The sequence below is a fragment of the Rhodamnia argentea genome, chromosome 7 (assembly GCF_020921035.1).
Source record: "Rhodamnia argentea isolate NSW1041297 chromosome 7, ASM2092103v1, whole genome shotgun sequence".
Lineage (NCBI taxonomy): Eukaryota > Viridiplantae > Streptophyta > Magnoliopsida > Myrtales > Myrtaceae > Rhodamnia > Rhodamnia argentea.
In genome coordinates, this window is record NC_063156.1 from 1696335 (window position 1) to 1815868 (window position 119534).

General features: G+C 41.4%; 16 protein-coding genes and 1 non-coding gene across 26 annotated transcripts; 10 read left to right on the forward strand and 7 right to left on the reverse strand.

Annotated features, from left to right (window-relative positions):
- The first annotated feature begins 4118 nt into the window (after positions 1-4118).
- On the forward strand, positions 4119-7908 carry LOC115744662 (S-type anion channel SLAH2-like). Of its 5 annotated transcripts, none has more exons than XM_048282837.1 (6): positions 4119-4377; positions 5154-5311; positions 5639-6109; positions 6241-7011; positions 7147-7178; positions 7271-7908. In XM_048282837.1, exons 2-6 carry the CDS (start codon positions 5171-5173, stop codon positions 7659-7661), a joined length of 1806 nt encoding a protein of 601 aa, XP_048138794.1. In that variant the 5' UTR covers positions 4119-4377; positions 5154-5170; the 3' UTR covers positions 7662-7908. The 5 variants fall into 5 exon arrangements, with proteins under 5 accessions (XP_048138794.1, XP_048138795.1, XP_030535815.1 ...); XM_048282838.1 differs by having other exon boundaries at positions 4119-4317; XM_030679955.2 differs by having other exon boundaries at positions 4121-4377; positions 5642-6109.
- Positions 7909-8308: 400 nt separating this feature from the next.
- Positions 8309-9679, forward strand: LOC115741063 (aspartic proteinase CDR1-like). The gene has a single exon (XM_030674774.1). It carries the CDS (start codon positions 8309-8311, stop codon positions 9677-9679), a length of 1371 nt encoding a protein of 456 aa, XP_030530634.1.
- Positions 9680-13978: 4299 nt separating this feature from the next.
- LOC115746123 (probable membrane-associated kinase regulator 6) lies at positions 13979-15361 on the reverse strand. Its single transcript, XM_030681835.2, has 2 exons — positions 14569-15361; positions 13979-14456 (listed from the first exon to the last, which is right to left on the reverse strand). The coding sequence occupies exons 1-2, from the start codon at positions 15236-15238 to the stop codon at positions 14443-14445; spliced, it is 684 nt and encodes a 227-aa protein (XP_030537695.1). The 5' UTR covers positions 15239-15361; the 3' UTR covers positions 13979-14442.
- A 9365-nt stretch (positions 15362-24726) lies between these two features.
- Positions 24727-30584, forward strand: LOC115744458 (WD repeat-containing protein 91 homolog). 4 transcript variants are annotated; one of them, XM_030679652.2, is made up of 15 exons: positions 24727-25452; positions 25543-25665; positions 26139-26280; positions 26385-26677; positions 26962-27020; positions 27133-27227; positions 27497-27599; positions 27695-27789; positions 27860-27919; positions 28676-28751; positions 28848-28956; positions 29289-29401; positions 29549-29607; positions 29912-30005; positions 30178-30584. In XM_030679652.2, exons 1-15 carry the CDS (start codon positions 25059-25061, stop codon positions 30310-30312), a joined length of 1950 nt encoding a protein of 649 aa, XP_030535512.1. In that variant the 5' UTR covers positions 24727-25058; the 3' UTR covers positions 30313-30584. The 4 variants fall into 4 exon arrangements, with proteins under 4 accessions (XP_030535512.1, XP_030535524.1, XP_048138152.1 ...); XM_030679664.2 differs by having other exon boundaries at positions 29915-30005; XM_048282195.1 differs by having other exon boundaries at positions 29921-30005.
- Positions 30585-32490: 1906 nt separating this feature from the next.
- Positions 32491-42723, forward strand: LOC115744504 (hevamine-A-like). Of its 2 annotated transcripts, XR_007199184.1 has the most exons (2): positions 32491-33526; positions 42352-42723. XR_007199184.1 is itself a non-coding variant. In XM_048282198.1 (1 exon), the coding sequence occupies exon 1, from the start codon at positions 32554-32556 to the stop codon at positions 33457-33459; it is 906 nt and encodes a 301-aa protein (XP_048138155.1). In that variant the 5' UTR covers positions 32491-32553; the 3' UTR covers positions 33460-33614. The 2 variants fall into 2 exon arrangements, 1 of the variants encoding a protein (XP_048138155.1); XM_048282198.1 differs by lacking the exon at positions 42352-42723 and having other exon boundaries at positions 32491-33614.
- Positions 42724-44096: 1373 nt separating this feature from the next.
- LOC115744495 (hevamine-A-like) lies at positions 44097-45790 on the forward strand. The gene is made up of 2 exons (XM_030679714.2): positions 44097-45182; positions 45659-45790. Exon 1 carries the CDS (start codon positions 44210-44212, stop codon positions 45113-45115), a length of 906 nt encoding a protein of 301 aa, XP_030535574.1. The 5' UTR covers positions 44097-44209; the 3' UTR covers positions 45116-45182; positions 45659-45790.
- LOC115744530 (protein CURVATURE THYLAKOID 1A, chloroplastic-like) lies at positions 44880-48882 on the reverse strand. The gene is made up of 6 exons (XM_030679758.2): positions 48730-48882; positions 47564-47658; positions 47007-47114; positions 46742-46813; positions 46295-46398; positions 44880-45014 (listed from the first exon to the last, which is right to left on the reverse strand). The coding sequence occupies exons 1-5, from the start codon at positions 48878-48880 to the stop codon at positions 46333-46335; spliced, it is 492 nt and encodes a 163-aa protein (XP_030535618.1). The 5' UTR covers positions 48881-48882; the 3' UTR covers positions 44880-45014; positions 46295-46332.
- A 736-nt stretch (positions 48883-49618) lies between these two features.
- Positions 49619-53498, reverse strand: LOC115744539. Its single transcript, XM_030679770.2, has 3 exons — positions 51221-53498; positions 50913-51104; positions 49619-50434 (listed from the first exon to the last, which is right to left on the reverse strand). The coding sequence occupies exons 1-3, from the start codon at positions 53437-53439 to the stop codon at positions 49870-49872; spliced, it is 2976 nt and encodes a 991-aa protein (XP_030535630.1). The 5' UTR covers positions 53440-53498; the 3' UTR covers positions 49619-49869.
- Positions 53499-54698: 1200 nt separating this feature from the next.
- On the forward strand, positions 54699-57165 carry LOC115744522. The gene is made up of 2 exons (XM_030679747.2): positions 54699-55246; positions 56876-57165. Exons 1-2 carry the CDS (start codon positions 54840-54842, stop codon positions 56979-56981), a joined length of 513 nt encoding a protein of 170 aa, XP_030535607.1. The 5' UTR covers positions 54699-54839; the 3' UTR covers positions 56982-57165.
- Positions 57166-58277: 1112 nt separating this feature from the next.
- LOC115744485 (hydroxyproline O-galactosyltransferase HPGT1) lies at positions 58278-63592 on the forward strand. The gene is made up of 12 exons (XM_030679705.2): positions 58278-58779; positions 58939-59002; positions 59408-59457; positions 59609-59790; positions 60548-60611; positions 60695-60767; positions 61373-61496; positions 61711-61798; positions 61878-61928; positions 62700-62771; positions 62848-62960; positions 63063-63592. The coding sequence occupies exons 1-12, from the start codon at positions 58667-58669 to the stop codon at positions 63083-63085; spliced, it is 1017 nt and encodes a 338-aa protein (XP_030535565.1). The 5' UTR covers positions 58278-58666; the 3' UTR covers positions 63086-63592.
- A 516-nt stretch (positions 63593-64108) lies between these two features.
- LOC115744514 lies at positions 64109-66892 on the reverse strand. Its single transcript, XM_030679735.2, has 5 exons — positions 66597-66892; positions 66317-66372; positions 65067-65228; positions 64549-64650; positions 64109-64397 (listed from the first exon to the last, which is right to left on the reverse strand). The coding sequence occupies exons 1-5, from the start codon at positions 66772-66774 to the stop codon at positions 64263-64265; spliced, it is 633 nt and encodes a 210-aa protein (XP_030535595.1). The 5' UTR covers positions 66775-66892; the 3' UTR covers positions 64109-64262.
- A 98-nt stretch (positions 66893-66990) lies between these two features.
- On the reverse strand, positions 66991-67062 carry TRNAM-CAU. Its single transcript has one exon. It is a non-coding gene; the product is annotated as a tRNA-Met (tRNA).
- A 3985-nt stretch (positions 67063-71047) lies between these two features.
- Positions 71048-74655, forward strand: LOC115744466 (probable inactive receptor kinase At4g23740). 2 transcript variants are annotated; one of them, XM_030679684.2, is made up of 4 exons: positions 71048-71260; positions 71337-71424; positions 72216-73514; positions 73710-74655. In XM_030679684.2, exons 3-4 carry the CDS (start codon positions 72278-72280, stop codon positions 74387-74389), a joined length of 1917 nt encoding a protein of 638 aa, XP_030535544.1. In that variant the 5' UTR covers positions 71048-71260; positions 71337-71424; positions 72216-72277; the 3' UTR covers positions 74390-74655. The 2 variants fall into 2 exon arrangements, with proteins under 2 accessions (XP_030535544.1, XP_048137721.1); XM_048281764.1 differs by lacking the exons at positions 71048-71260; positions 71337-71424 and adding an exon at positions 71654-72121 and having other exon boundaries at positions 72214-73514.
- A 782-nt stretch (positions 74656-75437) lies between these two features.
- LOC115743361 (ubiquitin-conjugating enzyme E2 10) lies at positions 75438-78404 on the forward strand. The gene is made up of 5 exons (XM_030678108.2): positions 75438-75567; positions 75733-75812; positions 76733-76860; positions 77811-77915; positions 78092-78404. The coding sequence occupies exons 2-5, from the start codon at positions 75743-75745 to the stop codon at positions 78233-78235; spliced, it is 447 nt and encodes a 148-aa protein (XP_030533968.1). The 5' UTR covers positions 75438-75567; positions 75733-75742; the 3' UTR covers positions 78236-78404.
- Positions 78405-96112: 17708 nt separating this feature from the next.
- On the forward strand, positions 96113-97946 carry LOC115743222 (ethylene-responsive transcription factor CRF4-like). The gene has a single exon (XM_030677948.2). The coding sequence runs from the start codon at positions 96700-96702 to the stop codon at positions 97768-97770; it is 1071 nt and encodes a 356-aa protein (XP_030533808.1). The 5' UTR covers positions 96113-96699; the 3' UTR covers positions 97771-97946.
- A 9938-nt stretch (positions 97947-107884) lies between these two features.
- Positions 107885-110958, reverse strand: LOC115742862 (plastid division protein PDV1). Its single transcript, XM_030677382.2, has 2 exons — positions 110445-110958; positions 107885-108817 (listed from the first exon to the last, which is right to left on the reverse strand). Exons 1-2 carry the CDS (start codon positions 110760-110762, stop codon positions 108320-108322), a joined length of 816 nt encoding a protein of 271 aa, XP_030533242.1. The 5' UTR covers positions 110763-110958; the 3' UTR covers positions 107885-108319.
- An 820-nt stretch (positions 110959-111778) lies between these two features.
- LOC115741072 (low affinity inorganic phosphate transporter 4-like) lies at positions 111779-113860 on the reverse strand. Its single transcript, XM_030674786.2, has 2 exons — positions 113755-113860; positions 111779-113458 (listed from the first exon to the last, which is right to left on the reverse strand). Exons 1-2 carry the CDS (start codon positions 113837-113839, stop codon positions 111951-111953), a joined length of 1593 nt encoding a protein of 530 aa, XP_030530646.1. The 5' UTR covers positions 113840-113860; the 3' UTR covers positions 111779-111950.
- Between the last annotated feature and the right edge of the window lie 5674 nt (positions 113861-119534).

The following is a 119534-nucleotide window of genomic DNA, read 5'->3' on the forward strand; positions in this document are numbered from 1 at the left end:
GCAACCTTAGCAATTGACATGTCAACACATAGAAATCCAACCATGTAGTAGAAGAAAGTTAAAATGAAGCAATAATGCCGAAAGAACTAACCGACACACTATGCTCTTCTTGCTTAAAAGATCGGTGATAATCATGAAACCGATGATTCCCCTGCGAAGAAGCCTGCTTCATTTGGTTTGGGATCGGACCGCCCCGCATCACCAAGATCGGCATGGGTGGCTGGGCCAGTTGGACCAACTGCGCGTCGTGGTACGAGATGGAGCTCTGCGTGGAGCACGAGAAGTTTAGGACGGACGTCATGACTTTGCTCTTCGCTATAGCTTTCCTTGCTCAAGGCCGGAGCCACCGGCTGCGGCCATGGCCGGCAACCCGCCGAGAAAGAAGAAGGAATACAAAAAAAAAAAAAAAAGACAAAAAAAATAATAATAAAGAAAGTAATTAAAAAAAATATTTTATCCAAAAAATAAAAAATGAATTTTTTTGAATTTTGAAAAAATAAATAAAAAACGAAAAGAAAGCAAAAAAATAATTAAAAAGAAAAAATAGTTGAAAGAGAGGAGGAATGAAAAGTGTGGAAAATGTTTTCCTCTTCTCGAAATGAGGAAATCATTTTCCTTAGTTTTAGAAGGTTTTTTTTGTTGACCGGAAAATATTTTCCGTTGACCACTCATTTTCCGCCCCCCAAACATCGGAAATTGGGGAAAATGTTTTCCGGAAAAATATTTTCCGTGAAACAAACCGAGCCTAATATTATTTTTGTTTGGTCACGGGATCGGTTCGATATAACTTAGTTTATCAATGGATATATCGTACAAATAATTTATGAACTTTTGCCCAATATCCAATGTGATTATCAAACTTTAAATTTGTTTAATGTGATTTATGAAATTTTTGCATATTTAGTTAAAGATTAGAAATCATATTGAATAAATTAAAAGTGTAGAGACATTGTTGCATGTTCAATCAAAATTGGGTAACCATTCATGTTATTGTCCAATAAAACCGACAAACATCAATCTTCAATAAAGTCTCCATGGGCCTAACAACATGAACATGTACGACAAGAGACTTTTAGACATCTGATCTTTGGCGGCTGACGTTGTTTGCGAGACCCGCCATCTTTTGATCTCTTTTTCTCAATTGGGCGTGTATGATGCGGTGTCTCGTGGACGGACGTCTTTATTGAACAACGTTTCTCCTAAATTTGCACTATACACATGTAAATTCTAAAGACAATTCGCAAAAGTACTCGTCATGTCTAGAAAGATCGGCTATTCGCGCTTACCTAAGCCAAATGGGGACCAGAAAACGGCACCCTCGATCGAAAAAGTCAAGAGCACGAGAAAAGTTATCAAAAAATTTATAAATTTATTATAATCATGTCAATTTGATTTTAATTTTTTTTACGGAAATTTCTCGAAAGGTATGGACCGCCGCTTCTGGTCTCTGACCCAAAAACGAAAGCGAAAAAACCATTTATCGCGTCGAATTCATTAGCCACGAGGAGTGCCACGCGGCCCACACCTGCCTCTGAGCTGTTGTAATGTGGGGACTGTCCTGTGTTTGAATATTTAAGAGAGAGAGAGAGAGAGAGATTAGAGAATACTTCCTCCGCGTTTGACTTCAACATATACTATGACCCCGGGAATTCCGATTTCGTGTTCCGTGTTCCGAGTAGTCCACAATTGACGGTCCGAAATCTTGCCGACGTATCGCGAGAACAGCTCCATCTAAAATTATCATTACCTCCTTGAAAACGAGGTGAGAGAGAAATCGATGTGCATCATTATAATTTACATTATTCATCGCAATCTCCGAGTATTTAATTTTCTTTTTTGATTAAGCGGGTTTCCGTCCCAATCAGTATTATGATGTGTAAGGATCAACGTAACGGGATTTCATTTTTGGGCTTTGTTAGCATAACAATCTTTACGTGACTATAGAAATAACGGTATATTGTGAGCCATAAATTCTTGAAAGAGCAAATCGCATAATAATTTTTAATTAATTAGTATTTATTTTTTTGCTGTCCAAAACGAACTACTAATCTTATAATCATCCCAAAAATCATTACATAATTAATTCTTTTTATTTATTTTTGAAATTAGAAAGGCGTAGCTTTCAATGCGGTCGACATAAGATTTTTCTGAGTGCCGAGGTTTGAAGCAGATCGGTGACATCTGTCTAAGGATTCGTTCCTCCATGTGCAAGACAGGTTGGTGTTGTTGTTGTTGTTGTTATTTATTGCTAATATTTTAATTATGATTATAGTCGTAATTGTTCCCGAATTCGAGGGGGTAATATTGGCATATTCTCAATGGAACAATTCTGGTCAAACGAGAACAACTGTCCAGTCGTGTGCCCTTTCTAGCTGTAGCTGAAGATTGTATGATAGAACTCCACTAGAAGTGAATGATGACAAAAAGTAATTAAAAGATATGTAGTTTTTCGATTTGAAAAATGAATTGAAATGAGAAGATATTTTAAAATATCGGAAATTGTGTCACTGTAAAAAAAAGAAAAAAAAAACTTGTCAATAGTTCGAGATCAACGATTTGACTTTGTTATGAAAAGTTAACGGATTTGGGTGAACGGATTGAAAGTTTATGAATTTGATTGTACATTTCGCAATAGTTCGGGGACTAGACTGCGCATTTTGCTATAATTTTGAAGACTACATTGAACATTTAGAAATAATTCAAGGATCACATCGAATCGAATCGAAGCGAAAGTACATTAAATCAAAGTTTAAAAATTGTTAGTATTATTTTTCCTTCAAAATAGCAATAGTGATATGCTAGAGCGACCTCGAAAACTAAAAATTACTGCGTAAATCCCTGTCAACGTCTCGTGAGCTAAAGGAAAGATCCATCTGCCTAAACCGATAACATTTCGACAAACAATAACAAGACACTAAATCCAAAAACAAAACATTCAAAGACCTCACATGTTTTTCATTTTGTTGTCGACTTCCTTTGTTCTGTTAGTCAAATAACGGATTTCGTTACGTGTTTTTCCCTCTCTTTTGGCTGCAAGAATTTCGCACCGAGGGGTTGCAAGATTTCGCAGAGCCATCTCTCTGAGGGAGGGAGAAAAAGACCTCTCTCTCCCTCCCTCCCCCTTCACGTTTCCCTCTGCTAAAGCTTTTCTTTCGCGTGCGTAAATAAATTTTTGTAGCACACCTTGGTGGACGTGGAGATCGATTCGGTCATTCGTCCAATCAATCGACAACCATCGAGGAGGATGTTCGTGTCGTGGCTTCACAACCTTTCCAAGGTTAAGCCACTCTCCTTTCTCAATTTACATTTAGGTCGGGATTTGGGAGTCTTAGTCTCCCGAACTAGATCTAGATATAAATCTAGGAGTTCCTATAGGTATATATGTGTTCTTTCAATATATTGATGCTGATGTCTCTGCACGATGATAGTGATGAGCACGTTGAATTTCGACTCGCACGAACGAAAGATCTCGGCGTGTCCTTATCACTAAATCCGGTGATCGGCCGTCGAAGTTTTACTTGATAGATTTGTTTTTTAGGGATGAGAGTGTGTTTCTGGCCGCAAGATTGTGCTTTGTTATTTAGTTTCTGGCTTTTGCTTTGTTCTGCTTGAAAGATAGTAACTCTCGAGTAGTAATTTGATATATGAATGATACGTTTCATTCGGGCGGGGGGCAAAAAAAGCAATCGTAAGATTTCTTGCACTGTCTTATGTCTGCACACAAGTTGCTATCTTCAATCATGGGATGGCAGTACAATTTTTCCACTCCACGTTGTTATTTTACAGGGGAGCATGTTCTATAAAATCGTCTTCGAGCCCAGGAGATGAAGAGCCAACCTGTAATAAAACATATTTTAGTCAAAAAGAATTTGCAACGTCCAGATCACGATGAGCTAATAAAGGGTAGACCAGAACAAAGACGAGCCAATTTCAAACCTGTAAATTGGTCTGGTCACCAACCATCAGCACCGATTCATTTCTCCCCCAAAAAAATATGAAAAAAAGAAGAAGTTCTCACCAACTTTGTCTTTTTGCATGGATGTGTCATTGTCGCTATGAAGTGCTGTTGACGTAACGATTTTCATGTACACCACCCAAATAGACTCTTGCGTGTATATATATGTGCGTGTTCTGCTTCCAGTGGCTGGCAAACACGTGTGAGTTGCGGCTCATTTGGTCTGCGAATTGAAATTTCTCACCCCGAGTTGTTTTCTTGGATTCTTCATCTGGGTCACCAACAAGAACTTTAAAGAAGGGGGGGCCGATTTCTTCTTGGGTTGAGCGTCGGGTTTGCTGCGATCTGAAGTTGATTTCTGGGTACTCATCAAATTGCTTCTGAAAGTTTGAAAATTTTTAAAAGAACAGGCTTGATTGCAGGTTTGTGCATGGTGGGCTTTTTCTCTAGTTCGTTTATTTTGCTTTCTTGCTTCATGATGAGATTTGACATAATGGTTTAGTAGCTTTCAATCGTGTTCAAAAGCTTGTTACTTGATGGGGAAACAAAGAAAAAAGGGCCAAATTCCTTTCGATTCTGTCTCGTCAACCAAAGGTGCTTCTCCTTCTTGTGTGCTTCGATCGAAGAAGGGAGGAGGAATTTGGGCAGAGTGTTGCAGAGTGAAGAGCACCGAGACCTCCAAAATGATTGTCAGTAGTACCACTTCACCCTTGAGACGCGCATTAGTGAATACGATGCTTGGTTTGAAATATCTTCCTTCCACCTTTAATTTGAGCCCATCATGATCTCCAGGCTCGGCTTTAGACAAGCCAATCAGAGATCTTGCACTTGCTCTGTTTCTCGCTTGGTGGGTCAGGTGAGAGCTCAGTACGAAGTTGTCGCTGAGCTTTGAACGCCCTGTTCTTTTAGCTGTCTTTCTTGTGATGGTCAGGACAATGTCCTGTGATGCGATGCCACCTCTGCTCATTATCTGGTCATGATGATTCGTGACCGTGTTTTTGCTTTGCTTTTCTTTTCTTCCTCGACCTCTTAATAGTTAGTCCAGCGTAGTGAATAACAGTAATGGCTATGTATATGTACCTGTTAGTGAGAACTAAGAAGAAGAATGGCTCCCTGGAGTTCTGAGAAATATCCCTGCTTGCGATTTTGATTTTGATACGCTGTTGTATCTAAAAAGGGTCGAAACTTTGAATTTCAGGAGGCCTTCGTTCCGCCATGGGAAGCGCCGAGTATGAGCTGAAGCAAGATTCTGAGGAGACCCTCCCTTCGCTGATCCAAGTCATATCGTCTAGTGGAATTCAAGGCTTTGATAATGTCGAACCAAACAATAACAAGCTTGTCGGCCCGCCCGCTCAAGTAAGCCTCCTCCTCTAATCCTTCCGAAACGTAGTGGCGGCGATCTGCTCAAATATATGCTGATGATGCCGCAGACTTGATGATTTGAAAGGTTCTTTAATCAAATGATTGCAATTCAGTCTTCGTAGTTACATAGACTCGTTCCAGTTTTGAGCCTCAGTGATTAGAAATGTACAACCTGATAGAAAGCAGAGGAACACCTCTGCTTTCCCTTGAGAAATTGAGCATCCGCATCTTGCATAATCCCTTCTTTTTTTTTTTTTTGTTCAACTTGCTTTTGTTGACTAAATTTGGAAGTTCGTAACAGACTTGACTGTTGTGCACCAGCAGGACACTGAAGCAGCTGCCTCTGATGATGGATCTGTTGTAATGATTTCCGATAGGATGCAGTCCATTTCAATCAGCATGCCGCCATCTCCGATGGAAGCCCACCTGCTCAATGCGAAGAGGGTTGTCTTCAGCGATCACGGGGACACGATAATCACAAATGGAAACCCAGATAGCACTGCTCCTTCGGACATGGACTCCAAGCGGATAAAGTTCCATTCGCAGCCGATGCCGACAGCATCGGCAGTCAAAGGCGGGAATTTCCCTAAACATTCTGGGATCATGAAGGACAAAAGGTATGATTCGTTCAAAACGTGGTCGGGGAAGCTCGAGAGGCAACTGTCCACCTTACGCGGGAAGCCTCGTGGAGCTCCGAGCGAGGATGGAACAGGACGGAATGCGGAAATTGAAACTCTGCCTGTGGACAGATACTTTGATGCCTTGGAAGGGCCAGAACTGGATACTCTCAGGGTATGTAATTAGAATTTTATGAGCTCGGGTGGTCTTATGCTCAGCAGAACCATCTTATTGTTTTACTCAATGATCTTACACAGTTTCTCAAAGTCACTTCGCATGGAATTTGTTTTCCACTTGACGTGCAGGCTTCAGAGGAAATAGTACTTCCAGACGACAAGCGATGGCCGTTCCTTCTCCGCTTCCCGATCTCTTCATTCGGTATCTGTCTTGGGGTCAGCAGCCAAGCAATCATGTGGAAAACTCTGGCCACCTCTCCCTCCTTGAAGTTCCTCCACATAAACCTCACAATCAATCTTATCCTGTGGTGCATATCCGTGGCTCTTGTTGTGGTCGTCTCTTCCACATACCTGCTCAAGTTGATCTTCTACTTTGAAGCCGTCCGCCGTGAGTATTACCACCCAATTCGTGTCAATTTCTTCTTCGCCCCGTGGATAGCGCTCTTGTTCTTGGCTCTAGGCGTTCCGCCTTCAGTAGCTACCAATCTGCACGCCGCTCTTTGGTACGTCCTGATGACGCCGATATTCTGTCTCGAGCTCAAGATTTATGGACAGTGGATGTCGGGAGGCCAAAGAAGACTCTCAAAAGTAGCTAACCCTTCGAACCATCTCTCGATCGTCGGGAACTTTGTCGGGGCATTGCTGGGCGCGTCGATGGGGCTAAAAGAGGGTCCTCTGTTTTTCTTCGCTGTCGGGTTGGCTCATTACACAGTCCTATTTGTGACACTATACCAAAGACTACCAACAAATGAGACACTCCCAAAGGAGCTCCACCCAGTGTTCTTTCTCTTCGTAGCGGCTCCAAGCGTGGCTTCGATGGCGTGGGCGAAAATACAAGGATCGTTTGACTACAGTTCGAGGATTGCTTACTTCATAGCTTTATTCCTCTACTTCTCTCTGGTTAGTATCTGTTGCAAAATATGCCTAAATTCTGTTCCTAGTTGCACATATGGCTCATCATATGCACTGGTAGATCATCTGCTTTGTTTATGGCGATCCTATTTATTAACAGTTAATTTCTTTCGTGTTCTTCAGGCAGTTCGAGTCAACTTTTTCCGAGGTTTCAGGTATTATTTAGTGCCGAACGCATCTCTGAGCCCTCTCAAGTTATCATCCATCACTTGTGATTCGTTCTAGAGCTGATTCAAATTGGATACAGGTTCTCACTGGCATGGTGGGCATACACTTTCCCAATGACTGGTGCTGCCATCACGACCGCTAGGTATGCAAACGAAGTGACAAACGTCGTGACACAAGCGCTCTCGGTCATACTCTCTGCCATCGCCATGCTCACCGTGACGGCTTTGCTCGTCACCACGATCCTGCATGCCTTTGTGCTTCACGACCTTTTCCCCAATGACATCGCCATTGCCATCAGTGAGAGGAGGCCAAAACCGCACAGGAAGTGGTTTCATTTGAGGCACGGTAGCTCAGACACCAGAGACATTGAGAACTACTTAAAATTTGCTAGCTCCGACAGCAAGGACATCGAAGCATCTTTAGGACATCCGAGCTCTGATACTGACAGAGACTGTGAGCTACCGCCGTGAGCGGGGACAACAAGCCGCTGCCCAAAACCATGAAGATGCTTCAGTAGCCAAATCTTCTATACCGACGCATGTGAGGAATGTGAGTTAGGATTCCGATGAACATGAGTATCACGGGTAATTCGGAGGTTTGATTTGCTGAGAACGTGAGCCTATATGAGTTGTAACATGGCCGTTTATTAAGTCGTGTGTCGGTGAAGAAAATGATCTGTTGTCCCATGAAAAAGGTAAAAATAACTAGATGGTCTTTACAGATGCTGGACTTTCACATATTACTGTCCTTATAGTTCGGAAAGATATTGAGTGTGGTTTTTTTATATTCTGTTAGTGTTAGGTACTTGCACAGTCGAAGAAACTTATTATACAATCACCGCTAGACGAATGTCGTGATGGATTCGGAATTAGGCTTTTCACACAAGCTGCCCGCCTAACGATTATTGAGCAAATTCAGTGGAACTTTGGTTTGATGAAGGCTGGTTGTTCATGCGTTTTTCTTGTTATGCGAAGCGCGGTCCCTCTCTTTTTCATGTCTCACCTACTTTAACCCTCCTTATTCATCTACTTAAGCCTCATCAATTGGGAGAAATCTGCCAACAGTTGCAGATACCATTCAAGTCCGACATAAAGCATATATATCCAACGGCTACATTATGGCTTCCTTTCGCCAAATTCTGCTGTTGCTAACCTATGAAGTCCTCTTTATGTCGACCGTTCTTGTGACTTGCATCGATGCCGCCAAAAGCATCAGTACAGGTATTGTGCCGAAGAGGCTAGTAAGGAAATTGATCCATCGTAATTCTGTCAAGTCGCCATTGTATAACTCAGATCATACCAACTTTGACAGTGCCAAATTCGCTTTCAAGGATTCCATCTCCCGTGTCGCTATGATAGAGGAAAAGATGAAGCGCTGCGAGGTGAACATGTCGTGTTCTGACAACATTCAAGCTAACCTACACGCGAAGAACTGGGTGGGTGTGTTCTTTGTGGAGTTTCATATAAAAGACATGTCTCACCCGATGCTTACGGTCATGGACACCGGAAGCAACCTCTTGTGGGTTCATTGCATTCCTTGCCCAAATTGTGCTCAAGCCTCCGTCCGAATATACAACCCAAGCACATCCTCGACATACACTAATGTATCATGCCGGTCAGAATATTGTGAGGCTTTGCGCCAACGGTCCTGTGATCAGAACGATAATTGCAATTATGAGTTGCATTATGAAGGTGCATATCCGACAGCAGGAATGCTTGCTACGGAGTCGTTCATATTTGACACTACCGACGATGGACTACTCACTGTACCCAACGTAGTCTTTGGGTGCAGTCACGAGAGCAACGACAAACCGGATGCGGTCATGGGAGTGCTAGGACTGAACTACAATAAAGTATCTCTAGCTGCACAACTAGGTAACAAATTCTCCTATTGTGTTGGAAGGATTAAGGATCCTTCTTATGATTACAACCAATTGATTTTGGGGGAAGGGGCAATTCTTGAAGGCGACTCGACACCCCTAGACACATATAATGGGTACTTTTATGTCACTTTGGAAGGCATAAGTCTAGGAGAAGCTATGCTGGATATTCCCAGAGATTCGTTCCGGCGAACCGATTCAGGACAGGGTGGAGTCATGATTGACTCAGGAGGCGAGCATAGTTTCTTAGACCAACGAGCATATGAGGAGCTTGCTGATGCAGTCATGAACACGATGAATTTGAACTGTTGGTTCGAGTCTGAGCTCCATTACAGCAGGTTGTGCTTTGAAGGCAACGTCACTAAAGATATCAAGGGATTTCCCGGGGTTACTTTTCATTTCAGCGGGGGTGCGGAGCTGGGACTAGAGGCAGAGAGCTTGTTCTCTCAATCAAATCCTACTACTTTCTGCATGAATATTTTGCGAGCGGATTATGGACAGCCCGGCGTGATTGGTGTAGGTGCTCAACAGTACCATAATGTTGGATACGACATTTCAGGGAAGAAACTGTTCTTGAGGAGGATGGACTGTGAACTCCTCGACGAATGACAGACTTTAGATTCATTGTCTTAAACATCGGGTCACACAAGTTTACTTCAGGGCATATATTTTTTTTTTCTTATTTCACATGAGTCGTCACCTTTCTGTATTTAAATATGTGGCCACATTTAGCTTCTTGGATGCCATATTGCTATCTTAACTTGTTCTAAGTTTTGTCTTGCTGTTCTAAAGCTGGAGAGTTTGAAGTCCACCCTGAAGAGCCAAAAGGGTCTAAAAAAATTGAAAGAAAGTTTTCTTTCTTCAATGGAGTATGCAGTTCATAAAGCAGTTTGCATAAAAGAACTGTCGCGGGCCATTTTATGATTTTGTCTACATTTCATCCTTATGTTTGAGGCAAACCCTGGCCTTGCTCACTCGATGATCCGGTCTGGTGCACTGCTCGCCGAGCCACTGCATTTCAACTACTTTTTCTATATGCGTGTTGCACAAAGTATAAGAACAGACTTATCTGACAACAGACGTCACGTAGGCCAAAAAAAAAAAAAAGGTCAATACCAGAGTAAATTACAGAAATACTTTCAGGAGTTTTGGCCAAATATCCGGTCAGCTGTTTGATCTAGGGAATATGGCGCATAATGCCAGGCATAGACACGCCAGAGATGCTGAGACTTCACCCTAGAATTTGCTTGCTAAATGTTGTGGCCATTGTAGGTATTCAAACAAGAGAGGCCCATGCAAGAGTCATAGGCTTATTTATGCATCCAATGTGATTTTAGCAAAACTTTCAGTACATCTAGCATTGATACTATGCATAAAGCTATCAATCATCTGTATCTTCAAAAAATCTTGCAGTCGGCCAGCTGTGCAATGCCGATCAGCGCGAGAAGACGAATGACAGTGTTCAAGGCCTTAGAAAGATGTGACTGTTACTCTCCGATAACATCAGATTCAGAAAAATTACCTGTACCTGGATCAATTAATTATCTTACCATATTATATGGTCAGCAGAGATACAGCTCTTGACAGCACTTAGCTGCAGCTGGTGAGACATGAAAGTTGCTTGTGGAGGCAAGCAGGGCAACACATGGTTAAAGTGAAATCATTCAAATGTGGCAACATAGAAGCCACGATAATAGCAACAATTTGTTTGTATTCATAGTGTCAAACATTGCATAAATGATAATTCGAAAGAATAATGTCACAAAGAAGTTCTGCTCAAAATTGTACTTCTCTGAAGCTTCTGATTGTTCTTCACTGTTGGACAGACAATTGATCTGTTCTGTTCTGTTCTTTTCTTTAGCATGTGCGTGCAATTTCTTCTCTTTGCCATTCTGACATGGCATTTGTAATGTCTTAAGATTCGAATTCGTAGTCTCTCCTATGACTTTTTGGCCTTCATCATGATCCGATAGAGGTTCATGCTTCTGTGTGATAGCAACAAGACCGCAAATTGATGAACCCAAAAGTACAACAATAATGCAGGCAGAGCAAAGAATTGTCTTTGGCTCCAATCGAGAAACTTTCCATTGTCTGTCCACAAAAGGTTCATCTTCCAAATGGTGGTTCGATTCCGTCCGTTCCGGAACAGCTTACCGCATCTTCAATGTGAATGAATGTCCTTTTATCCCATATGTCTTTTCAGATCTATGTCCTCCAACATCTTTCCAGCCTAATAACAACTCATTTATATGGACCATCTTCCTTATGCAACGAATCGCCGTACAGTGTCTATTCCTCTGGGAAAAGGGAGGTGAGTTTCCTTAGGCACTGTTTGGCGTCCTAAATCATCTTAAGACAGCATCTGGCTGGACTCAGCCGACACACGGCACCTCATGTCGTGACAGTTCCTCTATTGTTTGCTTCTTTTATTTTTGCCCGTATGTTTTGAACAACTCAATAATAAAATTTGTGAAACATATGTAACTATCTTGGCAATTGGCTGTGTCCTAACAGGTTTAGATACAGATAACTTGGCATCACTTGATAGTTCCTTTTCTTTTTCCTGCACACATTGTCAACAGGCTGATCACTGAAGATCTACTTTGCGTAAATATTCCTTTCAATGCCTACATCGATTTGAAATCGCTGAATAAGATAAGATTATGCCCAGGTGTGTGTAAAAATTCGGTATGAAACAGAAGCGCAATTACTTTTGCACCTGATCTTCACAGGTGTCATAGATTCTAGAGCCATTTGATCAGCTGAGACCTAGTTTGATATGGTTTAAGCAATCTCTAGGGACCAAGTGCCATTGACTGCCCTAAAGATACACAAACAATAGTAAGTTAGTGACTACCAAGTTGTTGTTGGATCGACAATAGCTGGATAAGGCTGATGGTACATTATCGCTTACTAAGCAAAGACCACATCTTCCATCAATGGCTCTTTTGTGAACACCCAGCTACAGGGAACAAGCGATGTGCGCAACGCAGAAACCATCAGACAATGTCAATGTCAAAAACGACCTCGTCCGCGGGACCATTTATGGTTGCTTCAACGAGACCGTAACATTCACAAGGAGCCCCAGCCCACAAAGATTCACAGTGTCGCTGTGATTGAAAAAAATTTATGATCGAGCATTTACCTCGCAATCTCTGCTAAATTTAGCCTTCTCTCTCCAGGCCCCTAAGCCTTTGTCTGTAGATTCCCGCATTAAATCCGTTTGTCCTGGAATGCTGTGAGGACATTATCTTGTCCCAAAGCTCTTACGCAACAGCTTCTGTGAATGGAGGGACAAACAAAAGCAAGAAGGAAAGGAAGAAAGAAACAACTCCAGCAGTGGTTAGAGTGAGAAAGCAAATGTCTGTGCCCGACTTTGCAACGCTATGGTCATAATCCAACAGTGAACCACAGAATTGATGGCAAGCGACAAGCAGCATGTAAGAAAAAGCTTCCGGTCCCCACAGGGAGGGGATTACAACTCCAAAGGGATTGATAGAACCAACAAGAAGAGAACAAAAGGTCTGAACTTGGTTCTGCTTCTTTTGCGGAGAAGCACAGGAAAGATCCAACAGGCAAGACAAGAGGCAGAGACAGGGGAGCCACCCATAGTTTGGCACTTTGTCCCAGCACATCTTGTGTCCATGTCCCCTCTCTGTTGACATGTGACCTCAAACACTCGGTCCATTCTCTCACCACTTTTCTTTACCCCCTTTCATTGGCATGAGGTTTTGGTCTGAGGGTGAGCTAAGCTAGGGCCATGTACTGAGGGGGGAAATTTTGGTTGAGACTTTTGACTTGAGAAAGCACATCATCTGCAGCCACAAACCAATGGACAGAGCTAATTAGTATCCGGTTTGGATAGGGTAGGTACGTCTTATTCGGATCGCAACTCTCTTGGCTTGGAGGAACCATGTGGGTCATGTCCCGCCTCTACCATAACAGATGGAGCCTTACCCGATTCTCGTGAACAGAGCGATTTGCATCTACGTATGCGAGTCCGTTGCGCCGACGGTTCTGATGCATCATCCATATAAAAAGTACATGTTCTTTACAGAACTCATCCAATACATTTGACTAACAGAACTGGTCATTATCTTGTCAGTCTATTTTTAATGAAACAGTTTATTATCACATTTTAGAGGGCAAAAATATTATCACCCGTATGACAATTACATCGGAAGTGCCATAACATAAGATCAATCTCAATTAGTTTCGAGAGATTAAGATTTTTAAAGATGACACGTGATTTGATTAAGAAGAGTTGACTCAGTCTCCGAGTCAGTAGCCATGTCTCAAAGTCTCGATTAGTTCAACCGAGGTTGACAAACCATTCCAGCACTTTGAGACGTTACATTCTTCTTCTTCTTCCTCTTCAATTCATGCCCAACTCATACGCCATCTACTGTAATTACCTCATCATTCTCTTTGCACATTACCCTTTATTTAAGCAGGACGATGCTTAATTACAGCAATTTGTACATGCTCACAAAGTACGCTTTTTTCGAGAAAATTACCTCACGCACGTAAAAATAGAAGCGGTCTGTTTGTGCTGTTTGGCCTGTAGCGGTATCTTATCAAGGATATAGATCTTTGGTGACATGCTGCAACAATACGGTGCGATGCACTTTCGAATATTTTGCCTTAACAATGTCGTGGTCCGATCGCGATATTCCGAGACTTTGGATAGAACCACATCCGAAGCTCTTCTATTGCTACCAGCATCTACATTCATTTCCTCAGACAGGATTTGGGACATCTGAAGTTAATCCAATGATTAAAAAAAAACCAACTTTTGCTAGGATCAAGTTCATAGCTGAAACTTCTTCTGTATCTGTCTTTTTCACCCTGCAAATCAAGCCACATGTGTGTAGGTCATGTTTGTACTCCAAAAGCATGCACAGGCCCTTGAGATTCGTCTGTTCAGTGACTAGAATCAAAATCAGAATGAACAAATGTGACTGCTTTTGGTTCTGTCAAGAGGGTCTAATTGACAAGATCAGAAGAAAAGGGGAGATTTTTACCAGTTGAAAAAAAAAAACTCTCCCCCAATCTCAGAATGACAGAGAAAGCAGAAAGATATACACAGATTCCATTTCTTTCCTCACTGAGTGGGAGAGATATATCCATGGCCGATTAGACAGTTTCTGTACATGATCATATGTAAAAGCAGAGACAAAAGTGACAAGAAGAAAAGGCTGCTCCCCGATGTGATCTCCTTTCACCTCTCTTTCTTACGTTTGTCTTTGTGTTTTTTGTATCTGGACTCGCTCTTGTTCTCGTGACTCGTCTTCTCTTCTTGCGCACTTCTTTTGTCCTTCGGAATCAGTGTCTCGTCTTCATATGCACCGAACACTTTGCTGTAGACCAATTCAATCGAATTTTCCTGAAACCGGCATGTCGAAAAATGTATCAGTGCCAAAAAGATCATTTAGGACATGAGTACTATGTGGGTAAATTCGCGGAAACATAAGGAAGTAGGAAAGACATTTACCCACCGAAAGATCTTTTGCAATGGAGAACTGCCTCGTAAATCGAGCTCTCTGAATCGAATGACTTGCGCCCATCATTGGCCGAGTACGCTTCGCTTATTCTAGGAGAAGAAGCCTCTTCAGGATAAACCCAGTTCCTCATCCCAGGACCTCTTGCATCTCCAAATTCTGCCCGGAAACTCAACCTTCCGGCTCGAAAAATCCGGTACAATGGCCTCAGAAAGTCCATGTACTTCCGAAACATCCTCTTTGATAATTTCCCACACCTAGTCTTTGAGGGAGACGAACATGATTTACTACTCATGACCAGTTTCAGCGAGCCAGGCCGAGGAGGAGTCAAATTGGACATCTCGTATGCCTTCATCCTCGAAGGATCGAGAAATAGGGGCAACACGTAGCCATCAGAGAAGAGCTCATCAGCATGAACGAGAGCAGGAGAAGATGGAGACACTCTCGGGAAGTCGAATCTGAAATCCTGAGAAGCAGAATTGCCTATATTCCGGGAGAATCTCCTGGAGGGTGGCATCCTAGGATCCATCTCAATGAAGGAGGCTTCGTCGGACGCGTCGAGCGAAGTCCTGGCTGACGACCCATCGAAGCTCTCACGGGCTTTCTTTGAATTCACTAGCCAACGGTACGAGAAGCTCTCCACGGAGAGAGGTTCGGAGGATTCCATTACCTGACAATGTCCACTGTTCAGGAAGATTTGCAGGAATTTGATGGAAGAGAGAATAAGTCGTGTACTGCAATGAGAAAGGGAAAATTAAGAGAAAGGCTCAAGATCTCCAATACTTATAGGACATATATATATACCTTGACAGACATATATCTTCTCTTTCTTTTCTTCTCTATAATAAGGGAGTGTGTGGTTGTCTCCTTGTCTGGCAAGAGACAAAGAATTTGAATAATTGATAAGGGGAGAGATAGAAGAAACAGAAAATGTGAGCCCCATGGTCACCCATGATGTCCTAGCATCACCAGCATTTTTGTCAACTTTTTTTTTTTTTCCATAATCATTGATCTTTAAAGCTTCACAATGAAGATGCCCTTTTTTTTCTTTGGCTTATTACTGCTCATTTAATTAAGATCCTTGGGCCTGGTGAAGCTTATTAGATGCTGATTTGTTCTTCTGTACGAGGAAAGGCCCCCCAAAGAACATGTGTGATCCTAGGAAGCATGAGCAAGCAAAGTTCATGCACGGTCCAATGACATTCCAATCTGCCTTCCCTTAATCAAAGTCTGGAATGATGGAAGAAAGTGTTTTTTTTTTAAGCCTTGCTTGCTTTTAATATGATACCGTCTCAGGAATTAATCTGTGTTTCTCCTGGTGGGTAAGATAAATTCACCCTTCTGATGCTTACAATCTAGCTGCTGCAGCAGGAAGGATCGACCGAATCTCGGATTTTTTACTGCCGGTGGTGCGATTAACCGCTACCAAACTATCACTTCTGCTACCAAACCGGAATTATGCTCTAATTAACTCTCCAGTTTGGACATCAGACTGGTTTTAGAAGGGAAACCAATGACTGACAAGTTCGTGAGCATGTCAAGAAGGGAGGCTGTGGGGTTCTTCTTTTTTCTTTACAGATTTAACTTAAGAAAAGTGCAAGCGAAATGTCTCGAAAATGATATGACGAGATGCTACAGCTTCATCACGGATTTAGAAGTGCAGATACCAGATGAATGGCACTGGACGTTTCTGTTCTATGGACATGCAAACCTTTTGGACTTTTAAGGCCGTGGTGTTGATAAAATGTATAATCACGGTGCCGGTCACATCTTTGGCGCAATAGATAAGGCTCGGCTAAAGGATTAACGATGTAACATAGCCGAACTCAGCAACATCATCCTAGAATTCAAACTTGAAATTAACAATTTCTCTGCTTAGAAGAACAGATTACATCCTCCAGTTGTACTTGAACAAATGACAAGAGTGTAAGTATCTCCTGCGTGGCGTGACAAATAGGTCAGCATAAATCGTTGATTAGGGAGCTGAGCACTCTTTATTTCATTAGCTTCATTTTCTGAATGTCGAATGTAGGCAGAGCAAAAGGTATACATCATCAAAGCAGCTTGGTTTTATCCTTGAAGCAGCAGTCCCGGGACATATCTCAGATATGACCAAAAAAACGGAGAGTGAAAAGAAATATCAGGCTTCTCATGGCAAGGAAATGCCGAGCCTCGGCGTCCACGAACGACCTGACTGGTGGTGAGTTTGCGTCTGGGGTGGGCTTTAAATGCTAGATGGTTATGTCATTTTCGCGGCAATTTAACTTATATACCTCGGAAGCAAATCTGCAGAAACAGGCAAAAATTCACACATGTACTGTTCTAGACATGTCCAATATGGGTACAGAGAGAGAGGGCAGACAAGGGGTAGCCCACAGTTGTTAGCAAAATGAGTTGACATAAACTAAGGTTTTCCGGGACAAGCCGGGCGTCGAAAGGGATGTGAAGTCAAATGGTCCCTGGCGCTTGTCCCCTTAAGAGGACAAATAGGTCACTGCCAGAAAAACTTGCTCTCTCAAGTGGAATGATTCTCCGGCATGCTTGATAACTGACATCGTCTCGGTTCGGTGGCGGTGAATCGACGAAGCTACCGCACAAAACACGGATAAAGGAATCGCCATCAGCGTCAAATTGACATTATATGGGCTGTCGCCAACATGGTGAAGCTTGAATTTTAGGGGACGGCGTGCGACAAAACCATAGCAGTATAGCACACTGGCAGATGAAATTATCCTTTATACTGCACAAACGCAGAAAAAGGAACCGCTCGAGCCAACGAAAATGCCGGCTTTTCTACACGACTGGATGATTTTCTTCTTGGGCTCAGGCCTGCCCATAGAGGCCCACTTAGGCCTGCCCAGGCCCATTTCAATTTTGCGAAAAGTAGAATTTGGAATTATTGATACCTTGTGCGGGCCTTGGTTATAACTTTTCAGGGGCGGAACCCGACTCGGCCCACCAAGGTCCATCAATCAAGTGTACCATGTATTACTCCAAGCGTGTGCCTGTGTGTCTAAATTGTAATATTGGATATTAAGCGCTGAAGTCTTTAAATATTGAAAAATAATATAATTTTTTTTTATGACATGAGAAAATCAAATTGATAAATTTTATTGTGCTCTTACCAAAAATGAAATAGTTGAGCATTATTGGAAAGTTTTGATGATGTAAATAATGTTAAGATTTATTTTATGGTGTATTTTGTCATTTAACCTATCAAGTAAGTCATTCTTGCTAAGTGATTTTTTCATTAAACTACTCAATTAAATTGTGCGTAATTAATATTTAATCAAATGCACTTAATGTGGTTATCAAAGATACCCAACGGAAGGTTGTTAGCTTTGTTCAATTTAGAAACGATAATGTTTGTCCATCAGTTAATAATACATCTAACAAGCATTCTTATTATAGGTTGGCCAAAAGCTTAAATGTTTTCTTAGACAAAAGAAAGTCCCAATCATAGTAATTAACCCAAATACTTAATGTTAATCAAAATATTAAATGTATGAGTTGTGAATAATCTTAATATTCGGTAGTGTACTTGTAAAGTTAGTGTTTGTGTCATAGGCAATTGTGTATCGGGTATAAAATCTTTAGAAACCTGAAATTTTGAGGAAGATATTTTACCAATGAAAATGGAGCTTAGAGTACCAATTATGATTTTTATGCATAAGAAGATATTGTTTCCCATTGTTTCATTAATATGGGATTACAAGTAGCTACATTTAAATATCTGAAATTTAAAATCAATGATAATATAAAAGAAAAGTTACATCATTTGATGAGTAACATACGAGTTGAAATCACGAATCGGTTGATCGATAAATTTATTTATGATTTGGGAGACTATGTATTCATTTAATAGATACGGACTAAGAATCGAGTCTAGTTATGAGATACATATTGAGAATCGACCGATTCAAATAATCAACAACTCCGTAACCTATTTGTCTCCATAACCATTAATAAGTCTATTCAGATACGAGTCGTGTCTTCAGAGGAAATGTATTAGTGACGAGTGGAAGAAACTTCCCCATATAATTTTTTGGGTAACATGGAATTCGGATACAAGGGGGATATAACAATGATAAAAGTGTCCTTGGGGGAGGTGAGGTAAAAGAGAGTAGAATCTCTCATATAATATCCATGATATAAAAAAATTCTCGAATGATAGGATTATTAAATTAAATTAATTTAAAATAATAATTAAATATAAATAACATTTGGATTATTGTATAAAAAATAAAATCCACAATAACAAAAAAGTAACGACAATTTTCTTTTTTATTCTTATTTATTTGTAATTATACATTTTAGATTATTTGTATTCTCCAATGTATATTCTACATATATATTTATTACTTATTTTATGTATGTGATTATATTTAATTTGTCTATTTTTAGGTTTTTTTTTTTGTCGAAATATTTATAGGATCATTTACACTGATATGTCATTTATACCAAATAACGATATGCTACCATATGAAAATATTCGACTTTATTATTGTAATATTTATGAATTTTATGTTGTAAAAGTAAACGGCGATCTTTGGAATCAACTCAGAAACATAACACCAACTTGAAATATGAGAGAAGAGATAAGAGAGAAGTGGAGAGCAAATGTTAACTCTTTTCATTTCCTCAACAAGTTTACAAAAGCCTCTATTTATAGGCTAGAGAGTACATTACATTGGGAGAGAAAAACCGCTCATGGAATGTGAAAGGTGCAACATCAATCCATATCAATGTATTTGTAACATACATTGGAAGATGAAATGGTGAAAGGTGAAGCATCCACCTATAATTAATATATTTATAACACTCCCCCTTGGATGTTCACCATTTTTATTATACACTGTTTAAACTGCATCATTAAAAACCTTGCCAAGAAAAACCCAGTGGGACAAAAAAAACTCGGCGAAGGGAAAAAGAGTACAGTGTGTATAATACTCCCCCTCATTGTAATAGTCATTGCACGTAGGCTGCCTCATTAAAAACCTTTGGCAAGTAAAAACCCTATGGGAAAAAAACTTACAAAGGGAAAAAGAGTACGACCATAAACCTTCCGGGTTCCATCCTTCGAGGATGGTTAATTCGTTCCCCCTGATTGAAGTAGTCGCCTAAATCGACGCATCCCTATTCTATATACAAGTTTTTCAAATGTGGAAGTAGGTAGGGATTTAGTGAACAAATCTGCAAGATTGTCACTAGAGCGAATTTGATGAATATCTATTTCACCTTTTTCTTGAAGCTCATGTGGATAAAATAACTTAGGTGAAATATGTTTAGTTCTATCACTTTTGACAAATCCATCATGCACTTGTGCAATACAAGCCGCATTATCCTCAAAAAGTATAGTGGGGGCATCATGAATTAAGGATAAGCCACATGAATCTTGAATGTGGTGTATCAAAGTTCTTAACCAAACACATTTTTTGGCAGTTTCAAATAATGCAATAATCTCGTAATGATTTGAGGAAGTAGCAACTACACTTTGTTTTACCGACTTCCATGAAACCGCCGTACCACCACAGAGAAACACATAACCGGCCCGTGACTTGGCATTATGAGGATCAGACATATATCCAAAGATCCGAATATCCCACCAATGTTAAATCTTTGTTTCTTTGGTAAAATAAACCAAGATCAACAGTTCCTTGAAAGTAACGTAGGATATGTTTAACGCCATTCCAATGTCTTCTGGTTGGATTGGCCTTGTGTCTAGCTAGGACATTTACCGCAAATGCAATATCGGGTCTTGTGCAATTTGCAAGATATAACAGTGCTCCTATAACGCTAAGGTAAGGAACTTCAAGTCCTAACCTATCATCGCTTTCCTCTTTTGGTCTAAACGGGTCTTTGTCCACTTCAAGTGAACGTACCACCATTGGTGTGCTGAGAGGACGAGATCTATCCATGTAAAATGTCTCCAATATCCTCTTTGTATAATTAGACGGGTGCAATAAAATTCCTTCTAGGAGGTGCTCGATCTTCTGGCCAAGACAATACTTGGTTTGACCCAAGTCTTTCATTTCAAATTCCTTCTTTAGGCAAGAACGAGCTTCTTCGAGCTCTTTTGGGGTTCCAATTATATTCAGGTCATCCACATAAATGGATATGACGGCAAAGCCATTTGATGACCTTTTTATGAACACACACGAATATATTACATTATTTACATATCCTCGCTTTATGAGGTAATCACTTAGCCGATTGTACCACATACGACCTGATTGTTTAAGACCATATAATGATCTTTGCAATTTGATATTGTACATATTACGATTTTCATTCTTTCCCATCTGGGGAATCGAAAATCCTTCGGGGACTTTCATATATATATCGGTGTCAAGTGACCCATATAAATATGCAGTCACAACATCTATTAAATGCATATCTAGATTCATACTTACCGCCATACTGATCAAATAACGGAACGTAATATTATCCATTACGGGAGAATAAGTGACATCAAAGTCTATACCGGGTCTCTGCGAAAACCCTTGGGCAACTAGTCTTGCTTTATATCTTACCACCTCATTCTTTTCATTGTATTTTCTTACAAACACCCATTTATATCCAACGGGGATAACATCTTTGGGTGTTCGGACAACATGTCCAAAAACACAACGTTTATTAAGCGAGTCTAGTTATGCCTTAATTGCATCCTTCCATGTATTCCAATCTGAACGCTTCCGGCATTCAAGAATGGATTTTGGTTCTGGATCCAGATTATCTTTTGAGACAGTTAGCGCTACCGAGGAGGCAAAGAAGTCGTCGACTACGGTTGTAATTCTATCATATCTCACTCCCGTGTTTATATAATTTACTGCAACCTCTATATTAACATCAACCAAATCCTCATCGTTTCCCAAATCAATAGGATTTGGCCGTTCCGTATTCCCGGAATTGTTATTTGGGGCAACTGCACTAATTTCACCGGGATTGCTTTCCTCTGCAAGAGGCGTATTGGGTGACTGAATGTTTTTTCTTTTCCGTGGATTTATGTCTTTAGCCCTCGTGGGTCGTCCACGCTTCCGGCGTTGACTAGGCTCATCGGACATTTTTGGTCCCAAGGGGATCTCCACTCTAGGTGGTGCGTTTTCTGCAGGAATATGGGACTTAGTTACCCCTTTATGATCGGTAAATGCATATGGCGGTTTACTTGCTAAATGTTGCAAGTTAATAATCTTCTGAACTTCAAGTTCGGTCATGCTTGTACGTGGATCAAGATAATTCAATTGATCTTCCTTCCGGGAAATTTCACGGCATTCTTTAAGCTTCAGGCCTTCTCCCCCTAATGCCGGGAAATGTGCCTCATCAAATATACAATCCGCGAACCGGGCAGTAAACAAGTCGCCCGTCCGGGGCTCCAAGTATTTTATAATAGATGGAGATTCATATCCCACATAAATACCAAGTCGACGTTGAGGCCCCATTTTGGAACGCTGTGGAGGTGGTATAGGAACATATACGGCACAACCAAATATTCGCAGATGGGAAACATCGGGTTCACATCCACGTACAAGTTGAATCTGGGAGTATTCATGATATGCAGTAGGTCGAATTCTAATCAATGATGCAGCGTGCAATATCGCATGTCCCCATAAACTAAAGGGTAATTTAGCTCTCAACAGCAATGGTCTAACAATCATTCTCGGGCGTTTGATTAAAGATTCCGCTAAGCCGTTTCGCGTATGAGTATGTGGCACGGGATGCTCCACGTCTATCCCAATAGCCATGCAATAGTTATCAAAGGCTTTAGACGTAAATTCACCAGCATTATCTAACCGGATCTTCTGGATCGTGTAATCGTGGAATTGTGCACGTAATTTAATTAGCTGAGTGAGTAATTTTGCGAAGGCCATATTACGTGTTGACAACGGGTCAACGTATGTCCATCGCGTTGAAGCATCAATCGGGACTATGAAGTACCCGAAAGGTCCACATGCGGGGTGGATAGGCCCACAGATATCTCCTTGAATTCTATGCAAAAATATAGGAGATTCCACCCTTACTTTAGTAAGAGACGGCCGTACAATTAATTTACCCTCGGCGCACGCATTGCATACATAATCGGTGGGTGAAGGGAGCCCACGATTTGTTAATGAATGTCCAACCGAATGTGTTAATATTCGGCGCATCATATTCGACCCTGGGTGACCCAAACGGTCATGCCATGATTGAAAACCTTCCGGGTTTGTGAACTTCAGGTTCATTGCAACATGTTTATTACTCACATTTATGTAAGTATAATATAACCCGGAGGAGAATGATGGTAACTTTTCCATAATTTGTTTTATGTATCCACTCATCTGAGTTAGATACAAGTATTCTTTACCACCTTCGGTCTCGATTTCAACGTGAAACCAATTGGAACGAATATCTTTAAAGCTAAGTAGGTTCCTTTTAGACCGTGGGCAAAATAAAGCATCATTAATAAAAATTTCTGTGCCCATTGGTAATATTACACGAACTCTTTCTGAGCCTGTAATTATATTACTATCGCCCGAAATAGTGGTAATATTCCCTTCGCATTTTTTTAATGCCTCAAAGAACTTCCTCTGTTGGAGGATAGTATGTGTAGTACCACTGTCTACAAGACAAAGAATACCAAAATTCTCCTCGAGATAATTGCTCAAGATCATTGATGACTAACATAAAAGAGTAAGAAATGAAATTATAATATTAAACGTGAACATTATTCAAAAACTAAGAGAATACATATGAATAAACATAAACTATATATTGCTTAATCTAAATCCAAAAAATGATCAATATCAAAAGATGTATTGTCAAGAGATGATTCTTTATCCTCCATAAAGGGCTTGGTTGTAACATTGACTTCCCTTTTTCTCTCATCTTGTTCCCTTTGATAGAGGTCAACTAGGTGCTTTGGGGTGCGACAAGTGCGAGACCAATGGCCTGTAGAACCACATCTATGACAAACATTGGCACCAACCTGGTTAGGTACTTCTGGACCTTCTTTTCTTTGTGGACCACGTTTAGGTCCTTGTAAACCTCTATCTCGGCTCTTATAAGGCTGATTTTTCAAGTTACGCCCTTTGCCCTTCCAATGCCGGTGACTCTTGTTTTTATGACGTGCGACATGTGCTTCAGGCACAGTGCGGATCCAGTAAGACGGGAATTATGATTTTGCATCAACAACTGGTTGTGCTTTTCTGCTATAAGTAATGCAGAAATTAATTATGAATGCTTTGAATAATTCTTTGCCCTATACTGCTGTTGGAGTACAAGGTTATTGGCATGGAAGGTAGATAATGTTTTTTTCAACATTTCAATCTCTGTGATCTGCCGGCCACGTAGTCTTAATTGTGATACAATTCGGTGAATAGCAGAATTATATTATGTTACGGACTTAAAGTCCCGAAAGCGTAAATTGATCCATTGAAACCTGGCATGAGGAAAGACCACTTCTTGTTGATGATCAAAGCGATCCTTCGGGGATTGCCATAGAATTGCGTGGTCCTCCTCGCCGATACTCGGCCTTCAAATCTTCATGTAAATGGTGGCGAATGAAGATAAGAGCCTTAGCCTTCTGGGGCGGGGTATAATTAGATTCTGGGATAATAGATCGACTAAGATCTAATGATTTTAAGTGTATCTTGACATCAAAAACCCATGTTAGATAATTACTTCCGGTAATATCTAACATTGCAAACTCTCTATTGGTAATGTTTGACATACTTAAAAAGAAAATGTAGATATGTTAGATAACGAAGAGGTAAAGATGTGTTACCTTGAGTGATATCCAAGATTCTAACCGGCTCGTGCCGATAATGTGTTGTAAAAGTACACGGCGATCTTTGGAATCAACTCGGAAACATAACACCAACTTGAAATATGAGAGAAGAGATAAGAGAGAAGTGGAGAGCAAATGTTAACTCTTTTCATTTCCTCAACAAGTTTACAAAAGCCTCTATTTATAGGCTAGAAGGTACATTACATTGGGAGAGAAAAACCGCTCATGGAATGTGAAAGGTGCAACATCAATCCATATCAATGCACATCAATCCATATCAATGTATTTGTAACATACATTGGAAGATGAAATGGTGAAAGGTGAAGCATCCACCTATAATTAATATATTTATAACATTTTATATTTTATCTTATCCAGTAAGCTATAAATTCATGGACTAAATGTAGCCTCGATGTAAAGGGAGACGATGTCGTTCCCAACCAACCGAAGATAGCCTCGGAAGAGAAAGAATACCGGTCCGGTTCACTCTTCACCCTCGCCTGAGCGAGAGCGACCGGTCATCGACGGACACGCATCTTCGTCGTCTTCCTTCTTCTTCCTTCGCTTCCACTCCAATCGTACTGCATCAGCAAAACCACTCAAGACTCGCAATCGCTCCAATAGCTCTTCCCTTTCGCAAGCAGAAACCAATCCCCACTCACGGTCAACACGCTCACCGGCATTCGCCTCTTCGAATCGCATCTTCTGGGCTGCCGGTCCATCGATGGAGAACATGCAGTACGCGGAGGAGCTCGTGCGGGAGTTCCTGGTCTTCCGAGGCTTCACCAACACCCTCCAGTCCTTCGAGAACGAGCTCGCCACCGACGTCGGTAGGGGGTTTCAGGTCGACAAGCTGCTCGACTTGATCTTCTCCGTCTACGTCCCCAAATTTCAGGCCGAGAAATTGGTTGGCCTGTTCGGTTTCTTCAAGCAGTGCTTGTCTTCGTCTTCGACGGGGACGGTGCTCCTGGCTTCCCTCTCTAAGCTGGAGCTCTCTGTCATGCGGTATTACATCGTCTACGCCGTGCGGTCTGGGAGGAGAGATAAGGTTTTGGAGTTCTTCGGGACGAGCGGGAATGATTTGATGCGCAAGGACCAGGATTGGACTCCGTGGTTTGGTAGGTCAAATGGTTGATTCGTGATGCAATTTGTTGTTGGAATTTCGTTCGATTTTGTCATGAATTGTGCGTTTTTCGAGCTTCTTTCAGCTATACCGTACGTAAAGAGTCCGAGCACGGATCCTCATTTTCGACTCTATTTTTCAAAGGAGTGGTACGAGGCATTGCGTGTTGCTGTGAGGAATTTCTTTGATGAAATCTTCAATGGCACTCATATCCTTGGAACTGTTTGCATATGCATATCGTTGTTTCTTTTTCAATATTGCCTCTTAGGCTTTAGCTTTTAGTTCCGTCTGCTATCATTACACATGAAGGCGATGGCTTCAGTAGAAGCAACTTTTGAAGTAAGAGAGATGGTTGGTCCTGATGATTTTGGAGCAGTTCTGTCACGTAGAAAGTAGAAGATGTGGAGCTTTCTATTGCTGCAATTCAGACAACTAAGGTCCATAGACAACTGGGGGCTTTCACCAGCCACATTGCAGCCATCCACTTGATGTCCTGGGATACTGACTTTTGTCTGTACTAAACCAATGGTTTCGAATTCAAGTGTTGCCATTATTATTGTTGTGGTTGGCTTTTTGGTAGGCGGCGACTACCCTTTTTCATTTGTCTGATTCCCTTCTTGCGAATGGAAAATGCATGAGTACTTATTGCAAGTTTAGCAAGATTTTTCTTAACTAGACCACGCATTCCAGCCTTATTGAGCATCAGTTTGGAGAAGAATACTATCAGCCGTCTCAAAAAAGAAATTAAGCAGCTAAACAGTAAGTTAGCGCAGCTTCAAGCTCTGCTGGAGGAAAAAGAAGGACAACTATGCCGATCGAGGAGGTAAGTCTCTGTCTTCGTTTTTTTTTTACCTCAAAACTTTTGGGTCTATCGTCTGTACCACTTTCTGACAATATTTTTATCGTTGTGATTGTTCTTGCAAACAGTCATGCTGCATCAGCAACGGATGCTAGCATAGCTCAGAGTACTTCATCAACTCTGTCAAGTGGCGTGCTTGATGAAATTATTGTATCGTCACGAGATAATCAAGACACCTATAGTCATGCTACTCCCAATCCGGATAATAGACTGCTGGCCCAGGACTTGGTCGACGCTGCAAAAGCCAAATTCGACTTAGAATCTCTACCGACGCCATCTGGTCATGTTACAACCTCTCTAAATTTATGTAGCGAGAATGGAGCTGGTGGTTCTAGTCTAATGCTCCAAGATGGGACCATTGGTAAATTTCTATTCTGTATATTTTCTCTGTTTGTCTGAGTGCAGATTAGAGGTGTTGGACAAGTTGCACAAATGCACAATCCTGGAAGGTGAAACAAAGATATTGAGATTATGTGTCGATGGAAAATCTTCTGGCCTATTAGGATGTGTTGCATTTTGTGCAATAGAACACCCCTATATTCATGAGAATATCGTCATACCATTTATCAACAGAATATCTGCAATGATTGGAATAGTTGTATTACAAAGTTTACATGGTAAGTAGTTGCTTAATGCATTGATCAGAAACTGGAAGAGCAGTTGAGGGAGAAGAAGAATTCCCTGAGGTGAAAGTAGACTTTCAGGTAATTCTGTCAAGCTGACTGAATGACATCTTTTGGACTAACACATAAACCCTTTTATTGGATAGAGTGTTCTTTGGTAGTGACTCTCACTCTGCAACTCCATGAATTATAGGAAACATTTTTGGGCCATACAAGTCCAATAACTCGGTGCCGCTTTTCTGCCTCTGGGAACAATATTGCGAGTGCATCCATGGATGGCACAGTCAGGTTCAGAATATCATTGTGGCTTATACGAGCTTTCCTCTTTGGGACTTTGCCAGTTTCATACTTATTTTCTAGTTTGGATTGGTCTTCCTTGTTGAAATGAATAAGCTTTTCTCTTGGGGCATCTATGCCTGGATAGAAGATGTGCTGCAAACAATGGTTTATTGGCATACTTCCTGTAGCATTCTTCTTGTTCAACTATCTTCTACTTCTTTAACTGTTTGGTTGTATCTGATGTTCTTCTTTTACCCCTTTCATGCATTTCTATATAGGATATGGACGTATGACTCATCAACTTCAGCATCAAGAAATGCAACTATTTACTGTGGGGCAGAGATTATGTCGCTTGACTGGGAGTGTAAATCCGATCGCTTGGTATGATTTGCATCTTAGTCCAATATCTTGGCTCACCAAAAAAAGTTTCTTCAAGAGATAACTTTCATTAAGACCTTATTGCTTTTTTACTGAAGCTTCTCATAGGAACTGCTTATGGAGGAATCAAGGCATGGAATGTTGACGCAAAAAGAGTTGTCTGTGATCTCAATACCACAGAGGCATTTCCAAGGTTTTAAAACACGAGTTGTGATTTTGTACTTCTTGGATTCTTGCTTCTTGACATTTGTGTTGTTCTGCAGTGTCTTGGATTTGAAATGCAGCCCAGTAGAACCAATTTTTGTTTCTGCTGCAGCATCCAGGTATTAATTTTCCCTTATGGGACTTGGGGGAGTGTCTTTTTGTTGCTTCTTTAAAATTGATTCGTCTGCTAGCCATATGTTAAATATAGGTTTTGCACTCCATATGAGCACTGGTTTGCTCAGTTATTTCACCATTTAGCTGTTTTCATTTTTTATGGAAACTTTTTTAAGTCTATTTGGTTTAGAATGCTTCCGTTTTGATCCTAAAATACATGGTTCTACACATACTATATCTCGTGGATCTTCTCTGTCGTGAATGGTTCTGTTGTATGCTGGTTAGCAGCCTCTAGTTCTGAGATAAAACTTGTCGACAAAAAAAAGAAAAGGAGGATGCAATACAATAATTTGACTACAATTGATGTTGCTATTCTGTGAGTACTCTTTGAGGCTATAGGTGACGTTACTATCCTTTGGATGAAGTATCACTGGTTTAAATAGAAGATGTGTTATCGAAACTAATCTTGTTGATTGCCGAGACTTATGAAGTCCTTTATCGTTGGCATGCTAAAAGTCAGACATACTCCTTGCTGTGTAATGCAGATGTCCATTTATTTCTCTAAGCAGAACTTAAACATATGTCCAAACTTAAGATAGTGTATGACAGTGCCTGCATGTTCATCTGGGGATAGCATATACATCTTTAGCAGATGAAATTTTTTCTTGGAACTTTTCAGAAATCTATTCCATTTCAGGTTGATGCATTTCCAATGCAGATTAATTGCTTTGTAGATGCACTTAATAATGGGTACTTTGTAGGCATGTTTCTGGTTATATCGATGACTCGGCTTTTGCTTCACTAACCGTATGGAACATGAAGACATGGAAAGCAATGGTATGTGTTTTTCTTGTTCCTGGAACAACCTATTACTGAAGCTGGCATTTTATCCATTGTTCTTTGTGACTGGACGACTTCCTGGCTTTCCTGAAGACAGTCCTTCCTCTTGGTGAAGATCCCCCTGCAATTACTTCTTTGTGCTTTAACCACAATGGGAAGATTCTTGCTGCCTCTGCCACAGATGGAATGATTCACATGTTTGGTATCCTTTTAGTTTCTACAACGGTGATGGCAATGGAATTCAAAGTAAAGACACGTTGATCTATCTTTGCATATCAGATAGCCTCATCTTCCCTTCCCCCTCCCCAGATCCATCATCTTTGAGGAGGAGAAAAGGGAAGTTCTGAATTTGCATGAGTTTATGTGGACCTAGTTATGTGTTATATAGCTTGGATACATTGAAGAAGACACATTGCTTTGGAATTACGATGAAATTATTTCCGTTTGATTTTGAAGTATGATCATCTTCTGTTTCTCCAATATGTGGCCTTTAGACTAGTAAATGTCAGAAGGGGATGCCTTAACTAGCCATAGACATGTCCGCCGGTCTACAAATTACTGGGTGGCCTGCACATGATTGTGGTATAAGGTCCATTCTTTTTGGAGCTGATGAGACGAGCATATTCAGTTTGGGTACAGATGGAAAGGCAAGTACATACGTCTTGTTATGATTCGTAGATTCATATCTTGGATGCATCAAACTTGAGTATCCATTAAGTCCAATCCATCACATATCTTTTTTCTCTTTTATTATGGTATGAGATATCAAAAAGTTGATGGCCGTGCCATTTTAGGTGCTTGAGTGGAGCTTGCAGAAACAGGGTCATGTTCTGTGGTCAATCAATTCAAAGAGGTATGGGTTTCGGACCTGATAGTTACCTTGACAATCATATTAGGCTCTGACATGTGAGATTTAACGGTTCTTAAAGTCACTTGGAATGTTAAATTGGTATCTCAATGTCATTTATGCATTTGGGATGATGGATTCATTAATCAATTCCCAATAGGAGAGAGGAATTGTCCTCACTAAGTTGGATGATCCTTAACATCCGATTATCATCGTAACTCATGCTTTGTAAAGTTGTTGCATAAATTAATCTCACATGAGTTTGTATTATAAAATTTTGGTAGTAACCATATTGACCATATGATGCTAGCAGCTCCAGCCACTTAAGACATGAAATGGCTCTAGATGCAAATGGAAGGAGATTGTTAGTAACTTCTGGTTCAGTAAGAGCACCCATATACCAGGTAAAACCTCTCTCTCTTGATGTAGGAGGCGATGAATAGGGGCTTTAAGCTACATACTTTCTTTACTGTTACTTCTCATTAATAGTGCTCTGATCAATGGTCAATGTACTTGAGGTTCTTGTTTATTGGAAATTTATGTTAGCTTATATCACATTGAGTTTATTTGGTTTAGGTACGTAGCCGGGAAAGTGGTTTGAGAACTCTCCCGCACAGTGCATCTGTGACAACGGTGGATTGGCACCCAACCTTGCCCATTTTCTTGACTGGATCAGCTGATAATTCTGTGCGAGTGACATCCATATTATGAAGGCCCTATTATTTGAAAGCTAGTAGGTGCTTTACTCATCCATTTTCAAGGCGTTCATTCTTGTGATTGATTGTATGCTTTCAGTTGGATAGATGATCGTCAGAATAATTTTGCTCCTTGATTGGTTTAGCAATTAGTAATCCCCCAACTCATTCTTCTGATTCCATTATAGAGGTTGTCATAAGCTCACGTGTATCATATTAAAATTTGTCCTCAGACCTATAATAAGTTTGTAAGATGAGTTTTGATAAGATAGCTTCATATTGCTATTATGATTGCATGTCTGCATCTATCCTTCCTTTTTTTTCTTTTTCCCTCTTCACATCCACATACGAGGAAATTTCGCTCACTGTTGGTTTTAAGTCCATGCATTTCCCTTTTTTTCGGGTAAATTTGGCAATGAGTCCACTTTAGGCTTTGGGGCTTACACCATGGAAATGTTTTGAGCTCCGAGTTTCTTCGAATTTCAGCTAGCCTTTTGGAACTGGCCTGGATCTATTGGTGAATTAGTAAATTAAACCCGCTCAAGGCAGATAATGCCTTCTACGCTAGTGCCCAAAACTCTACCAAGTTCACTTCTACTCGGAAGAAGCTCTGACAAAATTGGGGTCATGACTCTTGAGGATGATTGCCTCAAGTTGTGACAAAATACCATGAATGGAGATTGACAGAAAAGTAGAAAAATCAGGGAAGTCATCAAATAGCTTCAGTGACTTGTAATCAAGCAGTCATGAACTATCTAAGTTTTCCCTCTCTCTGTTGCTGAGTTTAGGTTAAGATCTTAACTTGCTCACTTAGTTTCACGAAGTTCATTGATCGGGGTACTATCATGTCATTAGTCTCCCTTAATTTCTTCCTCAGGTGGCTCTATACTATTCACACTAGATGTTCTGCTGGTCTGATGCACAACCCCGCCACGACCGGCGATAACTCATTTTTGCACTTTTTTCAGGTTGTTTTTCATGGCACAATGAGATTTATCCATGATTTGAGGGGATTTACGTGCTGCTAGAGTCATTACATAGAATTCAGTGACGGTGGATTGATTTGATTCAACGACGATTGACTGATTTGAATGGACAGGAACGTTGTATTCTTAGTGCGCTAAAAGTCCCTCCAGTTGGTAACTAATTGTCAAGAAACAGTCACTTGTTTATGGCATCGTTTAAGTTTACATATTCCCTTTCGCCCTATAGCGTTTCTGGATCGTGCTTCTACGCTGGAATCACGCCAGTCATTCTACGCTGCGATTTCCCCTTTCCTTTTATCTTCTTAGAAGGGGGCAACAATGGCGTAGGTTAGTCAATAAACAAGGCGAGTGCTCGTTGAAATAAATGAAAATTTAGCACGACTCCTAAGTCGTCATTTTCAATCACAACATCGAGTCTCCAATCCTCTTCGGCTGGGTTCATTTTAGCCTAAACCAACATCATACAATAACGCACATCATGGGTTACTCTGATAGAACGCTACCAAAGCAAAGTCCGTAACATTTCGGGGTTTGCTGTTATTGATAGCTTGAACCAGGTCTGGCGAGTCAAGTCAGACTCAATTCCCCGGTCCCCATGAGTATGACGCATATGTGACGAGGGTTCTATCCAAGAGGTATATTCCAAGCATTGTTCCAATTGGAAATCATGAGTGTACCGTTTCGACTAGACGTGGCCGGTTCCGGTTCCTAAAAAGGTGGAACCAGAACCGGCCCTTGAAGAGCCGGTTCCGGCTCTGAGTTTGGAACCGCCTGTTCCGGTTCCGGTTCGGAACCGCCGGTTCCTAGGCCCAACGGGTCTTTTCCCTCAGGCCTCCTCCCCCTTTTTTTTTTAAACGGGTTGGAACCGGCCCATAACCGGCGGTTCCGAGCCGGTTCCGACAATTTAGAAACTGGAACCGGCCCTTGAGAGCCGGTTCCGGTTCCATTTGGCCATGTCTAGTTTCGACCATTTCATTAACCCAGCTAACCTGTTCAGGTCCGAGTGCATCATGAACTCATGGTCACGACGTTCTCGTACCAGTATGATAACCTTGTCTTTTTTCCCCCCACTAATGTTAGCGGAAGAGGTTTTCCACAGCCCACCTTCCAAAGGGGAAAAAAAACAAGAAAACACTGTTCTTGGTCAGAACACTGTTCTTGGTCAGAGTTTTAAGGTCACGGGATGCTTCTTCTATAAAAGCTAACCTCCCCACACACACCAGCATTCCAAGTTCAAAACCACGTATTCAGACTGATAAAACCTCCCAGAAATGCCCAGCCCACCTCCATCCACACCCTACTTCTCACTCCTCTTACTTCTCTTCAGCTCATCTCTCATCCGAGCCTCTCATGGCGGCGGGATCGCCATTTACTGGGGTCAGAACGGCAATGAAGGTACCCTCGCCAGTACATGTGCCACCAACAGATACGCCTACGTAAACCTCGCGTTCCTCTATAAGTTTGGCAGCGGCCAGACCCCGCAAATCAACCTCGCAGGCCACTGTGACCCCACCTCGGGTGGCTGCACTAGCATAAGCAACGGCATTCGGGGCTGCCAGAATCAGGGCATCAAGGTGATGCTCTCCCTCGGCGGCGGCGTTGGGAGCTACTCGTTGGCATCTCAGGCCGATGCGAGGAACGTAGCAGACTATCTGTGGAACAATTTCTTGGGCGGCACGTCAAGTTCTCGTCCCCTGGGAGATGCAGTCTTGGACGGTATCGACTTTGATATTGAACTTGGGTCTACCAAATATTGGGATGATCTTGCCCGCTATTTATCAGACTACAGCAAGAGAGGAAAAAAGGTGTACTTAACAGCAGCTCCTCAGTGCCCGTATCCCGACAGTCATTTGGGGACTGCACTTAAAACCGGTCTTTTCAACTACGTCTGGGTACAGTTTTACAATAACCCTCCATGTCAATACAGCTCGGGGGATATTAGCAAGATCACACGTTCTTGGAGCACGTGGGTTGCTTCCATAAACTCCGAGAAGATGTTCTTGGGCCTGCCGGCATCCCCGGCAGCAGCAGGAAGTGGGTATGTTCCACCGGACGTATTGACTTCTAAGATACTTCCTGTCATAAAGAAGTCAGCAAAATATGGAGGCGTAATGCTGTGGTCAAAGTACTATGATGATAAGAATGGTTACAGTGACTCCATTAAGAGTAGTGTGTGAGTTGGATCTCCATGCATGAGAGGAGTATAGCCTTTTCTCTAGAATTAAATAAAGCTGCTGGCAAGCGGTATGTCACAAAAAGGCTTAGGCCACTATGTAATGTGGAAAGTTTACTGTTTATTAACTTTATCTTCCAGGACCATCTCTATTCGAACCACTAATCTCTTCCTCAACTTGTTCTCTGTTTCCCGCCGACGTAGCGTTCAACGAATAACGCAAGAAAACTCTTGCTAAAGGAGAGAAATCTCGAAAATTATGTGAATATTATTGATCATCATTAAAAAAAAAAAACGTGATAAACACCTTTTATAGGGTGTTATCCTAACCCTAGTCCAATTAGGAATCAAAATATAAAAAAAACGGAAAATTACAAAAGTGCCACTGAAATAAAATTAAGCCCGAAAAATACTAAAAAAAATAGAAAAAACCATCTAGACATTCTCGAACCGCCAAAATTCATCGTTAGTCACGCCAAAGGCCGTGAGTATTAATCGAGACGCCGTTTCGCTTTAGCCTGCCGAATTTGAGCTCAATCTGATGTCATCGACCCGATCCGCGGGTTCTAGCCGCAGCACCGTTTCGCCTTTCGATTAGATTTGTGTTGATCCAATCGATCAAGGAACGCACTACTAATGACATCCGCATCATTCTCCTCCACTTGAGAAAAACTCGTCCTCGAGTTAGAATCAGAATCCGGATACATCGGCTTGGCCGACTCATGGAACGGCGACAAATCAGTAACATTAAAAGTGTTGGATATGCCCATGCTATGTAGAAGGTCTATAACATAAGCATTATCATTGATTTTCTTGCCGACAGTATAAGGCCCGTACTTCTTCTGCCGTAGTTTGCTGTAAGATCCAGCTGGTAACCACTCCTTACGAAGAAACACCATGACCCGATCACCTACCTCAAATACCTGCTTTCGCTTGTGCTTATCTGTGGCTACCTAATACTTCTTATTAGATTCCTCCAGCCTTCGTTTGACTTCATGATGCACCTCTACAATCTGTTTAGTCATATGATCCGCCGCAACACTTTTATCCGTTTGTTTAGGCAACTGTATCAAATCTAGAGTATGCTGAGGCGCCTTTGTGTAAACAACGGAAAAAGGCGACCCGCCAATAAAACTATGAATCGCATTATTATAAGCAAACTCTGCTTGAGATAAGCAATATCCCACTACTTCGGCTTGTCTCCACGGATGCTTCGAATCAAGTTGCCCAGAGTTCTATTGACCACTTCTGTCCGACCATCGACCTGCGGGTGTGTTGTGCTACTAAAATTCAAAGAAGAGTCAAAGAGCTTTCACAAAGTCCTCCAAAAGTGCCCCGGAAACTTACTATCCCTATCGGAAGTAATAGATTTAGGCACTCCATGCAAGCGAACTACTTCTTTGAAAAATAATCTCGCCACGCTTACTACATCCGACGTTTTCCTACAAGGAATGAAGTGTGCCATCTTGGAAAATTTGTCTACCACAACAAAAACAGAATCTATGCATCTTTGGGTTCGTGGCAAACCTAGCACAAAATCCATAAACAGATCTTCCCATATATTGTCGGGAACAGGTAAAGACATGTATAGACTCGTATTCTTAGATTGCCCCTTAGCGGTCTAACAAACATAACATTTTTGCACTTACCCGCCGACGTCTCTACGCAACTAGGGCTAGTAAAATCGCTCCCTAACGGCAGCAATAGTTTTGTCGCGTCCCGGATGTGCAGCTAAACCTCCTTCATGTAAATCACGAATTACCTTCTCTCGTAATGAGGTCCGAGGAAGGCAAAACCGATTACCTCGCATCAGATAATCATTCATGGCATAGAATTCTTGCATAGGTTGACCAGTAGCACATGACCCCCAAATCCGCCCAAAGTCATTATCACCTGCATAACAGTCTTTCAGCTGCTCGAATCCCAAAATGTCTTGGCTTAACGTAATCAACAAGCCGCCTCTCCCGCTCAACGCATCGCCTACTACATTCTGCACACTTGACTTATGTTGTAATCTGAAAGGAAATTTTTGCAAAAATTGACACCAACGTGCGTGCATGTCTTTGCTAATCCCTTTTCGACTATTCGGATACTTCAAAGTTTCATGATCAGATTATAGCACGAATTCTTTTCCAATCGGATAATGCTCCCGTGTCTTCAAAGCCCTTACGATAGAATAAAATTCTTTGTCATAGGTACTCCACTTCTGTCTCGCGTCGCTAAGCTTCTCACCGAAATAGCAAACTAGTTTGCGCTCTTGAAATAAAACAACTCCTATGCCCACTCCACTAGCATCACAGTCCACTTCAAACAGTTTATCAAAATCGGGTAAAGCCGTAACATGCGCAGTACATAACTTTTCCTTCGTAACAGCAAAACTATTCTCGGCTTCCTCCCCTCACACAAATTTCCCTTTCTTCATACACTCTGTAATTGGGGCCGCAATAGTACTGAAATTTTTAATAAAACACCTATAAAAGGTAGCCAACCCATGGAAACTCCTAACTTCCGAAACCGTTTTAGGAGTTGGCCACTCTCTTATTACTCTTACTTTCGCCTCATCCACCTCTATTCCCTCAAAGGTGACAATAAATCCCGGGAATAACAACTTATTAGTTAGAAAACCGCACTTCTTAAGATTTACATACAGCTTATTAATCAGTAAAGTCGTCAACACCTCCCTTAAATGCATCAAATGCTCCTCCTCGGTTCTACTATAAATCAGGATATCATCAAAATAAACTACGACAAATTTGTCAATAAAAGATTTCGTAACCCGATTCATAAGCCTCATGAAAGTGCTTGAGGCATTAGAAAGGCCGAACGGCATCACCAACCACTCATCAGCCCTCTCTTTTGTCTTGAAAGCTGTCTTCCACTCATTGCCATGCCGAATACGAATCCGATGATATCCGTTCTTCAAATCCAGCTTCGAAAACCACTTAGCGCCATGCAACCTATCCAGCATGTCATCCAATCTTGGAATAGGAAACTCGTAGCTCACAGTTATCTTGTTGATGGCTCTGCTATCTACACACATCCTCCAACTCTCATCTTTCTTAGGAGTTAACAGAGCGAGAACAGCACATGGGCTCATACTATTTCGAATATGCCCATTTTGCAGCAACTCCTCCACCTTCTCCTTTAGAATCTCGCTCTCCTTTGGACTCATCCTGTAGTGCGGTAGGTTAGGCGGACTAGCACCAGGAATTAAGTCTATATGGTGCTGAATATCGCGCATAGGAGGCAACCCGTCCGGAATCTCCTCGGGCATCAACTCGCTAAATTCCCGCAATAAAGGTCTAACTAACTCAGGTTGCTCCTCTGCTTGTTGTTTGGCCTCTGCCTTAATTGCTTACTTTACTATCAAAACATGAATTTCCCTAGTCTCCTTAATTTCGTAGTCAAATTTCCTTGTAAGGGTAAGGAAATTACTTTCGGCAACCTATTTGCTTTTGTTCTTCAAGGGCAGCAAGGTATACTTCACACCATCCTTCACGAGATTATACCGATTGCTCCTCCCCGAATGCCGAGCATCTACATCAAATTGCCACGGCCTCCCAAATAACACGTGACATACATCCATGTCTACCACATCACAATACAATTCATCATGATATTTACCAATGGAGAATGAAATTTTACATCGCTCAGTCACCTGAATGCCGTCTGCTCCAGATTTAATCCATCCTAACGTGTATGGGTTAGGATGCTTCTCCACGGGTATGCCTAACTTCTTCACCGCCTCTTTCCCGATAATGTTCTTCATGCTCCCATTGTCAATGACCACAGCAAAGATTTTTCCCGGAATGGTACATCCGGTTCGGAATAACCGATGTCGCCGCGAATCATCCTCCTGTTTTGGGGCTAACATCATCCCGCGCACAACACAATTCACCTCCTCTTCCTCTTCTTCAAAATCATCCTCGTCGCCATCCGGTTTATAACAATATTCATCTTCCTCATTTTCCCTCGCTGCCACATTAATCGTCTTTCTCTGAGGGCATTCATGAGATTTGTGCCCAGGTTGATTACACCCGTAGCACTTTATCACCGCCGGTTTAGCGTAAGGATTTGAGTTCGCAGATTTCTGCGCTTACGTTCCCTTATCCCTCACCTCGTTCATAGGGCGCTTCTCCACCACCTTATCATCCCGACTCCGCTCCGTGTTATAACGATTGTTGAAGCCGCTCTTCTCTAAGGAACTGTTCGAATCGCTACCTCTATAGTTCTCGTGGCCCCTCTTACTCCGTTCTTGCTGCATCATCTCTGCCTTCATCGCTATGTTCTTCGCTTCAGATAGATTCCGCACAAGCCGTACTCCAATCTTATCTCGGATGAAGGCCTTCAACCCATTGAGATATCTGGCCACCTGTTGCCCCTCCGTCTCCGACAGATTATTCCGCTCCGCCAACCTCATAAATTCTGCCGTGTACTTATGTATAGACCGATTACCTTGTCGGCAACGTTGATATTGCTGGAACATGATCTGCTCATAATCGGGAGGAATGAACTCCCGCTTCAGCAACCTTCTCATCCTCTGCCAAGTGCGAACTCGCTCTTTTCCTTCTCTCTCTCCTATTCTGCAATCTCTCCCACCATGCGCACGCACCCCCTTTCAATCTACAAGCTACTAATCGCACCTTTTTCTCACTAGAGGTTTCTATATAATCGAAGAATTTATCTATATCAGCAACCCAATCCAGAAATTCCTCTATTCCCGGACCTCCATTAAAAAAAGGGATATCGACTTTTAGTTTAAAGTCGTTACCTTCACGATCGTCATAGCGTCGCATGCCGTCTCTTCTTTCACGATCGTTGTAACATCCCCTTCGAATTCCTCCATAATTGTTCCGGTTTGCATAATCAGCACGTTCTTCATTTGAAACTTCGGTCTCCTCTTCTTCCGAACTCTCTAAATAAAGAGGATTATCCCGCCTGTGAATAGGAACAGGCCTATCGACAGGGTCACCGTGAGCAAAATCTGCACCCGGCCTTTCGCCATGTCGCCGATTCCGATTCACATCAATGGCGAGACCCTCGAATCAATCTGCTATCTCGTCAAATCGCTCTTCGAAACGACGAATGCCTTGATCAAATCGTTAATCTATGCGTTCCATTAAACGCTACTCCAAACGTTGCAGCGCGTCATCCCCAAGGATTGGGGCTCCGGTCTCCCGAGCATCGTCACGAAGACCACCGCCGGTCGCCATAGGCTCTGATACCACCCGACGCGGCGTTCGGCGAATAACGCAAGAAAACCCTTGCTAAAGGAGAGAAATCTCGAAAATTATGTGAATATTATTGATCATCATTAAAAAAAAACGTGATAAACACCTTTTATAGGGTGTTATCCTAACCCTAATCCAATTAGGAATCAAAATATCAAAAAAACGGAAAATTACAAAAGTGCCACTGAAATAAAATTAAGCCCGAAAAATACTAAAATAAATAGAAAAAACCATCTAGACATTCTCGAACTGCCAAAATTCATCGTTAGTCACGGCCAAAGGCCGTGAGTATTGATTAGGGTGCCGTTTCGCTTCAGCCTACCGAATTTGAGCTCAATCTGATGTCGTCGACCCGATCCGCTGGTTCTAGCCGTAGCACCGTTTCACCTTCCGATTAGATTTGTGTTGATCCAATCGATCCAGGAACGCACTACTAATGACATCCGCATCACCTGCATATTAGGTTTAAAAGTGGCCTCAACTAGCTCGGTGAAAACCAGCACCCAATTGGCCGCCCTAGGCAACCCGGGAGGCCGATGGGGGCGAAAACCCGCTCCCATTGCCAATGTCAACAACAGTTCCCAATAAAGCTATCTCTAAGAGGGGCCGCAATTATCCAAATTCCTTGTGGTAACCTCATATTTGCCATCGTTAAGCGGATCAAGCAACACGTATCAGTTGTGACGTCCCGAAATTTCAACCTCCGTAAGAAAATTATAAATTCCAGGGTGGATAGTAAATTTGGATCTTGAGGAATTAATAGTCGATGATTGGCTATTCTGGAGTGTTTGTCGGGAAAAATCGAGTTTGAATCGTCAAACTTTGACTCGTTTTACCGAGAATCGTCGTGCGCAAATTTAGGTTTGATCGAGCTATAAATACCAAAATATCATTTTTACCCTCGATCATTTGAGTCAAGTGACCGTATGATACCTATTTATTAAATTACCAAATCGCCCGTGGGATTTATGCACTTAAGATAAGGGAATTAAGGAATTTTTGAAAAGTTATGTGGGCCCCAATTCTCTCCCCTTTTCCGTCGAAATTCCCCTCCCCAATTTGTGCAGCCACCCCACTTTAGTTAAGGTGACATCATTGCCCACCTCATCACCCCCTTCCCCAAGTTTTGACTTTTCTCCCCCCTTCCTGCCCAAGTTTCCCCCACCTCACGTTTTCCCCTTTCTCCTCTTCTTTTTTTCTAGTCTTCTTCTTTTCACTCCCCCTGACCCCCCTAACGATGCGGCCCCACCACAATCCCATCTCCTCCTTTTGCATCGTTTTCTCCCTCGTTCTTTCTCCTTCTTCTTGCGTTGTGACGTGACAGAAACCCCCTGCTGCACTGTTTCTCTTCTTCTTCTTCGCTTTGCTTCTTTGTTCCTCTTCTTTCTTTCTGTTTCGCTTGAACCAGCCCCCACCAACGACCACCACCGACGGTCTCACTGCCCAGCCGCCTCCGGCCTTCGCCGTTGCGACGCACCAACTTCCAGTCGTTGCCTCCGCCGCTCAGCGCCGCGCCAGCCTCCACCCCAACGGCGTCGCGCCATCTTGGACTCGTGGGATCTCTGGGACTGAGAGTCAACACGGCTCACGCCGCCGTGCTCTATCCTCGACCACTTTCACTCGACCTCGCCGCGTCCCGACGACGAACCACAGCCCACGTTCCCTCGGTTTTGTGACGCCGCGATCCCAACCTCCACTGTTCATCACTTCTATCGGCCACCCGAGACCCAAACAGTGTAGTCCCAAATCCGAAAATAACTGAGGACCTGAGAATGTGCTAGCTCCGACGCTTAAATCCGTGTCGCGGTGCTAATCCGAGGATTCGAATCACCCGAACCGAAATTCTGACCGATAACCCCTAAACCCGAACCTTATCTTTGTTCAGCCACCGTATAGTTGCCTCGTTGCCGCCGCGGTTCCGACCCAAGGTTGAGCCAACCCAAAGTCGTACGTGGACTCGACCCGATACAGGAGTTTGTAATGTGATCCCAGAATCCGACTCGATATCGAACGCAGGAGTTGTGAGTTAACCCCTAAACTCTGAATAGGACGTTAACTGCGTTTAAGGATAGATTTAATATTATTAACTGCCAATTAAATTATTTAGTTGGGGCCGGATAATTTAATTGCCTGTGATCGAATTATTTGCGTGAAGCCGAGTCGCCTAAATATTTTGGAAGTCTGGAATAATTAATCAAGTCGGATTGATTAAATGTGATCGAGATAATTAATTATGTTAATTAATTATTATGGTACGATTATTATTGATATTATTGGGCGGTTATTGTATTATCATTGGGTGATTGTATGATGACTGCTACTTGTCTGGATTGATGTGAGTGATCACCCCGTTTATGGTTGCAAAATCTTGTGGATGATTTGTATATCTATATGACCACGTGTGGACTGAATTTTGAGCATAAAAATGGCATCGAGCCAAGTTTTGAGCACGACTGTCTGTGAGTGCATTGACTTAAATGCAAAGATAAGAATTGGCTTGATTGTCCGGTGTGCTTGTGTGGTCATATGATGAGATTATACCGTGCCAGCCGTACGGTTTCCTAATAAGTTCGTGCCGTGCCGATCGTACGGAATAACATGACTTATTAGACGCCGATCGCAGCTTGTGAAAGACCGAAGCCTCTACGGGGATTCCTGGTAGATCCGTGTCGTGCCGGCCGTACGAATCTTACGGACTATCGGACGCCGTCGCCGGAAGTAAGGGACGAAGCCTGGTCATGCCGGTAGACACCGCGGGTCGTAGTGTTAAACACTGCCGGTCGTAGTGTTAAGCCACACCGGCCGTGTGCGCTGGGCCCGATGGTTTTTAATAACCGGAACACGTGTGATACATTATGTATGAGTTTGTGATGGGTGTTCTGGTTGAGTGTCATGGTTTATATGTTGTTGGCTGTTATGATATGAACTGTTCGTTGTATGGCCCATGGTGGGGTAAGTTTGCATGTGATTGAAGATTCACTATGATATTGTACTTGGCCATGTGGTAGATATAGCGTAGCGTGAATCGCACGCTATTGATCCGCTATCGATATTATCCCGCATGTATAGGATGCCTTGAGCGAGTCGATGTCCTACTCGGACTTAGGCGTTGACTCACGGAGATTTTATATCTCACCCGTTGTTGTTAACCATTTTTCGGGTATTAGCCGTGGGGAGCTAGAAGTGAGCGTGGATTCTTTTTAAGTAGCATGGAGTAGTGTTAACCCCCAACCCTAAACCGATATTTTTGAGGATCGTAGAAAGTGGCCCTAAGGTAAGGCTTGTATATACGTACTTCCCAGGATTAACAAGATAATTAAATAAAAGGGATTTTTGGTTAGTATTGATTGATTTGACTTCCTACTGTTCTATCCCCGCTTTTAATTTATTTGTTTGGGGAAAATACACGTTCCGCATGCATTATTATTATTAAGATAAAACTAATGGGTCGATGACGTGCCCGGGACGTCGTCCATTTTGACTCGAGGCGTTTTGGTAGGGTTGTTGCGGGCCCGGGGATCGGGGCGTGACAACAGCTGTCTTGTAATCTCCATTGCAATAACATAACTACCAACACCACAGATTTACCTCATAACAAGTACTCGAGTCATTGACCATACTTCCCTCCCTTTCACAAACGGAAGTAAGCACTAATCATGTAAGAGGTCATTTACATGGATTCACATGATCCCAAAGACAGTTCCGGTCTAATGTTTCCTTGAGTTACTTGCAAAGATTGTCATCTTGTCCTCTTTTACTTCTAGATCTCTGCAACATGCTTACGACCTGTTCTCTACCTCCATATTTTTATCAAAAAGGCGAGAGGAATTAAACGCAGGCATAGTTTGCCTCCTTTCTTCGACCTCTAATGGCCACTGTTAGCCTATTATTCTTTGCTTCTCGCTTGTTTTCCACCACCGTGATGTATGTACATGGATAAATTCCATTGTCATGTTTAAAGACTCTTCAGAGAGTCCAGCGTACGGGGGCAAATGTGTCTTCATAGACCAGCAAAAGTAAAACTTTTGTTTCCCAATTTAAACGTCAGTTTCCCAATCAACTCTTCTGTATGATAATACCAACGGTAATCGAGGGGAAAATTGAAGACTCAATTAATTCTTTTGTTCCCATTTCCCCCCTAAAGTTTCGGGCAATACATGTGCATATATCCTATTGCACGACAATGTACAAACAGAAGTTAGGTCCATGATTGCCTCAAGTTGTGACAAAATACCATGAATGGAGATTGAAAGAAAAGCAGAAAAATCAGGGAAGTCATCAAATAGCTTCAGTGACTTGTAATCAAGCAGTCATGAACTAAGTTTTCCCTCTTTCTGTTGCTGAGTTTAGGTTAAAATCTTAACTTGCTCACTTAGTTTCACGAAGTTCATCAATCGGGATACTCTCATGTATTAGTCTCCCTTAATTTCTTCCTCGGTGGCTCCATACTATTCACACTAGATGTTCTGCTGGGCTGATGCACAACCCCCCCACGACCGGCGATAACTGATTTTGGCACTTTTGTCAGGTTGTTTTTCACGGCACAATGAGATTTATGCATGATTTGAGGGGATTTACGTACTCCTTGAGTCATTACATAGAATTCAGTGACAATGGATTGATTTGATTCAACACGATTGACTGATTTGAATGGACAGGAACGTTGTATTCTTAGTGCGCTAAAAGTCCCTCCAGTTGGTGACTACTTGTCAAGAAACAGTCACTTGTTTATGGCATCGTTTAAGTTTACATAGTCCCTTTCGCCCTATAGCGTTTCTGGATCGTGCTTCTACGCTGGAATCACGCCAGTCATTCTCCTCTGCGATTTCCCCTTTCCTTTTATCTTCTTAGAAGGGGCAACAACGGCGAAGGTTAGTCAATAAACAAGGCGAGTGCGCGTTCAAATAAATGAAAATTTTAGCACGAGGCCTAAGACGTCATTTTCAATCACAACATCGAGTCTCCAATCCTCTTCGGGTGGGTTCATTTCAGCCTAAACCAACATTATACAATAATGCGCATCATGGGTTACTCTTATAGAACGCTACCAAAGCAAAGTCCGTAACATTTCGGGGTTTGCTGTTATTGATAGCTTGGACCAGGTCTGGCGCGCCAAGTTGGACTCAATTCCCCGATCCCGTCACGAGTATGACGCAAATGTGATGACGGTTCTATCCAAGAGGTATATTCCAAGCATTGTTCCAATTGGATATCATGTGTACCGTTTCAACCATTTCATTAACCCGGCTTTACCTGTTCAAATCCGAGTGCATCATGAACTCACGATCATGACGTCCTCGTACCAGTACAATAACCTTATCTTTTTTTTCCCCCTAATGTTATTGGAAGAGGATTTCCACAGCCCACCTACCCAAAGGGGCAAAAACAAAAAAAAAAGAAAACATTGTTCTTGGTCAGAGTTTTAAGGTCACGGGATGCTTCTTCTATAAAAGCTAACCTCCCCACACACACCAGCATTCCAAGTTCAAAACCACGTATTCACACTGATAAAACCTCCCAGAAATGCCCAGCCCACCTCCATCCACACCCTACTTCTCACTCCTCTTACTTCTCTTCAGCTCATCTCTCATCCGAGCCTCTCATGGTGGCGGGATCGCCATTTACTGGGGTCAGAACGGCAACGAAGGTACCCTCGCCAGTACATGTGCCACCAAAAGATACGCCTATGTAAACCTCGCGTTCCTCTATAAGTTTGGCAGCGGCCAAACCCCGCAAATCAACCTCGCAGGCCACTGCGACCCCACCTCGGGTGGCTGCACTAGCATAAGCAACGACATTCGGAGCTGCCAGAATCAGGGCATCAAGGTGATGCTCTCCCTTGGCGGCGGTGCTGGGAGCTACTCGTTGGCATCTCCGGCCGACGCGAGGAACGTAGCAGACTATCTGTGGAACAATTTCTTGGGCGGCACGTCAAGTTCTCGTCCCCTGGGAGATGCAGTCTTGGACGGTATCGACTTTGATATTGAACTTGGGTCTACCAATTATTGGGATGATCTTGCCCGCTATTTATCAGACTATAGCAATAGAGGAAAAAAGGTGTACTTAACAGCAGCTCCTCAGTGCCCGTATCCCGACAGTCATTTGGGGACTGCGCTTAAAACCGGTCTTTTCAACTACGTCTGGGTACAGTTTTACAATAACCCTCCATGTCAATACAGCTCGGGGGATATTAGCAAGATCACAAGTTCTTGGAGCACGTGGGTTGCTTCCATAAACTCCGAGAAGATGTTCTTGGGCCTGCCGGCATCCCCGGCAGCAGCAGGAAGTGGGTATGTTCCACCGGACGTATTGACTTCTCAGATACTTCCTGTCATAAAGAAGTCAGCAAAATACGGAGGCGTAATGCTGTGGTCAAAGTACTATGACGATCAGAATGGTTACAGTGACTCCATTAAGAGTAGTGTGTGAGTTGGATCTCCATGCATGAGAGGAGTATAGCCTTATCTCTAGAATTAAATAAAGCTGCTGGCAAGCGGTATGTCACAAAAAGGCTTAGGCCACTATGTAATGTGGAAAGTTTACTGTTTATTAACTTTATCTTCCAGGACCGTCTCTATTCGAACCACTTATCTCTTCCTCAACTTGTTCTCTGTTTCCTGCATATTAGGTTTAAAAGTGGCCTCAACTAGCTCGGTGAAAACCAGTACCCAATTGGCCAGCCTAGGCAATCCTGGAGGCTGATGGGGGCAGAAACCCGCTCCCATTGCCAATGTCAACAATAGTTCCCAATAAAGCTATCTCTAAGAGGGGCCGCAATTATCCAAATTCCTTGTGGTAACCTCATACTTGCCATTGTTAAGCAGATCAAGCAACACAGAACAGCTGTACTGTAATCTCCATAGCAATAACATAACTACCAACACCACAGATTTACCTCATAACAAGTACTTGAGTCATTGACCATACTTCCCTCCCTTTTACAAACGGAAGTAAGCACTAATCATGTAAGAGGTCATTTACATGGATTCACATGATCCCAAAGACAGTTCCGGTCTAATGTTTCCTTTCGTTACTTGCAAAGATTGTCATATTGTCCTCTTTTACTTCTAGATCTCTCCAACATGCTAACGACCTGTTCTCTACCTCCATAGTTATATCAAAAAGGCGAGAGGAATTAAACGCAGGCATAGTTTGCCTCCTTTCTTCGACCTCTAATGGCCACTGTTAGCCTATTATTCTTTGCTTCTCGCTTGTTTTCCACCACTGTGATGTATGTACATGGATAAATTCCATTGTCATGTTTAAAGACTCTTCAGAGAGTCCAGCGTACAGAGGCAAATGTGTCTTCATAGTCCAGCAAAAGTAAAACTTTTGTTTCCCGATTTAAATGTCAGTTTCCCAATCAACTTTTCTGTATGATAATACCAATGGTAATCGAGGGAAAAATTGAAGACTCAATTAATTCTTTTGTTCCCATTTCCCCCCTAAAGTTTCGGGCAATACATGTGCATATATCCTATTGCACTACAATGTACAAACAGAAGTTAGGTCCATGTGAAATAAAGCAGAAATGACAACAATATGTTGGACCACAACACTGACTAAACAAAACAATCATTACAATAGATCCAAACATGAGTTAATTACCAGAACTAAGACACACAAGTTCCCATCCTTCTGTAGCCTTATTCACTTCCAGCAATCTTTTTCTTCAAGGCTTCAATATCACTGGCCAATTCCTTTCTGCTTGACTGCGAAAGAGTAGAGTTCCATCCAGGTCTAATTTTAAAATTTCATTCTCAGAGCATTTCCATTTCATGCAATACATACCATACTGAATAGTTATTTATAAGTTGGAGCCTGAACATCCAAGTAAATATTGCCTTGACATGTTAAACAAGCTCTCTTTCACAAACCAGTACCACTACAGAACCTCCACTATACTTATCTTCTCCACCAACAACAAAATGTTTCTTACATGAACTATATTGCCAAGAACACTCTGGATCCACCATAAAATCGAGTGTTTTACTAATGCTATCTTGCAGTAAAATGCTCCCAGCAGAGAAATAGAGAATAGATAGCCAGCTTTACCTCAAAGAGCAAATATCTGTAGACAAACCATCCAGTATATCCAAGACCTACCAACTCCATGACCTTTGGCAGCTGTAAGCAAACAAAGTTAGAAGATGTTTCACTACTAGGAGATAATCAAATTTGTCATAATTCCTACGGGAAACTAAAGGTACAGGATCATCCCAAAATTTTGCAACTTAAGGACCATTTCTTTTGCTAAGGACGTTACATAAACACCTTTAATAAGTTCGTGATTGCAAGAACAGAAGAAAACTAAACCTACCAGAGGGAGTGAGTTGATAGCATCAACTACAATGGATGACAACCAGACGGCAACTATTGTTCCACCACCATAAAGGAAGACTAAGGATTTGTCTTCAATAGCATCCCACTGTCAAGTGATCATCTAATGTCAACATTTTTTATCAAACAAGGAGAAAGTGTCTGGACAACAAATGCAATATTTTAAGGCCCATAATCACCTTGTTAATAGAAAAAATCTCAATACTGTCATTTGCTCAATGTTAAATAGTTGACTAGGTCAAATTGACCCGTCTTAACTTCAATCAGTAGACATCATGATCATGGAGTGCTGCCATTAGCTTACCCCGTGAAATGTTAGCAAGAGGTAATGCTTATCCCTTTGAAAAATTACAAGTTACCTTTATCAGGAACCATCAACATATTCCATTTAGACAATATCAGACAAGAAAATAAGCTCAATGGGCTAAAATCAGGGGAAGACGGTAAATTCTTTTGAGACAACTTTTTAATGTTTCTATTGTGCTGCATGTTGTGGGTTTTTCGTGATCCTATACTGCAGAGTAATAGCACTCCAACCTTCTCCTTCACGACAGCAAATGTGTCTCCAGTTTCGAAAGGACTAGATGTCTCTTTAGAAGCTCTGATTTGGATAGACTGGAACCTGTTGGAATCTTCAATTGAGAGAGAGAGGCTATGTTAATTCCACGTGCCCAGAAGGGTAAGACTTTTGGAACTTTGATAAACTCACCATCATGAGAAACAGCAAAAGTATCCAAACACTTGGAAGAGAAAAGCATGCAATGACACAAGGTCATTTGTGATTCTTCCTATTTACCAGATTAACATATGTAGCTTTTCCTATTTCTGCTTAAAGGAAATGTCTGACCACAGTGGAGGATGGTCAAGGCAGTGAAAACTACTTATCAGTCAATGAATATCCAAAACTCCCAAGGTCTCTTCTTTCACCTCTGATATACTCGATGCATATCAGTGCACTTACGGACCAAAAAAGTGGTTTTTGCTTGTTACATGGAAGTCAACTGATTCAAGGATTAACGCATCGCTCAGGTCCCCTCAACATTCCTAATGTCACAAGCAATACCATGAAAGCTCTCCATTCACAAAGCCACTGCTGGTGCTTACTCTATCTGTGAATTGAACCGAACAGTGCAACCCGTGTATCGCAACATTCCCGGGTAACAAAACTAAGAAGGCAAAAGCAACATTATTCATCTGCTATTTCCGCAGAGTCAATTTAAGCCTCCAAGATTGACTGGTCACTCAAAATGAACATAATCAGGCGTGCTCGGAGCGAAAAGAATGTCTTAAACCTGAACTCAAAAGCGAGAGAATAACAAGACAACTGCCCCAACTAGCAAACAAATCCAGTTAAATTTCATTTTCCCATTCCAAAACCAACGAAGCGAACGGATATTGGCGTTTCTAATTTGTCTTTTTCCCCAATCAAGTAAGGACCAAACGTAGTCAAGCAAAGCTGATTAATACCGAAATTTTTGTCCCCTGCTACAGCAATTGGCTTCAAAACTGGCGGAAACCTCAACAAAATCCAAACCAAACTCGAACAAGAAACATAAACGAACAGCAAAAAAAGGTACGGGGAACTCTGATGGAGACAAATGGGTACGTCAAATTCTACGCTTTCTCAGCAACCACATAGAGCATTACAGGAGCCTTTAGAGAATCTAGTCGGTTTCCGTGCGCCGCGTGAGAGAGAGAACCACCTGAGACCAGTCTAAGCGACAAGCAAGACCGACGAGGTGACCGGTGAGGCAAGACATAGCGGCGCGAAGGCGACGTCAAAGAGAAGCGTCGCGTTGACGCCGCGGGCGACGGCGACGCCGATCCTCCTGCTGCCGCGTAAGCTGCTTCCATTGCGACACCTCTCTCTCTCTCGCTCTCTCTCTATAACTGCCTAGTCAGAAGTCAACCCACCCATCTTATGCCAAAAAAAAAAAAACGCATCAATTTGCACAGAACATAAAATGCACGATTTTCATTTTTTTCGATTGAGAGATTAAAAATGCCCACCACAGGTAAGTTTCCGGTCAACACAAGCTGACGTGGCGTTTGACGTGCTACGAAATGCCGGCAAGGCGTTCACCGCGACTCGAAAATGACTGTCATTCTTAAGTTTTCCACATCAAGGACACATATTTTTGTAAGAAAACGAAAAATTAACAACCTTCAAATTGAAAGAGCTGGAATGCTCGAAAACAAATTAATTATCTTTGTAAGGAAGGGAAAGTCTTTTTTTTTTTTTTTGGCCGCCAAATGTATTATATTCATTAATAACCGGAGTTTAAATCACAAGTAAATTCGAAAATCGAGACATAACAAAGACCAAAGAAAATGGAGCCCTTTTGAGTGAGCCGAGCCAATTCAGGGCATGATTAGCTTTCCTAGTGTCATGGGCTAAGGACACTCCCTGCAATGGATCATGAGCTGGTCCTCAACAATTTTCCACACTGTCCACGGAATGGAAAGTTTAATTATGGCTATATTCTTGCTGAAGTAGTTGTTCTTGCATTTCTTTGTGTCATTCGAAAAGTCGGGATATCTTTACCCTGTATAACTACAAGATCGTTTTCTGTTCAATAAGCAAAGAAAATCAATCACAATGTACAAGTTCAGCAGTCATGCTCCAGTAGAACTACAAGATCGTTGTACCAAAGCTCAGCAATATAATTACTTTGAATCAGCTATCGAAACAAATCATTGTACAGAAGATGGTGAAAAGATCGGTCACAGATGTACAAGTTTTCAGGGTCACAGCTGCATGTGCTCCATGTTGACTATGAATGAAGAATTAAAGGAAGCTGTTGCTAGTCAGGCCAGCCAAGGAATTTTCGCAATGGCTTGTGTCATTTGTCGTCTGAAAATAGAGCCTTCGAAACGGAACCGCACAAAGGTAATGAAGGATCCTGCTTATTCTTGCCACTGTTGGCTCGCAGGCAGTAGCGTTTATTGTCGGTCATCGGAGTCTCGGAAACCATGTCACAGGTCGTCCTGGTTCGATCTTTCTTCTTCAGTAGCTTTTTCCTAGGATCGGACTGATTCTTCATGCCCGTGAGATGCTTTGGAGCCCAGACCCTTTGCAGATCCGGTGCCCAACTTGTGAATGATGCGAATCTCCGAGCTCTCTCTCTTCTTTCCTGAGCTTCATTTAATCTGCGGAGATGCTCCTCACGATTCGCTCTGGCATCGTCGCCTTGCCATTGTTCATCTAATTCATTTTCACCTGAAACCGATCTATCAGAATGAACGTTTTTGTCCAATTTATCTTCATCTGTGTTACCCCTCCAGGATTTACTGCTGTCTTGACTATTGAGTTGCAAATTGGGCAACTCAGCTTCCACATCATGGAATAATAGCAAATCCATTTTGGAATAGATGCGCTGGACCACCTCCTCTAGATCAGTAAAATATCTGAAATCACAGAAGGGTAAACAAGTAAGACCGCTGGATATCTCCTCAGCCGGCTACAAGATCAACCATTCCAAGAGCTTGGGCTTCTGTTGCTGACATAAAAACATCCTTTCCATAGAAGCTGGTTAGGCTGAAACAATTTTGCTGACAAATTGAGGGGAAAACTACATATATAGTTTGGCTTGAACCTGACTTATGATTAATCAATACTTGCATTCAACTGAGTTAACTGCCTCAGAAAGAGACCTGGCCGCATAAGCATACCTTCAGAAGTAATACAGAAGAATGGGGACACATTACGTAATCCAAATCACGCAAATCCTTTCTTTCCGTGTGAACCGAAAGACATTATGTCAATTTCCATGCAGTTTTGGGGGAAAAAGAAGCGGTTTGCAAGTCACAGACATGTTACCATGCCATGATACAGCGAATCAAGAACAGAAATTTCCTAAACCTGAGTTTTACCAATATGATATACCTGCTCTTGATAATCTTTCCCACATAATTATGAAGGCTCCAATCACCAAAAAAGCCACCCTCCATTTGGCATTGGATGCACTCCAAAAACAGGCATATTTGCTTTACAAACTTTAGCTTCACCGACTCCTTCAATGTGGTTGCTAGTTGCAAGCGCAGTATTTCCATTCGGAAAAATATCTGCAATTCGTATCTGTTGCTCATTAAGGAAAAGGAAAAGAAAAGACATCAACAAAACCTGCTAGAGCTGATGTCTAAGCTGCAATATCGTGAGCCCAGACAGAAAAGAGAGGAATCATGAAAGGATACTCTCTAATTACACACACTGAAGCAGTTGAGTCTGACTTTGGACAGGATTGATCCCTGATTTTGTTCTTTTCGGTGAAGTCCTTCGGATCCAAAAGTACAAGTTTCATCAACTCAGCAGCAACCCTGCTGCACTGATTCTCTGCAGCAATTTCGGATTCAAAATTCTGGTATAAATAGAAAGTGCAGGACTTCACAAGCCGTTCTGCCAAAGCCCCCAAGTCTACCCCCTCAGAGTCAATTCCTTGGCGGATCTTACTGGGCACGCTACTGAGGAAATCTTCTGCACTTCCCATATCATTTCCACATGCAACTTCGTCTTGCACCCTAGAAACTGCAGTCAAAGAATCCTCTCCGCAGGAGGCACACGCAGAGATTGGCTGTTCATTCACTTCTGGAGTTTCTGCTTGTCTGTTCTTCATTTCTACTGGCATGTGAACTTGAGGCTCAGATCCATCTGAGACAAGGCCAGGCTGGATAGCTCTTTGAACCTGTTTCATCCAGCATTTCAAAAATTTTAACTTTTTGGACTGATCAATTTCCCTGGAAAAGTATAAGTCCTCTAATTTCATTTCTAAACCTTCAAATGCACTTTGGTAGAAGGCAGGCCAAGTAAGATTCTGCAGGAAATGCAAGCTCTCTCTGTTCTTTTTCCTTTTACTATCGCCTAGTTTGATGTGATTCTTAGTGGACAAAGATCCACCCTGTAAGTCATTGGACCCATTTGTGTCTTGCATATCTTGACTGGACCTAAGCATCTTGCTATCCTGCTTACCAGCAAACTGCGATGGATTCACTGCTTCCATGTTCGGTGAAGAAGCAATCTTTGGAAGAAACAATAGAGCAGAAGATATGGTGAACGGTTTAAGAATACCAATACCCGAATCTCCATTCCCATTTTTAAGTGATACCAAAGCCCAAAAACCTTCCCTGTATATAAAACTCAATAAAATTTGCCATATAGGAGGGGTTCTTCTCACTTGCTCGCCTGACTCTTTTGCCAGTATTTTAAGCACCTTATCTCCCAAAAAGTCACCGCTGCTACCAGAAGTCTGATTCATCCTGTGTTTCCTCGAGTGTTCACATACAAGAATTGGTTCAGAAAATTGCCCATCGAACTTAGCAAACTTATCCTGCTTTTGAACTGTCTTGACATTTATCATTGTGACTCCATCAATGAACTGTTCCATAGATGTGCACTTTCCTTCATGAAGCCCAGCTCTCAAACTTCTAGATGCTGGACATAACAAAATTTCTTTACCTTCATATCTATGCACCGGCTTCCACTTAATCAATTCTAGCTCACAGCATTTGCATTCCAATGGCTTTCCATTCACATCTAAAATCTCAAGGCCCAAAGTGGCACGAGTCCCTTTAACGTGATTTTGAATGTCAAAATATCTTGACAAAATGGCAATTCTGGGATATATCAATCCAAAGGGCACAAGAGCAGAACCCAACACAATTGATTTAGTCGAACAAAATCCCCATCCTGTTTGCCTAATCGCATCCTTGAAAGCCGCAAACCACTCTGATTCTTCGTCCCCAACCTCTTTCGTTTCACGTTCAAGTTCACAGTTCACATGAACCCAGCTAAAATGAATATCTTTACAAACAAATGCATCATTGACGTTCTTAAAAAACCCGTGAAATTTATCGCACAGCCAATCCACATTGCTCCTCGCCTCGCCTTCCATCTCCACTCCCAAGAATTCACAACCCGATTTCCTATCTCTACACACGGGTGAGAACATAACGACCAAATTAGATCTAACAGCATAATTACCGCACGAAGCTGAGCCCAAACCTTCCTCGTCGACCACGAGGTCCCAGGCGTAGTCGTGCAAGAGCTGGCGCATCGAGGCCAAGACATTCGCCGCCCGCAGCCCGGGGCTCGATGCTGAACCCGCGACACTGCTCGAGAGGGAACCGAGGGAGTCGGTTAGAGACCGGAGAGTGGCCGCGGGGCCGTTGAAAGATAGCTGGAGAGGGGAATCGGGGATCTTGGAGGAGGATAGGATCGGGGAGAGAGAGGAGAAGAAGAATTTGAAGGAGGAGAGGGAGGAGGAGAGAAGAGGAAGGGAGAGGAGGGTCCTTGCGGAGGAGAGGAGAGAGGAGAGATAGGGAGACGGTGGGGCTTGGAGGCCTAGGAGCGGGTCGAGGTCGATGAGGAAGACGATGCGTCTGGTTCGAGAGAAGTCGGTGATGGGATCGGTCGCCATTGAACTAAGTGTGCTTGGGCGTGCGAATGGAAGCAAAGTGAGAGAGGAGAGACAGTGTTCTGATTTGGACGTGGTCTGAAAATGGCGGGAATTAAGAGGAACGGCGGGCAAATTTTTGTCTGCCGAGCTCCGTCCCACTAAAAAGTCAAAGGTTAGTGCAAAAGGAAAAACCCAAAACAAATTGTTGCTTTGAAATTTATTAGCAAAATGTAATTAGGTCCTAAAACTTTTTAAAAGTGCAATCAAATCTTAAAATTTATAGAATTGGTACAATCAAGTCCTTCCATTACTCCATCTAATTAGGCAAACGAAAAATACTAACATGATATTTTTTATTACTTTCTTTCTTCTATGTGGCGCTAATGTGACTAAAACAATAAAAATAAGTCCAAAATGACGTTGTTTTGATCCAAATTTAATTTTTAATATTAAATTAAATTTAAAAATAATCTAAAATTAGAAAAAGAACAAACAAATAGAAAAGCGAAACCTTCAAGGGCCCCTGCATGCTCTCATCGCCGTCGCCCCTACCATCGCTAAAAGGGTCGGCAATGTGGTCAACTAGGGTCCCCAGCCACTAGCTAGGTCCCAGCAACGCTGGTGAGGGCCTGCAAATGCCCTTGTTGGTTTTGTTTTTTTTTTTTTTATAAATTAAAATTTAATTTAGTTAACATATATTAAAAATCAAATTTGGATCAAATGACGTCGTTTTGGACTTATCTTTAGCCACATTAGGGCCACACAGGAGAGAGAAAGTAATTAAAAAAAATGTTATGTTAGCATTTTTTGTTTGTTTAATTGGACGGAGTTAATGGAAAGATTTGATTGCATTAATTTGATAAGTTTTAGGACTCAATTGTATTTTGATGATAAATTTTAGGATTTCTAGTGAACGTACGTATTTTTTTATTATAAGGCTAAGACATGCAATTTTCGCCGGAACATCTAAAATGTCTAACTACATATAACTTAAGTATTTACGTTCATCTAATTTTTTAGTTCTAATTTTAAATTTTCTGTTGGTTGCGGCACTTGATGGGCTCCACAGCGACCCCACATGTCTTAGGCCCGAGCCCAACTTTTCCGGCCCGAGTCCACGGTCCACCCATTTAATTTCGAAAAGTTCTTACTTCCCACTTGGCGCACGTGATCTCAAATCATGTCACGTGAGCCCGCACGAAGCACAAGCGAGAAAATACTCTCTCGAAGCAGAGACGAAGTTCCGACCAAAAAAAAAAAAGAAACAGAGACGCAGAAGATAACGAGTTCTTGCACCTCCCAACTCAATTCTCACTCCGACTCGCTCACTCGTCGTCGTCACTGCCACTCCGAATCTCCGCAGCTCCGCCACAGCCGAGCTCACGCGGATCCCGTACAAAACTCAGCGAAGTTCGAAGACGATGATCGCGCTTTCACCTTCAAAGGTCGCTCCAACTCACGCCAATCCCTCGACAAGCACCTCTTCTCCATCTCCGAAACATCCATCAGCTTCCTTCTTCTCCAATCCGCTCAAATCCCCTCGATGTTCGCGCTTGTATGTCTGCTCCAGGAGGCTTCGGGCCCTGACCGTGACCTTCTCGAAGTCGTCGCCGGAGGAAGCGGAGCTCTCTGCCCCGGAAGAGGACGAGTGGCTCAAGCGGCTCCCGGACAAGACCAAGCCGCTTTACTCTCACAGCTTGCCTTGCATCGAGGCCTGGTTGAGGAACCTAGGGTTCTTTCAGGGCAAAGAGGACCGTGCCGTTTGGTCGATTGAGCTTCCCGAGTGGCACGCGCAGCTCTCTCTTGACGTCACCGATCTTTATATAAGGTAACATTGGAGATTCGATTCCTCTGTCCTCTTACGCGAAGGAGCTTTAGTGCTTGTCCGAGTTCGTGGGATTGTGATTTCTTTCGGTGCATTTAATGCGGGCCACGTGCTTGTGTTTATGTCTCGCGTTGTGTGTTCTTCTACGTGACGTAGCTATGTAGACACTAGTTCTCGGTCTAATGATTGAGATTAGGTTTGGCATTGTGAAACGTCCAATCCATATTCGCAGATAGTAGTACCTGCGATTGGGGTTACCTGTCCTACATTCTTAGGAGGTACACGTGCTTTGTACCCTATCACTGTTGCTTTATGGGCAGGTTCTACACAAAGATTGTCCTTTTTTTATCTTGAGGCCACTTAGTTACACAAGTTCCATTGAATGGGGATCAATTGAACAGCCCAAAGTTTTGAGTTAATTCGTCAACTTAGTTGTTTTGAGTTCCTAGAATCTGTCTAGCTGGAGATTACTTGAACAGCCCATTGCCATTCAATTCGGGTCATAGAGATATCAACTTATTAAGTACCTGGATGAGAGATTGATCATGAAGGTTTATGTATTCCCCACTGGCCAATCAATAAGAAGACGGATCCTGAACAGAGAACAAGAAGGGTTGTCTCCCAAGAAACTAACAAAAAGAGAATTAGAGATCTGAAAGAGACGTTATCGCATCTCATTAGCCACTTCATGAACCGAATACCCCTGGAAATTGCCAGTTGCTGTGTATTTATTAAACTGGCATCACGAGACTGGCTTTCTGTTCTGATATGATGATATGTGGCTTACACTAGGAAAATCTTTATTTGCTTGAGAGGTTTTGCTTGTTTGAACTGCATAGTGTTGCTCAGCAGGCAGTTCTCCCTCTTTTCTTTCTGGATAATTTGTCAAGAGTTATAGCAGTAGATCCGTAACAACCAAAAATAAAACGTTGTTTGGCTCTCTATAACTTAAATGTGGTTGCTTGAAATAATTTCCGTGGAAAAATATTTAGAGCTTGTAAATTGGTTGATCAGTTCCTTTCTAGTCTGGTTCTTCCTTAGTTTTGCTGTTCATATTTGTAATTCTTGATGAGTTCGCATGAGCTAATTGAATCTATTTCCTCAGTGATTTTTCCTCTCTCCTCAGCTAATAAAATATATGTTTGAATCACACATGTCGATATGCATCTAACAAACATGGCTACTGAATGCTCCCCTCCTCTTGGGTGTTTCTTGTCATGCTTTCCTAGAGGGAGTGACATTAGTTGCACAAAGAAAGGTAGGGCTTTCTTTTGCGCGAAAAACGAACCTTAACTTTCAGTCACTCGTAGACTACCCTTTCCCTACTTCATCAAGATTAGAGAGAAAAGGCGCTATTCTTTGCTCTGGGAAATGCATATTGGGAAAAGGCGTGCTGTGTAACAAGGGTATCACATGGCTTGCTGATGGTGAATAATCCAATAGATCATGTGGTGGTGTAAGTGTTGCATGATACATTTGGTGACACACTTTGTTTGGAATGCAGTTCCTTCTTTTGGTTTTTTGAAATGAAATAGACCAAAAGCCTCGTGCATCATTGCATTTGATAGATGATCGATTTTCTTTGAACCTCCACGATGCCTCCTTATAGTTAGAATTTCACATTCTTTGCAGATACCTAAAAAGTGGACCAGGAAACCTTGAAAAAGATGTGGAGAGAAGATTCAGCTATGCATTGAGTAGAGAAGATATTGAGAATGCTATTCTTGGGGGTCCTTAAGAACAAGCTCCCTTCTTGGTCGTGGTCCTATCGGTTTGGACAGAGTGACCTACAAAGGAGAAGGAGCACAATCAGCTAGAAGTATTGAAATCTCAGCATCTTCCGGTTTTTGCATGGAGATTGTTCATGCACCCTGTATTGACAGTCCATGTGATTTTTGAATGCCCTTCTCACTTTCAATTGTCGAATAATTGCTCCTTTTGCAAGGTGAAGTTCCAATATGAACCAACATAATGCGGTTGCATCATTTATGAACTTTTCAATACAATCATACGGTGGAAACCACTTCACGTATCAATTCTGCTGGTGAGAAGATTGCCGTATGCCGGTCGAAATGAAGACAAACTTCGTCGTAGCATGTGACGGTAGATCACGCTGGGAGGTCATTATTGGAACTGTTTACATCTCCATCATCGCTTGGGGTTTATTAATCTCCCCTAGATGAATTATATAGCCAAGAGAAACCGCAAACGATTCTAAAAGATTATGTCGACATCTATTTCTTGTCTCTCTCTCTCTCATTATGTTTCTCGTACGTGGATACATTCAAGCATCCATAAGTCTTAGCTTGATGAAAAAAAATTGGCCGGAGTGCATCAACTTGTATAAGTTTGGATTAATTCCACGGAAAACTCCAAACCGGTACACTTGTGATAAACTTACTCCAAATTATTTTTTTAACCATTAAAAATTTCAAACTGGTACATTTGTGATAAATTTACTTTAAACTGATACATTTGTGGCAAATTTACCCTCCGTTAATTTTCGTTATATCTAACTGTTAAAGTACTAAATTATATAGCACGTGACATTTGATGGGTGTACCAATTTAGATTTTTACCCTCTATTTGTAGCAAGTGTATCAATTTGGAATTTTTCGTGGTATTAACCTAATTTAACCGAGAGTAAATTTGTCACAGGTATATGAGTTTAGGATTTTTTATAGTCAAAAAAATTAGTTTAGGATAAATTTGTCACAAGTATACTAGTTTAGGGTTTTTGGTGGTCAAAAAAATAGTTTGGGGTAAATTTATCACAATTGTACCCGTTTGAAATTTTTCGTGATCAAAAAAATATTTTGGAGTAAATTTATCATAAGTATACCAATTTGAGGTTTTTTTTGGTATAAACCCTATAAGTTTCGAGTTAGTTGAACTATTCGATTGGTAATTTCATTATGTCGAGATTCTGGCCCGGGAGAAAATTTCTGAGGCCCAATCTACTTGGGCCTCACAACTGGGAAAGCCCACAACAAATTGGGCCGCACCAAAAACAACCGCACTAGAACCGTTTAGCGACTCCCAACCTTTGACGACGACCGGCCAACAGCTTCAACGGAGGTCCAATTCCAATCTTCCTGCGTCCGTCAACTGCGACACACTGGCGCCGATCGCTTCTGCTCACGCGTCGACTCATGAATTAGCGTTTAATTTTCAGGTTGCAGTTACCATTTTAAACCCCAACAATCCACCAGCTCTATTCCTTCTGCTCGATTCCAGCAACCTCCAACGCACGATTCGATTTGGAATTCCGCATTTGATCCGTCGCCCGATCTCCGTTCACCGGAGCCGAGTCCCGTTTTCGGCGACGCCGGAGATCTCCGTCGGCGTTGATTTTTGTTTCCCCGCTCCTTCGTCGGATTTGAAGGACCGACCGTCACGCCGATAACGGATAAGTAGGAGAAGATGCATAGCAGGGGATCGAGTCATCGGTTGTCGGGAATGGTGTTCCGGTCACGGATTTCGAGCCTGATGCTGTCGATGTTGGCTACCTTCGCTTCCTTATACGTCGCTGGCCGGTTCGTAATGCTCAAATGGTTTACATGTGAATGTGCTGTGTGAATTTAAGTGCCTGCTGGACATGCATCCTGCTGTTATTTTTTACAGCTCTTTTCAAATTGAAGTGCTGTGTGCCAATGCGTGCTTCTGAAAATGTGTCAGTCTGTTTTCGGTGTTAGGCTATGGCAGGATTCGCAGAGCAGGGTTGACTTGATCAAGGAGCTCGATAAGATAACTGGCCAGGTGAGTATTTTGCTAGCCTATGCAATGTTTCTAATTTGAGTCGGGTTTGTTCATTTTGTTCGGCTTCTTTGTTAGGCAGCGTGTGATAGAGATAGATTTACATGTTCTTCTTGGCGCCAATTCAGACTTTTCTCCAGTATATTGGATAACTGTTTGGGACTACAATTTAGACAGCCAGACATTTTGGTTTACAAAACTTGTTGACAATTGGGTGCTGCTTAGCTCCAGTTCTTGTTTTTTTTTCCCCCCTCTTTTAGAGGAATTATCCATGAATTCGAGTACAAAACAGCAGATATTGTCATGACTTGTACATGGATGTGTGTTCTATTTCAAAATGTTGTACATTCTATTCTGAGCGTGGGTTGACCAAAATGACTAAGCTGGGCAGCGTCTTCTTGGTGATAGGGGCAATCTGCTATATCGGTGGACGACACATTGAAGATTATCAACTGCAGGTAAAGTATCTGCCTATTGGCATCAGACTCATATCAAGATCATTTAATAAGTTTCCTGTTCAGTGCCCGTCCTGAGGTCCCTCTGGTTGTTTCTTGGATCATATGAAAATTTCTTCTCAGTGAGCGTTGCGAAATATCTTTTGCTTTCTAGGGAGCAACACAAGAAACTATCAACCCTAGAGATGGAGTTGGCTGCAGCTAGAAAAGAGGGCTTCATCTCTAAGCACTCAGTGGACGATTCTAAGAAAAGACCGCTACTTGTGGTAGGAATTTTTACAGGATTTGCCCACAAGAACAACAGAGATGCAATTCGGAAGGCATGGATGGGAAGTGGTATGGTGGCAATCTTTGTTCTTGTTGGCAGACTCACTGACATTTATACGTAATCCAATGCCTATATTAGTTTCTCCTTTTTTTATACTCATGTACAGGCTTAACCTACCATTTTGAGATAATAGTCTGTCGATGCCCTATTCAGCATTTGTGTGACATGTCGCTACTTGCCTATCCCTTTCTGGCATATTGAATGTCTCTATTCTATGCTATGATAAATTGGATTCATAAGCTACATATTCTAAGAGAGAGGATTAGTTGATCAGTTGTAGAATATTCTTGAGAATTGGAAGTAGGGGCTGGGCTCTAAGGAGACGAAATTGTTTTCTGCCATACTTGGCAAATTCCTTCTGAGCAATAATACAACCAATTTAAAATAGTTTAGGGAAGGCTTGGTTGAAGGAAATAGAAAGTTGGATAATAATTAGCTGTAGTGGAAAAGAAGTTCAGAATGTAGATAATATTTTCTAGGGAAGCTGGTGTGCAAGGTAGCACCAGTGACCTCTTTTTGCTCTTGACAAAAGTTTTTTCTAACGTACTCTCCAGCCCCCACCTTATTCACGACCTCTACGCCTATTGCTTATGATCTAATAGTATCAAGGACATACCGTAAAGGCCAAAGTTTGCTTTTTGCTTATTGATGCCTTGACCAATCTGATTTATCATGGACACTGCGTGCTTTTAATTTTTTGTTCCTTAATTTGGAAAGCTTTAACCTTCTATTTCAAATTGTAAATGGAATACTTTCTCTTCACAGGTACAGCTCTAAAAACGTTGGAGAAGGAGAAAGGCATCATCATTCGTTTTGTAATTGGCAGAAGGTATGAGGTTTCATGTTTACCAGCTATTCCATTCTTCCCCTTGGATGGTTGATCAAAGTCTTTGTATGTTTTTAACTTTGCAGCGCAAATAAGGGAGACAGCTTGGATGGGGCAACCGACAGCGAAAACAGGCAGACTAATGACTTCATCATTCTTGTTCGTGCCTTGGCAATAATTTATAGTAGCATATCAATAATATTGCCGAATTGAGCTATGACTGTTGTTAGTTTACTCTTATACAGCTAAATAATCGCCATATCTATCACAATTTGATTGAGAAAATCTTCTGCAGGTTATCGAAATCTGCAAGAAAGTCTATGAGGCACAAAATTCATTGTTTGCTATCTCATGTGCTAATGAGTAGACAGGACCTGAAGAAATGCATCTTATTAAATCATAGAAAATTAATATTCGATGAGAAAAGAGCCAAAACCTGATTAGAAGAGTGTTTTCAGCATATGAAACTAAGAACATTTAAGTTGAGCATATTTTTGTGCAAGTTGGTTTCATCATAGTTATGAAGAAAATCGTTTTCTTCTCTTTCTTATTTGACACCATCCTGTACATAGCTTGCATCACTTTTGCTTTAAAATCAAACTTTAGTTTGTCCGTATTTTGCTGATTGTGGAAACAAACTTTTCACGATTGCCATGAATGCATTCCGTGAGTTATCCACATTTCCTTGATTTTGCTGTGGGCCTCTTGGATAAATCGTGATCTGATGATGTAATTTCAAGATTGTTGATTTGTCTGTGTAACAGGATAATCATGTTGAGGCACCTGAGGAGACTCCAAAGAAGGCAAAATTGTTCTTTGCTCATGCTGCTGAAACATGGGACGCTGAGTTCTATGCTAAAGTGAAGGACGATGTCTATGTAAATATCGGTCAGTTCAATTGTCATGTAGATAGAGTTTAGAATGTGGTATACATGGCATAGACTTGGATCACAACCATTGCCCCTTAAGTTTCTGGTAAAATAATGTTAAATTTGCTGATTTGTCATCTCTAATTGGACTATAATTCGTTTATCAGATATTTGGCCTCTGCTATAACATTGCATGTTGAGGTTATTTCCGTTTGTTGTGCTTCTCTAAACAGATGCCTTGTTGACTGCACTTACGGCTCACTTGGACAAGCCTCGTGTTTATATAGGGTGCATGAAGTCAGGTGAAGTATTCTCTGAGCGGTGAGCACAGCATCCTGTATAAATTTATTGTTAATTTAACTTTTGCCTTTGTTAACTTACTTTGGCTGAGTATTTGCAGGGGTCATCAATGGTATGAACCAGACTGGTGGAAATTTGGTGATAAAAAATCGTAAGTCCTGTATAGCTGATTTCCTTTATATCTCGCAACTTTAGATCTGGAGGATTTTTCATTGATATTTCCACTTGCTAAGAAGTATTCGAAACCAATGGTCATTGGTCCATCAGAAAGTATAAACATTCCATCCCAGACATAAACCTTGATAATTGTGCTGGTCCCTGTTGATCATGCTCATACTAGGTCTAGGTGGCATATCACTCTACAGTGACGTCACTGCAAGATGTTTGCTGCTCCTCTGCTCCAAGGAGTTACTACGATTATAGCGGTGCAGCAACTTACTTAATTGTTCGTGACTGAACCTACATGAATTTCTGAGGGAAATTCTGGTGATGCCACAAGAGCCTGCAACCTGCTTGCTGTACTTGAAATGCAATTATCTTAGTTTGGTTAGTCGTCATTTCTTCGTGGCTGATTAAACATTGTCATTGCATGTATATGCACATAAGTAAACATGCATATGAATGTTAAGTTTTCAGAATATGAAGTCCAGAGGAAGTGGAGACTTGAGGGATAAGTCTTTGCTGCAGCCTGCAGTGACATTAAGAAATTCGGTAGATGAGAATTCGGTGAAGAACGTGACACATAATTGGGTCTGCCCTGGACTAGGCATTAGGATTTCACTAAAAAAAACTGAGCATTAAAATGGTTACAACTTAAAGGTTTTCTTATTTGGGGATTCCCACATGTTTGCCTTTGTATTTTATACTTAGTATTTCATATTCCTTATGTGTATGTAAGAAGTTTCATCTCTCAACTATGCAGATACTTCCGCCATGCTTCAGGGGAGTTGTTTGTCATATCACGAGCTTTGGCACAATTTGTATCGATAAATAGGTATGTTCCCTTCTCTTTTGCTTTTTAGCTCTATGCAATTGCGTGGATGGATTCACATAGTAATTCTGTCGTGCAGATCCATACTTCAAACATATGCACATGATGATGTGAGCGTTGGGTCCTGGTTTATTGGGCTTGATGTCATGCATATTGATGAAGCAAAGTTTTGCTGCTCATCATGGGCAACAGGTCTCTCTCTCTCTCTCTCTCTCTGGGATTCCTGTTATGGGGGTGGGGCACAAGAGATGCTGATTATCACTGCACGAATTGATTATTTTATCTCTGTTTCAGGAGCAATCTGTGCGGGCGTTTGATGCTTCGCTTCCGATACCAGGGATATACTTCACACAAGGCCCATCGATTCTTTCAAGAGTTCTTTGCATATAGGAATCTGCGACTCTTTTAGGTTAATTGGTGGAGAGGTGACGCATGGACGTGGAGATTTGGCGACCCTCCTTTTTGACTTCAGCTCGTTGCTGAAGGTGACTTCAAAGATGAAAACTTAAGGCCTAAATTAGGTCCCATGCTGGGATGCAGAACAGTATTCTTTGAGTGAAGCGACTAACAAATGGGTCATTATTCTTTCATTTATAGTGGTGGAGGAGATTCAGCCCCATTTAACAGCGTCGTGCCCCTGAGAGATTGTACTATGATTGACGGCTTACTCTCTTTGATTAAAGAGAGTTCCTGATATTTATGTCTGTACTATGATTGGCGGCTTATTCTCTTGATTAAAGAGAGTTCGTGATACTTGTGTCTGTTCGAGGCATGCTCCTGTCAACTGATCACTGGCTGATCTATCCAGACTTGTTGTAGGATCAGTTCATTGTCCAACAACCTAATCTACGCGTTCCTGACAAGTCCCCTCTTCGTATTTGGACCGTGGTGGCATTTCATACCATCCACCATCTTCTGTGCGGAATGAATTGTGGAGTTCAAGTTGATAACATTTGCTAGAGAGACCTCTCTGCGCAGCACTTGTAAGGCACTTGTGGTCCGAAATATAGGAAACAGTCAAAGACTCTGGGTAGATATCGAGATGAGCTTCATTTCACTCGTTTACACTGGACTATTACAATAAGACCGCTATGACATGCTGGTCTGCCACAAACGGCAGAGCAGAAATGAGTGGCATGAAGAACCGGAACGGATGTTCCAAAAGACAGTACATGACGATCCTTATTACGGGTATGGGTGCAATCCTGAGCGCAATGTATCCCAAAATGCTTAGATCCACAACAGTGCACCTCTCTAAACTGTGTCCTCTCAACTTAAGCTGGGACGCGAGCCATTAGATATTGTTTTGACCATGCTTCAGCCATTATAACTTCTTTTAAACCATCAGATCCTTTTCCACGTGATGTATATTAATGTCAACCTGTAATTTGACAAACTTCATCATGAATGGACGACTATAAATTAAGAAAATGCAGCATAATGACTGAAAAGTAAAGATCGCTTCCGTAGTATGTGGAATATCATCAGGTAGCGTCAAGATGATCCATTGAGGAAATGAGCCAATGCTTTTTCAGTGTCATTATCATACGTGACCAAGGCTTCCGCGACACTGCTAGACGAAAACCCCATTTCCCGCAAAAGAGCGTACCCAGTTACAAATTCCCGAACCTGGATAACAGAATATGAAGCGATTTATAAGAGTCAAATTAGATGCCGGATGCGCCTGTCACATGCCTGTAAGAGGGTGGATATCGATGCTGTGGCCGGCTAAATTACGTAATTGCACCCATGTATAATTTGAAAGATGGACAAAAAGTACCTTAACAGGAGTGTCCCCGTAATTTGCAACTGCCAGAGAAACAGCTTCAGGACTAAGCCCAGAGGCAATGTATTTACTAACAACCGAATCGCCACCATGACCCTAGGTTAGAATATGAAAAAATAAATAAACAATAACCGATGTTAAGCGAAAAAAGCTAAGTTTCTCAACACATCTGTCTAAGAGGTTGAACTCATTACAACATGACATCACTAGAACAAAAACATCAGATATCCAATATAGGGAATAAAACTGACTACCAAATAGACTGATTTTTTTTTTAAAATATTCCTACATGATCATAGAAGACTATTGCTTTTTCTTCAACTATTTAGCTTCCCTGACAAGAAAACTTAACTGTCCATGAACTTAGGTAATGAGAAAGACCAGCTTTTTTCAGGCCTAACCTCAAACACACCTCCATCTTGACTACTTATGGCAGAAACATAGAACAGTTGAGGGAAACATCCATAATATAACAACATCATACAGCTAAACAGCAGAAAAGGAGTGCATACTGATTGAGTTGGCTCGGTGGTTCGTGATGGAAGATTTTCCATGGCAAGCCTGCTCCAGTTCTGGCTATCTTTCTCTGCCTCAGCTAAAATTTTTCTCTCAAAGTCAAAGTCAAACTGGATGTTGCTTCGACTTATCTCTCCTACTTGTGGAGAAAGATGGGGTTATAAGGAGAATCAGACTCAGACACACTCTGACACGTAAGAATGAGACAACTAAATGTCTAAAACCAATATATATAGTGTGTGTGTTACAGAACGAACCAAACTAGAATAACAACTAGCACAGAAGCAGGACAGACTGCAGAAGAATATGAAGAGATAGCAGGTCCAAATTCCACATTCTTAAATATTCAGCGGAGCAAATCCATTTTTGAGGTCGGATTACTATGCAAATAAGGACGGAGCCAAGAACTTAGTCAGAAGCGAAAAGGCTAGAACAACCTTTGCATACAACCTGTTCTTCGAGAGACACTAAGCTCTAGCAAAATGTCTTGCACAACAGACTAGAACTGTACTCACGCTGTCGCACTCTTTATAGATGAGAGTAAACTCCATGGTTATATGAAAAACATGAGCAAGACTTTGCATTTCTTGGTGTGACAAGATGTGTGGGAGACGTTTACTTCAAAGGAGAAATCGATGCCCAAAAAGATAGGAGCAGAGATTATCCCCATACTAAGGACTTTAAATACGCACCCGTCAGTCGTTTCATTAGAATCTAAAAGTAACAAACAATTCCACAGGCAATCTACGAGCATAGTATTAATCAGTTGAAACTCTTCCCAGTTTATAAACGACAATGTCTTCAGTACCAATTTCAACAGGTGAAAGCACATTCGCCAGTGTAGAGGGGAATAGTAGAGAAGGCAGAAGAGGCGACATTATCTACTTCTCACTTTACAACAAGCCCATAACTTCCATCATTGAGAGCATAACTTCATTTGCATGCATTGGCAAGTAGACCTTCAGATGGCAACTTTTGGCACCACATCATTGAGAGCATAACTTCCAGGTTCGTTTCGATGGTCGCACATTCACAAGGAATGAAACAACCAAACCAAGTCCTATCATGCAGCTTTCTCGTAATGTTGTACGCAAAGCTTATCCACGGGAAATTTTGGACAGCAACAGTAAATGTAAATCAACCTGGCACGATCAACAGTAAGTACCCCGTGGATCTCTAACCTCGACCAGGGCACATCAGAACAACATCAACCATACCATGTAGCAAAAATATTGATGGAACTCACCGGAGGAGGTATCCTGTACTCTGGTTTTACAGCAACCCTGACGCCCAATCCTGCCGCTAAAGCGCCAAAACAAGCAGAGAGAGGTTCAGTCAGGATTCGCACGGAAAAGAGCTACTAGACATTAGAAAAAACTAAACAGAAGCGAACGATTCATTTCCATCCAACGACAACGAAAAGGAAAAAATCTAAGCTAATCCATCAAATCCAACCAAATCGTCGATAGAAACATTAACCGATTCGGCAGCTTCTTTAACACAGAGAGAGGCGCGCGCGAGCTCACAGGAGGAGGTAGGAGGAGGATGAGCGGTGTGGTGATAGGGGGAGGGACGGGCAGCGGAGGCGTGTGGCTGGGCCGCCACCTTGGGGTACACGGAGTGTCCGTACATCGGCGACTGAGACGTTGAAGAGGCGATCCTGTACAATTGATACTGCGCACCGTTCCGGAAATCGCTGTCCATCTGAAGAAGAAGAAGAAGAAGAAGAAGAGGAGGAGAAGAGAATCGGTCCGACAGGGCCGTTGGGAAGGAGACGCCGAACTGAAAATTGGGTGATGGCGGCACGCAAAGAAACAAAATAAAAACTCAAAAGAAAAAAGGAATAAAAAGCGAACAATAAAAATCGGAAATTAAACAAAATGGGAAAACAATTTGGGCTGACGGGAAGCCACTCTGAAATATCAGAGCCAGGTTTCGATCCTGGGACCTGTGGGTTATGGGCCCACCACGCTTCCGCTGCGCCACTCTGATTTGTTGTTACTTTTTACACACTGAATATATATATCAATGACTGAGGATATCGGGCGAAAGAAATGGAAATTGAGATAACCAGGTTTAACACAAAAGGGACATGTCAGATCATGCGATGAATTGGGTATACGTTGTAGGGTGACATTTTGTGGTGCGTACATCTATATTCCTATTTATTTCGAGTACCATACGAAATTATTGAAAAATATAATAGAATGGCGTCATGAAATAATTTACAATGCCGACGATCTACTAAAGAAGAAACGAGAAGAAAAAGGGGCTTTATGGATCTAGGAAGTGGGGCTTCGTGTTGTCATTTCGTTTTCGTTCGGATGAAAGATAACACCAAATCGCAAAGAGAGAGTTCAAAGTTTGAGCCCACCAACACATTCGGTTTAACCCTACCTTCACTCAAAAACTTAAACTAATGAATTGTTGGTTAACCGAGATATTAACAACAGCTTAACTTCACGTCAATTTCTCGATGTGAGGCTTTTTCTAACACGACTCGCACGTGCAAGTCGACGGATTCGGCGTCGAGCGATTACATGAATGGCGGGGTGTTGACGACAGAGAAGTTTGTCGATAATTGTGAGTATCGATGACCAAGTGTTGGTACCGACATACGATGATGACTAGTTAGCGGTCAATAGTAAATTTAGCTAAGTCTTCGAGGCAGGACATTGAAAGCAATAAAGGAGCCGATTGAGGATGTATCAATCGGCTTGTAGAGGAGATTGAGTGCAATCACTAAGAGTATCGTGGAGCTTGAAATTTACGCTAGCGACAATTGAAGAGTTGTCACTGCTCGTAGATAAGAAAATATGCAGTCATGGACGGGACAATGGAGCCGAAAATCATTGCCATGCAGTTGTAACTTTTTATTTCGAAATTAACTGGTAAGGAGTGGTTACAATTTGTGTAGGCTATATGAGCCATGTTGAGTTATTGTGAAAAAAAAAACTCAAATCAGCGGTTACAAAACAACATATCTTTTTGGATTATTAATTTAACATTCCAGCTCTTGCACTTCCCGTTTCTTAGAACAACTATTTCTAGTCTTTCTTTTATCGGTCACGCGTGACACTTCCGGTCCGAATTGTCACGGACCTCGACTCAAATAAAAATCCGAAGATCGAACCTTTAATGAAAAGTATTCTTTCGTGTGAAGTCATTTTCGGTGAAACAGACATAGTTGTGTACGAATTTACTCAAAGAAACTTCTTAAAAATAAACCATGCACGTGCTGCAAGAAATGTCATGAGTCAAATCGATTGGGCAGATGAAGCATGATACAGTTCTGATTATATTATGTTGTTAACCAAAGTCAAAGTGCGATGGCTCGTTCAATAATGACAAGCTTAAACCGCTCCTTTGACCTTCCACACGTCCACGTACGTTCGCCGGTGCATAAAGAATATCGCGTGGCTGCAATCAACCGTGAGCGCTTGTGCTCGCGGCTTCAAAATATTTTCAAGCTTATTTTTCGAAAGATTTTAAAAATCATATGTCGTTTTGTATTATTCTCTTATTGAACCATTACATTAGCTCTCTCTCAAAAAAAAAAAAAAAAAAAGCCTAGGCTGCGCATGACAACACTTCTAGAACGAAACTGCGTTCGGTAACGTAATTCCCGAAGAAAAAAACTGTTTGGTTACGCAATTTTATTTTTTTACTCATGAAGTATTCTTTTAGCCCATAAATTATTTTAGAGCTACTCGAAAAATTTAAAAAAAAAAATACTTCTCTTCAAAAGTTAAAATCAGAAAGAGATAATCAGCGCCTAGTTTCTCGACGTTCTAGAACTAGAAATTTTATCATGTTATCAAATATATTTCTCTAATTAAAAATCTGTTTTCCGAGCAGAAGTAGAAAAAGTTAATCGAAGAATCCTTCTAAATTACGACATAAGCAATCGAGAATAAGAATGACAAAGTCATAGAAGGATTGAAAAAAAAAAAAAAAAACATTTCCCGTCTCTTCAATTCTTTCGGTAATTAAATTATTATGCTCCCCAGTTCAGCCAGGAATTTCAACCCTCCTTTCGGTGGGCTGTCGAATCTGAACGTCAACTCTCAGAACTTTTTCTTTAATTTTTTTCTCCATTATTGCCACCGGAATCGATTCATTTAAAAAAAAAAAAAAACAAGCCCGTACAGAAAGTAGTTAATTACCAAGAGATTGGCACGTGTTGGAGTTTGATTAGTGTGCACTTAATAGAGGTTAATTAACACTCAACACAAACACAACCTCTTAGGTGAAAGAGACAATTGGAGTTCGGCATATGTTTGCTACTAAGCTGAGACAATTATACGCCACATCGACATAGTTCCGGCTTAAAAAAATCATAGTCAACTAAAAGGGCTTGCTAGAGTTTATTCGATAACTCGTTAAGATGATATTAAGACCGATAATCTTGTTTATTGTGCTAGACGCCATTTGATTCTTGGTCCGACTTCCCACTTCCAATCGAGGATTGTGGAGGTTTTGACCAGGACCGAGGAAAATGGTGCATACGCTAATCCCATTTTGTTATTATGAACACTGAGCATGTGGATTTAGACTTGATTGGAAGGAAAGAAACTACAGTCTTCGTTGGTCGGAATATTCAAATCAGTAATCATGTCAGCTCCCTCTATGCAATTTCATAAAATAATGACCTAATTCTTAGTGCGAAGAATCATGTCACTTGCCAAGTTAATTCGAATTGAATCGGTACAAATGCAAAATGTTAACGATCGAATTGTTAAAAAAAAAAAAAATATATGACCAAATTGGAGCAATTGCAATAAATTTATGACTTTTTTCGACAACTATCTCCTTTATCCTTGCCTCGCCCACCGTGTCTTCTAGTTCTTTCGAGATATCATATGGGTATTGACTATCCAAACTTTCATCTAACTTATTCTGTTTATTCAACATAAGTCATTTCGTTCAATTATATCGGATAAGATTCCGTGCACACAGCAGGTAGTGGTCCGTCTCTTCTACTGCGCGCATATTGTAATGGTGGAGTCGTGTAGGGAAGTTGTTGCTTCATTTTCCCCTCCGAAACAATCGCGACAAAATTATTGATAAAACCATGGCTGGTCTGGTGCGGCCATGCTCTATACTTTTTTTGAACAATTATTGCGAGCCCTAACCGCCCATTTGACCGCATTACATATTATATTGCACAGATAAAGTCGTACGCAAATTCTGGGGGAATCAATCGAGTGACACAAACCCTAAATGATTCCTCTCGCAACCTACGTTATTTTTAGTTCCTAGTTGTTCCCATTTTCAACGATCTGTTGCAGACTCGAAGTCGCCGCCATCAAGTGCCCAGATACCCTTGGCCACACAAGGGATTGTCTGCATCAGGAGTGTTGTGATCCAGCGTGATGGGTAGCTTAGGGTGGATTTATATCATGTTCTTTCATTATGATAACGAGGCAAATGATTCTTGAAATTTGGCTTAGTATGTAATGTGATCTCTCAGTTTTAATATTGTTCAATGCGGTCTTTGAACTTTAACTCAACATATAATGATATTTCTAAACTTTTAATTTGTTCACTGTGATCCATCTACTTTCGATACACATTCAATTTAATTTCTGGATTAATGACAATATTAATAGCTTTCATACAGTACATGTACTAAACTGAACATGTATCAAAAGTTCAGGGATTTCATTGAATGAAATAGAAGTTCAAAAATGACATTGCATATTGAACTAAAATTTGAAGACCACGTTAAATAACTTTAAAAGTCAAGGGATCGCATCTTACGTTGGGCCAAATTTCAAGATCATTTCTTATCATTTCTCCTTTCTTTATTCTAGGGTTTCATGCATAAAGTGGCGCGAATGCAGAGACGAGGTTGGGTTAGGTTTAACCTGACACATGCAATAGACCTCTCATAGGGAGTGGGACTAAATTTGTGCATAAGAGTTGTCAGCTTCTTCTATTTTATATAATGGCGGCCTCCCTTCTTCTCCGTTGTCTCTCTTTTGTCTCCACATGCAGTCCCCTGGTCGTGCGCTCCCAAAAAACTCATTATGAAGCTCGTCCATGTTCTTGCTCTTGTCTAGATCGTGAAAGGAAAGAGAAAAAAGAAGAGGAAGAGGAGAAGTTTGCATGTGATGCTGCTACTCCGAGCAACAAACAGCTCATCGTTTGCCATCATGCCCACCATCATTGCTGAACCGACCTTCTGGTAATTTCTCTCTCTCTTTAGAGAGAAAGAATGTGACTTCTTCGTCATTTGAAGAATTGTTTGGTAACGTTTACAGATGAAGATTGGAGTGACGAGACCCATCTTTTTGCTGTGGAAGACGCGTGGAGGTGCTTCAATCTTCCCAGAAGCCTGGAGGACTAGAAGTAAGTTCCTTTCTATCTGGTGGTGTCAGAGAAAAAAGACGCATAGAAAATGATAAATCTTTTTTCCTCTGCTCCAGGAAAGTTTTCTTCATCTTTTGGAGAATGTGCAGAATGAGTTCTCTTTGCTGTGATGTGTTCGTGCTCTTGAGCATCACGAACTTGTGCTTTCTTTTTTCTTCTCTTTCGTTAATTAAACTCTGCTTTTTCAAGTTTTACCCTCTGTAAGTTTCAAGTTATCTTTTCAGTTCCACCGTTTTGAGCACTGTGAAATTCCCAGAAAGATTATAGGACTGTTTGATGAAGGAAAGTCAAGAATGGGGTGCTCTGAAGTTAGATTCTAGCTTCTAGATTGTTGATTTCTTAGTACAAAATTGGCGACTTTAGTTGAACTAACCTCAACCTGTAATCATCCTGCTTCAGGAACAAAAGTCCATCATGCCTAACCTGCTTAGCTTGACCAGGCAGGAAAAATGAAGGTCTAAGGTCAAGGATTGCAGCATAACTCCACAATCAAGACAAAAAAACGTATTCAATTCTAGCAGATGATTAAAAAAAAAAAATGGGATTCGTTCGGCTTCGCGTGACAAATCAGAACGACTCAGATCTTGAAAGTATGATGGCTTTTTGAACTGGGGGAGTACATGGAAGTAGCGTGTAGTTGGAGACAAAGTCAGACTTTTCACATCAATGAGATGAAAATATGAGATTCTACGTCTCCATTTTTATAGCTTGTAGACCTTTCGTTTACCTTTTTTCTAGCGAATTCATGAAGATGACTTACAAACTTGCAGGAGCCGCTCCTTCTTCGAGTCTTAACTGTTCTCCAAGTACTGCTGCGAACTGACTGTTGAAAATGGAAGGGAAGTTCGTCGTTTTTCTGACAATTCTCTTGTTGGGATCGATTTGCTCGAATGTCTTGGCGAAACCCGAAGAGGACGAGCGTGCATTACTGGATTTCCTTGGCAATGTTTCCCTCTCGCGCCCTCTCAACTGGAACAAGGATTCTTCTGTTTGCCAGTCCTGGACTGGGGTCCTGTGTAATAAGGACCAATCGAGGGTCATCGCCCTCCGGCTGCCTCGAGCGGGGATCAGCGGTCCGATCCCGCCGAGCACGCTGAGTCGCTTATCGGCACTTCAAATTCTGGGCCTCAGATGGAATAGTATGTCGGGTTCATTGCCGTCTGATTTTTCCAAGCTCAAGAATTTGACTGGCCTTCATCTCCAGAGCAACAGCTTCTCAGGTCCATTGCCTTCGGATTGGTCCGTTTGGCCGAACCTCACCGTTGTTAATTTGTCTAACAACGAATTCAATGGGAGCATACCCTCTTCAATTTCCAATTCGACCTACCTCACTACTTTGGATCTGGCGAATAACTCGCTTTCTGGAGAAATTCCCGATTTATATCTCCCCAATCTGCAGATGCTGGATTTGTCCAACAATGACCTTGCAGGACGTGTGCCTCGGTCGCTTCAAAGGTTCCCTAGTCAGGCATTTGTAGGAAACAATGTTTCCTTCGAGGATGATGCATCACCTCCGGCTCTTCGAACTAAACATCCTGGCGTCGGCCCACCCAAAAACGCCAGCAAACTCAGCGAACCGGCACTTATAGGAATTGTCATCGGTGGTTGCCTACTCGGAGTCGTGGCAATCGCTCTTTTCACGATCATGTTCTGCTCGAGGGGAGGAATCAAAAGGAGAGGATTGCTGAAGTCGCAGAAGCGGCAAGAAGTGTCTCAAAAGAAGAGAGGGGTCGCTGAGAGCGAAGAAAAGGACAACAAGATTGTGTTCTTCGAGGGCTGTAACTACACATTCGATCTCGAGGACTTGTTGAGAGCTTCTGCCGAGGTGCTTGGGAAGGGGACGTTCGGGGCGAGCTATAAGGCGGCCCTGGAGGATGCGACCACGATGGTGGTTAAGAGGCTGAAGGAGGTGAGTGCGGGCAGGAAAGAGTTCGAGCAGCAGATGGAAATGGTCGGGCGAATCAGACATGAGAACGTCGCTCAACTCAGGGCATACTACTGCTCGAAGGACGAGAAGCTGCTCGTGTACGATTTCTACGGCGAAGGGAGCGTGTCGTCTCTGTTACATGGTAAGCTTGACGGCTGATTTGCTATGGTGTTTTTCCTGGATCAGATATTACTATCTGGGTGCATGATCATCACCATGAATTCACTTAGCTTCACGTCAATGTTCCCGAAAGAAGTTTTCAATTCTGATCAGCTACAACATTGTCGTTTTTCCTTGAAGATGTAAGTGATTCGACGTGTTTCTTTACAATTTGCAGGCGACCGATGCGAACGTCGGGGTGCTCTGGACTGGGAAACTCGCCTAAAGATCGCGATCGGAACTGCGAGAGGCATCGCTCACATCCACACGCAAAACGGTGGCAAACTTGCCCACGGAAACATGAAGTCCTCGAACATATTCCTGAATCCTGAGGGATTCGGTTGCGTGTCGGATGTTGCGTTGGCTCCGGTGATGGACCAAATCCCCCTGCCCCTGCTGCGCATCTCCGGCTACCGGGCCCCGGAGATGACGGACAGCAGGAAGCCGTCGCAAGCGTCGGACGTCTACGGCTTCGGGGTCCTGCTGCTGGAGCTCCTCACGGGGAAGTCCCCGATGCACGCCACGAGCAGCGGCGACGAGGTGATTCACTTGGTCAGGTGGGTGAACTCCGTGGTCAGGGAGGAGTGGACGGCGGAGGTGTTCGACATGGAGCTCCTGCGGTACCCCAGCATCGAGGAAGAGATGGTGGAGATGCTGCAAATAGGGATGGCTTGCGTGGCGAGGATGCCCGAGCAGAGGCCGAAGATGCCCGACGTGCTGAGGAAGGTGGAGGAGATCCGCCGGGAGCACACCGCGACTGAGCCGTCCCCGGAAATCAAGTCCCCCGGTTCGACTTCCGCCCCGTCCCCCACCCGTGAGGGTGCCGAAACGGCGTCGCCCTCCGCACGACAGTCTTAGAACGTGTCCCGCGAAGTTTACCGTTCTCGTGTCGTCCAGTCCAGGATAGTGGTTTGTTTTTTGGTCAATTCATCTCGAATGGAAGGCTTTTCATCGATTAATTTCCAGCAAGGGGAAAATCGAAAAATTGGAAAATCGGGTTGACATGGTGGATCCCCATTCGGACCCGTCAACGCCAATTTCGAGAATCGGAAATCATGTTGACGCGGTGTCGCCACATTTGAAGCATTCAACGCCAATTCGAGAACCGTTTCGAGCTTTGTTGACCCGACCCCCCCCTCAATCGAAATTTCAATTCGATTCCAAATTCTCAAAACCCGCGTGCGTAAAACGCAGACGCCGACCCCCAGAAACGCGCCGAAACGCAGCCCTGCTGGTCCCCCCCCCCCCAACCCACCCACAGAAAAGTAATTTTTTTTTTTTTTGGGGTTTAAAAAAAGAAGTTCGCTTTGACCTTTATTTTCCTGTTCCTATCATTTTTACTTTCCGAGCGCATCTTGGCGGACCATTCATCTTTGATTATTCTTTATTTTGTCCTGCTCCCTTCGAATTCAACCGAAATTAATTTGACCGGCATGATTAGCAAAAATGATCGGAACGATCAGATTCACTCATTGTCCATATATTAAAAGATGAAGTCAATATTTCGGCAGATGGTCGGGCCACTGGGCAAGGGCCTGCGAGCCATCGCCGGCGAGGGCCTGCGGCACCCGCCCAAATCTGAGCGCGGGTCCCGAGCCATCGCCGGCCACTGGGCGGGAATAATTGATAGTGGAGTAATTGTTTTCCTTTTGGGCAGAAAAATAAACAGAAATATATCGGAAGCAAATCCGGGCTACTTTCGGCGAAAACAGAACCAAACCACCCGTCACACGGAACCCGCCCGGGACCCACACGCTGGGGAAAAGAAAATAAAAATAAAAAAAATTGTAGCCAATGAGACGGTGGGATTTTGAATCCGAAGACCGGACAATTTCCAAGTCGGAGAAAAATAAATAAATAAAAGAAAAATAAAATAAAATAAAAGGAGCGTACACGTTATTAAAGTCCTCACCCTCGTCTCTCCTTTCTCTCCGTCCCTCGCAGAATCTCCGCTTTGCTCTTCGTCTTCCCTTCTCGTCTTCGCCGATCTCTCTCTCTCTCTCTCTCTCTCTCTCTCTCTCTCTGTAGATTCTCAGGTATGTTTTTCCGTTCATGGCTCGTACGTTCGGGTTTGTTTTGGCTCCGATTACGGTTTCGTTTCCTGTTCCTTCCGTTTTTTTTTTTTTGGCCGGAAATTGTTCGGCGTATGTGAGTTTTTGGCCCGGTTGATGGATTCGCGTCTCGTGTGGGTGAAAAATCAGGTGATTTCCGATGGCGACCAAAAGGATCGTGAAGGAGCTCAAGGATTTGCAGAAGGATCCCCCCACATCTTGCAGCGCCGGTAATTTTCCCCCATTTTTTTTCTTTTTATTGTGGTTCATATGTCTCTTTCACTCAGTCGTATCTATGGTTGTTGATGGTCTCGTGTCAAGCGGTGTTACATTCTATTGAAGGCTTCCATGTAGATATGTTGGGGTATTGCTTTCCAAGTTAGATTGAACGGTGTTTGTCTCGGTTTCGTATCTAAATTACAATTTAGAAGCTTCTAGAATCATAGAGCAGGAGACTTCCCTTTGCACTGATGTTTCGTAGGAATTATATTGTAAGGTAAGGATCGATCTGTTTCTGTGGAGGGCTGCACTTCTCTTGGACATAATGAGAGAATGTTCCGCTTTTCTTCACCTTAGAGGGCTAGAATTTCTGATGATTTCAGAATTGTTTGTTCCACCTTGAATTAGATTCTGAGGGTTGCACGTATAATCTGGATTGAACATTTGTTAGAATTGGCCATAGAGTTCCTACTCCTTCGTTGCTGGATTTATCTTTCAAATGGCAGCATGTTGTTATGCTACATATTGAGCTCGAGATTACCCAAACAGAATGTCAGATGATGGCCAAGATGGTCTGTCCATCAGGGTCGGGTGTCAAGGTGAGAAAGTTAGGAAGACTGATTTGACCTATGAGTTTTATATCGTCTCTTTGCTAAAATTGTGAAATTAGGGGGTGCGCCTTCCTAGAAGTATTTCTAAATCTGCACTTTTCGCTGATTGTGACAGCTATTACGGGGATGACGCTTTATCTGTTGATTCATTCATATCCAGTTTGTTACATATATAATGTTCTGTCAGCCGCTTTCCTTGGAATAGGACATGAATATCTTTGATATATCTTGCAGCATATGCAATTGTTCATTGCCAACATTGGCTCACTAACCATGACATTTCTGTCTACCATCTTATACTGACTTTCTCATTTTTGCAGGTCCTGTTGCAGAAGATATGTTTCACTGGCAAGCAACAATTATGGGTCCCCCAGATAGCCCTTATGCTGGGGGTGTTTTTCTCGTAACTATTCATTTTCCTCCAGATTATCCATTCAAGCCCCCAAAGGTACTCAATTGCTTTTTTCTTTTTGTGGGCATTGCTAGTTTGAGTGCTTTAGTACTGCAGTTTCGAATTATTAAAATCGATTAGAGCTAAAGGAGCTCTAGCATGTTGCTACTTCTCCTTGATTATGACGGCCAAGTACATATAAAATGGTTGATGTGCATAGTGTGCTGTCCTTCATTGTTTTGTTCTTCTCTTAGCCAGTTCCATATGTAGAATGAAGAAGCAAGCAGTACTTGATTTCCCCTGATTCAATTTTTTTGAAAAATCGACAACGCTTTATTCAAATGTGAAAAGAAAAGCATGGAGATCATGTATGAGTTGAACTTTATACATTTGTTGCAAAGCTTCTTTATGCTATAGGAATACCGCCCTAATGTAATTCTCATACTAAGCTCACGGATTACTTTCTGCCAACAGCCGGTGAAAGTTTTCTGATCCATCATCGAATGTAATCTGTGAGTTGCCTAATACAGAATGGAAGGATGGGAGTATGCTTTTTTGAAAGTTGATTAATTCATAACTTTGAATTTCTTGGAAGTGGGTTGTTCTGTTCCCAAGGTGCTTTTGTTGATCATTTGTCGTGATCTTTCTTGTGATGTGCCAGAGAATTTATTTAGGAATGGCATGTGATGTTGGAGGTTGACGAACTAAAAACTTATGGTGAAATCTAGCAGTTTGGTGCTTGAAGTTACTTGCTGGTCCACCAATTGTTCCTTAACCTCCAACAGGCCACAGGGGCAAATGCTAACCATTTCCTACTGCTAACTTTGAGTCCCCTCCTCTTGTTACTTTGTTTGGAAATTGCATTTTAAATTTGGAACAAATTGGACACTGCATATAAGCTCATCATGCAGCAGTCTAATATCCAAGTGAATAAGCAAAAGAGCAGCACTACCTCGTTGGGGGAAGGCTTACATTGATATCTTGAATTCACTCTCCTCTTTCTGTAGGTGGCATTCAGAACCAAGGTTTTCCATCCGAATATCAACAGCAACGGGAGCATTTGTCTTGATATTTTGAAGGAACAGTGGAGTCCTGCCTTGACCATTTCCAAGGTGATTACTCTTCATAACTACATTGTATTTATGTCCACGCTTAGCATGTCCATGGCCATAGTGGATGTTCCTAATAGGAGCCTACGCTTTACCTGGAGAAATCAGCTGGCAAAAACATTGAACTGCCTCTACCAGATCGAAGTTATGCTTAAGAAATCTGTTTGCTTCTCTATCAGGTGTTGCTTTCAATCTGTTCTCTCTTGACGGATCCGAACCCAGATGATCCTTTGGTGCCGGAGATAGCTCACATGTACAAGACGGACAGGAACAAGTATGAGACAACTGCAAGAAGTTGGACCCAGAAGTATGCCATGGGCTAAAAGAAAAGCAATTATTATTCGCGAGGGCAAAGGCCCCCGCTTTCTCTTCATTCTCGTCTATGGATGTAACATTCGGATGATGTTTAAATTGGAACTTAAGAACAAATTCATAGCATTTTCTCAGTTAAAAGAAGAAACTCATATCTCAATGTTATATTGTTCGGGCAAATGGTGTTCCGTGGACCATCAAATATGTTGAAAGCCTTCATGACTCCTATCGTAAGTTAATCACGTTGCATTGCATTTCATTGTCATAGTTGTGTGTTATCCGTAGTTCTAGGTTGTTATCGGAGGAAAATTATAAAAAAAAAAGTCTTAAATCTATTGCATTGATGTCAATTCAGTTTTAAATGTTTTAATTGTACAAATTTAATTTTAAATTTTTTGCATTTGTGTCAATTGAGTTCATTCGATCAAAGAAATTTAGGGCACTGCTGTTATAGGTAAGTACTAAATGGAAATGGCGTCGGGGTAAGATGCTGCAAGATGCTGCATCATTTACATGTTATTCGAGTGGTTAAGCTACTGCTGTTTCATAGGCAACGCAAGAAACACAACGTTCTCTAGATAAATGAGAGTGCTGTTTCATAGGCAACGCAAGAAATACAACATTCTCTAGATATATGTATTCTCATAAGTGTTTTTTTTTTTTATCTTTGGTCAAAGTATCCTCATAAGTTGTTATGCTTAAAAACTGAGTAGTGTAACATGGCACTTATTTGGTGAACTATTGTTAACAATTGTATACGATTAGAGGAGAGGCACTTAAAGAAATGTACAGATAAATTGAATTTACAGCTCGACAAAGTTAGTGTGGAAACTTTCTGAAGTTCAACCGCGTGTCTCATCTATGCGATACTGATGACGATGACGCCAAATTCACCATGCTTGGAAAGAAACCCATATCCAAACCACCGTCCACGGATCTCGGACCCGGCATTTTGGAAGAGTACAAACCCTAAGCTAAGGTTCGGGCCAGGGTAGATCCATACAGGCCTAATCCACGTCGAGAACCTGTGTACGAAAGTGAAGAATTCCAGCTGGCCCTAATCCAAGCGGACCAGGTCCGAACGGGAATCACGTAACGCAAACCCGTCTCTGCCATCCTAAGCGTTTCCATTTAGGCCAACTCACTCGTCCTAATCAGGTTTAACTCGACAATCAGAAGGACTCGTCTTCAGCTCATCGAGTTCACTTCGAAGGCCCTGACCACGAGAGCCCCATAATCCTCCACGTTCCCGTTAAAATCGTCGATTACATCTAGATCTATCAAAATAAGTCATAACATCATTTCTTAATCCATATACGATGAGTTGAATTTGTATATGAGTTGTTTATATTCAATAAATGGATTTAAAAATAATATAGGTGTTAAATGAATCGTAATTGGATTTACAACTTACTTAAATTCAACCTATCTCTATAACTCTCTTTTCGTTGTCTCTCGCCCTCGCTTGATTTCACACTTACTCGTTCTGCGCTTTCACCTCGGTTTGGGTATAAGCTTTTCTATGTTATATTAATTATGGAAATGCTTTAGGAATATGGGTCGGGTCGATTATGAGTTGAGTATGAGCCATGTCGGTTATGAGTTGGATATGTGCCGGATTGGATATGAATCATTAAATTTACATTGTAATAAATAGATTATGAATCGGTTAAACGAGTCGATTTGGATATATCATAAATAGTCCGATTCTGGCCCGACCTGACTAGATCCACTCGTTTGAGGGATGTATTTACGTTTACTCGCCTGCCCATCGACTTCATCACGGCCTCCACGTTCCGTAACGTCTGGCGAGCACTTAGGAAACATCGCGAAGCGAAGCATCAATGAGTGGACACAATGTACGGCGGAGATCGCAGTTGAAAAATTGAATGGATGGTGGGCGGGCTTAAAAAGATGTCTCCTCTCCAACTGCGCAAACCCTAAGTCATCCCGTGCCATTATTTCCGGAAGGTTAAGCCGAATTATTTTAAGGCCCCAGGTCAACTTTACCGGCTGCATTAATGACCGGCTTATTCCCTCGAAGTTAATCGCGATTTTGCTGCTCCCCGCCCCCTCCCCACAAAAACGATTTCGGATTATTTAATGTGAATGTGATTATACTCTCCTTTTTGTTTTTTCCCGCAGAAAATTAAGATAGTAAACACATTGTTTTGACCGTAGCTTCTTAAACGGCCTTTTAAAAAGGTTATGATGAGACATGGATTGAACATTGGAAAATGCTTTTCTAATAATATTATCGGATACGGTACAATCTCAATCGTAAATTCACACATTATTATCGTGTGTTTTGTATAAAACACTCATTGATTGAGAGATCGTGTGTTTGAAAATAATCGACAGGACCGTCAGACTGTCGGGCTAATGACTTCTTTTGACATAACTAAGTACCCTCTGCACTTTAGTACACATCAAGCAGTAGAACTAGGGTTTCGGAATCGTAGCATCTTGGTGGAAGCAGACTAATGATTATTATTTTGTGTTCATATGGAGAAACTATTTTTTAAAGTTGAATAAATAGTTTTTTTTTTTGGGTCCCCCTAATTCATGCCTCGAGCTTTTACTATGTTGCGGGATAACAATCTTAAATAAGATCCCTGTACATACACATACTTTTTCGAAATTTTGTATCGGCCGCCATCCAAGAAGGCCACGATCAGTAGCTACATATGGTTATGTTTATATGGTTCCCCATAATACGGAAAAAGGGAAAAAAAATCAAATCCTAATTTGAACATTAGGCAACCTAATTTTAATAAGGAAAATCTTGTATAAAGTACTCATTGATTGAGAGATCGTACGATCAGAAATAACCGATAATACTCGTACCAACAATTTTCTTTTAAGGATTGCCGAAAAATCTGTGGAGTTGGTGACCCATGTCGGGTATTTCCATCGAGTTCTTTTATGCACTTGGTCGCACCTCGCACGTGTCGAGTCTCCATCTAGAGCAGAATCTGAGCACGAACACGAATCTCAAAAGAAAATAATATAAGTTCCTGGACAAATTGGGTCGTGCCCACGACACGAAAAGGGAGCACGGTCCCCGATAATCAGGCTCGTTTAATTTTCAGACCTAAGCACCTAATCTCGACTTTTATGTTCCTCAGGGCTTGTCCCCTGCTAAAGACAAAGATTGTCACAGCTTTGAGAAAAATTCCAAACGATAACTCTAAAGCTATAAATGTAATAAACGATGACGTGGAATTCTCAGGTGCCCACGAAAATAGTTATAATAAATAAAATAAATAAATAAATAAATTTGTTTGTTGTTGTCGTTGTTCATAATTTTTTTTTTTGGTCGGATCGTTGTTCATAATTCATATGCGGAAAAAGTGGAGAATTTCGTAAAAAGTTGCATTATTGGGTCAATCATGGGTTATGCAGCGGGTCGCCACTAGGTTTTGCCGGATCACGTCACCACTTTTACAGATGATTCATAATTAATTAACGAGATAATCCGGCTTTTGGATTAACATTAAGATATCTCACTGATGTTAAATAAAGTTGAACTTGGGAAAAAGCTCCTGTCAACGGGATATTACTCACTCAATTAAAATAAGGATATATTTGTTAGATATTCATGGATCCCGAGATAAAATGACGAGACATACATATATGTGATGTGAAAAATCCGTACGACCAATAGCTATTAAGGGATATAGTTAAGTGAATAATTCATGAAAATCAATGAGAATGGCGCTCCATATCAATCCGATAGCCTTGTAATCGGTTGAACTTATTCCACCGACGAGCCTAAGGTTTTCACTAAAGAAGCTCGAAGTCAATTCATCTACAGAGTTCGAAATCACTAATCATATAGAAATTTGTATTATTTCTTCGTTAATGTCGAGAAGACATGACACTCAATTAAAATAAGGACATATTTATTAGATATTCATGGACTCCGAAATGACGAGCCATATATATATATATATATATATATATATATATATATCTTAAAAATATGCAAGATAAATATCTAAGGAATACAATTACGTAAATGATCCATGAAAATCGACTCCATATCAATCCAATAGCCTTGTGTTTAGTTGAACTTATTCCACCGACGAGCTTGAGATTTTCACTAAAGAAGCTCGAAGTCAATTCATCTACAGAATTTGAAATCGGTGATTATCGAGAAATCCGTATTATTTTCTTCGTTAATGTCGAAAAGACGTGACACTTCCCCATGTCAAATGAACCCACGTTTCAAGGTAGTGATGGATGATCATTAATGGAGTTAGTGACCCTTTCCCAAAGTCTTATCTCCCTCCCTCTATAGTTTTATTTCCACGTTCGTAGCATTTTGGGACTTCCAAGCCAATGAGGCAAAAGTGCAATTGTACATCTTGCATTGAAACGCGGGAATTGCACGCATAAACAATTTGACCTAGAAATGGGGGGGAAAATGTTATTAAACAAATGTCGGGATGTAATGTCATTTTTAAAAAATTAATAAGAAAATCTATTATTGGAAAAAATAAATAGGACAAAGAAAACTCTCTCTCTCCTGCTGTCCGGTGCCCACATCGCCCCCACGTGGGAAATCCGCACGTGCTTTTTCATTGGTCGGCGCGAAGGCGCGAACGGCGCCGGTCGCCGGTTTTTCACCAGTGGAGGGCCCACCGGCTGAGCCGGTCGCCCATTGTCGTCGAGTCTCGGGACAAAGCTGGACCGGGGTGGCTCAACGTGTTTGGATGCGGCATCCCCTTCCTCTGTCAACGCCCCCACAGAGGCGAAAACACAGAGACAAAAAAAAAAAAAGATAATAGAGAACGCGCTTATTCGTTAACTATTAATTTGACTAAACGTAGTGAAAGGCAAAAGATGTGCGACTTTGAATAGCTACCTTCACACCCGTGTCTGAACTTCGTTTTTCTATATAATCTTTTCTCTATTGAAACGCAGAATCATTCAAAGAATTTCGCGAGACACAGCAATCTTCGCAATTTCTCCTTCCATACTCTATCCGACCGAGCCTTACCTCACTCGCCAATTTCATACTTCAGAATTTGTCGATTTTTTCGACACGTCGGATATGACAATGATATATTATCGTCCTTAATCTTTGAAATTCAATTACGTAATTCATCTTAAGGAAGTGCATTAAGTACATTTAGAATATCGCTATGTCCTAATTAGGTGACGACATGAATACTATCAATCTCGAGAAATGATTAAGCGGGCAAATGATAACTATTTTGTTTCTCTATTTTCTATTCAATTCTGTTTTCTCGGAATGGGTTTAGAACATAAATTTGTTTGATAACATAATTTCATTTTTCTATTTCTATAACAAAATTTTGTTCTAGAAATAGGTTTATAACAGAAATAAGAAGTTAAATTTTTTAACTTTTTTGTTTCTCGAACAGAAATGAGAATTAAAAATTCTTCTAATCGCTCACTCCCTCTCTCTCGCATCCTTTTCGTTAGTCACCGGCCGTCGTCTACCATCCGTCGGTCGTTGCCCGTCGATCGCCGGCAATCCTAAAAATTTTATGATGTTATCAAATGAATTTCTATTTCGAAAATAGAAATTTGTTGTCGTTATCAAACGTGTTTATCCGCTTAGAAACTCGTCCGTAAACTAGATATAGAAACATTTATCTCTTGCCATAAATCGATTCCATAAACAAAATGATTATCATTCATGCCCTAAATGACGGTCCTCAATCCACTCCGAGATTAATAGCCGGTTTTGGGTAGCAAAATAAAAAATAAAATAATAAAAAAATGGATTATAAATTATTGTGGGGTCCGCTCCTTCAAGAAATTCGTCACTCTCAACGTGTTGTTGCTCTTATAATGGCCAATAGACTATTATGCTAGCGAAGACTATTAATCTATAATATTTTACTGTATTAGACTTTATTTCTTACTCCGAATCATATGGAAATTACCATTAACATTTGGAGTCAGACACGACCACGAGTCATGCACGTCGCTTTGCATGGAAGGGAGCGCGATTGCTCTGGTTTCAGCGCCGGAATCACTCGAAATCGAGGAGGAGGGAGGCAGCGAGGATCCATGTGCGATTTAATTTCTATCTTGAATCGGAAACTGCGAAATCCATCCGTGATGTAGAATCTTAATTAAGTAATGTTCCTGTTGATTCGTGGACTCCCACTTCGGAGCATAGCGTAGAATTTTGTCTCGTAAAAAAATCGAGAATCGAACCGATTCGATTTTCACTCGGCATAGTAAGCACATTGAAGACTTTAGAAGATATTGATAGAAGCATATTTACAAATTATCTACATGGTAGGAAAAATTCCAAAATAAGGGCTTCATGTGCCCTTATTTTCTTAAATAAGATCATAAAGTGGACCTTATTTCAAATAAAGACATGAAGTATCCTCATTGTTTCAAATAAAGGCATGACTAAGGACATTTTGGTTATTTTTCTTTATATATATATATATTTTCCCAATTTTCTTTTCTTCTTTTTCCTTTTTTCCCCTTGGCTTCTAGCCAATGGCCGACCCAGTCATCGGCCATTTCCCTTTGAAGAGACGGTTGCCCTCGCTTGGGCGAGGCAACCCTCGCCGGCTTCGCCCAATCCTTGCCAGTGGTCAGCCTGATCATCGGTGAGAAGCTAGGGAAAAAAAAAGAGGAAAAAAGGGATAAAAGTCAAAAAAAGAAATGATAAAAATGCCCCAAGTCAAGCCTTTCTTCAAAATAACAAGGGCACTTCATGCCCATATTTGAAATAAGGTTTATTTCAAGTCTTTATTTGAGAAAATGAGGGTATTTCGGGCCCTTACTTGAAATTTTCTTTGCATGATATAAGATATTTCCTCTAGGATCATCAAATACTTTACTATATGTACTTTGATTTACTTTGAATCCGGTAAGTTCACCGTAAATACTGCCTTTTCGTGTCGGCGACAATATCAAGATATAACATCAGTCCTACACCACTTAAAACTTTTCAGAATAAATGGCCCCGCACTTAACTTTAACTTCCTATAAAACGAAAAAAGATCGTCCACACGATTTGCTAACGTTTGTCAAATTAATGCATACATCAAATCTGTTTCAAACGTTGGTCATTTGTCTAGCCCTCGGCTTGGAATCTCTGCAGGAAAATGAATTCTCTATTGGAGTGATCCGATTAGTAAATGACGGGATAATCTCAGAGATTTCAATCGCATTTATGAAGGCTGACAATACACGTAGAAGGTCTAATACGTGCGTGCGTACATGCATGCATGCAATCTATCTAATTCCTGACCACTGATTCCACTAAATTAAATGTCACAGAATATAATATAATCATTGCATCACATTCAAAACACGCGTTCTAAATTTGAGAAAAAATTGTCAAAAAAGTCCTAAACCTATTGCATTTTTACCAATTCAGTCCTAAACCTTTTGTATTCATACCAATTCAGTTCTAAACTTTTTTTTTGTGTCAATTTAGTCCTAAACTTTTTGTATTTTTTGTTAATTTGGTCCATCCAATCAACTTTGGCCATACGATGGTGACATGTATGCTGGCCGGTGGTGAATGAAAACCGGCGATGACGTGGATGAATTTTTTAATATGGTTTCAAATTAGGTTTTTATTTTTCTTTTATTTTCGTCTCTTTCCCTTTTTGTTTTTCTCTTTTCCTGACCTCCTACCCTTTCTTCTACCTCCTACTGTCGTTGGTTTGCAGAGGCTAGGCCTGCGAGGTTAGCCTTGCCGACCATTGTCGAGTCCGAGCCTCGCCGGCGCAGGCCATGACGAGGCGTAACCTCACCAAGACCTGGCTCGGGTGAGGTCGGCCAGCCATATCGGCCTCGCCATAGATGGTGAGGCTTTCCCTCGCCAAGGCGAAGAGTGAGGATTGGGTTTGAAATGATTGGAATTCATGGCTTCGTGGTCGCAATTGGGCACGGCTCGTCCGCAAGTGACATCGCCCGGATCTTTTGCCTTGATTTTTGCAAGTTTCCTTTCTGTTGCTTGCGTTGGTTGGTGCCCGTCTACATCCGGGCCCGCCATGGCTAGGTGAGGTTAGCCTCGGCAAGGGCGACCCTCACCATGGCCGGTCGACCTCGCCCGGAGGTTGCGCCTTGCCATCCATGGCATGGCGGCCTTGCCATGGACGGTGACCTGGCCGATCTCGCCCAGGCCGGATCTGGCAAGGCTTGATCCCAACTAGCCGGCTAGGTCAACCTTGCCGGCCTAGCCTTTGGCCTGTCACCACACCGGCAACATTAGGAGGAAGAAGAAGGAGCAAGAGAAGGAAGAAAGGCGAAAAACGAAAAGGGAAAGAGAAGAAAAGAAAAAGAAAAAGAAAAATAAAGAAAGAAAAATTTAATCTAAGAAAATTAAAATATTAATAAAAATTATCCACGTCGCCTTTGGTGTCCACGTCGGCGACGGTCGGTATCCACATCATCGTTGGTTAGCCAGTGTTGGCCGGATGGATTGAATTGGCATAAACGCAAAAGGTTTATGATTGAAATTGCATAAATGTAAAAGTTTAGAACTGAATTGACAAAATTAAAAGGTTTTGGAACCGAATTGGCAAAAATGTAATAGGTTTAGAAATTTAAATTTAAGTTCCATAAAATCAGAACCAACCGATGAAGTTATGCGAAGCACTATATATTAAGGTAAGAGATTGCTTATACTGTCTTTATCCACAAGTTGGCTTCAACTTCGACTGACGATGTACCCAGCTTAACGTTAAGTTTTTCAGTAAACTCGCCATCAGTTGTCCAAACATGCACAGATTAATCCATAAATTAAATTTTACAAATTGTACGCTCGACATTGCCCACTCGATAAGAGTAGTCGAGAAATGTTAACGAGCATCATCAGGTCAATTGTGCATTGTCTCCGATGAAGGCATTTCTTTCTGCATCTCGTTTTTTCATAGAAAGATTGGCCTTTTGTGGGCCTTCGGTTGTAAATATAAGATGTTAGGTAGACAGGGTGTTTGGACGATTGTGGGGGCAAAAAGTTATTGGCGATCTTATCTTTGGATAATTCATGGACGGCGTAGAGGCCCGATTGGCCCTACCATCAAGAGGTTCATTGAACATCACGCTATTTCCATAACTCGATCAGTTTAGGTATTTGACCCGCGCAGGAACAGTTTGGACGCATTTGGTACATAATATTTTGTGTAACGATTTATATTAATAAAGCAATTGCATAGTAATTCTTCTTGAATGAACATCACAGAATGAATCATCAGTTAAGGTAAGTACATTATATCATGACCGACCCATTACGATGACTTTTCGCAGAGAGAGAAAGACATCATTGTGGAGGTCTTCTTCTTCTTCTTCTTCTTCTTCTTTTTTTACGGGGGTGGTATTTTCGATCCTATTGTAACATCTCCGGGTCGGATTCGGTCCGTAATGATTGAATTTACAAATGATCAAATCCAGGAGCAACCACGATGATGGCATCGTAGGATGTGCACCTGAAGAGAGAGAGAGAGAGAGCAAACATCTCTTGCTTCAAGAAGAAGCTTGTGACTGGATTCTCATGGAAGCTTTGGGGTTATTTAAAAACTATGAACCAGTACAGAAATGATCAGAATCATATATAAGTCGCCTTCTGTTTTATAAAAGAGATGATGTGTTTATTTTCTATTACTATGAGATTTCGTGAAACCATTACCAATTGTTCTAAAAGCTTAAGATATTAAATAAAGGCATGATTTAATATTTAATTACTCTAATACTCCCTTCACTATTGGTATGATCTTATTGTCGAGCACTAAGCGTGGACATTTTTAATTGGGGAGGCAGGTGGGGTGCGGAAAGGTTTGAACTCGGGACATCATGCTACGATACTATATCAGATTTCGTGGGATCGTTGCTAACTGTTTTAGAAATTTAAGTTATTAGATAAATGCACGATTTAATACTTAATTACTCTAATAGTTACTTCTCTCGCAATGTGTAGGATTTTCTTTTTCTTTTTTTGTTTACGTTTACAATGATTTTTCCTAAGTTAATCGCGACAAAAATATACATAAAATGTAAATAATTTCTCATAAAATACATTCGATGCATTCTTCAGAACACTCGTTGATTCGTCAAACCCTGGACAGTACGAAACTCTGTATTAAAACCCAGGTTTAATGGTTTGGGTACTTAATGAAGCATCACCTTGCCCTTCCATAAATTTTGCGCTTCGTCAAAGTTCGAGCCGAGCTGAGATTCTAATCGCAAACTTCGAGGACCCTGCATGGTTGTGTGTCGTAATAAAGCTCGAGTCGTGTTTACAGTTTGGCCCTTCTTTTTAGAACAGATCTTGTCGTTCTTTCTTATTTTATATGTCTGCGGGACTTAATAGCTTTGATGAGGAAGATAGATACTAACTAGCAATGCTGGATGAAGTACACGTTGGTGTCAAATTAGGGAGATGACTCATCTATTTATATTAGAGGGTCTCTTATTACAACCATTGATCTACTATACGATCTAACGGTAGAGAAAGTCAATCCGAGGGTGGAGATTTACTTGATCTAACGATAGAGGGTGGTGATCCTCGCCATGTTATTTCCACAGTGGAGATTAAATTCATCCAACGATTGAGATCATCAATCTTTGTCAATCAAATCTGATGGTAGGGATTGAGCCCCTTTACGATCTAACGGCTTTGATGAGTTCCCTTCGGATTGATGATGTGGCACTTTTATTTGATCCGTGACACATGCACGTTTTAGTTCGGTTCAATTTGGATGAAAAAATCAAAACAAACTGCGATAATATGGTTTCTGAAAAATACAAAAACTGAAACCACCTTCTCTTTTGGCATATCTGTAAAGCCATACATCTACTTTTCCAAGCAATGTTTCTATAGTCTCCCACACAATTTCTGCCTCATGATGTGTTGTAGTCTAGCTGGCTAGCAATAGACATCAAACTATCTTTTTTTATATATAAAAAAAGCCTAGATCTTTTCGGTCCAACTCCACGATATCACAACGTTAGTATTAGGATTCGTTTGTTTAGTAGAAAATGAGTGATTCAGAAAACATTTTTCAAAAAATAACCACTTATATCGCTTACAAAATAAAATGAATGAAAAAATATTTTCAACTTTCACACAAATATTTTTGTTTTCGGAAATGAAAATATTTTTAGGAAAATATTTTTTAGATCACCTATTTTTCACGAAGCAAGCATAGCGTTATTAATGTATTTTTTTTTTTTGGGCATGTGTGGAACATCGTAATAAGTTGTTGGATCACGTTACGCCGCATATTTTGTGTTAAACAAAAGTTTTTATCCCAACACGCATTTTGGACTGAAAAAAAAAAAAAAACGAAAGATTAACGATTTCAATTATTTTATCATTCTCATAACGATAAGGTACATAACAAAGATTATAAATCACACATGAAAGTAGCTAAGTGCTAGGGAGCTAATACAATCTTTGCATTCTGTTCCAAATCAGACAAAAACAAGCTTTGATTAGCTTGAAGTTCAACGCGTTAATGCACCCCATTACATGCAAGAACCAAACGCAACGAGACAAAGCACACGGGAGTAAAGCGAAGAGACTCCGCAGAAGTGGCGTCGTCTTTGGATGGACAACTTGCGAGCGGGACGAGCGGTGATTTGTCGAGCTCGATGTACGTTCCTTAGCTGGCCTTTTGTACAATGGCTTCGCTTGGCTCCCACCATGCATTTCTTGGCCACAGCTTTTGAGAAGCACTCTTGATCAATCATTCTGAATTTGTCTCTGCCGATCTGTGCAACACCCTACCTAATTGTGTACATTGACGTGCTTATTGATTAATGCATGTTTAAGAACAATTTGGCGGTCACCCACCCCCCCTTGAAAAGCCTTACTTACATGTCACGTCTCTAAGACTCTCTTTTTATGTGGATCGTCAGTGCTCATTACCAGTGTCGTAAAGGTAAGAAGGAGAAATCGAGACATAACGTTTATCCTAGGGGAGGATTACCAAAAATATCCTAAACCTATTGCAATTGTGTCAATTCAATTATAAATATTTTTTTTTCCAATTCAATCATAAACCTTTTGCATTTGTGCTTGTTCAATCCTTTTGGCCTGCAAGCGCTAACGTGGCACTGTCACCCGGCGAGAGTTGCCGGCCACAGGCAAGGGTCGAGATGCCCTTGCCTACCCTAGGTTGGGGAAAATTAAAAAAATCATAAATAATTCAAAAAATAATTATAATATTATTGAAAAATGTCATCATCAACGCCGAGCCGCCAAATAGACTGAATTGACACAAAAACAAAAGATTTAGGACCGAGTTGATAAAAAAAATACTTAGAACTGAATTGACACAATCGCAATAGGCTTAAGACATTTTTGGTAATTTTTCCTTAAATTAGTGCTACATTCAACGGATTATTCTACTTTAATTAGTACCTCACACCTCTATATTACAACTCTCAATTACAAGAGAAAGAGATTATTTATAACGATAGCTATTCATGGGCTCAAGCCTAAATTACCAATAAAATACGGGCTCAAATGACAAAAGTCCTCCAGCATCCGGGAGGCGTTGTCCCCCCGCACCGTCGTGTCGATAGGAACTATGAACCACACCCAACACTTGCCCTACCAGTTATGCTTTTTGAGCACAACTTTAGATGTGGGATGCGGTATCAAAACATATTCGGAATTCATATAGAAGAGTAAGATATAAGTTCGGGAAAATTGTCAAGAAAGTCCTTAATCTTTTTGAACTTTTTCCAATTCAGTTCTAAACATTTTGCATTTATGATAATTCAGTTACTACGGCTAATTTTAGCTAGAAATCGCTAAAATGGTGCGGTGAGTGCTAACGTGGTCAATTTTAATAATATTTTAATTAATTTTTTTTTCCTTTTCTCTATTTTTTTTTAGCGGTCGGCGAAGGGCATGCAACCCTTGCCCGGTGGCCTATGAGAGCCAGGCAACCCTCATCAGCCATTGAAAAACAAAACCAAAGAAAAGGAAATAAATAAACTAAAAGTATCAAATTACTATTAAAAATTGGCCATGTCATCGATTTCTGGTTAAAATTTGTCGAAATGACTGAATTGACACAAATGCAAAAATTTTAGGACCGAATGGCAAACTTAAAAAGTTGAGGACTAAATTGGTAAGTGTGCAAAAGTTTGAGGACTTTTTTGACAAATTTCTCTATAAGTTGCTAAGGAGAACCTCAACGTGATGAATACGTTTGTTCTTTATAATAAAAAAATAAAAAAAAAATCAATCTCTCAGAACAAAAAGTTCGAGCTTCTCGATAACCATGAGGTATCGTCTTATTTGTAGTATCTCCCAAACAACATGAGACTAGTTTCCTTGGATAAACTGGTGGAAGAAGGCGAATGTCGTGATACGAGGAAGGTGAACATCAGCCCCCAGCCCCAACGTGGTCACTTTGCGCTTGAGATGTTTGAAAGTACACAGGACACCAACCCTTTGATAATACGAACAAGCTTGATGGGCCATTCCAGAGTTCACGATCATCCCAAAAGTTTCTTTACGAACAGATTGGAAAAGTCTCACGAGCATGGTTCCAAAAGTTGACCGTCGGAACAGGGCTTCTGAACGGTTTGAGGAAAGTGACAATCAGTAAAATCGATTTTACCAAGAATTTTCGTTCAGTTGGGAAGAAAAGGGAGACATGGGGATTAACCAACTAATTGCCGTATAAAAAAGAGACTAATCAATGTTATGGCATGATTACTAGCTTTAGTAGAAAATTTATTTTGTCCTCGAAGGATTAATCCTCGAGATGTGTTCCATCCATCCATCATCATGCATGTGAGGGAGGGGAAAAAGAATTCTTTCCCATTATTAGCTCCACTCTCTTTCTCCAAATTTTTACTTGCAAGCGTGCTAACGCGTGACATTATTTTTCTTTGTACACAGCCTTGTTTGCCCACAAATGTTTTATTAGCCACTCAGCTCAACTTTCTTTTTCCCGGGAAAACAAGATAGAAAACGAAAGAAAAACTAGGAACGAAGACAAAGAGAAAATAACTCCATGACTCTTCAATGCGGGCATGGGAACAAAAGAAGAAAACTTTGCCTTTCCAAAAGTTTTGGCACACTAGGCTCTAAGCGCAAGAAGGCGTCGCATGAGCCAAAACAAACATAATCCAAACCGGCAAAATCCATTCGCCGGAGAAATGATACTATACTCACCTAACTTAGGGATGCCGAGAGGAGCCCACCAATCAATCATCGATCGACACGTGTGAGGGGCCATGCCACCAATGCATGGAGATAAATGACGATTTGGGGATCGATTTCCAGGACGTTTCATGTGGGGGAGGAAAGGTTCTTGGGAGGACGTAAGATACAAAAAGGTAGTCGACTTCTTTTGTTTGATCCATCGTTTGTGGAGTAAATGATGATTGCTTGATTTCCAAGTAAAGAAAGCCGAAAAACCCTAAGGCCGGACCACGCCGATTAGTTATCCGATAATTCCCACTTTCCAAAAATTCTCCAAAATCTTTCGTTTCGTACTTCCAATTTGATTCCTTGGACCCGAAATGTGGAATCGACAAAAACAACTCGGGTCAATCCATAGTTTTCTGTCTGCAAAATCCGCGGCAAGGACGAAACTTTTCGGATCACCGGCGTTTTTTTCCTTCTAATTTCTCTTGGAACTTACGGTTCCTCAGACAGTCCTTCGGAAGTCTTTGTGCCGGAACATACGCTGCCGACAACGGTAGCTTTCAGTGTATTAACGCGAATTGCACGGAGTACATGCTACAGCCGCCGGTTAGGGAAAAACACCTCGAACCCCTCCGTGACCACACCTAAAATCCAACATTTTTACCGAATCATACTCGTTGCCCACCAATTTACACATCACTAGACAAGCATGTGTAGGGTCCAAAAGATCATATTTTTCATGCAATGACAACTGTGCGGACATGGTAAGAGCTTGCAAAAAGCTAATGATGATGAGCGTTGGGGTTAGCGATTGGCCCGAAAGGGCTTCGGAGAGTATGCATGATTACGTTGAGGAAAACATGTTGAGTGCGAGATGATGGGGTCGACCATGATGAGCCACGTGCGCTGTCTCATTTGAGATGTCTCCCGACCATCCGTAGGTTTCATGGAAATCGGTAGGGAAGGTGGAGTCATTTGCTGTGGTTGTTGGAGAGCTAGAAATTGAAATAATTCAGACTTTGGTGGTTTCTTCTCTTTCATGCGTTTTAAGGCACAATTGGTTTGAAACGACGACCCCACAAAATGTTGCAGTTAACAGAAATGTAGCAATTGATAAGGAAATCCAATTAAGCGAACCGGCTAATTTCTTTTTGATCCATAGTTACATTAACCTAGCCAAACGGCATTAAATTATTTTGAAGGCACTTAGGGAAAGCATTATGTGAAAATAGGAAAAGTACCAAAAAAAGTTTTAAAACTATTGCATTAGTACCAATTCAGTCTTAAACTTTTCAATTGGACTAATTTAGTCCTAAACTTTTTTGTATTGATACCGATTTAGTCTATGCGATTAATTTTGGCCGGAAGTCCATTCGAGGGCCGGCAAGCCCTTGACAGGTCTCTTGCCAAAACCAGAATTCAAGAAAAAAAATTAAGTAAAAAGTAATTTTTTACAAAACATATTATTAAAATATATCCACGTCGGCATCGGCCGTCCTATGTGATACCGGCGGTGTCCACGTTTAGGCCAAAATTGCTCGTACGGATGGATGAAATTAGTACAAATGCAAAGAGGTTTAGAACTGAATTGATATCAATGTAATAAATTTAAGAACTTTTTGATACATTTTCGTGCGAGGATATGATGATGGCGTACTTGTGGAATGGCATTGAAATTGTCTGTGAAAAATAAATTTTATGGACCTTTTTTTAAATCCTTATGTGGTGTGGAGACCGGGGACGACATGCAAAGACCATGTCGGAGCCGGACATGTGGAATATCAATAAAGAAACAACCTCGAAAGTAGGAAGAAGACATAAGGAGAGAAAAAACCCAGACACGCACAGAACGGGATTTTAAAATGGCTGCAAGAACAAGGCCTCCCCTCCACGTTACTCCGAGCTGTAAAACAGTGAAATTATTCAGAAGGGGAAAGCAAAAATTCATAATTTTTTAACTAATTGTCACTTAACTCGAGGTAAGTATAACCTCTTAATTGATTTGCTAGATCTTTGTAGTTAAAATGGTTCGTTTAGGCGAATACAAAGTCTATAATCTTTTTGGCAAGAAGGAAATTATTTTCCGTAAATTACCAAATAAATGAAAAATAATTATTCTCATTGCGAAATTGATTTTCATTGAAAATATTTTCCTTTGTCGGGAAGATTTTAGTATAATAAATGCGCCCTAGACATGTGGTATATCAGATGTGTCCTATAACGTACCTCTCCTGTCACAAAAGGGGTATTTCATTTAATGAATAGCTCACATGAACATCTATGTAACTGATAAAACCCTCTTAATCCGACACGCTAAGATTATGATAAAAGCTGTTAATCCTAGTTTAGGGGGTAAGAGTAGGTTAAAAAAATGGGAAACAATTCTGTAAATTGAAAACCCTCTTGTGGATAAATAGTTGTACAATGATCCGTAACACCTTGGTACATGTTCATTTCCCAAAACTTTGACTCTACTAATGTAACTAGTAAAATACGGTTGAGGTTCTACTGCGTAATACTTTTAACCCGACACGGTGCTATTGAAAAAGATGGGAATGAAACGGTTATATTTTTTTGCCTTGCTAGCTAGTTAGGAGAAATTTCCTTTAAAGTATGCCTCTGATTGGAGCGTTACAACTTTTGATTTGTCACCCGCATGCGAACTCAAGTAAATATTACGCGTGACAAATATGACCCAAATGCAATTCGAAATGAGAGACTCTTGTATGAATGAAGAATTGCACAGCGAATTGTGACGCGTGTGGGGCATGCTGTGACGGTAATCTATTCTCTCGAGTCAAATGAAAAAGAGAACACATTTAACCGACGGTTCACATTGATACCTTAGAAAGTTTAACACGATCGACACATCTCATTGTATTCGGTTGAGACGACTGTTACGGTGATTTAAATTGGATACGACACGAGTTCGGCAAGGACGAATGGTCATATTTATGGAAGGTTGGTGAAGGAAGCATAACGGAATCGCATGGTTAAAGATAGTGGCGAACGACTGTAGTTTGGAGGGGGAAAGAGCCTTGAAATGGAAAAAAGAAGAAGAAGAAGAAGAAGAAGGGTATATATGTAAAAATATGTACAACATTTTACATGAAGCTAGCAATTCGTGCCGCGTCATTTCGGGACACTAGTAAAAATGTTTTTAACGTTGTTGGACACATCGTCTGCTGAAAAGGAAATGGGAAACGGGGTCAATCATGAATCAACCATTTCGTCCCACTCCCCCCACCAGTACGCGGTCAAAGCAGAATGCGAGTTGGCTAACGGGGAGAAAAAATTAATTAAAATTTTGACCGGACTAGTTTAACTTTTTAACACGAGCCGGGCATCTTGGGCCTCACGTGACTGGCGTCGCAAAGCCCAAGATTCACCTCCCCCCCCCCCACCACCCAAAACGACGGAGAAGTCCCCCACGCGGCCGGGCCCACCGAGACCCCACGTGTCGGCGTCCCACGCGATCTCGTGGATGTGGCGGGGCGGGGCGTGTGGTGTCGGTCGTCGCCGGAATCTCCGGCTCCGACGACCGACCTTCTGACATGGACAACCCGCTTCCCCGGGCCCCACCCCTTTATTTTGTTGGGCTGGAAAAAAGCCGGTTTTCCAAATTAAAAGAAGGAAAATCAATATATTGCCCGAAAAAAAAGGGAAATAAAATTAAAGATATGTGAATTCCGATTTCGGATGTTGGGATGCGCTATAAAACAGGGATTTCAGTGTTTTCACTCTTCTCTCACTGCAATAGCAATAGCAGCAGCAGCAGCCATTGAAACTCCCAAGCCTCTCTGCTTTCTTAAACACCCTCGAGCTCTTCTTCATCACCTTGACGACAAAAGTTGCCATCTCCGAGTCAGCCAGAAGAAAAACCGACGTCGTTTTTCCTGCAGGGAGTGATTCTTGATCGGGCAATCTCTTTAGCTGAGGCACATATAGAAAGCTTGAATCGGTGGCTTGCGCGATCTTTTCTATACATACCTGGTTTATAGTGCAGCGTGTGTGTCCTCAGGAACAGATTTATTGGGTTTCCTTCTTTCACCTCAAATCGATTTGCCAGGAAAATCCAGAGAACCTGCCTCGAGTAAAATCTTCCCCCCCAACAATCTCCCTTTTCTGCTCTTAGATCCTCTGTTTATATTGAGGGTCTCTCTCTGTTCTTATATCACTCCCACTTATTCCGATCAACGAGTCTGAGATTCACTAGCCCTCCTGCATCTTCTTCTTCTTCTTCTTTCGCCTTTTCTCTTGTTGGGTATTTCTGGGTGCTTTTCGAATCCATAGATGCGAGTTTTGAGAATCTAAGACTCAGTGAGTGACTACCAAAGAGAAGGAAAGATGGACGGCTGTTTCTTGAGTCCAGTTAAGTACACCGAGCACCGAACGGTCACGAAGAAGCTGACCAGAGCCGTGCGCAAGAACAACGCTCCCGAGCCGACCAGGATCGTGCGGATATCCGTCACCGACCCGGACGCCACGGACTCCGACAGTGACGATGAAGTGGGTGAGCCCTTCTTCCTCCCACGCCGGCGCGTCAAGCGCTACGTGCACGAGATCAACGTCGAGCCGGCCTCGCGTAGCGTGCAGGCCGCCTCGATCGCTCGCAAGAGGCCGAGCCTTGTGCAGCCCCACGCCCCGAAGAGGCCGCTGAAGGCGGCGGCTATGGAGATGGTGACGGGCTCCGGGAGGAAGTTCCGGGGCGTGAGGCAGCGCCCGTGGGGGAAGTGGGCCGCGGAGATTCGAGACCCGGCGCGTCGGGTGCGGCTGTGGTTGGGGACCTACGACACGGCCGAGGAGGCCGCGATGGTCTACGACAACGCCGCAATCAAGCTGCGTGGACCCGACGCGCTCACCAACTTCGTCACCCCACTGAAAGAAATGGCCGTCGAGGAGGATGACGCCGCCCTCATCGAAGAGGTGGCTGTTGTGGCCGCCGAGGACAACATCACCACCGCGGCGTGCGGCTACGACTCCGGCGACGAGTCGCGCAACCTCTCATCTCCGAAGTCGGTCCTCCACTTCCGGACACAGTCCGGGGAGGAGGCCGAGCCAGCCGGACCGGTCCGACAAGTTGAACCCGCAGAACCGGTTCTGGAGCAGCCCGAGGTGTCCAAGTCAGCGAAGGAGGAGGTCCGGGAGTGCCAGGGAGAGACGGGCGAGTTCGTGCACATGGACTTGCCATTCCTCGACGAGTTCCTCAACTTCGAACCGCCGGAGTCGACGCTGTTCGACGAGACGACGATAGGGACGTTCTCGGACCGGCTGTTGGAGGAGGATTTCATGAGCGACATCTTCGTCGACCAGCCGGAGGATTTCGGGTCGTTGTCCCCTATGGACATGTGTCAGGCGGACGATTTTTTTCAAGACATCGGAGATTTGTTCCCATCGGATCCTCTCGCGGCCCTTTGAAAGTTGGAAAGTTCTGATTTTTTTCAGAGAGAGAGAGAGAGAGAGAACTGTCGCTGTTGGCTGGCAGATTTTCCGGCAGTCTTTGTACCGGCGGCGATGAAACGTCGGCTAGTTTTTTGGAGTAGCTCTCTTAATTAAATTATCTATTTTGTTTAGATTTTGATTAGAGAACATATGAGGTAGCCCATTTTTTTTTTTCTCTTCTTGATGGGTAGAATAATGAGTAACGCTTTTCTTTTTTCTTTTGTCTTTTGGAGAGTGTAATGAAGCTGGATAATGAGTAAACCTTCTTCTTCTTCTTTTTCTGTCATTTAGCTTCAATTTCTCGAGAATTTTCTCGCATTTCGTTTGCACGGACGCATTTATTTTTTCCTCCTTCTTCTTCTTCTTTTTGGTCGAACTCGGACACGTTCTTTAAGTTGTAATCGGGCTCGCCCTTAGATTAACGGAAAGTTTATTGTTGACCAAGAAGAGACGGAGAATACGATCTGCCATTTGGATCTTCTGATATTGACGTGCATGAAGGGAAGGACTTAAATTTGGTTTGTAAGCGAGGGCTTAATATGCAATTAGCCATGGAGGAAAATGCCAGCGTGGCTTTCCTTTTGCCTCCCCAATCGAGCAGGCGCGATTGGCGGTCCGAGCCGGTTTGAACGAGTCTAGACGGTGCGACTCGTGCACCGCGCGCGGCCCCCAATTATTTTACTTTTTTTTTTTTTTTTTTGCGGGCTTTGACCACTTTTTCTCTTTCGCCAGTGGCTTGAAACGTCGCGCCGTTCCGTTATGGAGTTGAAAAGCCCCACTTTGCCCCAGACGACAGGCTTAAAAAGCAAAAGACATGAGAGCATTAGCTTTTTAATGGGGGGAAGCGTTATTTTTTTTATATATAATAAATGCATAGGAAAAAAAAATTTATACAAATAGCCGATTTGGACCGTGCATCGAAAACGTTACGCGACGAATTCTGGACGGTAAGTGCAATTTAGGTTACATGATTGGGAGATTATGGAAGGACTAATCTTGCTATGGGACGCCTTAATCTGATGTTAATCCTAAACATTATTATTAAACTAATATTTTTTCTTTCCGAATTGGGCCCCACGGGGAAAATATTTGTGGTGGGAATGGAAAGGGCGGTCGGGCTGGGTGTCCCGTGCGAGCAGGGGACTCCGGTTTCGCTTCCATATCACTCAAAGAGGAGGCGCATGATTATGTCCGAAAGACACAAAAGCTTATTACATTTGTTTTTTTTCCTTAAAACTTGATTTTTTAGCTTTTACTTTCTTCATATTGGTATGGAGCGGGAATCAAATGTGATCCTCGCGCCTTCCACACGTGCGAGCGGTCGTTCAGAGTTCGTTGTCGTTCCATGATGATGTCTCTTTTACCATATCTTCACTGCTTTCTTCTTCTTCTTCTTCTTACTCCTTTGGCCGCCATCATAGTCTTCACTGTTGACACCAGTCCCCTTGCGTCCCTCGGTTGTTGTTCGCGGGTCGTAATCGGGTTTACAATTGAGTCGTGTCAAAGAAAAAATGCTGTTTTTTTTTTTTTGGTCGATTGTGTCATAATACTTATGTATGTTATGTTCGTGCCGATTAAGAATAATCTTGTTAGAACGTGGTGATTTGTTTCAAAATTGCCACTTGTATAGAGTTTGAAGAAGAAAATTTACAAAGAAAGAAATTATAGTTTATGTATGATCTCTCTCTCTCTCTCTCTCTCTCTCTCTCTCTCTATGTTGTTGCTGAACCAAACTTTATCGTATACCCATTCAATTGAATTAGGACTAATTGAAAAAATTAAAATGTTGATGACCGAATTATTATCCATACTATGGGTTTCAATCTAATTAAATAATTCGCCCTCAAGTGGTAAGCCATTCATGTAGGTGCACGACATGTTGCATGTATACTATGTTGTTCTCGATTATAGGCATGGACGATATGAACTAAAATCCCGTTGTATTTAGATAAATCAGCGAATATATATATCGTGGGATGTGATATCAATGTGATTACCTTTTGTTATTCTAAATTCGTCGAGTAGAAATTAAATTGGTATACAATCACGTCACTTTTCGTCTCCATTTTAGAAGATACTTACTATCGAATATTAGAAAGTGCGAGATTAGAAAGAGTTATAACATTCACATGTCTTTTTCAAGAAAATTACTCAGATCGGATTGACTTCTACTGTTGACTTTTACCATCGGCATATCATCATTCTAAATTAAATGGGAAAATGATGTACGCATGTATCTACTGGTCATTCAGTTAGAGGAAAAATTGTCCAAAACATCTTAAATCTATTATACTCTAGCCAATTCAGTCTTAAATATTTTCACATTTTACCAATTAAGTTCATCTAGCCAATTTTAACCGGAAATCATCGACGTTGATAACGGTAGTGCCACGTAGAACGGCCGGCGCTAACGTTAACATTTATTTTATAATATTAGTAAAATGAATATTTTTATAAGCTTTCATTTATTTTCTTTTCTTTTTACTTTTTCATTTCTTTCTTTTCCTTTTTATTTCTACCAAATCTGGCAAGGGTCGTCATCCGACCTTCATCGGATTTTCTTTTTTATAAAAAAAGATTAAGAAACTTCAGAATGTAAAATTATAAAAATTATCTATGTCGGCAGTGGATGTGCCATATAGAACAGCCAACGTCCACGTCAACGAATTCCGGTTAAAATTGATCGGATTGACTGACTCTATTCGCAAAACGTGAAAGGATTAAAATTGTTCAGATTGACTTAATTGACAAAATTGAAAGGTTTATGACTGAATTGACTAGAGTGCAATAGATTTAGGATTTTTTGGACAATTTTTCCTTCAGGACAAACATATCATGTATTAGAGTGAGATTGATTATAAATCCAATGCAAACATATAGCGCGACCTTTTTCCGAATTGTGATTAATTTAGATCGCTACATTATTTACGTAGTGTTTAAAACACAGGTACTTCTCCTTTTGCCTCTAAAAGTCATTAACCACCTTTTAAAAAAGTTGCCACTTTTCCATCTGCATCGAGGTTTGTGGGTGAGAGATTCTGGGTAGATTCTTCTACCTTCCAAAGAATTTGTCACCTTATAAATGGACATTCTATGATTCTATACTACTCTATCTCAGCAACTTTAGTTGACAGAATTCGTTATGCCATAATAATGGTGCTCTTTCTTTCAATTTTTGCTAAAATCGCCTGCTTTGATTATTTGTGGGGCAAATCTGAAAACGAGGGTATAAATTGTGGTTGTTTTCTCGAAAGATGACGTAAAATGGATCTCATTTCAAATAAGACTCTGAAATGACCAACTCAATTTTAAGGCCCCGAGCTTACCGGTTAATCCAATCTTTGCTGGATAGCAAGAGCGTGCATCTCGCGCGCTGCGTCGGCTAGTGATAATTTAGTCTGCCGGTTGTTGCGACCCTCCCGAGGTGAAATTCCTTGAAGAGTTCAACGAATTGGCAAGCGAGCGAGAGTGGTTCCTCTTTGGGGCGACGACTAATCCTAGTACGAGCTCTCCCAAACCCTATCAAACACAACATATCTCTCAAAATCATGGAAGAAGAACAGAGAACTTTGGATCCGAGCTCTCCATGTTCATAGTAGTTATTGAAAATAGAATGCATAGAAAGTGTCTCCGAAATACGATTGATCTATATACATTTTGATTAGAGGTGGCAAAATGGGTCTAGAACCCATATTCAACCCATATTTGATGATGATGGGTCAAAAATGAGTTAGCTTATGTGCTTAAGTGGGTCATAAATGGGTTACTTAAAAATCTAATAGGTTCTAAATGGGTTTTAAATGGGTCATAAATGGGTTAGGCATAAATGAGTTAGGTAAGATAACTAGAGAGTCATAAATAATTTTTTATGAATATTTAAAAAAAATCGATTTTTAATATTTTATTATTTTATTATAACAATAATTTTTTCTTTTCTTTTTTTTTCCTTTCTTTTCTTTCTATTTTCTTTTTTCTCCTGCCTTGGCCGCCATTGGTCGGCGACAACCACCGTCTAGCCTAGGGCGAGCTCGGCTCACCAAGATCCGGCAAGCCTCGAGATCGGTCGAGCTCCGGCGAGCCTCGAGGCTCGCCCGATCCAGGCGAGCCCGAGCTCGCCCTAGGTGAACGAGCCTAGACGAGCTTGGGGCTCGTTGGGATCCGGCCTCGAGTTCGCTAGTCGGGATAGGGGGAGCCTCGAGCTCGCCGGCCTTGGGTGAGCTCGGGGCTTGTCGGGATATGGCCTCGAGCTCGCCAACCGGGATCGGGCAACCTTGAGCTTGCCTAGATCGGTTAAGTCAAGGCTCGCCGAGATGCGGTCGGTTGCTGGCCTTCCCACCTTTGATGAAGTCCCGAATACCGGTGGACGGAGGGAGGTTGCAGTGGAGTTGCAGAGTCGCAGATGGAGGAGGGAAGTTGCAGGAGAGAGGAGGAAGGAGGAAAAAATAAAAAAAGAGAAAAGGAAATAAAAAAAATCATAATAAATAAATCATAAAATTTGTATTGTATGATTTGATTAAATATCATTTTTAGCAATATCATTTTTTTATCAAATTATAAAAAACAAGTATCGTATGATTTGGTTAAATATAGAATGTTTATGAAATATGGGTCGGGTATGGGTCGGGTATGGGTCGGGTCGGGTATAGGTCATTGAATTTGCATTGGATGAATACGGGTCAAAATGGGTTAAATAGGTCAATATGGGTTGGACCATATTCGACCCAACCCAAACCCGACCCAACCCACCCATTTGACACCTCTAATTTTGATACATGCATCTGTTGAATATGACTTTTTTTTTTCCTTTTTTCTGGTTATATTTATTTGTTTATTTATTTTCCATTTTTGAGCAAACTGGGACATTGCGAATATGTCGAGCAGACAGGTTTGTCAGGAAAAACTGGAGCCGGAACACAGCCCCAAGGGAAAAACTCTGGTCAAATATTTGAGAGAAGTCTAATCATGACGACACATGCACACATGACTAAGTCAAGAGTTGTTATTAGTCTTATCATGTCGTGCCTTTGCTCGCCGTCAAGACATTCGTCAAATGTTTTTTTGTTTTTTTTGAGGAACTTGTTGGGGAACTTAAGATGCGATTCTATATGGGTAAGAATACTCCATATACTTAGATCATCTTTCTTCCTCGTAGCTTGAGAATTATCTTAACACAACCCAATTACTAGTCATTAGCTAATCCTTCCATTATTTAGTAAATTCCGACAATATGCATGGCTCCATTGGGGGACTGCTTTTTCAAGAGGCTTTGGGTAATTTACTAAACGGTTTTTGTTGTTGCCCGAGGGATTTTGGAACCCAAAGCATTTTCAAAGATCTCTACAAGCCTTTAGCCCAAGGCAGGTTCGTCGATGCTTTGAGCTTTGAGCATATCCGGAATGCGAATTCAATTTCTTTTCTTCCAACTTGCCCTTGCTAAACTTTCATAATTCCGAAAGTGTCCCTGCCTCACGTGGCGTCACCAACCGGGGTTCACATCGGCAGTGAGACTTCAACGAGGCATAATTTGGCTCGAGCAGCCTCGTCGGGCTTCAGACGAGTCTATCAACGCCAAGTCTAACCTCATCGGAGGCTCGTGGCTGCCGCTAAGTCCTTCAACGGCTTTGAGTTTTTTTTTTTAAGAAAAAAGGAAAAAAAATAAAGCACTTCGCAAAGTACGATTTTTCCTAACACCATTTAAATCAAGGTTATTTCCAAATACATTTTTAAATTATATTTTACCAAGCACTACTTGCATTTCGAAAAACTCATTTAACCTAGAGACTTTTGTATTTTTCTTTTCTAATGATTTTTCCCAAAAGTCGAACCAAGCGCACCGAGAATGATAATGAGGTGTCGGCATACGCAGACAGATTGCACATTCGAAACCATTGAAGGTTCAGATATTTTTTTCTGAGGCGCCCGCGGTGAAGTAGGTGAAATAATTAAATTTAATTACAGTTAACGAACCAAATAATTAATAATCACCACCAACCATCGACCACCTTCTCAGTTACGCATAACCTGCGTCTCTGTGCCATTTGTAGTTTTGTCTGTCGGCCTTGTTGTCCGTTCATGATGTCTTGGCAGGAAGTCTCAAATTCACCAGACTTTTGATTTTTTTTTTTTTGGAGGTTACGATCAAAAGAAATAAAGAAGACCGATTAAATTGCTAAAATAATGGATTTACTAAACTTGCTTTCAGTAATCAACTTACCTTTTCAGGTAAACTTTGGGGATGTCAATGGCTGCACCCAAAAAAAAAAAAAAAAAGAACTTTTGAATGATAGCAGTTTGCTCTGGACTGTGAATCTTTCATTTAGATTGACCCAATCCCTCACTATCTAGTCGACTATTCAAAAGATTGATAAGAAGATTACAAATTGCGAGCAAGACCGTCCTACGAGCGCATGCGTACTAGTCATGCTTGGTGTAATTAGTTGGGGGCGTCTAGCGATTTCTATCTTAGGAATTGGAGGTAATATATTTAAATCTCGCCGACTACGTACCAATTGCAGCCTGTAAGACCGAGTGCGCCGATTAAAGGTTTGAATTCAACCGATTCATAAGATCTGAAGAGTATTTGATGAATTCCTAGATAGTGGGATCTCTATGTCATTGCTCTGGGGCTTAAAAAACAAGGACCCAGATTAACAATAAACAAGGACCCAGTTACTTTAAGGTTGTCATAATTGATTAAGACGTCATGGGATTTTCATCACAAAAACTGGAGGTAACCTGTTCGAATCCTTCAAATTGCGTGCAAATTGCAGCTTACTTGAACACCTACACAAATCAAAGGTCTGAGATTAATTCTTTTATAAGGGTTATGGAGTGTTTCGTGAATCTCTAGATAGTCGGGCCTTCATTGTCGTGGCGTTGGATTTTTGTTTATAGGAATAGAAAAAGGACGATTTTGGTGAATTGAACATAAACGAGGGCAGTGTTGCTGGCTTTGATGGAAGGAAAAATCAGATTTGTGGCCATAGAGAGAGCCACGCAATGCCGGCCCCAAAGGCACATCCTCGTCTGAAATTTTTTTTATTTGTCTTTTTGTCATTTTCGATTACCATTTAAAGCATATTGCATAGGCAAAATGACCGGTGGAAGGCCCAAAAGACATGTTGATCTTTGGCACTATGTGCAAAAACCTACTTAAATTGGGAAATCCACTTGCATTCTATGCATCCGGTTTATTTTATGAATACTCTCCACTTGCCTACGCGTAATTTTAAATAGAGGAAATGACTTATATGATTCCTGAATTTTGATCTAATACATAGTGTCGTCCTTGAACTTTTAATTTGTTGAATGTGGTTTCTGAATTATTCGTAAATGTTAATTGCAAAATTATATGGAAAAGTTTATTGTCGTCTTTTTGTTAATTCAAGTTAACGGAATCTACTGTTTGGAGTTATTTGTAAGCGAACAATATGGACACCACCGAAGGGAAAATTACTCAATCGGTCCTAAACATATTGTACGGATGTCAATTTACTCCTAAACTTTTAGCTTTTGTTAATTTAGTCCAAAATCTTAGCGTGAAATTTCAATGTTGCCCTTCCAATCATTTTTTGCCAGAAATCGCCGATGCTGCAGTCTGATCATCGCTAGTCGTCCTTCGTGGTACACTGTCATGTCAGTAGATTCCATAAATAATTGGGCAGAAAGACTACATGGAATTTCACACAATAGTTTGGGACTAAATTGACAAAAATTAAAATGTTTAAGACTAAATTGACATCCCCACAATAGGTTTAGGACTGATTAGATAATTTCCATAGGGTTAATTAGATAGATATTACGTGAAATGCTTTCATAAATGTTGGAAGTTATCTATGCTACTTGTTTACCTACGAACATCAATCATGTTATCTGGACCAAGCAAGACTTTTGTTAAGATTTGTCTTTTGTTTATATGACACTTTTGACACTTATTTAGATTTCCTTTTTGGCTCTAATGGCAAGTTTCAAATATCGAAGAACAAAATCGATAGCAATGAAAGATAATATTACGTCATCCTAATCCGTACTTCTTCTTTCTCAAAATAAAACATGTTAATTCATCGTTCCATTTTACATCTCGTTCGTTTTCTGCATAACAAATCTGTCTCACATCGAATTAAATTTTCTATCGTTTGAGAATAAGTCAGAATTAGGGGACACCTGGTGAGGCTCGACCTCGCCGGTCCTCGTGTCTTGCCTGTTGCCTGGATTGGCGACCAGTAGGAGAAAGAACAAAAGAAATAAAAAGAAAAGAAAAAGAAAGGAAAAAAATAAACAGATAAAATATTATTAAAAATTATCTACACTATCGTCGGCATCCACGTCGGCGTCGGCCGATCAAAGTTGGTAGGAATGACCGAGTTGGTACAAACGTAAAAAGTTTAAGACTGAATCGGCGAGAAAAGAAAATTTAGGTTTTCGGTAATTTTCCCGGTTAGAGCTTCAAATAGTGCGCATAAAAAATTTGGCCAGGCTTCCATCATGGTCAACTTCACTAATCTGGCTAGCATTAGCAGCTTAGCACCAACCATTCTCCTCCCCATGCAAATTGGGTCAAACTAGCCGTGCCAATTAACAATCATTTTGCCAACCGAAAAGGATACGTCCACTTGGAAAAATGTTCATCCCAAGAAAGATTTTTCGCTCTTTCCATGTCCACAAAACCCACCAAATCAATCGTTAAGACACCAAATCCACCCTTAAGACACCAAATCCACGATGGGCCACGGTTCGAACTTTACAGCGAAAACCGAAGAAGAAAACGAGGAAGAGAAAAAGCAGGGGATGTTTCCCTCCCTCCCTTCCTTAAAACGGCGAATGTCTTCATGCATCCAATGGGGGCGAGGGGGAAGTCAAAAGAATGTGCCCGAAAGATGGCCAAACACCCTCCAAATTATAAGCCTAATTATGCGTTCAAACACCTACTTTTTCCTCCCCTCCACTTAAACGACGTGTTGACTTTTTGTTGGGGATGTGGGTGAATTGGAGTTGGATTTGCTGAAGGGGGGGAATTATGGGGAAAAAACGAAGAGAGCGACGTTCATATACTGTCCACCGCGAGGGGGCGCGATGACGTCTATGTGTTCGCCACTACAGGCTCGCACGTTTGCACCTGTTTTTGGGACACTTTTCGCATTTGAACATTTCACACCATGCTTTACATGTCATGTTTGAGAATTTCGAGGTAATGGGTTTTGGCCCCCCCGAAAAAGCTTTGCGTTTCCCCCGTCCACATATGGAAAAAGATCTGTCCTTTTTGCATTGGATGCTGTAGTTTGTATTGGACGGGATTCTAAAGTTTGAACAAGCGGTCTTCGATTGCTTGCTTGTATTAATGGTGAATTCGATGAGTAAGATGTTTGATCTGACTATGAACACCGATCAAAATGAATCGAAAAGTTCGATTCAGCCACAAGTAAGAACTCTAGGCCCAACATTCGAGGCCCATTTGGACTGATTCGGGTGAATTCCGTCCCACGCATGACGATCTTAAGTCTTACAAGTCACCGGCGGGATTGTCAAAATTTCCAAACAAATTGCTCCTTAGCTTTTTAATCTGCTCGTAAACAAAATCAACTAGGGACTTTATTTTTGTTCGGAACTCTCCTTGACAGTGAACTCTTTTCGAGTTCATATAGCGTCTATAAGTTGGGGTGAAGTGGAGAAACACGGCTTCATCTATATGATTTGCTTAATTTAATCAGGATTTACGTTTACGTTATTAACCTGATGTCTTGGTTTAATCAACCAAGTTAAACCTCAATAGGGTCACACAAGGTCTGGAGAGCTCCGCTCAAGAAATTTACCTTGTGGCAAAGAAGGGTCCGTCGTCACCAAGTACTTACAGATCAGGGAAGAACCGCCGGTAGCGATTTTGCAACTTCATGGAGCCCGACTGCAGAAGCTGCTGCTTGGCTAGACCTGTTATAACTTCCTCGTGTGGAGGCTGTCTTTATATCTTAGGACCCTTGTCCTCTTTCTTGGCTTCCGAAACAAACGAGAGAGGCGGAAAGTGTGACGCGGAAATGGGGCAAAAACCAATAGTTCGATCAACAACATTCATCATACATATGTCCATCACAAGATCTGGAAGAAAGAGAAGTCTTCTATACATAAACACAGATGTCAAGGAATGAACGAGAAAAGAGAGGAGGAGATGATGCAGCTAACTGCCTATAGCTGCCCTTGAAACTCTGCACTTGCTCTCTCTCAAGTCTGAGTTTTCCATGAGATCATAGGCAGTTTTCATAGGCAGTTTTCAGTGTGTGCCGTTTCAACTTCCGAGCAAATAAACATGAAAAGAAAACGGTAGCATAAGCACCAATCATTCACATCTCTATTAGAAGAATATATCCGGCGTAACACACAGAACCTAAAAACGTGAGAATATACACGGCAAATTCGATCGATCGATCGAGAGAGAAGAAAGATCCTAAAGAAAACTGCATCATCATAACGGTGATGCCAATGATTCCATTCCTCAAGTCTCGTGGGAAGAAATGGCAAAGAGGTTGACAAGAAGTTAACCCCGGGCCACCAACACATCCAATTGGCCCAAACTACCTCTAGGTGATGATTCCCCTTGCTTGAAAGTCTTCCTCACATTAAAACTGTAGTTATCACCTTCGTGCTTATGTTTGAGTTCTTTATAAGCTACTTTATTGAAATGCAGCAGGGTCATCATAGTAACCGCAACTAATGCAGCATTTCCCAGTACTCCACCCATAAGGGACTTCCTTGCCAAATTGAAACCGGAAATTAGAGCTTTGATCAGAATGTTAGATCTGTTTCCATGATTCACCATGCTCTGCCCCGACGAACCATTTGTGGCACCGAATAGATTATCGCATGAAACAAAGCGACTTGCATCACAAACGTCTCCAACAAAAGCTAGGGCCTCCTCTATTACTTTATATTTCTTACCCTGGTGGTCCGCCAATCTCATTGCAAGAACAATGCGGCTTTGTTCCAATCGTGCAATTGCAGCATCTCTCTCAGCACGTTGCTGTAATTGTACAGTCTGGAAAGCAGAATAAGGTGACATTAGTAATTTATACAAAGCATGATCCTCACCACATAAATATGTAAATCCTTGTTATGATGCCTCATGAAACCTACGACGGACCCCTTCCTTCAAAATGTACCAAATCACACTCGTACTGTTTACCCTAAATTTTCTCTTAGTGAGAAGTAACTTTTGACACTTGGCTCGCACAGCCTAAAATAAGAGCAACTTTTGCATGACGATCAGTTTTGCTTTCGCTGCAGTAAACTTAGGGAATCTCAAAAAATATTTCCAGTAAATCACTCATGAAAATGGCAGACAGAAGTTAACAGGAAGAAAGAAATATCTGGGCTAGACAAGTATCCAATGACATTTCCTAAGCCGACCAAGAGATTGAGAATTTATCTTCATCTTCACTGACTATAAGAACTACTATATATATCTAGAATTTCTCTGTTACATGTAACCAGAGGCTCTGCTAAGCTCTAGCCTCAGTTCTCTCACTTGAAGCTTATCAAAAGTTTATCAGCAATATTTCTCGTTATTCTCTTTCTTTAGACTTATAACCAGAGCCTCAGTTCTCTGCTAAGCTCTAGCCTCAATTCGCTGACTAGAAGACTATCAAAACTTTACCAGCAAGACTTTCTAGTTATTCTCTTTTTTAAGACTCATATCCACCATCCAGATTTCACTCTTTCCAATGTGCATGACTCATTTATCAAGATAATTCAACACGTCCTAACCTCCTCCATACATGACTCACAAGCTGACTTGAGAAAATTTACAACTTAGCCTTCAAGCTCCCTGAGTTTAACCAAATTCCGGAAGTTCATCCTAATATGTACCCGAAGGGACAACCCACCTGTGATATGTTACCAAACCCAAAGGCTATTGTAGGTCAAGTTTCTCCAATTTCACCAAATATAAAAAGAACTGCAGAAACACAGACAACAGTCCATCTTCTTTCTAGGTTCTTCCAATATGAAGTTTTACTGAGAACCAATTTTCTTTTGCGGCTTCATTTTCCTTCCTATATTGCAGGCAAGATGGGACATCAAACCCTATCTAATACTCCAACAACAATAACCGAACTCATCCTGACTAAGTCGTGTCTTATACATAAATCCTCTCACTCCATTCCCTTTGACCCTCTATTATATCCACCTTCATATCATTTGGCCGTGAACCCAATATCATGTTCACAATTAGTTTTGCAACATCAATTCTCGTTTCAGTTGATAACAGATGATAGCATAAATTAATCCAATATAAGTTAAGGCACATAAATTAGCAAAAACTGCCCTTTGCACTTAAAGTCGCAACCAAATAACAAGAGAAGAAAAAGAAAAAAAAGAACCACGCCCAGCTATAATTAAGCTTCCAAGCAGTCTCATTTCACTTTCCTCTAGCAATAGCAACGGCATCATTCTACATACTATCAAATAATACCGCGCCTCTGTCAGCGAGCTTAAGTTTTATCCGTGTGATGGTGTTCTCCCATAATTATCCATATCAGTCGGAGGTTCACAGGCGATACACATTACTTCACACGCTTTAGGCTTGAGTGCAAGATAATCCATGGAAGTTCAAGCGTGCGACAATTCTACGGGGAAAAAAACGGAAATTCAAATCCGAGACTCACATGAAAAAACTCGAGCTGGTCTTCTAGATTCTCCAGAGCAGTGCGGATGGCGTTAAGGCTCTTGGCCTCTTGCACCGCCTCATCGTAAACTCCAAACTCCTTAACGAACACGTACCCACCGGACGCCGCACGATTATCCTCGGCGGCGTCGCCGAACTGCTTCTTATTCTGCTGCTGCTGCTGAGGTTGCTCCGGTTTCCGCAGAGTCTTGATGGAGTTGAGGAAGTGAGTCCGAGAAATGGAGTGAATGGCGTCGCTCAGCTTGTCGTGCAAGTCCCAGATCTTCTCCAGAACCGCCTCCACCTCATCGATCTCCATGTCTCATCTCACGAAGAACGACGCCGATGGAAAATCCGAGGAAATTTTGAGGGGGAAACGGATCCAAATCCAACTCTAGGGTTTGGTTGCTCCCTCCGTCTCCCTCTCTATTTTACCGCCCCTTTTTGGGGCTTCAACGAATCTCGATTTTCAGTCGCGAGTTCGTCGTCGTTTTGGTTGTACCTCCTAACGAGAAGCGAAGCTACGTCCCTCCAAACGGCACGTCGTATTGGGGACTGTCACTGTGGCCTTCACTTCACTTGAGAGGGACACGTGTCGCCCTCTCACGAGCTCTCCCTCCGTTCATTTTTCTTTTGAGGGGTAAGACATGGTTAGTTTTAAATTCGTTATAGCCTTTGATATTTTTGTTTTCCATTAAATCGGGTATTTTTTTCTAATTTTTTTTTGTTGAGAAATGTAGGAACGGATTAATTCAAAATTATAATTTTGAATTTATCTATTAATATAGTTATCTCATATAGTTAATGTTGTAACAGACTAATTCAAAATACTTTAAATTTTGAATTAGTCCATTCTATGTTATCCTAGTGTTTTTTTTTTTTTTTTTTCAGAAAATGCTACTCTAGAGTTAAAGGATGCGAAACTCATTCTCAAATTTAAAGTCCAATTCTTAAATTTTTTGTAGACCGAATAAAATAGATGGAGGTACGGGATGGGGCCGCCGCCGCTCTAGTAATCTCGTTTAGGCGTATCTTCTTGTCCAAAACTCGTACCGATTAAAGTAATAATTTCTATTCTTTTTCATGCTAGACCGGACCGGAAGATGGACAAACCGGGCTTAGAGTACTTTTGAAGTCCTCAGTTCATACTTTGAGCTTAGTGGGCCGTCAGGACTTTGATCAAGTTTGTCTTAACGTATGATTGACATGAGTGAGGACTCTAATCCAAGCGGAAGCAAAACAAAAAACCAAAGAGAAAGAGAACAAATTCTCTCATTGAAAAGCAACAATATGATGGACCCTTCAGGACGTTCATACATGTAAAAACCTGGATACATAGGATCATTAAGAAAACGTATGACCTCTTCTCATCGTTTCATCGAGCTTGATCCCTTCTTATTTCATACGTAATCACGTTTATTGTGTAAGTATATTGATATGCAGCGCCGCCACTCATTTGAAGTAAAATTAAGCTGCTCCACCAAGCTCCGATTGCCATGCGCCCCCACTACATGACTACCGACCGACCTTCCGTCTGTGCCTCCGACATCTCCATCTCGCCCTGATGCACGCCCTCATCCTCCCCCGAGATCTCCTCCAACGACCTGCCTTTGGTCTCGGTCACCATGAACGTGCAGCAGAACCCTAGCATGTTTGTGAACGCCAGAATCAACATGGCGCGTCTTATTTTGTGTGTGTGTGAGTCAAGCGTGTAGCCCTGGACCCCAAAGGCCGCGATCAGTGCCCCTGCCTTGCCCGCTGCTGCGCTCATGGCGTGGCACGTGGACCTGACGCGGGTCGGGAACAGCTCGGCCGGGAGAACAAAGGTGGTGCTGTTAGGGCCGAAGTTCGCAAAGAAGAAGGTCAACCCATACAGGAGCGCGAACAAACCCGTGTTGTGTTTGTTGGTGTCCCTGAGGTCGGCATAGTTGACTCCGATGACGAGCATGAATACAGACATCATGAAGAAGCCGATGAGCTGGATGTAGAAGCGACCGATCTTCTCGATGAAGAAGACTGTGAACCAGTATCCGGGGAACGTCCCGAACAAGGCAACCACAAGCATGGCCTTAGAGATCTGAAACATTTCCTTAATAGCGTTGACAGACTTTGCCGGATCTGTGAGGCCCATGTTCGGGAATATGTCTTTCTGTGCCAAGTTTTGGCTATAGAAGGCAATGTCCAGCAAGAACCATGTGCTCATTGTGCCAATGAGATGCATGCCATGTCTCTGCCAAAACTCCATCGAGAACAGCTTGTAGTCATTGCTCGCCTTGAATTGGCCCAACCTGTCTTGATCGGTTTGAATTTCGATGTTCAGGACCCGGCCCATGTCTGCGGCGGCTTGTTTGGCATTCCCTTCGATGAGCGCGGTGTACCGACCGGTCTCGGGCATTTTCATTCGCCAATACCAAGTCAATAAGGCCGGCAAAGCTCCGAGCATGAGGACAATTCGCCACAAGTAATCCGCTTCTGGTTGTGTAGAAAGCACACGATCCAGTGAATACGGGACGGCGGGATAGGCACTGAGGAAAATGCTGGAAAGGATCGTGGAAACGAGTCCCGCAAAGATAATCCCAACGCCCTGCATAGCGAAAACTGCAGCTATAAAAGCGCCCCTAGTTTTCTTGTTCGCATACTCGGACATGATCGTGGCCGAGAGAGGGTAATCGCCACCGATGCCGAACCCAAGCCAGAATCTGAAGAAGCAAAGCGTGCTCATGACAGATTTCGCCGTGCATCCGAAGGAAAGGCCGGAGCCAATGGCGCAGATGGCCATGAGGATGAGGGTGATCCCGTAGACCCGTTTGCGACCGAACTTGTCACCGAGCAAACCGAAGAAAAGTTGACCGGCCAGGGTTCCGACCAGGGCAACACCGATGACCCAGTTGTTGACATGAACCGGGAGTTTCCCCGGGGTCGATGAGGCAGGATCGAAGTAATAAAGGCGGCCCAGGAGCTTTGAGACCGTGGAGATGCAAAACAGGTCGTATGCGTCGGTGAAGAAGCCCATACCTGACAGTTGCAGAGCCAGAAATTTCTTTCAGAAAGAGTATAATCTCATCGATAATCTTTTCAAACTAGGACAAGTATAGAACGAGCTTTCTCTAGAGTCTAGAGCACAACACTTTTTTGTTATTAGGCATCCCGATATTAAATCTTGCTCAGCAAATGTCTTCCTCCTTCTCTATCGTTATGGGTTCCAACTCGAACCCTCAAAGAGCTTTACAAAATCTCCGAGGTAGGGCTGCTCATTACACCCACGAGGTTTGTATAAATCACAACCTCGGCACAAGTTTGCAGTATCATACCTGCGATTATGATGGCAGTGAGGTGGTACCATTGCGTGCGAGCCGAGTCGAGAGCCTGGAGAATCGCTAAATCGCCGGCAGCCATCGATATCTCCCTTCCTACCTCGGCTTTCTGATTGTCTTTGGTGGTCGCCGTTGTTCTGCCAACTCTCTGGTCGGATTTATAGCAGCAGGCCGGGAAGGGAAAGCGACCATGGGATGGTGTCTGGACGCTGGCGTTCTGGCCTATGCTTTGAGGAAACAACGAGGGGGATCGCCAAGTATATTCCATCTGGACATCGACAGAAATCGCCATTGTCGATTCATTACCCGAGGTCGATTAGCCGAGGGTTGTCCGTGCATGGTACGTATCAAACCAAGGGGATCTGGTGCGATGTTGATCATCGTAAAAGACAATCTGCTCAGCTGAGCAGCTTGCAAAGTGCACGTCGTGCCCGAGCCGCTCGCGACTTTAACTAGGGTGAAAAACCTCGAGGACTGGCAAAATTTGTTGCTTTGCGAGTGATCATACATATTATAAAGAGGGGCGAGGTTGGAACTATACTGTCCTTCCAGCCGAGGAAAGGCCAAGGTGTACAATGTTGTAACATTGTATCCCCATTAAATTAGGGTTTTAATATCCACTGTCAGAGAAGAAATAAATTTCACAAACCATGTTGATTGAATGATGTGGATTACGTTTTTTTTTTTCTCATTATTACTCTTTTTAAAGTTATCAAATAAATATAATCCGTCGTGTAAGTATTTTAATAGAATTATTACATGGATAATAAATTTCACTTGCTGACTTGTCAATCTCCCAAACTTTTCGCAGTAATTCTCAATTTTGCCTGGTACCTTTGCACAAACACCTCCATTCTTCCACAAGAGATCCTAAATTTCGTACGATCATAAACATTTAACATCTAAAATAAGAGCTGGTCACAAAACTACAGCCGGTAATTTAATACGATGAAAGCCGGTGAGCAACTTCAATTTAGGTTGGTACTCTCGAGTATGAATTGATCAATACGCTGCAATCCGTAAGTTGTGGAAATAAAAATTGGCGGCCAAGTACAAAAATTACTAATTTGTAACTTATCGAAAAGAGTTGGTAATCTGATACATAATTGATTAGTTGACACCAAATTACTGTAAAAGAATGACCAGTCCTTTTAACTTTTACGGTCCTTGGCACTGACTAAAATTTACCAACAAGAACAAATTTATATTTTTCGGACATGAAGCAATGTAATTTAATCTCTGTCGAATTAATAATGGACAATTTGTGGTGCAATTAGCCGGAGTAAGACCTTCACCCTATTTTATATAAAATAAAATAAGTTTTCTTCTTTTGGGAGATTAAAATAAAAAGGGAAAAGAGACCAGCAGGTCCTTTTGAATGAAAATATGGGATTAGTGTTTTCCTTAGTTATTAAATAAAAAGAAGCCGTTAGCTTGACAATCTTGTCAATTAATTTTTTACCACGTGATCTCTTAATGAATTAGTGCTTTACGCAAAATATGCAGTAATGATATATAAATTTATGGTTAAGATTATACCGTCCCCGACAGCACTGTCAGATAAGCATTTTTCTAAATAAAAAAGGTGTTAATTTCATTGGTGGAAAATGTTCCGTGTGGCACGAGAAATCGATATTAGTGAGTGGGTCCCGTTATAATCCAGCAATTTCCTGGCAATTTCTTCGCGACAATATTCAAGATTAAGTGATAATATCAAGTTCCAAAGAAGCAAGGCTCATATTTGTCTTTGCGGGTGAACTCTCCAATTTTTTTGACTTTAGAGGTCAACTCTGAGAAGGAATATTACGCATGAAGGTTCATATTTTGGACAAAACTTAGGAACAACCACATGAATTGAGCTTCTTATGAGCTGTTCGAGGTAGCTTTCTTGGCTTTTTAACATTAAATTCTCAAGTCGATAAACAGAGTCTGGGCTCCATTTGTTCCGCCAAAAATGAATGACTTTGAAAAACATTTTCCTTAAAAATGGTTGCTCGCTACTAAAAATAAATTAATGAAAAAAAAATCTATGTCTTCTATGAAAATGTAAAGATAAAAATTATTGTCGATTCTGACTAATTATTTCAAATGATGTAAGCAATTATTTTTAGAAAAATATTTTTCAAAATCATTCATTATCCGTGAAACAAACGGAGCCTTCAGTAAAAAATAGGATCGGATAGTAGCATCGACTCAAATAGCTTGCAAATCTAATTGAAATGACTAGAGTTGCGGTATGTTTTCACGATATATACATAAGATGGATGAAAATGTGAGAAACGTAAACAAGTACCTTTGTCAGCTCAATGAAGCTAAGTATAGTTTTTTTTTTATGTCGAAATCTAAGTATCTTTTGTTTCTCAATAGTTTGCATTTACTTTAGTTGCGCTTAAGCATTGTTCCCTCTTGTAATTCTGTTCAAAAAATAGTTGCAAACTTATAGGGAAAATTTCTAAAAAAGTCGTAAGCATGTTCTACTTATGTAAATTCAGTCATAAACATTTACTTGTGTCAATTCAATAAAAAATCTTTTGATAATTTTTCAATGTAGTCATTTCAGCCAACTTTGACCAAAAATTGCTCACTTTGAAGGGCAAGACCGGTCTTGACATAGGCCTGGTAGGGGCCCGACGACCTCCACAAGCCATTAGGCGAGGGCTATTGTGCATGCAGCCGGCGAGGGCTGTGAGTTCTCGCCTAGATCCGACCGAGGGCTGTGAACCCTTGCTAACTGCGACAAGGGGCATTGCCCTCGCCCGTGGCCGAGCCAACGACTCCTTGTCGGACCCTTATAAAAAAAAAAAAATAAGAAGAAAAGAAGATGAGAAAAAAATTAATAAAATGCATTAAAAAAATTTCACGTTAGTGTTGAATGTACTACGTACAACGGTAGGAGTCAATGAAAGGCCAAAATTAACCGAATGAGCTATATTTGCTAATTGTTAAAAGGTTTTAGGATTAAATTTGCTAAATTGAAAGTTAATGGACACAATTGCAATATATTTAGAACTTTTTAAATAATTTTTCCTAAAACAATGGAGTTTCTGTCAACTTAAAGAGCAGAGTCTCAAGTTGAGCTGAATTGAGATTGGATACAAGTCTGTAGCAACTTTCATATGCTTAAACTATGCCCTCTAGCGTCGATAGAGAAGGCCATACAATTTATGAAGTGACTGTAAGAGTTTTTCTTGATGTGGGTTTACATTAATTGAGATTGTAATTTATCTTTTCAAGGGTTGGTCTAATAAGATAAGATATAATGATTCTTAATCAGTTTGATATGGGCATGGCTTACGTGGGCTAAGTTGAGCTTGACCTGTGATAAGAGATCCCAATTGGACACTCTATAAAGAGTGCTCAAACCTCTCTTATAACCCCATGAATTCATAAACAACCTCACATAAGGAGTACATATAGATTCGTGTCATGAGGGGTTGTCCCATTTAACCAGGGATACAAAGGGTCATAGATGAAAAACACTTGAGTTTTGGATCGTCGTCGTTCCGCATAAAAAACAATAAATTTTTATTCAGGCACACAAATCTTTTTAACTTGCTATTGTGTTTCTAGATTCTAATTATGGCGATCATGAGTTGCTGTTTTCACGGCTTACGGTGACTCAATAATTGTTTCGCAACATCTAACTAATCCATAGACGCAATTCTTTATCGAACTCGTGAGCGGGTTTGAGTTGGGTTTAGGTGCATTGCCATGAGCGGAAAAATGTGTCGAACACGGCAAAACAACGGACGGACTTGAATGGACGATCGAGCTGCCAAGCCCATGAGTTAAAGCGTAGTAATTGAAAGTTAAGCTGGACCAAGTGCAGGCATCACGAACTGTTGGACTAAACCCTTTCATAGACTTTGGGCTAGTCCAAACTATTAAATCCAAACACAACATAAAAATTTTGAGGTTATGTATGTTGAAAGTCCTAAAGCCTTCGGTGAAAGTATAATCGAGGCCAAAAACTTTCAAAAGATATAATCGAGTCTTAAAACTTGTCACGAAAGTGTAATTGAATTCTAAAACTTTTATAGATAAAAAAGATCCTAAAATTTTAAAAAAATGTAATTAAATCCTAAAACTTGTCAAATTTGTGAAATCAAGTCCTTTCATAAATTGTATCTTTTGAAAGTTTTAGCACTAAATTGTACTCTCATGATAAGTTTTAGGGCTTGATCGTAATTTTTGAAAATTTTGGGACTCGATTATATTTTCATAATCAGTTTTAAGACTAGCGATTTCAATATTTCAAGAAGGAGAAAAGATCTCTGTTACCATTAAAATGAAAAGGCTTGTTCCATGAAAGACGCGTCCTTTTACAAGATATTTCTAGAGTCATCCCATTATACCAGTCAAAGAAAACGAGATCTTATTACTTTTCTATTTCTTTCTTTCTTCTTCTTCTTCTTCTTCTTCTTCTTCTTCTTCTTCTTCTTCTTCTTCATTTTTCCATTTCTCTAGCCTAATGATCTGCTTATGACATTTTTTATTAAAATTTGTTCAACCATCAAACATAGAACTCGTTGTTAAGGGTAGATCATCAAATCTTGTACTTAAAAAAAATGACATCATATGGACCACTGTCGTAAAGAAAGATACACTCCACTATAATGCTTCATTTGTTTCATGAAAACAAATAATTTAGAAAATACTTTCTCAAATATAATCGCTCATATTTTTTGGAAATAACTAAACTAACGAAAAATATTTTTTTAGTTGACAACAACTTACGTCTAAATATTTTTACGGACATGAAATAACTTTTTGGATTGCTCATTGATTTTCTTGATATTTGAAAGAATAAAGACATCTTTTTCTAAATCAAGAACATGATTCTTCTAACCTCTCGAAAATAATAAAATACCAGAAATCTTCCCCCGAACATAAAATGTCTCGAGAAATTTTTAAATAAGGGCTTAAAATGCTCTTGTTTTCTCAAATAAATGCATGAAATGGATTTTGTTTCAAATAAAGGCCTAAAGTGCCTAATTTATTTCAAAGAAAGGTAAGAAATGGATATCATTTCAAATAAGAGTCTGAAATGTCAATATTAATCTTAAAGAAGAGCCCGACTCATCGTCTGGTTGGAGGCATTTTCGCCATTTACTTATTCTTTGTTTTTTTTTCCTTTTTATGTTTTCTTAATATTTAAAAAAATTGAAAGTACAAAAAAAAGAAGTAGAATACAGACGGAAGAAGAACGCACAAGCCTGGGGGGGGGTGCCTCTCGCCTATGGCCATAGCCCCATCGCCATGGGGCGTTAGGCACATCTTGGAGAGTTCTTTGGCGACCCCGTTGACAATACACTTCTTCGATGGTTGGGCGGCAGCTATAGGGGGAAGGCAATTGTGTTTGTCTTCTTCCGCTTGTGTGTTCTTCTTCTTTTAAATTATTTTAACTAAAAATTAAGTTTAAATTGTATTTTGACCAAAATGTCCTTGATTGGCGAGAATATTTAGTTGGCTAGCAAGGTTAGCCCCTCGTCTAAAATAATCATGACCACTTCAGGCCCTTATTTGAAATAATGAGCTCATTTCATGCTCTTGTTTGAAATAACATCCACTTGAGACTCTTATATGAGAAAATGAGAGCACTTCAAATAAGAATTATTAATTTATTCGCCTCGCCTTCCTAAAATGGAAAGCAAATTAAATCTCTCTCATAATAATTTCCCCAATCAACAAATTATCAAAAATTACCCATAAAAGAAATCCTTAGTTATGGCTATAGTGACACCGACAATTCAATCTTTTTTTTTTTTTTGGTTCTT

Excerpts from the sequence above, each read along its gene's own strand:
- LOC115744662 (XM_048282837.1), top strand. The coding sequence starts at position 5,171 with ATGGGAAGCGCCGAGTATGAGCTGAAGCAAGATTCTGAGGAGACCCTC. Across the intron at positions 5,312-5,638 it reads TTGTCGGCCCGCCCGCTCAA|CAGGACACTGAAGCAGCTGC; the intron begins GTAAGCCTCCTC and ends GTTGTGCACCAG. Across the intron at positions 7,179-7,270 it reads AACTTTTTCCGAGGTTTCAG|GTTCTCACTGGCATGGTGGG; the intron begins GTATTATTTAGT and ends AATTGGATACAG.
- LOC115741063 (XM_030674774.1), top strand. The coding sequence starts at position 8,309 with ATGGCTTCCTTTCGCCAAATTCTGCTGTTGCTAACCTATGAAGTCCTC.
- LOC115746123 (XM_030681835.2), bottom strand. The coding sequence starts at position 15,238 with ATGGAATCCTCCGAACCTCTCTCCGTGGAGAGCTTCTCGTACCGTTGG.
- LOC115744458 (XM_030679652.2), top strand. The coding sequence starts at position 25,059 with ATGGAGAACATGCAGTACGCGGAGGAGCTCGTGCGGGAGTTCCTGGTC. Across the intron at positions 28,752-28,847 it reads TGAAGACATGGAAAGCAATG|ACAGTCCTTCCTCTTGGTGA; the intron begins GTATGTGTTTTT and ends GCTTTCCTGAAG. Across the intron at positions 29,608-29,911 it reads TGGTCAATCAATTCAAAGAG|CAGCTCCAGCCACTTAAGAC; the intron begins GTATGGGTTTCG and ends ATATGATGCTAG.
- LOC115744504 (XM_048282198.1), top strand. The coding sequence starts at position 32,554 with ATGCCCAGCCCACCTCCATCCACACCCTACTTCTCACTCCTCTTACTT.
- LOC115744495 (XM_030679714.2), top strand. The coding sequence starts at position 44,210 with ATGCCCAGCCCACCTCCATCCACACCCTACTTCTCACTCCTCTTACTT.
- LOC115744530 (XM_030679758.2), bottom strand. The coding sequence starts at position 48,880 with ATGGAAGCAGCTTACGCGGCAGCAGGAGGATCGGCGTCGCCGTCGCCC. Across the intron at positions 47,115-47,563 it reads TTGCTGTCGTGAAGGAGAAG|TGGGATGCTATTGAAGACAA; the intron begins GTTGGAGTGCTA and ends ATCACTTGACAG. Across the intron at positions 46,814-47,006 it reads CTATCAACTCACTCCCTCTG|CTGCCAAAGGTCATGGAGTT; the intron begins GTAGGTTTAGTT and ends GTTTGCTTACAG.
- LOC115744539 (XM_030679770.2), bottom strand. The coding sequence starts at position 53,439 with ATGGCGACCGATCCCATCACCGACTTCTCTCGAACCAGACGCATCGTC. Across the intron at positions 51,105-51,220 it reads TCAGTGTGTGTAATTAGAGA|ATACGAATTGCAGATATTTT; the intron begins GTATCCTTTCAT and ends AATGAGCAACAG. Across the intron at positions 50,435-50,912 it reads GGAAAGATTATCAAGAGCAG|ATATTTTACTGATCTAGAGG; the intron begins GTATATCATATT and ends CTGTGATTTCAG.
- LOC115744522 (XM_030679747.2), top strand. The coding sequence starts at position 54,840 with ATGATCGCGCTTTCACCTTCAAAGGTCGCTCCAACTCACGCCAATCCC. Across the intron at positions 55,247-56,875 it reads GTCACCGATCTTTATATAAG|ATACCTAAAAAGTGGACCAG; the intron begins GTAACATTGGAG and ends CATTCTTTGCAG.
- LOC115744485 (XM_030679705.2), top strand. The coding sequence starts at position 58,667 with ATGCATAGCAGGGGATCGAGTCATCGGTTGTCGGGAATGGTGTTCCGG. Across the intron at positions 59,791-60,547 it reads GAAGGCATGGATGGGAAGTG|GTACAGCTCTAAAAACGTTG; the intron begins GTATGGTGGCAA and ends TTCTCTTCACAG. Across the intron at positions 60,768-61,372 it reads CTAATGACTTCATCATTCTT|GATAATCATGTTGAGGCACC; the intron begins GTTCGTGCCTTG and ends TCTGTGTAACAG.
- LOC115744514 (XM_030679735.2), bottom strand. The coding sequence starts at position 66,774 with ATGGACAGCGATTTCCGGAACGGTGCGCAGTATCAATTGTACAGGATC. Across the intron at positions 64,651-65,066 it reads CCACCGAGCCAACTCAATCA|GGTCATGGTGGCGATTCGGT; the intron begins GTATGCACTCCT and ends ATTCTAACCTAG. Across the intron at positions 64,398-64,548 it reads ACGGGGACACTCCTGTTAAG|GTTCGGGAATTTGTAACTGG; the intron begins GTACTTTTTGTC and ends TCTGTTATCCAG.
- LOC115744466 (XM_030679684.2), top strand. The coding sequence starts at position 72,278 with ATGGAAGGGAAGTTCGTCGTTTTTCTGACAATTCTCTTGTTGGGATCG. Across the intron at positions 73,515-73,709 it reads CGTGTCGTCTCTGTTACATG|GCGACCGATGCGAACGTCGG; the intron begins GTAAGCTTGACG and ends TACAATTTGCAG.
- LOC115743361 (XM_030678108.2), top strand. The coding sequence starts at position 75,743 with ATGGCGACCAAAAGGATCGTGAAGGAGCTCAAGGATTTGCAGAAGGAT. Across the intron at positions 75,813-76,732 it reads CCCCACATCTTGCAGCGCCG|GTCCTGTTGCAGAAGATATG; the intron begins GTAATTTTCCCC and ends TCATTTTTGCAG. Across the intron at positions 77,916-78,091 it reads CTGCCTTGACCATTTCCAAG|GTGTTGCTTTCAATCTGTTC; the intron begins GTGATTACTCTT and ends CTTCTCTATCAG.
- LOC115743222 (XM_030677948.2), top strand. The coding sequence starts at position 96,700 with ATGGACGGCTGTTTCTTGAGTCCAGTTAAGTACACCGAGCACCGAACG.
- LOC115742862 (XM_030677382.2), bottom strand. The coding sequence starts at position 110,762 with ATGGAGATCGATGAGGTGGAGGCGGTTCTGGAGAAGATCTGGGACTTG. Across the intron at positions 108,818-110,444 it reads ACCAGCTCGAGTTTTTTCAT|ACTGTACAATTACAGCAACG; the intron begins GTGAGTCTCGGA and ends TCTGCTTTCCAG.
- LOC115741072 (XM_030674786.2), bottom strand. The coding sequence starts at position 113,839 with ATGGCTGCCGGCGATTTAGCGATTCTCCAGGCTCTCGACTCGGCTCGC. Across the intron at positions 113,459-113,754 it reads CACTGCCATCATAATCGCAG|GTATGGGCTTCTTCACCGAC; the intron begins GTATGATACTGC and ends TGCAACTGTCAG.